Source organism: Chelonoidis abingdonii, chromosome 21, assembly GCF_003597395.2.
Source record: "Chelonoidis abingdonii isolate Lonesome George chromosome 21, CheloAbing_2.0, whole genome shotgun sequence".
NCBI lineage: Eukaryota > Metazoa > Chordata > Testudines > Testudinidae > Chelonoidis > Chelonoidis abingdonii.
The window spans coordinates 13,488,669-13,608,958 of NC_133789.1; the positions used below are offsets into that span (position 1 = coordinate 13,488,669).

Here is a 120,290-nt window from a genome sequence, read left to right on the forward strand (position 1 = left end):
CCGCCACCAGCCTCCACCACAGCCTCCATAACCGCCGCCAACCTCCATCATGGCCTCTGTAACTGCTACCTCCCTCCACCATGGCCTCTGTAACCACTGCCTGCCACCCCTACAGCCTCCATAACTGCCGCCTGCCACCCCTACAGCCTCCATAACTATCCACTGCCACTCCTACAGCCTCCATAACTAGCCACTGCCACTCCTACAGCCTCCATAACCGCCACCAGCCTCCACCACAGCCTCCATAACCGCCGCCAACCTCCATCATGGCCTCTGTAACTGCTACCTCCCTCCACCATGGCCTCTGTAACCACTGCCTGCCACCCCTACAGCCTCCATAACTGCCGCCTGCCACCCCTACAGCCTCCATAACTATCCACTGCCACCCCTACAGCCTCCATAACTATCCACTGCCAGCCCTACAGCCTCCATAACCGCCGCCAGCCTCCACCACGGCCTCCATAACCGCCACCTGCCATCCCCTTAGCCTCCTGCTACTGCTTCATCCTCTCACTGCACCCTCCCATTGCAGCTGCCTGCTATTACCATGGCTTCCCTGGGTGACTTACTGTTCCCTTCCCTCCCAGCTGTTCCAGCCCAGAGATCAGAGGGTGGAGCGGGGTTGGACACAGGACAGCTGGGGAGAGGTGCCATGCAAAGTAGGCAGCACCAGGGCCATTGTGCAGCGGGAGGGTGTGGCTGTCCCCTGAGGCACTCCCAGGCTTGTTGCAAGGTGCCCACTTCCCGGCCAGCTGCTCTGCTAGCCTGAGCGCTCCAGTGATGCCAGTTGAAGGGAGCAGGAACAAACCCAGCCAGGCTGCTCATGTGGTTCCCTCCATCACCAGCTGCATGGCACCCAGGCTGGTGCATTAGGTCCACCTGCATTCAACTGCAGCTGAGGAGCTGCTTGCTTGTCCCGGAGAGCCCCCGCTCTCAGGCTGGGGATGGGAGGGGCAGGTAGGGGTCTCACACTCCTCAGCTTCCCTGCCCCAAACCCTCTCACGGGCAGGCGCGCTGCCCCTGGCCCTGCCCCTTCCCAGCGACGCCAATGCCTGGGCCAATGCTGCATGCGGGAGTGGCTGTCTGTCTGGGTTAGGTGTCAGGGAGCCACTGGGCTGGAAGGAAGAGTCTGCCAGCCAGGCACTTTGTGCTCACATGTGGCAAGCAGCCCAGACAGCGGCAAGTGATGCTGCAGCTGAGGCTGCCCTCAGAAGTGGGGTGACGCAGGAGGAGAGGCAGAGGCGTCTGGCAGCAGCCCAGGCAAAATCAAGAGCTGTCTATTCGTCCATCAACTGCTCTTTCTTCTCTCCCTGTTGCGGAGAGCCAGGTGGTGACTGCACCAGCGTGGGCGAGGGGTTAACGCCTCCGGCTGCAGACCAGAGAGTGCAGCAGGCACAATGCTGCCATGTGCTTGTACAAGGCTAAAGCGCTGCCCAAGCTGGGTCCTGAGGGGGGTGGACGCCCTCAGCTCCCCTTGGCTTTGATGGACTGGGACCTTCCTACTGACTGGGACAGTTTGAGTCCCTGGGTTTTCAAGTGCAGCCACCTCTGGGGTGGTTTCACAGCTTACAACATGAGGGAAGGGAGGGAGAACCCCATGGTCCATGGGGCGGGGATGCAGGACAGATGGGTTCCTGCTGGAATTTGGCCAGGACTCTGAGATGCCACACTCTGCTCGCACAGCCAGCCTCCTTTCATGCCACTGAGATGGCAAATGGCCCAGGCTTGGTAAGGGCAGTGCCTGGGTCCCTGGGAAAAGGGCTCCAGGTCCATTTGGGAACGGCACCAATGGGACCTTCCCAACAAAGTGCTCTGGTTGCATGGACGGGTGAGAAGAACAAGGGAGGAGCTTCCCTGCTCCACGGGCAGAGGAAAACACCAACAACCTCAGGAAATAAACCCCTGAGCAGAGATGGACTGAGCTCTGGAGCCAGACTTTCCCCCAGATCCCAGGCCTGTTACCGAGATCAGCATGTGCTTGAACACGGGCCCTTGTCTGACATCTCTGCTCTTTGAAACAGGGCAAAGAGCCTGCCCTCTGCAGAGGGCTTTGGGAGCTGTGGGTTTAGGAATCAGTATTATCAGTGCATTTTGCCTTTCCATAGCACCTTCTAGCCCAGAGTCACCCCCCCGTTCCCCGGGAAACGGAGGCCCAGAGCTGGGAAGGGCCTCACCTGCAGCGAGCCCAGCACAGAGCCCAGGGCTCCAGCTCACAGTTCTGTGCATTGGCCGCGAGGGCCTGCTCGCCTGTCAGCACTGTCCCATCGTGTCCCATCAAGTTCAGCTGGAGTTGGGGGCACTCGAAGGCTCAGAACTGGGAGCTGTTCTTGGATCTGTCAGGATTTCCGACGAGGTGTCTCCAGGATCACAGGACTGGAGGAGGCAGCCTCAGCCCAAGGCAGCACCTCTCTGGTGCTCTTGCCGCAGAGTCTAGGCCAGGTGGGTTGGGGAGGGTGAAGCACTGCTGGCAAGTCTGTCCCCCAACAGCTTCACTCCACCACCCTGCTTGCACCTGACAGCTTCCCACCTCTCCAGTTCTGTTCAGGGGAAAGTTCTCAGTGTCCTAGCAACACCAGTGGCTACAGACTGCAGCGCTGGGAGCATGGACACTTGGCTACACTGGGTCATTTCCATGGGGATATGTAGCTAGTGTTGCAAACCAGCCAGTAAGGGGGCACCTGCGAGCCCTGGAGAAGGAACAGCTCCTGTGCCACTTCCTGCTCAGGGTGAGGCCTGGTGGCAGGGCTTTCCCTACCTGCCCTCTGCCAGGGAGGGTGTACACGCCCCCTAAATTTCCACAACACCCCCCAGCGGTCAACTAGTTCTGTGCAGTGCTGCCAATTTAGTCATTGGTTGGAAATCTGAAAAAGCACATAGAGTAGATGATAAAATACGTGTACCTGAAAAAGCAGAATAGGTTTGAAAAACATGAACAAAGACTAGCTTCCTCACACGGCTGCTGTTTTTTTTGATAATGTCAGTGCATTCATTTTGGCGAGCTGGGCCAATTTAATCATTTCAAAGTATGATTTGTAAGCAAGGTCTGAGTGAGCTGTCCCCTGACAGCTAGTGATGAGGCAGGGGGCAGGGGGAAGGGAAGGCTTCAGGTCCAGACTGTATTTACATGAACGCACCTATTCTGCCGAGGTATCCAGTAGACAGAGCTGGGATCAGTTTAGGATTGACTGTGGCATTAATGAAATGTTGTTGTCCTTATTTTGTATGAGTAAAGGCAGAAGGGCTGGACTTAGCCTGTCCTGCTTGAGGAAGTCACTCTCAATGCTTAATTTGTGCTAAGTCTGAGCCCTGGCACATCTAGGCTGGGTAATTCATAGCCCTGGGATCTCTGGGTTGGGTAATTTATAGCCCCGGGGCTGCTGGGCTTGCCACATCAGTTATGAACATTCAAAATTGCTTGAGCCCCAGTATCTTTTTCATTATAAATTAAGCACTGGGGACCCGCAACTGAACTGCACTCGCTAAGCAGGAGGTTTGGACGCTATATCCTAGTGAAGAGAGAGAGGGAGGGGGCAGATGTTTTGCTGGGTGGGGTGCACTCTGCTAAGAGTCTCAGGCACTATTTGACCTGCCCCTCTCTCCTGTTTAGAGATAGAGCTGATTAGGCTTCACGGAGAGTTTTTTGTTTTGTTGAGTGACCAGTGCCCACTAGAGCTGGAATCACTGACAATCAGGTCTAGTGCTTAGCCCTGCTGCAGGACAGCATTGATGGGCAGACCCCACCCAGCCTGCCCAAGCAGTGAGGTTCCCCCACTGAGAGCTGTAGTAGGAAGAGAGCCTGAAACAAAAGCCCCCTTTTCCCCGATCTCCATTAGCTCACATCTGCTTCTTTCCCCCACACCCTCAGCTCCAGGCCTCTCACCTTTTTGTTAGCATTTTCCACACACCGTCCCCTCCCGCAGCTGGGGCACGGCTCAGTGGGCCTGGCGTGCTCCCCACGGCTGGGGCACAGCTCGGAGGGCCTGGCGTGCTCCCCACAGCTGGGGCACGGCTTGGTGGGCCTGGCGCACTCCCCATGGTTGGGGCACAGCTCGGTGGGCCTGGCATGCTCCCTGCGGCTGGGGCATGGCTCGATGGGCCTGGTATGCTCCCCACGGCTGGGGCACGGCTCAGTGGGCCTGGCATGCTCCCCACGGCTGGGGCACGGCTCGGTGGGCCTGGCGTGCTCCCCACGGCTGGGGCACGGCTCGGTGGGCCTGGCGTGCTCTCCACGGCTGGAGCATGGCTCGGCGGGCCTGGCGTGCTCCCCGCGGCTGGGACATGGCTCGATGGGGCTGGTGTGCTCCCCATGGCTGGGGCACGGCTCGGTGGGCCTGGCGTGCTCCCCGCGGCTGGGGCATAGCTCGGTGGGCCTGGCGCGCTCCCCACGGCTGGGGGACGGCTCAGCAGGCTTGGTGCTCCCCGTGGCTGGGGCACAGCTCGGCGGGCCTGGTGCTCCTCATGGCTGGGGCACAGTTTGGTGGACTTGGCACGCTTCCCATGGCAGCCTGGTGCTCCCCACGGCTGGGGCACGGCTCGGTGGGCCTGGCGTGCTCCCTGCGGCTGGGGCACAGCTCGGTGGGCCTGGTGCTCCTCATGGCCGGGGCATGGCTCGGCAGGCTTGGCATGCTCCCCATGGCAGCCTGGTGCTCCCCATGGCTGGGGCACGGCTCAGCGGGCCTGGTGTGCTCCCTGCGGCTGGGGCATGGCTAGGCGGGCCTGGCACGTTTCCTGTCAGTACTTGCCCGGGCAGGGAAGTGAATGATCCAATCCCCTTCTCCCTTCCCCTCCCTCTGCTGCCTTTTCATGCCAGCTCACCCTAACAGTGATGGGATGGGGATTAGGGCATCCTTCTATTGCTCAGTGTGCTTGGGGAGAGGGCAGTCAGGGCCCACCCCATCTGCCCTTTCCTGTCATGTAAAGCATCCAGCAGCCTCGCCTGGGTGCCTGCCCCCCCCTTCGCCCCCCAGTGAACATGCCAGCTTAGTGTGGGTGGGTGGGTGGCAGTTCATTTTTTAGGTTGCTTGTTTGTTTCATTCAAGCCCATGGAGTGATGATGGAGGGATGGATGGACAAAAGGCTGGCTGCTGGCTTGGCGGGCTGGCTGGCTAGACAGCGGGATGGATGGATGGATGGATGGATAGACAGAAAGGTGGCTGGCTGGACAGATGGATGGACACTGGGATGGATGGATGGCCAGATGGTGGATGGATGGATGTACAGAGGGATGGATGGATGTACAGAGGGATGGATGGATGGATGGATGGACAGAGGGGTGGCTGGCTGAACAGAAGGATGGCTGGAGGGATGGAGGGATGGATGGAGGGCTGGCTGACTGGACAGACAGACGGACAGAGGGGTGGCTGGCTGGACAGATGGAAAGAGAGGGGGATGGACAGACAGAAGGATGAATGGATGGAGGGATGGATGGACAGAGAGGTGGCTGGCTGGACAGATGGAAGGAGAGGGGGATGGACGGATAGAAGGATGGATGGATGGAGGGATGGTTGGACAGAGGACTGGCTGGCTGGGTAGAAGCCTAGAGGGATGGAAGGCCAGAGGCTAAGTGGCTGGACAGATGGATGGACAGACAGATGGTTGCTGACCTGACCCTGGCTCCGGGCTGTGATGGAGTCTCAGAAAGGCCGTGTCTGGCAAACCCCCACCCCCGCCCGCTCCCACCCCTGTCCCTGAGACGGGACAGCCAAGCCGAGCCTGTGAAAAGCAGCGCGTGGAAGAAGAGACCAGACTCGGGAGAGGGGACAGCTCTTATTTACCATGGATTTGCTCTGATGTTGGTAAGAAAATCAATCCTTGCCCCTGCCTGACCTCCAGCCCCAGCCCCCAGCTCTGGTGTCAGGACAGGCGGCCTGGAGGGGACTGACATGGCCGGGTCCCTCGCTCCACCTGTGAGGGCTTGTGCGGAAGGGAGGCTGGTGCACCCATGGTGGTGTTGTCTTCCCCAACCCGTTCTTCAGGGGAGGGGACTGCAGCTCCAGCTGCCCCCCACTGCTCCCCAGGAGAGGACCCCATATAAATATACACACATCCTGTACATATGTACACGCTGGCTGGGGAGGACAGTCACACTGGGGAAGGCCTGGGAGGACCCAGCAGCCAAGCCAGCGGGAGGGGATGAGCGACTGATTGCCCAGAAACAGCTGCCCGCCCTCGCCGCTGGAGCCAGCGCTCACCCTGTGCCCTCCTGGGGCCCAGCTGGGATCTACCTGCTCCCAGGGTGAAGACAGAACCAGGGAGCAGCAGGGGTCTGGGAGCACCCGCAGCCCCCCAGTTCTCACCATTGCAGGAGAGACAACAGCCACGGAAACAGGAAGCGAAGTATGGGTGTCGAGTCGGGGGGAGGGCACTGGCACCGAGTGGGGAAGAGAGGGCATGAACAATGAGTGGGGAGGGGAGAGAAGAACATGGGCACTGAGTGGGGGAGGGGAGGGCATGGGCACCCAGTGGGGGAGCGAAGGCCAAGGGCGCCAACTGGGGGTGAAAGGCCACGGGCGCTGAGCAAGGGGGAGGGAGGGCATGGGTGACCAGTAGGGGAGGGGAGGGCATGGGCACCGAATGGGGAGGAGGAAACAGGCACCAAGTGATGGCGGAGAGGTGGGCATGGGCACTGAGTGGGTGGGGAGGGCACAGGCACTGAGGTGGGGGGAGAGACGGCGTGGGCGTTGAGTGACTGGGGAGGGGAGGGCACCGAATGGGGGGGAGAGGAAACGGTCACTGAGTGACGGGGGAGGGGAGGGCATGGGCACTGAGTGGGCGGGGAGGGCACAGGCACGGAGGTGGGGGGAGAGACGGCATGGGCATTGAGTGACTGGGGAGGGGAGGGCATGGGCACCGAATGGGGGGGGAAATGGGCACTGAGTGATGGGGAGGGGAGGGCATGGGCACTGAGTGACGGAGGGGAGGGCATGGGCACCGAATGGGGGGGGAAATGGGCACTGAATGACGGGGGGAGGGCCCGGGCGCCGAGTGGGCTTAATACTGAATTTGCAGTGAGGGCTGTAAGGGGTTGGGCTGGTGATAGGACATTCCCCCCACTCCCATCCCCTACTGGCCTTTCCCCAGCAATGAGAATAAGCCATGGGAGCTGTGGTGATGGGCTGTGAGCCACTGGGGCTCACGGAGGCTATGTGCCTCTTGAGGGGGCTCATGGGGGCCCTATGGCCGCCAGGGAGTGGAACAGGCCTTGCAGGGGGGCTCTAACTGCCATGGAGAGGGGTGGAATGGGGCATGTGGGGGGCCACAAGGCCATCGGCAGACTGGAAGGGGGCTCACGGGGGCACAGATTGCCATCAGGGGGTTGGAATGGGGCTTGTGGGGGCCATGTGTCATGTGGCCATTGGGGCAGTTGTGTGTGGGGGCTCACGTGGCTGTTGGGGGGTGGTAGGGGGCTCGTGGGGCCATCAGGAGGGTCATGAGGGGGCATGTGACCACCAAGGAGAACAGGGCTGGGGGGGGGGCGCATGGCCATCAGGGGAGGGGGGTTTGAACAAATGAGACTCGCAAGGGCTGCATGGCCATCAGGGGTTGGGAGTGGAACAGGACTTGCATGTGGCTGTCTGGGGGGGGGCGTGGAAAGGTGTTTGCAGGGGGCTGTGTGGCAATCAGGGGGTGGGACAGGGCTTGGTGGGGGCCATGTGGCCATGGTGGGGTGGACGAGTCTTGCAGGGGGCTGTGTGGCAATCAGGAGGCACGGGGCTCATTGGGGGTGGTGGGGCTATCGGGGGGTGGGATAGGGCTCTTGGGCCATGTGGCCCTTGGGGATGGTATGAAGCTCAAGGGGGCTGTGAGGCCATTGGGGGTGGGCCAGGGCTCACCAGGGGTTGCGTGGTAGTCAGGGGTGGAACGGAGCTTGTGGGGATTGCGTAGTTATTGGGGGGTGGGCAGGGCTCATGAGAGACTGTATGGCCATTGGGGAGTGAGACAGGGCTTGTAGGGGGCCACGTGGTCATCATGGGGTGGGCTGGGGATCATGGGGGGCTGCATGGTCATTGAGGGAATGGGGCTTAGCAGGGGCCACCTGGTAGTTGGGATGGAATGGAGCTTGTGGGGGGATTCATGTGGCCATTGGGGGGTGAGACAGGGCTCATGGGGGCCACGGGTCCAATGGGGGGGAAGAGAGTGTCAATGGGGGGCCACCTGGATGTCGGGGGGTGAGACAGGCTCATGGAGGTTCACGGGGCTGTCGGGGAGTGAGACGGGGCTCACAGGGGTCCGCAGGGCTGTGGGGGGGGGAGATGGGGATCACAGGGAGCCATGGGGCCATCGGGGGTGAGACGGGGCTCACGGGGGCCGGTCTGGCCGTGTGTGTGGGGGTGAGACGGGGCTCACGGGGCTGTTGAGGGGGAGACGGAGCTCACGGCGGCCACGGGGCCATCGGTGGGTGAGACAGGGCTCACAGGACCTGCGTAGCTGTCAGGGGTGAGATGAGGCTCACGGGGCCATAGGGTGGGGGGAGACGGGGATTCACGGGGGCTGCAGGGCCATCAGGGAGTGAGACGGGGCTCACGGGGGGCTGTGTGGCCGTGTGTGTGTGGGTGAGATGGGGCTCATGGGGCTGTTGGGTGGAGAGGCGGCTCACGGGGACTGCGGGGCCATCGGGGGTGAAGGGGGTTCACGACGCCGTCAGGGGAGAGATGGGGCTCACGGGGGCTGCAGAGCCATTGGGGGGGGAGATGGGGCTCACAGGGGCCGTGGGGCTGTCGGGGGGGAGATGGGGCTCACGGGGGCCGTGGGGCCCTTGGGGGCAGATGGGGCTCATGGGGGCCACTTAGCTGTTGGGGGGTGAGACGGGGTCGTTGGAGGGTGAGACGGGGCTCACGGGGTCGTCGGGGGTTGAGACGGGGCTCACAGGGGCCGTGGAGCCATCGGGGGGGCAGACGGGCATCATGGGGGCCGCGTAGCTGTTGGGGGGCTCACGGGGTCGTCGGGGGGTGAGACGGGGCTCACAGGGGCCGCGTAGCTGTTGGGGGGAGGAAAGCAGGGAAGCGAAAGGGGCAGATGTCACAGTCTCACTGTCGGCAGCCGGGTGCCCTCCCCAGGGCTCCATGTGGCAGGAAGCCCATGGCTAGAGGATGGGCCCCGCCCCGGGGAACCTGCCCAGTCTGCTGGCGAGGGCGGGTGGGCGGCAGCTCAGTCCGAGTAGATGATGAAGCCCGAGAACGTGCTGTATTTGTTGTTGTTGCCCCCGTGCGCCTTGCCGCCGTCCAGTTTGATGAAGACCTCGTCGCCGGCATCCAGGTGCAGGATGACGCTGTTGCTGGCGTAGTCGTAGTTCTGGTCAGCGTCCTGCGCGATGGCGCTGGCCCGCACCTGGGGGAGGAGAGAGAGGGCGGTCATCCCTCGCCCCACGGCCAGTCCCCACCCCGGGGGGGAGGAGCTGTGTCATACCAATCACCAGGGCTGTTCGGGGCCCAGACCCCAGGCCTTGCTGCCTCCCTTCCCACAAGCCAGCACAGCGTCCCCCAGCCCTGCCCTCTCACACTCCCCCTGCAAGGCTGGGTGGGGGCCACATCACAGGGAAGCTAACAGGAGCTGGAAACATGCGGCCGGAGCCGGGCTCAGGAAGGAATGGAGCCGGAGAACTGGCGACCATAGGAACCACTTCCTGGGGGTCAGCGCGAATTCTCCACTGCTGACAATGTTAAACTCAAGACTGGCTGTTTTTCTAAGAGATCTGCTCCAGGGGTTACTTTGGGGCGGCTCTACAGCCTGGGCCGTATGGGTCAGCCCAGCTGATCTGGCCTTGGAATCTATGACGCCAGCAAGGGAAGGGAAAGAAAGAAAGGAAGGAAGGAAGGAAGGAAGGAAGGAAGCAGCAGCTGGAGCAGAGCGAGCAAAGGCGAAGAGAGGAAAGGCAGGACGGGGAAAGGGAAGAGGTGAAGAAGAAAGGAAAAGATGCCTTAGAAGAGCAGGTGGAGGAGCCGTGATGGGCAAGGTGAGGCAGCAGGGGAAGGGGCAGGTTGTAATTTGGGAGGGAGGAGAAGATAACGGTGCTGAGGGAGGTGCGGGGAAGGCAGACGTTTCTGGAGGTGCCACGGCGCTGAGTGCAGTGTGACTCTGGCGCAGACAGGAGCGGCATCGTGAGGTCTGTGCTGAGAGTGCAGGGACCCCCCTGGCACCCGACAGAGATCCTGTTCTGAGTCCGTGGAGCAGAGCTGCCAGTGCAGGGGGGGTACAAGGGCATCGACTCCCCTGCCACGAGCCCAGCTCCCCGAGGGGGAGGGAGGTTAAGGGGAATCTTTCTATCTGAGGGTTTTATACAGCTGCCCATCACTGTAGTATCTAGGCACTTTGCCCATAAAATCAATGGCATAGCAAAGTCCCGAGTGGCATCTCAGGCAGCCCCTCTCTGTGGTAAGCTCTGCTTGTGGGAGGGGCTGGGGGCTTGTGGGTTGGATGCGATTAATTTCCCTTTTCACTTGTTGATTGTGTTTCTGTTTTGAGGGGGACTGGCTGGGGTGTTCTGGGGCATCGATGCCATGACTGTGAGTCAGGCGGAGGGAAGGCTTTTGGTGAGACAGGCCCGGCTGGACAGCTCACAGCTCGGTCGCTCGGGTGATTCTTCCAGGAACTCCTAGGGGACTCAGCCCAAAGCAAGGCCCGGCCCATAGACTTGTCTAGAACCAGTCCCTGCCCCACTCAGCCTGCAGGCTAACACTGGCTTGCCAGGCCCAGGATGGACCATCAGCCCACCGTGATGGATGGAGACTGAGCCACATTTTCATGCTGGCTACCAACTGTTTTGAAAGTCTGGCCCCTCAGGAGCTGCCCAAGCTCCCAGGGTGAGTCAGTAGCAGAGCAGAAAACTTCTGAGTCCCAGTCTGGGGCACAACAGTTTTGGTCTCAGAGAAGTTCCATGTAGAAATAACATTTATTCCCAGACTAAGTCCAGCAGAAAGGCTGGGAATATATCCCTGTAATACGAGGTTAATACCATGTGAGAAGCACAGGCAGCTACCTTGGCTCATTGATGAATAAAAACCTTTGTGCTACAGCTTGGCCCGAATAGCCTCAGGCCTTAGTTTTCATAGCTCCGTACAGCTTAACACTTTTTTTCGGGGGCGGGGGGAGGGGAGGGAAGAAGGGACGCCATTTCTAGGAGTGGACCAAAATAAAAGTGAGGATAATTTTCAGGAATTAAAAAACCCAGAAGCACTGGAGACCAGCAGTGGCCCGACTAACATGGCTGCCTGAAGTCTGAGTTCTGAGGGGATAGCAAAATAATCTGCCTCCAGCAACCCCATGGGTGGCAGATGAACCCCCCTTTGGAAGTCAGAAGAAGAGCAAGGACAGCTATTCAAAGCTGAGGAGCAGGGGGAACAATACAGAAAATGTGGAAATGGCAGAAGTTCTAAATGCCTTTTTTGTTTCAGTTTTCACCAAAAAGGCTAGAAGCGATCGGACGTCTAATATAATGAATGCGAGTGAAAAGGAGGTAGGATCAGAGGCTAAAATAGGGAAAGAACAAATTAAAAATTACTTAGATAAATTAGATGTCTTCAAGTCACCAGGGCCTGATGAAATACATTCTAGACGAATACTCAAGGGGCTGACTGAGGAGATATCTGAGCCACTAGTGTTTATTTCTGAAAAGTCCTGGAAGACGAGAGAGAATCCAGAAGACTGGAAAATGGTAAATCTAGTGTGCATCTATAAAAAGAGAAATAAGGACAACCCAGGGAATTATAGACCAGTCAGCTTAGCTTCTCTACCTGGAAAGATAATGGAGCAAATAATAAAGCAATCAATTTGCAAACACCTAGAAGATAATAAGGTGATAAATAAGAGTCAGCATGGATTTGTCAAGAACAAATTGTGTCAAACCAACCTAATATCTTTCTTTGACAAGGTAACAAACCTCCTGGATAGGGAGGAAGCAGCAGACGTGGTATATCGTGAGTTTAGTAACACTTCTGATACTGTTTCACTTGATCTCATAAACAAACTAAGGGAAAAAACCTCAGATGGAGCTACTATAAGGTGGGTGCATGACTGGTTGGAAAACTGTATCCAAAGAGTAGTTAACAGTGGTTCACAGTTAAGCTGGAAGGACATATTGAGTGGGGTCCTGCAGGGATCAGTTCTGAGTTCAGTTCTGTTTAATATCTTCAGCAATGACTTAGATAATGGCATAGAGAGCACACGCATAAAGTTTGCTGACAATATCAAGCTGGGAGGGGTTGCAAGTGCTTTGGACAACAGGATTAAAATTCAAAATGAGCTGGACAAATTAAAGAAATGGTCTGAAGAAAACAGGATGAAATTCAATAAGGACAAATGCAAAGTACTCCATGGAGGAAGAAACAACCAGCTGCACACATACAAAATGGGAAGTGACTGCCTAGGAAGGAATACTAGGGAAAGGGATCTGGGGGTCATAGTGGTTCACAAGCTAAATATGAGTCAACCGTGTAACGCTGTTCCAAAAAAAGCAGACATGATTCTGGGATGTTGTGACGAAGTGGGAATGTTCTGGCTGTGTTATGTGAATGCTGAGTGGGGAGTATTGACCTGGGAAAGTTGCAAGGGAGTTGGGCTGGGACTGCCTTGGGAAAGGGAGGATATCTGAGCATGCAACCTCAGAACACAGGAGGGGGGTTGAAGGCCAGGTGACACCTCTGCCCTGAAACTGGACAAAGGCTGGGGGAGGAGCCAGGGGGAGGCTGAGTGAGAGGCTGGAGGCAGTTTCAGGTTGGGAACTGGCTGGGAAATGGAGAGGGGCGCCCCGACAGGACTTGGGCTTCCCAATGGGGCTGTGGCCTCCCTAGGGGCCCCAGATGGACCTAACTAAAAGGGGTCCTGTTGTCTGTACCGGCAAGACCTGTTTTGGACTGTGTTCCTGTCATCTAAATAAACCTCTGTTTTACTGGCTGGCTAAGAGTCACATCTGACTGTGAAGTGGGGGTGCAGGACCCTCTGGCTTCCCCAGGACCCCGCCTGGGTGGACTTGCTGTGGGAAGTGCATGGAGGGGCATATGCTGAATGCTCCAAGGAGAGACCCAGGAGGTGAAGCCGTGTGAGCTTCTTGCCCTGCAGACAGTCTGCTCCAAGGGAGAGGAGGCTCCCCAAAGTCCTGACAGACTGTGAGGGAGCAGTTCCAGCAGCATCGCCCGGGGACTCTGTGACAGATGTACTTACAGGGCATATATAAGCAAGACATGAGAAGTAATCTCTCCGCTCTACTCTGCGCTGATAGGCCCTTCAACGTAAGTATTGTGCCACATTTCAGGAAGATGTGACAAATTGGAGAAAGTCCAGAGAAAAGCACCAAAAATGATAAAGGCTAGAAAACATGACCTGAGAAAAGATTGAAAAAATTGGTTTGTTTAGTCTGGAGAAGAGAAGACTGAGAAGGGACATGAGAACAGTTTTCAACTACATAAAAGGTTGTTACAAGGAAGAGGGAGAAAAATTGTTCTCGTTAACCTCTGGGGATAGGACAAGAAGCAATGGGCTTAAATTGCAGCAGGAGGTTTAGGTTGGATATTAGGAAAAACTTCCTAACTGGCAGGGTGATTAAGCATGGGAATAAATTGCCTAGGAGTCACATAGGCGATGTGTAGCGGGGGCATGTGGGGTCAAGGGCCCCAGATTTCTGCTTGGCCTGCTGGGATGGGGGAGGAAGAGGTGCTCTGTCCTTCTCCCACTGCGCCTGCACCCTGGTGGGGAGTAGAAGGGGAGGTACCACTCAGGGTCACTGCTCTGCAGCATGGCGGCTTCCTGAGAGAGCTTGGCTCGGGCAGTGGCCCTCCCCGTCCCCTCTGCTCCATGCCTGGTATCGGGAGGCATGAGTTGTCTATGCCTAGGAGGTTATGGAATCTCCGTCACTGTAGATTTTTAAGAGCAGGTTAGACAACTGTCAGGGATGGTCTAGATAATACTTTGTCCTGCCATGAGTGCAGGGGACTGGACTAGATGACCACTTGAGGTCCCTTCTAGTCCTCTGATTCTACGATTCTATATCTGGAAGTAGCAGGCTTGCCAAAGATAACCAAAATTAATAAAGAAACTTTAGATAAAGAAATAGCAGAAGAAGAAATCTCAAAGGCAATCGCAATTATAAAAAGTCATAAAACTCCAGGATATGACGGCATTCCAGCTGAGCATTACAAAGTATTTAAAGAGGTATTTGGGAGTTCCTTGAGATGTACCTTCAATGTCATTCTTTTAGGGGAGGAACTTCCATGACCTATGACAGAAACTACTGTCGTTGTTCTCCTTAATGTTGGAAACGACCCTGGATTCATAGATTACAAGGCCAGAGGGAGCGTTTGTTGATCATCTAGTCTGACCTCCTGTATAGCACAGTTTAGCTTATTTATCTCTGACAGGCCCATATCACTTCTGAATCTTAGCATAGAGATTTTAGCAAAAATACTAGCTAGCCGATTGCAGTTCCTGTTCTCAGTTTATATAAATTCAGATCAGACCAGATTCATTAAGGACAGACAAATGTCAGACAATATTCAGAGAGTACTTGGAATCATCCGTAATGCCAGCTCAAAAAAGCATGCATTTCTTTTGAAACCTTTCTGTTTCAAGTCCTGTCCTCTATGGCCATTGGCCCCAGCTCTATCAATGGATAACTGCTCCTTACACCAGGCCAAAAGCAGCTGTGTGAGGTGGACTCACACAGTGGGACGAGGCAGGATTGTGTATTGTCTCCTTTGCTTTTCGCACTGGCCATGCAGCATTTTCCACTGAGGATAAGGAGCAATGAATCCACCACAGGAATAAAACTTGCAGAGACACATCCGAAAATAGCTTAATATGCAGCAGACATAATCCTATTTGTATTTAAATCAAATATTTCCCTAAAATTAGTAGAGAAAGAAATCCAGGACTTTGGGAAAGCATCTGGTTTTAATGCAAATTATGCCTAATCTGAACAGCTAGCTATCAATTTGCCAGACCCTGCGATATCATACCTCCTGAAAACATTTGGGTACAAATAGGCAACAAATTCTAAAAGATACCTGGGAATTCAAATCTCCAAAAGAGGCCTATGATCTAAATGTCAAACTACTGCATCGGCAAATGAAAAGAGCTTGGGAGTGCTGGGGGCAGCATGCAGTTTCTTGGTTAGGATGCACAGCCATGATCAAAATGAACATTTTGTTCCATCTTCCTTGATTTAAAACCTTTTGTAGCCATCCCAGATCCAATCCTAGCAGGAATACACAGAATGTTGCTAGAATTCATGTGGAATAACAAAAGACTAACAGTGACTGTATATACTTTGTACCGACCTATCAAGTAGGGTGGACTAGCAGTTCCAAATATTTTGTGGTGCTATCAAGCCAGCCAGCTCAAAGCAGTAGCAGATTGGGGGTGCTCTAGTCCAATCAAAAGCTTGGTCTTTATTGAACGAGGGGATTGTGGCAGTGTAAACATTGCTAGGCTACCATGGATTAATTAAAAATCATGCCCTCCAGAAATGTCTACACCTCCTTTAGCAAAGGCTATTCTATGGGTTTAGGACAGAACTAGAGACAAAATATGTTCTTTTCTTTTGCCGATAACAACCATTGCAGACAAGCCAGATCTTAACCCAAATCACAAACCAGAGAGCTTTAAAGTCTAGGAAAGCTATGGAATACAAATGGTTGGCCAGTTATTCAGTAAATAAACTCTTCTAACTTATTTAGAGATCAACACTACCTTTAATTGGCTCACTCTCCCATGGCACCAGTACTTTAAAGTTTGGCATCATGTTTCTCAACTTTCTAGAAAAGCTGTTTTATACAGAAACAACTGGTCAATTAGAAAACAAATCAAATTATAACGAATTTATATCAATCCTTGCAGACAATTTTCCGAACAAAAAATGTCCAAATATGACACATGGGGAAAGGGAACTGGACAGACAAATTATCCCAAAAGAATGGGGCTTAATTTGGAAAAGAGGACTAGCAACCTCAGTCTGTAGCACAAAAAAAGAAAATTTCTTTAAGATAATGATTCAGTGGCACTTTACTCCTGGCAGGTGATAGATAGATAGATAGATAGATAGTATTGAAAGAGGAGATTTTATACATTTATTATCAGAGGAGTAGCCGTGTTAGTCTGGATCTGTAAAAGCGGCAAAGAGTCCAGTGGCACCTTATAGACTAACAGACGTATTGGAGGATGAGCTTTCATGGGTGAATACCCACTTCGTTGGATGCATGGATGTATTCACCCGCAAAAGCTCATGCTCCAATACATCCGTTAGTCTATAAGGTGCCACAGAACTCTTTGCTGCTTATACATTTATTGTGGCCAGTCATTAAAGAGCACCAGGATCCAATCTGTAATTGTTGGATATTGATTACCAAATGACCCTTTGGTAATGCTTCTGGGGCTTCCCAGTGGAAATGATCACACAAGAGGAAATGAAGAATTAATCTCTCATCTGCTAGTAGCTGCTCAGCTACTGAGAGCCTCTGTTGGAAAAAGAAAAATAGCTCAACCACAATGATTCAAATAACACGGGAGGTGTGTGTTATGGAAAAATTAATGCACCAATTATGTTCCCAGCAAAACAGACAGATACTTAGATAGAGATTTGATTGCATTCACACTTGCAAAGAACCCAGCCCACCTGTCCATATTTTTTAAATATTAACATTTGATAGACATGCCTGGTTTGCTAAAAGATGTGTAATCAGGGATATCAATCGATTTAATTAAACTACTAGAAACAACATGTAACGGGCAACATAAAGATGCTCACTCTCTAACATGGTAACACCCTGTTAACCACAGAGCTCCAGTGAGAATATTGCTGTGCATCGTTTCGCTGGACAAAAGCTCATTGTTGTAATCACTATGTTTTGTCTCTGATATTTCACGGCTGGATTTTTAAACCTGTTTAAACTTCCTGTATAAAGACATTGTTTAAAAAAACAACCCAGCACTGTTCCCCCAATTTAGTGCCTCAAGGAGAGCTTGTCCAATTACCCTCAGAACGATTCTCTGTTGGGTGTGAGAGATTGTTTGAGGACAGGAGACTGTATTTATGTATTTATGTATGTATGCAGGAACTTGGCAGAAGCTGGACAGATGGTTTTGTGCTTCAGGCCCTCCGGGGGGACTCTGCCACACATTCCCCCGATGACTTTGGCCAAGTCACTTAGGGCCAGATTTTTAAGGGTCTTCAGGCACCTACATGCAGACAGGCATCTAGTGGGGTTTACAAAAGCACGTAAGCAGGTTAGGCACCTAACTTCCATAGACGTCAATGGGACAGAGGCGCCTAACCAGCTTAGGTACTTTGGTCAGTCTCAGTAGGTAGAAATCTTTGTGAACCTGGTCATGAGGCCTGGATCCAATGCTCTTAAGCATGTGCTTAAAGAGTCCCACTGAATTCATGTGCTGAGCGGATTTGCTAGATCATTTCTCTGGGCCTTGGGTCACCATCTGTAAAATGGGGATAATGAGTCTTCCTTTCGTCCACCCTTTGTCTGTCACGTTTAGATTTGAAACTGTTTGGAGCAGGGACCAGTGCAGCCTCCAGCCTGAGGGGCCCGGGGCCTAGGCACCACTGTAATATAAATAATCGAATGTGTGTGTATGTGTGTGTGTGTGTGTAAGAAACTGTCTCATAAACCAGGGCCAGAGTTTCTGAGGAAACCTGCCCCTTAGCTTTTTTGAAGATTTGGCCCCAGATGCCTGACTCTGCTCTCATTTCATGGGTGCGAATGGGGAGTAACCTGCTGAGATCAGTGGGGCTACAGCAATGTAGAATCAATATGAGTGGAGAACCAGACATTTAATATGGCTCCGTATTCTCTCTGAATCCAGAGCGGGGAGGATTTATCATGCATATTTGTCAAGAAAAGGGCACAAACCAAACATCATTTTCAAAATATGGCACGGAGGGGGGTGGGCGAATTCTTCTGCTCTTTTGTGCATCTCCCTGGGTATGGGTGGAAGACATGGGCTGGTGGGGTTTGTTGGAAGGTGCTTGTGCATTTCACTAGCCGGATCTTCTGTGCTAGGGTGGGGTGGGGTCCTCAGTGCTGCAGGGGGCTGTATGTGTTGCAGACACAACTCTATAACAAATCATGGCTGCGTAGGTAGAGGCCAGCCAGCACCATACCTAGATGCTGCAAATTGCACTCGGCTCCCGGTGCCCCAGCAGAAGTGCCAGGGAAGGGGAAGGAGGTCAAGGGGCTTTCTGCCACCTTTGTGCCCCCATGATTCTGAGCTGCTCCAGGAGCTGTAACTCACAGTAACCCGTTCTGCCTGCCTATGGTCTGTGGCACAGCCCAGAATCCCTGCACAAGTGTGCTGTGGGCCCACTCCCTAGCCAGGCCCAGCCCCAGGGCTTGCAAAGGGGCAGCCTAGAGTGACCCACATGGATCTGTCACTGACTCCAGGCCAGGGGAACTCCACATCGGCCAGCCCCCAGGTAGCACATCGCTAGCCCTGTGCCACAGCAGAACTGTCTGGCCAGAGCTGCGACATTGCCCAACCACTCCACTCAGCAGCGCGGGCAGAGGCGCTGCTAATGGACATGGCCTGGTTGTTTTCTTTGCTCTTTTATCTTCAGTCACTTAGCAAACGCTGCTGTCACTTTGCCCTGGGATTCACATGATTTTATGAAGCAGGCGAGACAAGTGCAGAACTTGGCAGCGTGAGTGCAACTGATCTCATGGGGGGGGGAGAGCGCACAGCCCCCCAGTTCGCCAGGGACTCCAGCCCCCCAGACACAGAGCAACCACCAGTAAACAGGCACCTGCTCATCCAAACAGCACCCACAGCAGTGGATTAATAACCAGTGTCCCAGCTGGGCTTGGCACTTGCCCTGCACCCAGCAATCCAAGGTGGGCAGAGAGGGGAGAGTGGACAGTGCTCACCAGAGGGACACAGCAGGGCCGACTTCCACGAAACACTCCAATGGAAGCCCACTCTCGCCTTCTCTTATCAGTTAGGCAGGGAAAACAGGCCAGCTCCCACCCTGGGGTGACCCCATTGGCTGTCATGGATCCTGCCCTGGGGTAACCTCCCTTGGCCTCGAGAGACCTGCGGTCAGTTTGGCCCCCTACTAATAATCTCCCTGTTCCATGGAGCCAGGAACCAAGGGGCTGGGGAGCCAGAGCCAGCACCCAGCTTGCAGGCGGAGCCGCAGGGGCAGGCTGTTGAGCACAGTAGCCTCGTAAGCAGAGCAGCAGGGGGAGCTGGGAGATGAACCACTGAAGTCAGCAAGAGGCTCCCCCTTTCTCTGGCACACGTGGAGGGATGGAGGTTGTGACCTGGCTCACCGGGACAGTCCCAAGGGAGCCTGGGCCTGGGGAGTGGAGCTGGGCCACTTGGAGAGCACCGCCAAAATCCTCTCCCCGGAAAGTCATTGTCCAGAATCGGCTGTGAATTTTTACGCTGGTGAGCACTGAAGCTCTGTGCCCCTGTGGAGTGTGTGCGCCGCATGTGGAGTGTGTGTGCGCCGTGTGTGGAGTGTGTGTGCCCCTGTGGAGTGTGTGTGTCCCTGTGGAGTGTATGCACCCCATATGGTGGGTGTGTGCACTGCATGTGTAGTGTGTGTGCCCCTGTGGAGTGTGTGTGCACCACGTGTGGAGTGTGTGTTCGCCCCTGTGGAGTGTGTGTGTACTGTGTGTGGCGTGTGTGTGTGCCACATGTGGAGTATGTGCACCCCATGTGGTGTGTGTGTGCGCCCTGTGTGGAGTGTGTGCGTGCCACATGTGGAGAGTGTGCACCCCATGTGGAGTGTGTGTGCACCGCGTGTGGTGTGTGTGCGCCGTGTGTGGCATGTGTGTGCGTTGTATGTGGAGTGTGTGTGCTCCTGTGGAGTGTGTGTGCCTCGTGTGCGCCCCGTTTGGAGTGTGCGTGCGAGGAGGGGTGAATCACAGAGCCGGAGGTTTTACAGCCAGAAGGGACGGTAACGGTCCCCATGTCTGATCTCCTCAAGAGCACAGAGCGGAATGCCGGGGTTCCTGCAGCCAGCCCAGAGTGTCTGGTTCCAGGGACAGATAATCCCCCATGCCTCTGGTAGGTTGTTCCAAGGCCTGCTCACCTCCCTGTTAGCAATGTGCACCTCCTGCAGGAATCAAGGGTCTCCCGGGGCCAAGAACGCACCGATGGTGCAGTGGCCAGAGTGGCTGTCACAGAATTTGGTGCCCGTGTGCTATGAGCACAGAGGGCCCAGGTGGAGGTCACAGGCCTGCACTTGCTGAGGGAGGGGAATGCATTAGATCACCCACTAGATTCTTCCCACTCCTGCTGTCCAGAGATTGCTGGATCTAAACCAGGGGTAGGCAACCTATGGCACGCGTGCCGAAGGCGGCATGTGAGCTGGTTTTCAGTGGCACTCACACTGCCCAGGTCCTGGCCACCGGTCCGGGGGGCTCTGGAGTTTAATTTAATTTTAAATGAAGCTTCTTAAACGTTTTAAAAACCTTATTTACTTTACATACAACAATAGTTTAGTTACATATTATCGACTTATAGAAAGAGACCTTCTAAAAACGTTAAAAAGTATTACTGGCAAGCGAAACCTTAAATCAGAGTGAATAAATGAAGACTCGGCACAGCACTTCTGAAAGATTGCCGACCCCTGTGTTAGTGATAGCAGTGCCAGTTTAAAAAACATTAGGGAAACCCATAACTGTAGACATGGGGTGTCATAGTATTCTTTCCCAATCTGAACCTTAGCGTCCAGAAAATGAGATACTAGCCTAATCCTCTAAGCTTAATTACCAGCTTAGATCCTGTAGCGCTGCCACCAATCAGGACTTTGGGTGGCGCCCCTGATTAGCTCCGGTCTCCCAAACCTTCCGCGGGGACCCCAAGACTCAGATTCCTTGAGTCTTACAACAAAGGGACATAACCCACTTCCTCTCCTCCTTTACCTCCTCCAGATTCTTCCGCCCTGGTACACTAGAGAAGATAGACAGATTCAAGCTCCATGAATTTAACAAAGGGATTCTCTTTCACCCTCCCTTCTCCTGGGAGAGAGAGAAACACAGAGAAAAGGTTTTCCCTTCCCCCCTGTCTTCTTCCCCCAATTCCCTGGTGTTCTTATATAACCAAAAGATCAATTAGATTCTAAAAAAAAGAAACTTTAATAAAGAAGAAAACATAAAAATTGTCTCTGTATCAAGATGAAATATTACAGGGTCTATTAGCTTATAACAAATGGATAAACAGCCTTATCCAGGAAAAATACAATTTAAAATATTTCAGCAAACTACACATTTGCACATAAAGAAAACACAATAAAAGACTATAACCCCGCCTTTTACTTACTCACTATTCTGAACAGATAAGAGACTGTAGCAGGGAGATTGCAGACCTAGTTGCACCTCTAGTCCTGTCCAGGACCCGAGAGAACAAAGCCAAACCCAAAACCCACAACAAAGGCTTCCCTCCCTTGAGATTTGAAAGTATCTTGTTTCCTGATTGGTCCTCTGGTCAGGTGTTGTTGTTAACCTTTCCAGGTGAAAGAGACATTAACCTTAGCTATCTGTTTATGACACAGGACACAGGAAGATTACTTATTTTCATTGTATTTTAGTTATATCCGTAAAATAACTTAAAATTTGCATGAAAATAACTGCAGTTCCAACTCTGATCAATGGCATGATGGAGTCAATCGTTGTGAGTCACAATACATGATTGTGATCGGTAAACGTAAATGCCAAAATAATTAGAAAAATAAATCACCTTTCTTAATAAAAGAGAAAAAAGCCTTAATCACATATAGTAAATTACGAAACAATTGACTTCAATAGAGCAGATAAATAGAGTAGATAATGGCAGTGACACAGATTTTAAGGGGATTTTATTTATTGTTATGTACTTCTAATAAAATAAGTGTACGAAGTATCAAATCCGTGTTTCTGAGATCTGTCATAAAGCTCCGGAACTGATACCTCAAGGTTTGGATTGGGAATATTTTGCTGTGTATCTCCTGATTGTTCTAAATTTACATATAACTTTAAACGTGGCTTTAATTGGCATTTGTATATTTTTTTCTTTCTTTATATAACAATTAGTACAGTGCTGCTGTCAGCTAATCCCAAAGTTATTGTCTGCAAAACCTTAGAGTTTTCAGGTGCCTAAGTAGTCCTGAATCATGGTTAAAGTTTCCTTCCCCCCCACCCCCAATCTGAAATGGTCCTGGTGAGCAGGAGGCCGTGGTTCTAGCAAGATGCAGCCCACATGTGACAGCATGAGGCCGTGAGCCACATACCGAGCATCAGGCACCACAAGCCACAGCAGCAGCGCAGAAGGGTGGCAACACACCATGTGCCAGGCCACCCTGACTTCTGTGCTGCTATTGGTGGCAGTGTGGCCTTCAGAGCTGGGTGCCCGGCCAACACCCACCAGTATCAGGCTGCCTTGCCAGGGCTTAATTTGTGCCAGGGCTGAGCTTTAGCCTCTGGCATCTCTTGTAATACAAATTAAACACTGGGGGAATCAGCAGCGTCTAGAGGTGATGGGTGGGGGAGCATAGGGAGCCCATAGGGGCCAGAAGTGATGGAAGTCACCAAAATACAAATTCGCCCAGGGCGCCATTTTCCCTACGGCCGGCCCTGAGACCAACACATGTTCATTTTCATTATCTGAGTCAGGTGCCACCAGCAGAAGGTCGGTTTGGGTTCCGTAGTTTCTGCACTGGTGCGCTGCTCTTTTAAGACTTCGGAAAGCATGCTCCATGCTTCGTCCCTCTCAGATTTTGGAAGGCACTTCAGATGCTGAAACCTTGGGTCTAGTGCTGTAGCTATCTTTAGAAATTTCACACTGGTACCTTCTTTGCATTTTGTGAAATCTGCAGCGAAAGTGTTCTTAAAAGGAACAACATGTGCTGGGTCATCATCTGAGACTGCTCTAACCTGAAATATATGGCAGAATGCGGGTAAAATAGAGCTGGAGACATACAATTCTCCCCCAAAGAGTTCAGTCACTAATTTAATTAACACATTATTTTTTTTAATGAGCATCATCAGCATGGAAGCATGTCCTCTGGAATAGTGGCCGAAGCATGATGGAGCATACGAATGTTTAGCATATCTGGCACATAAATACCTAGCAATGCTGGCTACAAAAGTGTCATGCAAATGCCTGTTCTCACTTTCTGGTGATATTGTAAATAAGAAGCGGGTACCATTATCTCCTGTAAATATAAACTGACTTGTTTGTCTGAATGATTGGCTGAACAAGGAGTAGGACTGAGTGGACTTGTAGGCTCTGAACTTTTACATTGCTTTGTTTTTGAGTGAAGTTATGTAACCAAAAAAAAATCTACCTTTGTAAGTTGCACTTTCACAACAAATAGATTGCACTACAGTACTTGCATCAGGTGAATTGAAAAATACTATTTTTTTGGTTTACAGTGCAAATATTTGTAATAAAAATAATATACACTTTGATTTCAGTTACAACATAGAATACAATATATATGAAAATGTAGAAGAACATCCAAAATATATAATAAATTTCGATGGCTATTCTATTGTTTAACAGTGCGATTAAACCTGCTATTAATTTTTTTTAGTTAATCACGTGAGATAACTGCGATAATCAACAGCCATAGTTTGCACCCCTACAAGGGCCCTTTCCACCTTCATGCATAGTCCTGCCTGGGGTGACATTGGGGGGCAAAAAAGAGGGGCAGGGAACCTCTTCTCGCCACCCCTAGGAAGCACAGACCTCAGCGGGGAAGGATTCCAGCCAAGCACTGCCTTGAGGGCAGGTCTGGATTAGCACAGGGGCTTTAGGGGCTGCAGACTATATTTTGAGGCCTCTGCAAACTATATTTCATTTCCTGCATTGTTCTTCAGTTGACGGCTGTGGGCCAGGTCTGGCTGCAAGGGCCTCCCGTTTGGCCCCCGCTGCTGGGTGTCAGACATCCCCTCCTGCCTCCTGGGGAGCAGAGCTCCCCCTCCCCTTAGGAACCTTGCCTATTCTCACTGGGTGGGCAGGGGTGGGCAGGAGCCCTCCTCCCCCCACCTCCTGCGAGCAAGGCTGGCTACATATCCCACCCTCCCTGTAACACCCAGCTGGGGGGATGACCCCACAGCAGCTCCTTCCCCCCACCACCTGGGAGACTGGGGTGAAGACCCCCAGTAGGAGCAGATGTGAGGCTGTGTGGGCTACAGATGTTGGGGGCTGGGCAGATGGGGCTAGAGGCAGAACTGGGGGGAGGGCTAGATGGGGGGCCTAGAACTGGTGGGGTCTGGGAGGGCTGAATTGATTGGGGCTGATGTGATGCAGTAGGGACTGTCTGTGTGGGGGATGAGAGAGCCAGGGATGTCTTTAGATGAGGCACAGGACCTAAGCCTGTAACCTGAGCCAGGTAGGTGGGGAGGGGGTCAGCACCTTTGCCCAGGAAGCCGGACAAAAGGAAGGGGCCGGCTGGAGGGATTTAGTTCAGTTTCAGTTTTGGGCTGGGTGGTTGGAATTCAGGGAATCCCAAGCTGGGGACTAAGCTTCCTGAACCCCCAGAAGGACTTGATTGAGGGGTCCTGGTTGTGCCTACAATCTCAGCTGTATCCTGCGTTCCTGTTGTCCAATAAACCTTCTGTTTTACTGGCTGGCTGAGAGTCACTGTGAGTCCCAGGAAGAGGGGTGCAGGGCCGAACTCCCCCACACTCCATGACAGCTGGGCAGACACACTTCACTTTATTTTCCCTAATTACCATCATGCTGTGTATTTAATTTAGAAACTTTTCATCTACATTTAAACAGATCGGAGCTAGACTGTGTCACTAGATGCCAATTTACAGTGGTGCCCTTCTAATCAGGCACTTAATCAGATGGTTTGTGACATAAACTGATCTGTAATTGACACGCTTTCATTGGTTAACTCGATGGAGTCCTGCCTGGTACCTTTCTGGGGGGAAAAAGATGGTTGGTGTGAGTGTCAAAATCCCAGGCCATAAGGAAGGGAAATGAGATGTCCATTCATTTCTTGTGAGTTTAACTTCTCATTTGAATCTCACTGTTTTAAGAGAGTTAATATCAACAGCACGGTGTTCTAACAGCGTTACAGTGTGTTTGTATAATGATTGGCTTGCAAGATTCCATTGGAATATTGTCTCCACACACTTAACCTTTTATTCTGAGATTACTGGACCCAATCCAGCACATCACTCTGGAAAAGCGGTGACTCCTGGCCAGGGGCAGGCTCACTAGAGAACAAACACCTGAAGAACCCTTTGGCCCTAGAGAGCCTCCTTTAGCCCCCCAAGATTTGACACTGCCTTACCCGGGCCACTAGAAAATGTAACTTCCTAAGCAAATCCAGGAAACAAAACAACATCCTCAGAGGTGTCACCATCTATAACCATCTGACCACACCTACATCTCCAATTATGCTGAACAGCTCTGCAGATGGACTTCAGAAAAACAGGAGTCACTTACTACACCTCACAGCCTCCAGAAGGGACCCCCTCAAACAGGAAAGCATCACCTGCTTTCACACGCTGCAAGAAAGAAATCAGGAAAGTCACCTGGAAATCAAGCAAGAAATGCAGAACAGCAATCAGAAAAACCTGATGACAGCCACCCGACACAAAAACAAAAAGTGGAACCAACTACAACTACTCCACAACCCCCAGAACGCCATCTCCTGGAGAAACCATGGCACCAGTACCCCCCTCATGGACACTACATAACACACGGACATCATCAATTTATCCAGACTACTCCCAAGTGGAGCTGAATTATATGTACTCTAAGGGACTGAACTTCTGCGCCACCACAGAACCTGATACCTGACAAACATGTGGAGGACAAGAAGAATTCTTCTGCCAAAGAATTCTTTCACAACAGTGACATCACTCACAGTTACCACATCCCCACTGACCATCATAAGAAAAAAATAATCATCTGACTGGACACTGCAGTGTGGACATAACCACATGGATTGCTTCAGGAAAACAATTGACAGTGGAATCCTTAACAAACATCACATCCATCACAATCTCTCCACCACTGAGAGGATAGCTATAATGTCCCTGAAATCAAACCAGCAGGCAAAGGGGGCACCATCATAGGCCTCAACTGTAATGACTATGTTAACGAGGCCAATCGACAACTTTCTGACACCAGCAGCAATAAGGAACTCAAAGAAGACCTCACACCACAGTTTACCCAGGAATTTAAGGGTGCCATCAAATCCTTCACCCAACAACCCCTGGAGAAACTCTACAAACTCCTCCCCCATGAACCCACACCGCAGACCTTCTACATGCTCCCCAAGATACACAAACAAGGGTGCCCCGGAAGACCCATCCTATCTGGACACAGCACTCTGACTGAAGGAATATCAGGACTCATAGAAACCATTCTACACGAGAAGTCATTCTTCCGCTCTACTCTGCCCTGGTTAGGCCTCAACTGGAGTATTGTGTCCAGTTCTGGGCACCGCATTTCAAGAAAGATGCGGAGAAACTGGAGAGGGTCCAGAGAAGAGCAACAAGAATGATTAAAGGTCTTGAGAACATGACCTAGGAAGGAAGGCTGAAAGAATTGGGTTTCTTTAGTTTGGAAAAGAGAAGACTGAGAGGGGACATGATAGCAGTTTTCAGGTATCTAAAAGGGTGTCATCAGGAGGAGGGAGAAAACTTGTTCACCTTAGCCTCTAATGATAGAACAAGAAGCAATGGGCTTAAACTGCAGCAAGGGAGATTTAGGTTGGACATTAGGAAAAAGTTCCTAACTGTCAGGGTAGTTAAACACTGGAATAAATTGCCTAGGGAGGATGTGGAATCTCCATCTCTGGAGATATTTAAGAGTAGGTTAGATAAATGTCTATCAGGGATGGTCTAGACAGTTTTTGGTCCTGCCATGAGGGCAGGGGACTGGACTCGATGACCTCTCGAGGTCCCTTCCAGTCCTAGAGTGTATGAATCTATGAATCAAACCACTCACCAAGCAAAACCCCAGCTTCCTCCAGGACACAACTGACTTCCTCCACAAACTCTGCAACATTAACAACCTCCCTCAGAAAAACCTCCTCACTACCTTGTGTCACGGAGTCCCTGGGTGATGCTCTGGAACTGCTCCCCACCAAGCCAGTCAGGACTTTGGGGAGCCTCCTCTCCCTTGGAGCAGACTATCTTTAGGGAAGGAAGCTCACACGGCTTCACCTCCTGGGTCTCTCCTTGGAGCATTCAGCATATGCCCCTCCGTGTGCTTCCCACAGCGAGTCCACCCCGGCGGGATCCTGTCGGGACTCCCCTCCATTTTCCAGCCAGCTTCCAAAATTGCCAACCCCCCTCCAGCCCCTCCTCTCTGGGCTTTGTCTCTTTCCCAGGCCAGGAGGTCACCTGATCTCTTTGTTCTCCCACACCTTTAGCATCCCCTTGCAGGGGGGAAGGGCCAGGCCATTAGTTGCCAGGCGACAGAGGGTCGGCCAGAAACTGAGGCACCCACACAGTATTCAGAGGAAACATTAAAAACAGTCCCACTTTGTCACACCTTGGATGTTTCCTCCCTATTCATCCACATCCCTGACAATGGCGGCATCGCTTCCCGCCTCAAATATCTAGGAGACAATGGACAACACTCAGATGTCCACCTGTAGTGGTCCCTCACTCTCAAGTGGGGAGAGAGGCCACTCCGCCTCACTACAGGCAGACAGTAACCAATAGTCTATGGTGAAGCTCTGGGCAGGGCAACGCACAAAGTCTTTAGATCTCAGCCTTCTGGATGGAACAGACAGTAGTCTCACCATTGCTGGTGCAGGCCTCTTGGCTTGGAATGAGTCTGCAGCCACCGCAGGTGTGGGATGGCAGCAGGGGGTAGAGGGACCTGGGCCCACCCTACTCCACCGGCTCCCAGCCCAGGGCCCTATAAGTGGCGAGCAATCCTACCATTGGGATGGAGGCTAATTTAGCTACAACTAATCAGGAAAGAGATCTTGGAGTCATTGTGGATAGTTCTCTGAAGTGTGCAGCAGCAGCCAAAAAAGCAAATGGGATGTTAGGAATCATTAAAAAAGGGATAGAGAATAAGATGGAGAATATCTTATTGCCCATATATAAATCCATGGTACGCCCACATCTTGAATACTGCATACAGATGTGGTCTCCTCATCTCAAAAAAGATATACTGGCACTAGAAAAGGTTCAGAAAAGGGCAACTAAAATGATTAGGGGGTTGGAATGGGTCCCATATGAGGAGAGATTAAAGGGGCTATGACTTTTCAGCTTGGAAAGGAGGAAACTAAGGGGGGATATGACAGAGGTCTATAAAATCATAAGTGGTGTGGAGAAAGTGAATAAGGGAAAGTTATTTACTTGTTCTCATAATATAAGAACTAGGAGTCACCAAATGAAATTAATGGGCATCAGGTTTAAAACAAATAAAAGGAAATTCTTCTTCAAACGGTGCAGTCAACCTGTGTCCAGGGAGGTTGTAGTGTTCTCCTACAGGTTTTTGTATATTGCCATTCCAAATATCTGACTCGTGTCCATTTATCCTTTTATGTAGGGACAAGCCAAAGAAAGAAACCAACAGGACTCCACTGGCCATCACCTACAGTCCTCAGTTAAAACCCCTCCAACGCATGATCAGTGATCCACAACCCATCCTGGACAACGATCCCTTGCTTTCACGGGCCTTGGAAGGCAGGCCAGTCCTTGCCCACAGACAACCTGCCAATCTTAAGCATATTCCTCCAGCAATCACACATCGCACCATAGTAACTCTAACTCAGGAACCAATCCATGCAACAAACCTCAATGCCAACTCTGTCCACATTCTACACCAGCGACACCATCACAGGACCTAACCAGATTAGCCACAACATCACTGGTTCATTCACTTGCACGTCCACCATGTAATGTATGCCATCATGTGCCAGCAATGCCCTCTTGCTATGTACATTGGCCAACTAGTCAGTCCTATAGGGGAGGATAGCTCAGTGGTTGAGCATTGGCCTGCCTAAACCCAGGATTATCAGTTCAATCCTTGAGAGGGCCATTTAGGGAACTGGGATATAAAAACCTGTCTGGGGATTGGACTAGTTACCTCCTGAGTCCCTCCCAACCCTGAGATTATATATGAAAAGATGAGTGGACACAAGTCAGATATTAGGAATAGCAATATACAAAACCTGTAGAGAACACTTCAATCTCTCTGGACACACAATAGCAGATTTAAAGGTAGCCATCCTACAGCGAAAAAAACTTCAGGACTAGACTCCAAAGAGAAACTGCTGAACTTCAGTTCATTTGCAAATTTGACACCATCAGCTCAGGATTAAACAAAGACTGTGAACGGCTAGGCAACTACAAAAGTAGCTTCTCCTCCCTTGTGTTCATACCTCAGCTGCTAGAAGAGGGCCTCTCCTCCTGACTAAACTAACCTTGTTACTCTTGCCTGCATATTTATACCTGCCTCTGGAAATTTCCACTACATGCATTCGACGAGGTGGGTATTCACCCACGAAAGCTCATGCTCCAATACGTCTGTTAGTCTATAAGGTGCCACAGGCTCTTTGTCACTTTTACAGTCCAGATAACACAGCTACCCCTCTGATATTTCCATTTGTTCCCCAATCACTTAGTTTTGTGAGATCTTTTTGAAAGTTCTTCACAGTCTGCTTTAGACTTAACTATTCTGAGCAGTGTAGTATCATCTGACAAACTTTGCCACTTCACTGTTTACCCCTTTCTCCAGATCATTTATGAATAAGTTGAATAGGATTGGTCCTAGGACTGACCCTTGGGCAACACAACTAGTTACCCCTCTCCATTAGAAAATTTACCATTATTCCTACCCTGTCTTTAACCAGTCTGTTCCCTGTCTTTTAACCAGTTCTCAATCCATGAAAGATCTTCTGTCTTCCATTGACAACGTTAATTTACGTAAGAGCCTTTGGTGAGGGACCTTGTCAAAGGCTTTCTGGAAATCTAAGTACACTATGTCCACTGGATCCCCCTTGTCCACATGTTTGTTGACCCCTTCAAAGAACTCTAATAGACAGGGCTAGCTCTACAGTTTTTGTCGCCCTAAGCAGCGCACTGAATTGCCGCTGTGGACAGCGGGGGCAGTCTGTGTGCCCTCAGGGTGGCAGGCGCGTTTCCATTGTGGCGGCAATTCCGCGGCAGCTTCTATATTTAGCTGAAGCCACCGTAGACAGCTAAACATAGAAGCTGCCACTGAATTGCCACCACCGCCAAAACGCACCTGCCGCCCTAAGGGCACATGGACTGCCCACACTGTCCACAGCGGCAATTCGGTGCGCTGCTTGGGGGCAAAACAACAGGGACTGCCGCCCCTTGAAGATTGCCGGCCCAAGCACCAGCTTGGAATGCTGGTGCCTGGAGCCGGCCCTGCTAATAGATTAGTAAAACATGATTTCCCTTTACAAAAACCATGTTGACTTTTGCCCAACAATTTATGTTCTTCTATGTGTCTGACAGTTGTATTCTTTACTATTGTTTCAACTAATTTGCCCGGTACTGACATTAGACTTACCGGTCTGTAATTGCCTGGATCACCTCTAGAGCCCTTTTTAAATATTAGCATTACATTAGCTAACTTCCAGTCACTGGGTGCAGAAGCTGATTTAAAGGACAGGTTACAAACCATAGTTGATAGTTCCGCAATTTCACGTTTGAGGTCTTTGAGAACTCTTGGGTGAATGCCATCTGGTCGTGGTGGCTTGTTACTGTTAAGTTTATCCATTCATTCCAAAACCTCCTCTAATTACACTTCAGTCTGTGACAATTCCTCAGATTTGGGAATCTCCCTAACATCCTCAGCCATGAAGACCGAAGCAAAGAATTCATTTAGTTTCTCAGCAATGACTTTATCGTCTTTAAGGGCTCCTTTCGTATCTCGATCGTCCAGGAGCCCCACTGGCTGTTTAGAAGGCTTCCTGCTTCTGGTGTACTTAAAAAGCATTTTGTTATTACCTTTGGAGTTTTTGGCTAGCTGTTCTTCAGACTCCTTTTTGGCTTTTCTTCTCACATTTTTACACTTAATTTGGCAGTGTTTATGCTCCTTTCTATTTACTGCATAGATCCAGTAACCACCCTAAACACACCAAGAAATCAGCCATCTACAGCCAGGCACTCAGATACCACAGAATATGCTCGGAAGAGAAAGTCCGGGATACACACCTTAACACACGCAAAACTGCCTTCATCAAACAAGAGAGACAATATGGAGAAGGGAATATCTTTTATTGGATCAACTTCTGCTGGGGAGAGAGAGAGGCTTTTGAGCCACACTGAGATCTTCCTCGGGTCTGGGAAAGGTGCTCGGAGTGTCACAGTTAAACGCAATGTGGAATAGATTGTTTGGCATAAATAGCCTGTGTCATAAACAGATAGCTAAGGGTTAATGTCTCTTTCACCTGGAAAGGGTTTAACAAACAACACCTGACCAGAGGACCAATCAGGAAACAAGATACTTTCAAATCTCAAGGCATTAAGGGAGGAAGCCTTTGTTGTGGGTTTTGGGTTCGGCTTTGTTCTCATCGGGCCCTGGACAGGACTAGAGGTTGCACCAGGTTTCTGCAATCTCCCTGCTACAGTCTCTATTGTCAAGAGTAGTGAGTAAGTAAGAAGGCGGTTATAGTCTTTTATTTGTGTTTTTTTCTTATGTGCAATGTGTAGTTTTGCTGGAAGTATTTTAAATTGTATTTTCCTGGATAAGGCTATTTATCATTGGGTTATAAGCTAAAAACCCTGTAATATTTCATCTTGATAGCAGAGACACATTTTAGTGTTTTTTTCTTTCTTTTTATTAAAAGTTTGCTTTTTAAGACCTGTTTATTTTTTCCTAGTTAAGGCTCAAGGGATTGAGTCTGTACTCACAGGGAATTGTGTGGGGAGAAGGGTCCTTCCAGGGTAACCTAGGGAGGGAAATGGTATATTCCCTTTTTGTGAGGTACTCAAGGAAATCTGAGTCTGGGGTCCCCAAGAAGTTTTTGGGGGACAGAGTGTACCAGACACTTGGATCTTCTGGTTGGTTGCAGCACTACAGGATCTAAGCTGGTAATTAAGCTTAGAGGATTCATGCTAGTATCTCATTTTCTGGACGCTAAGGTTCAGATTTGGGAAAGAATACTATGACAGCCTGTCAGTCCTCATCCTCAAAGGAAACCTGCCCAACACTTTCAAAAGATTAGCCTGGGAGCATAAATTCATAACTTCGCTAGACACTTAACATCATGGACTGAACAGAGGCACCAGTTCACGGCTCATTACCACAATCTGAAACCCACTAACCCCTCTTTTTGTCATACGACTCCAGATGGCCACTTCACCAACGGTCCCTTACAATATCTGCTGATTACTTATGCGAAACAATCTGTTCCACCTTGTCTTTAGCTGTGACCCTCCAAGTACCTTTCCCAGACCTGAAGAAGAGCTCTGTGTGGCCAAGAGAAGTTGGTTCAATAAAAGATATTCCTTCCCCACCTTATCTTTCTAATATCCTGGGACTGACATGGCTACACAACACTGCATACCACAGCTACAGGTAATTAGGTTACCTCTGAGGGATTCTGCACCAAAAAATTAAAAACTCTGCACACAATATTTTACAATTCTGCGAAATTCTGCAAGTTTTATTTATCAATAAATAAATGCAGAGGCTACGGTATGGCAGTGCACAAAGGTGGGAGATCCCCCTGTAGCCTCCCCACCCACCATCCTGGGGACACAGACTCAGTGGTGAGACTGCACCCGACCCTGACACAGCACACGGCCTGGGCCTGCCCCAGAAACACCCTGGAGCCCTGCTCTGGGCCCAGCAAACCAGGTGTGGGGCAGGCAGGCTCAACCAGGCAGTATTCAAGTGTGGAGGGGCTCAGTGTGGAGGGATCCAGGTGTGGGGTGAGAGGATTCTGTGTGGGACAATCTGGGTGCAGGTCTTGGTGTGGGGGGATCTGGATGCACAGAGGCTCATTGGTGAGGGTGGGTTTCAGGTACAGGGGCAATGGAACTCTGCAAGGGCTTCCAAGTAAAGGTGGTTGGGGCTCAGTGGAGGGGTCTGGGTATGGAGCCCCCTGCACCCAGACCACCTCACACTGAGCTCCCTGCACTCAACCCCCCACTCTGATGATCCTCACACCACTGCATCACCCTGAGCCCCACATCCAGACCCCCATGCCACTGACCCCCAACTAGCTGCACCCAGACCCCCACTCCACCAAGCCCCACTCCCCCAGCACCCAGGCCCCCCCCTCCCACTGAGACCAGGGGCTGAGGTTCAATGGGGTGGGGTTCAGGTATGGAGGGCAGGGCCGCCCAGAGAATTTCGGGGGCTTGGAGTTGCTGCCGAATTGCCACTGAAGACCCAGCACTTCAGCGGCGAGTCCCAGGGAGGAAAGACCCCCCCGCAGGTCTTCGGGGCACTTTGGTGGCGGGTCCCAGAGCGGAAGGACCCCCTGCCGCAGAATTGCTGATGATGACCCGAGTGGAAGAAGCTCCGGGGGCCCGGGGCCCGCAAGATTTTTCCAGGGTCCCCAGAGCGAGTGAAGGACCCTGCTCCAGGGGCCCTAAAAAACACTCATGGGGGGCCAAAGGCAAATTGCCCCTCTTGCTCCCCCCTCTGGGCGGCCCTGGTGGAGGGCTGGGAGGTTCTAGGTGTACAGGGTGAGGCTTGGTGGGGGTGTCTGGGTATGGGAGGTCCAGATGCACTGAGGCTGGGCGGTTGGAGGAGCAGCTCCCCCAACAGCTGAGGAGCAATGGGGGCAGGAGGCAGGGGAGGATGCTGAGCTTCCTGCAGCTGGGGAAGGTTTCTGGGGGTGAGTCTGACACAGCCCCAGCCACTGCTTGCAGGGGAAGAGGAAGTCCCATCCTCTCCTGCCTCCAGCCCAGCTGGGACTAGCAGCTGATCCTGGCTCAGGGTAGGAGCTACTATCTGGGGCTACTATCTCCTCCAGGTACTCCAGGTCCCTGAAACAATGTACCTGAGCAGCTAGGGAGTGATGTGTGACTGCTCTTGCAGCTTCCCTGCTAGAAAGTCATTTTTTCTGCATGGAAGCCAAGAAATCTGTGGGAGACATGAATTCTGCACACGTGCAGTGGTGCAGAACTCCCCCAGGAGCACCTATTAGGTCATTAAAGCCACCCCATCACTGTGTATATTACTACCAGTTATGTGCCAAAATTAAACCGGTTTTCATTCCCCGTCACAGTTGGTCCAACACGTCTAAAAACTGGAACTGAAATAACCACGGTAGTTTAACAAGAGAATGGCTGGTGCGGGCCAGGGTGATGGCAAAATAGTAAAGGCCTGGTGCTGAATACACAAAGAGTGGGCCCAAAACTCTGCCAGGCCCCTGCTCCCATCAGACCGAACCCGGCCTTACTGGAGGGCACAGCAGGGACAATGCCAGTCCTCGGGCATCCCCAGTGCTAGACAGCTGGCAGTGCCCACACAGGTCATTGCACCTGGCAAGTGTAAGCACATAGAGAGGCTGGGGTATGTTAAAGTAGCTGTCAGTGTAGACTATCTCTGTCTCTGTCACACAGACACACTCTCTCTCTCTCTCTTTGTTGAGGTCTCATTAGCCCTAACACTTCAGTCTTGCAGGTGCACTACAAGCAAGGATGATCTACCAGCTAGGACAGGCCCCATCACTTTTAAAAGTGGGAGAGAGATGCCGTCCCTCGTTTTACCGGCCGCAAAGGCGAGCGATGAGTGGGAGGGGGGGAAGAGGAGCGAGCAGGGGGCTGGGGGTTTGAGGCAGAAGGGGCGGTGTGAGCTGGGGGGGGCACAGTTCGGATGCCAGTGGCCACCCCAGTTATAGGGAGCGTCCGTCGCTCCTGCCTTAGACTCGGTGTTGTAACACCCAACATGCAGGTGCCTTGCTGCCCAGCAGAATCCAGAGCCCGAGTTGGGTGCCAGGCTCCCTGGGTGGGCCTAGGGGAGTTAGACACCTGAGGATGGGCTCCAGAAGCAGAGTGGGAAGCTGCCTGCACTAGGAAATGCCAAGGAGAGGGGGGTGCCCTGAGCTGTGCCCTCAAAGGGCTCTAGGCACCTCTGCTCATGATTCTCAGCCGTGACCCCTCGTTGTGGTGGCAGCCTAAGTCCTTTTGTTCAAAAACCCAAGGAGATGATCCCCTCCCAGTGTAACCTTTAGCCCAGTGCTGGGACGCTCCCCCAGGCGTGGACGTGCAGGGCTCAGCTCCCCCCTCTGCCTGATGTGGAGGAACAGCCTGGAGTTGGGCCTCCCCGCCCTGCCCCTGGTGTCCCTGGGTGGGGCGCTCCGTAAATAACTCCAGGCGCATGTGAGGCTAACGCTCCGTCCTGGGGGCCGGGCTCTCCGCTGGGAGGGGCGAGCCCAGGTGCCGGTCCCCCGAGGCCAACGCACGTGCAGTAGAGCAGCTCCAACAGGAGAGCTTGTCTGGGTCCTGGAGAGGCTACACTCCAGGGAGCTGGGAAATCCACCCTCCAGCCCTGTCTGCACAGCAGAGCAGGTCTTCTGCACCCCAGGTGAGCGCCCCCCCCATTGGCATCACAGTTATCGGGGGAGGGAATGGTGGCACTTCCTCCTCTGGGCCGGCCCGGAACAAGATGGTTTCTGAGCAGGCCTAGGACATCAGGCTCTGCAGGGAGAGATGGCGGGTGCCTCATTCGAGGATCCCACTGGGACTTAGGTGTGCGCCAGCACCCAGGTGTCTGCACGACACGCTCCCTGGCAGATTGCGAGGCACCGAGGGGATGTTCCCAATGGAAAGTTAAGCATCCTGGGGACCATAGGTACCTACAGAGGTAGGTGGAAGCTAAGCAGGGGTGTTGAGGAGCTAAAGTTTGGACTTAGGCAGGGCAGTTAGCTGGCTAAATCCCCAGGAGCTAGGACGCCTGGGTTCCATTCTGAGCTCCATCCCTGCCATGCCGAGTAGCCTTGGGAAAGTTGCTTCCACTCGCGGCAGCTTTGCCGTCTCCGTAAAATGAAGAGGACTGAGCTTGCCCCTCTCAGTGAGTATCATGGGTTTGTTAATGCTCCCAAAACTTGTCGAGAAGGGCCCCAGGGAAGCCCCACTGGCGGTGCCGCACGTCCATATAGAGCCAGCCTAACCATGGCCTGCTGTGATGGAGGCAAAGCTGCTGACTGAGCTGCACCCCACCCGGCCGGTGCTGCATTCAGACCAGCGCCTCTGCAGAATCCTGCCTCCACCTCGCAGGAACCCTTCGGGGATGCAGGAGGACGTGCTGGCCAAGCCCCCTCCTGTCATGCCCACCGTCCCACAGCAAGGCAAAGGGCAGGGAGTGAAAACCTGGCTGTTTACACGGTGCCCTGGGGAAGGGAGACGTTGTGGAGCATCCTTGCTTCCAAAGCTCCTTCCCTGGCCTGGAAAGGTTGCTGGCAGAACCCGTCCAGTGGGCGCAGCACCAGATTTTCCACAGAGCTCAGTGTGGGGATGCCGAGCATGTCTGAGATCTGGCCACCTGCAACCAGCAGGAGCGAGAGTCAGACCTTTGGAAAATCTGACCTTGAGTCTGGTGCCAAAATGGGAGCTGATCCAAGCTGGGCCCCAGTCCTGGCTGCTGGGCACTGAAAACCTGGCCCCAGCCCCATGGAAGATTTGGGCCCATGTAACTACAGAGTCTTTGGAAGCTCAGTTCTAAAGCAGCACCTGCGCATCACCGTAGCTGTCACAAAAGAGCAGCTGGGTGAAGGGAGCAGGGCAATACGGATGATACATTACATACAAAACATGACGCTAAGAACGTTATTCCGATTGCGAAGTCCAGCCCTCCATAGCTAGGACATGTCCAAATGAAGGTTCCCATGCTAACTTAACATGACCCCCTAGTCCATATGCTAGTCTTTAGTTACAGGATACCTGCTGTTTTCTCCACAGGACCCCGCCTAACACACAGCGCAGGATGGACGTCTGTAAATTCCTGAGTTGGTATTTGCTTATTCGGTGGTGCTGGAAAAGTTTTTAGAGTGGGGGGGCTGAGATGCCCCCACCCTTGCCCCTGTCCAAGCCCCTCATCACCCCCTAGACCTGGGCCAGGGAGCGGGGCCGTGGGTCCGGGGGGATACGGACAGGGGTAAGGTGGCTGAGGCTGGTGCCGCAGCTAGAGGTGAGTGCAGAGCCCCAGGTGTGGGTCAGCGGAGCCCCTGAATGCAGAGCTGCCGGCCAGGAACCCGGGGCAGCAGCTGGGACCGGGGCCAGCAGCAGAGCCAGGACTCTGGCACAGGGCCGGCAGTGGGGACAGGACCCTGGGCAAGGGACCTGCGGCTGGGACCCTGCACAAAACCTGGGAGTGCTGAAGCACCCATCACACTCCTAGTTCCCGCGTCTATGTGCTTATTTGTTAAAAAGGAAACTGAAAAGATGAGAAATTCCATCATGGGGCATCATATTGACCCCATGTCTGCTAGTTAGCTTGTTGGGACCTGGAACCCCCCCTCAAGCTAGAGTTATTAGTGAAAGCAGCAGGCTGTTATCATCTATAGGGACCAGTCCCCGGAGGGGGCTGCCCACTTTCCCAGTGGGTTTCACAGCTATTTGCTGACAGCAGAGGACTGTTGGGATCCAGAAATCCTGGGTTCTGTTCCAGGTCCTGGCAGGAAATATGCTTTACTGGTCCCAGCCCCTTCTGCCCCCAGCACGTCCCTTCCAGCCCACTCAGCCTCTCCCCATCTCATGTGCTTCCCCTGCCTTCCACTTAGGCAGCGTCCTGCTCCTCGGGGCCTGGGAGCCATCAGGGGAGCTGGCAGAGCAGGGGCGAGACAGGCTCCCGGCTCTCAGTTCTAGAGCCCAGCACCGCAATGAAAGCTGGCAGCCAGGAGGCGCTGCTACAGGAAAAGATCTGCTCAGCGCCTGCAGCCTGGGCTGGAGCATGCTCAGTACAATGACATCTTCAGCTAATCTACCTGCCCAACTCTGAGAAACCTTTGCTGAGCATGTGTGAACGGTGATTTTCAGAGGGTTTCTAATTTGACCAGATTTGGGCAGATTTTCACAGGGGTGGCTGATGGCACCTCCCTGACCCCACAGCCATCCCCTGCCAAATTTCAAGTGCCAGCTCCAATGCCTGGAGGTACAAGAGTGTCTGTTAAATAGCTGTGAGAATATTTAATGGGGGCAAAACACTGCACTTCCTTCTCACTTTGATCTCAGGAACAGCAGAACCATTTGAGCTGTGACTTTCCAAAACAAAAATCAACCCAAGGCAAACACCCAGCACAGGAAATTTCAGCCCCAAGGGACAAAACTTGGCAACATTATCAGCCACTGAAAACAGGGTTTTAGAATGGAAAATGTTGGGCACCCTGAACTCCAGCTCCACTGACAATAATACTTTTACTGTTACAATAACCTATAATCGCTATTGAAAGTCTGGATAACAGAACGAAAGAGCTTTTTTCTCTGCAACTGGAGAGTGAAAGATGCGTCAGGTGAACTGAGAAGAGAGCTTGAAAGAGAACTGTTTGCAGCCACTAGGAATCTCAAGGGGCCTCTGTATTTGCATAAAGCAAACGTGATTTGGGCGAAGGAGGTTTTGGAAAGCTATAGGCACCGAGAGCGATAAAGAAAAAGGAAACTAAGGGGAAATCTCACAAGCTGGGGATTGTAACAAAATGTTTTGTGTCGTGTCCTGATTTGGCATCAGCTAATTCAAAACTGAAGCTTTCTCTAAAACGCCAAGGTCCCGAGTCGCCTCTCAGCTGTGTGAGGTAAATCCAGCGTGACTCCCCTGCACTCGGAGCTGGGAATGTGCGTGTGGCAGGCCGGAAGCCTGCTGAACCCCCCTCCTCCGACGGGAAAGATGACAATTATAGCTCCCTAAGGCTTGGGATATTTCAGGACTCTGCAAATATTTTAAGCAGGGGCTGCAAATGAGTCGTGTTTTACAAAGATTGAAGTTCACACTCTAAGCGCTGCACAGTGGAAGGAAACTGGCTTTTAATTAGCAAAGTCTAGGCCTGGCCTGCCTGCCCTGAACTCTTCACCGGAGCACTGGGAGGCTACAAGCTCTGCTCTCTCTGCCCAGGCGGGCTGGAGGTAAAGCAATCGCCCCGTTTTGCACATTCGTTGTGGCAGGAGGCTTCTTGGCTGCAGGGTTTGCTCCTGTTTTGCAGAAGGGCAGATCAATGCCAGGCAAGACTGAGAGGCTAAATAACCAAACTAGCCAGGGCCGGGGTGACGGCTCGCTCTGTCCTCCTGCAGCCTCTGGTCGGGTTGTCAGCACAGTGAGCAGAGCCAAGGCCTTTAGCTGTAGCAGCAGGTGCTAGAGATGGGGGGTCCGGGTTTGATCCCTGCCGCCGGTGCCCCACACCAGGGTGTCGTGTCACAAGCAGCAGCCTGGCCAGGGATTTGACCCGTGGAGCTCAGGGGGAGTCTGGCTGTACAATGCAGAGATCTGCCGCTATCTCCTTCGCTGGCAGCCCAGCCACGGGGAGCATGTGGCACTTTTAGGCTGTAAATACCCCCTTCCTCAGCCGCACGGCGCAGACCAGCAGCAGCCCCAGCTGGCAATAGCTGCGCGGCCTTGGGCTGAGCGCCAACCGGAACCAGGAACACCACAGAGCAGGCTTTGGAGAGACACCCAGGGCAACACAGCTAGCAGGTGCCCTGCTCCATCTCTGGGCTGGGAGGGGAGGTATTGGACAGTTCGAGAGGGGCGGTGTGACTGAGTGGACTAGCAACCAGGACTCCTGGGTTCTATTCCTGGTTCTGCTGGTGACCCTGGGCAGGCACCTGCCCCTCTGTTTCTTGGCCTGCTCTGTGGGTTTCATCTGCTTTAGGATGGATTTCCAGCAGTGCCTGAATGAGCTGGGAGCGCAAGTCCCTGTGACTGCTTGGCTTACTGTAATACTGGTAACAATAGGGACCCCTCCGCACACATGTGGCATCAGTTCCTTGGGGCGGCTTGCCGTTAACGAGCAGTGTACACTGTGTGCAAGAGTTAGGGGGTAACACCGTTGCCAGGGCCAAATTTCAGGTGGGGTAATTATCACTTGCCCATCCCCCTACCATCTCCTCAGGGCATCGGCTTTTTTGTTGTGTTGCTGTGTGAGGTTAAACAGCTGCTAGGTGCCACCCAAGAGCTGGGAGAGATGATCTGTCTTGGAATCTCATGTACGGTACAGAGCCCTTAGGGAGAAAGCTGTTTGCTAATGTAATGCTGCACAGATGGGTTCGTTGTTACGTAGTTGGTCGCAGCCTTTGGATGGATCGGAAGTGCTAAGCTGGGTAGAATTCATACCACATCCGCTAACAACAGACTGGACAGGCCAGATTGCTGAGCTCAGAGCCCAGCACGCACCTCTGTGAAAATCTGCCCCAGTCCTGGGTGCTGGGCTCTAAGTCTGGGGCTGTGTACGTGACTGAGCACAGGCGAGGCCAGTTCCCTGGAAAACATCCTTGGCACTAAGCGCCTCGGGCTTCATTTGCTTTAACTAGGAAGCGCCGAGCTGAGTTACAAGATGCAGCCCAGGCCAGCTCTTCAGCTGGGGTAAATCGGCATAGCCCCATCAAAGCCAGCGAACACTGAAACTACCCTGTGGCTGCTTTGCATTACCGGAGCGCACCTGTGAACCTGGACGACTGTGTCTGTGAAGAGACTGAGTCTCAGCTGGCATCACTCCATTGAAGTCAACGGGGCTATGCCAATTTGTGCCATGTGAGGCTCCGCCCCCTGGTCTCCTCTAGATAAAGGGCTGGGTCACTGCTGATTTCAAAGGGGGGCACAGGCAGTAACTGGAGAAACTCAGTGAGGACTCGGGTCCCACACCTGAGCCGGATCCACAGCTGGTGTAAATCAGTGTAATTTCACCGGAGTTTGTGCTGTGCCTTGGGAGGCATTTCAGCACCTTACCCTGCGCTTTATAAAGAACAATGAAAACGGAGAACGGTGGCAGTGAGGTGGTCAGTGGATGCAGCGGGTCCAGGAAGTTCAGAGTTAAGGCTGAATTGTGCTGACTCTGTGCAGAGGGTCTCTGCCCGGCTGGGGCCTTCCACACCAGATGTGCTGCTGCCATGTGACTGGCAGAGCCAGTCTGGCGTGGAAATTCCTCGTCTGTTTTGTTTCTCTGGTAAAGAGGGTTTGGATGGAGCCTTGTGATTCCTGACAGTGCTCCAAGCATGCCAGTCCTCTTGCTGCAGAACCGTGCTCCATGAGCTGAGCTTTTCTCACAGAGATACAGCCCCAGCCTCATGGTTGCAAAGGAGCGAGTGAGCTGAGTGTAACTGAGGCAGTGACACTGCCAGAGTCTGCAGACAGCCTGAAACAATAGCTCGGGGAGGTGTGAACAACCCAATTTATACCCATGGGATGTTAGCTCTGAAACCTAGAGATGGTTTAACTACTACAATGTTAACTCTCTCACTGCTGCTGAGCATTGGGACAGACTCAGGTAATGTGCTTACCCACAATCCCTAGCAGCTTCCCACACATCCACCTGCCGCCTACCCCTCTGCCAAAGCCCCCAGCTTCCCCCGAGAATGGGCGGGAGGCAGATGTCTGCATGGTAGTTGTAGCTGTGTGGGCCCCAGGACGGCAGAGAGACCAGGTGGGAAAGGTAATGTCTGTTACTGGACCAGCTGCTGTTGGTGAGTGTCACGGGGTCGGGGTGATCACCCGCTCCTGCCCTGAAGGGCTTAAAGCAGCCCTGGGGAGGGCTGTGGCAGGGAAAGCAGCTACTAGGCTGATTGGGGAAGCAGCCGCTGCTGGACCATGCCCCAGTCAGGCCACAGCTGACCCTATCAAAGGCCAGTGAGCCAGGTGCTGGCAGTTTCCCTGTAGCTGAGGAGGGAGATGGACCTAAAGGATACCGAAGTGCAGCTGGGCTGGGGCGAGTGAGGGGAGCTCCAGGCTGGCGACTCCCCAGGCCCACAGAGGTACTGGGAGGCAGAGGCAGGCAGCAGATCCGAGCTCCCTTGCCTATGATGAGTGGCTCTTAGCCCGCAGTCTGCCCCAGGGAGCGGGCGCTCGGTGGTGGCTGGCAGTAGCCCAGGCTGAGGCAAGGTGAGGATTAGAGTTGGGGGTGACCCAGTGGCAGAGTGTGGGGGTGTTGCCAGGGGGCAGTTCCCCAGATAAAAGGGCACTGGGGTCCAGAAGGGACACAGGGGCCAGCAGCAGCAGGACACCCAGCTGCTCCAGAGGCTGGAAGAGCTAATTCCCGAGACGACAAGCCGGAGGCACCGCTGGGGGAGTCTGTGCCTGGTTATAGTGAGAGAGAGAAGCTTTCGTGCTACAGAGCTCTCCGTTCTTCTTCTGTGGGGCTCCAAAGCGTGTCTGTCTCTCCAGCGGAGTTGGGCCAACAAAAGACAATTCCTCCCCTGCCCGGGCTGTCTCACAAGGCAGTTACATGCTGTCAATCCAAGCAGGGAATGAAACTGGGGGCTGGTGTAAAATCCACTGAACCGAACGCCTGAGCGAACAGCACAGAGGCTGCTGCCTTGCCTGGTTACTCATCTCAAGTGATCACAGGGGACCCAGCTGTTTGTCATGGGAATGAAGCTGCCATGGTATTTCTTGTCTGCCACACAGCAGAATCCAGGGGCCGGGCTGCCGGATTTCAGCCTGCCTGGCTGCATGGGAACAAACACGGACTGGACTGGACTGGCCCTTTGGTGGGGAGTGAGAGAGAAAGGGGGCTGCATGTGTCACAGCTCCAGGAGTAGCCACCACTTTGAAATCCACCCTTCAGCTGCTGCTCCCTGCCCTGTCCTAGGCCCCCACCTGGCACTGAGTGTCCCCCCGGCAGCCATATGGTGCCAAGCCCACCCGAAGCCCGCGGCGCTGTGTATGGCGCTCATGACAGGATTGGGACCCTACTGTTTCTAGCCCAGTTCCTGTTTTGGGGGATCACATTGGGAGCCAGCAGGTCAGATGCAGCACCCGAGCCTAGGAGACAAGCTGCACCGTCCTTGCTGTTCTGAGCCTCCAACCTCTGCAGCAGAACCTGGAAGGGAAGCCAGGGAGGGAGCCAGCAGGCCAGGTCAGCACCCTGTGCTTCGGAGCATCTGCCCTTCGAAGTGCAGTGTCACCAGGGCGGGACTCCTGAGGGCATCCTGCTCCAAACCCGTCAACATCCATCCTGCTCCAAACCCGTCAACATCCTGCTCCAAAACCCTAAACTTCTACACATCATATTTTAAAATTCTGCAAACTTTATCTGTCAAATAATGCAGAGGCTCCAGCATGGCAGTGGGGAGCACGGGCCACTGGCTGCACAGAGGTGGGAGATTACTCTGCAGCTCCTGCTGCTTAACCCCGACACCGCACAAGGACCTGGGCCTGCCCCAGAAACACCCCAGGGCCCTGCCCCTCCATGCCAGGTGCGGGCAGGCAGGCTCAGCAAGGCAGGATCCAATTGTGGAGGGGTTCAGTGTGGGGGAATCCATGTGTAGGGTGAGAGGGTTCTGTGTGGGACAATCTGGGTTAGGGTGGTTCAGTGGGGGATCTGGGTGCGGGGGTAGGGGGGATCTGGATGCACAGGGGCTTGATGGGGGAGGTTCTGGGTGCACTGGTAATGAGACTCTGCAGGGGGGTCCAGGTGAAGGTGGTTGAGGCTCAGCAGAGGGGCGGGGTCTGGATGTGTGTGGGGGGGCGGGATAGAGCTCAGCAGGGGGCCTGAGTGTGGGGGGCTCATTGGCGGGTTCCAGATGCTGGGAGAGTTGGGATCCATGGGGTGGGGATCCAACTGCAGCTGATTGGGGCTCGGTGGGGTGGGAGTACGCCTGGCTCAACGGGGTGGTCCAGGTGCAGAGAGAGGGAGGCTCATTGGGGGATTCTGAGTGCAGGGTGGTTGGTGAGGCTCGGCGAGAGGGTCTGGGTATGAGGGGATATGGATGCACGGGGGTCAGGCGGATGGAGGAGCAGCTCCCTGTACAGGGATCTCTCCCCCTGCAGCTGAGAAGGGTGGGGGGGGGGGGGGGGGGAGGAGGTTGTAGAGTTTCCTTCAGCCAGGAGAGAAATCTGGAGTGAGTCTGACAGGGCCCCAGATGCTGTGCAGGGGAAGAGGAAGTCCAGTCTTCCCCAGCCCAACCAGGATTAACAGCTGAGCCTGGCACAGGGTAGGAGCCACCAGTCAGGTCTGCTCTAGTCCCACCCCCTGCCCCACAGTGATTTACCTCTCTGCCAGCTGCACTGGGCACCTGAAACGTACTGCTGCAGAGGACTGCATGACCGCTTCTGTGGCTTACCTTTGCTTCCCCATCAGAAAATCATTTTTCTGCAGGGAAGCAAAGAAATCTGCAGGGGACATAAACTGTGCACATGCGCAGTGAGGCAGGATTCCCCCAGGAGAAGAGATGTGCAGCTGAGAGACAAGGGCCTGAACGACATCCCCCCACAACCCCAAAGGGAATCAGCAGAAATAGGCTTGGAAACAGTTCACATGTACTCGGCACATGCTGTGGAGGAGTGGGCAGCGACTGCGTGTGCAGCCAGCCAGGGAGGGAGGGTCAGGCCTAGGGCTTGGGGTCAAAGTGCAGGGCGCCTGGCTTCTGTCCCCAGTGCTGCCTGGATTCCCTGAGCCTGGCACCTGAGCCGGAAAAGCAATGATCCAGCGCCGTGGTGCCCAGCCTAGCGGTGACAATCGTGCGCTTGTGAGCAGGATGGATCATCTCCTGTCACACAGGGGGACTGTCAGCAGGGCTCAGCCTCTCCCTCGTCCCACCGAAGGGAACAAGGCTTTGCCCATCACTGCCATTGGGAGCAGAATTAGACCCGTACTGAGGGTCTGGAAAACCCAGCCCCGTGGGTGTGAATTACCTTCTCGGGACCCAGCACGTGTGTCGGTAACAGCGGCCCAGCACCGACAGCTTCAATCGGCTGCTGCCCGTGCCCCACGCACAGCTCGGACGCCGAGCACAGGGTCCCTGGGAACGCCGGGCAGTTCCCCAGCTCCCGCTCCCGCCGGTGTGGGGCCGCTGCCCCCAGAACAGGAGATGCTGGAAGCCCAGCACATTTCAGGGGTGGCCACAAAAGCACCTGGGACAGTGGCTGAATCCTGGTGCCTGTCCTGACAGCACTGGGACGTGCGGTCACTTTCCTCCTGCCACCTGCAGTCACATGGGTCACCTGGGACCCTTGGATGGGAGGGAGAACAAACGTCTCCCTACACCAGGGGTCCTCAGCCTGGGAGCTCTGCCCCCCGCCCCCACGGTCTTGACCCAGCTGACCCTCCTCTACTGCTGATGGCTGGAAAAAGCCCAACACTGAGTCACGTGCCAGGAGCACCTGAGCTGAGTGTGGGGACGCTTGGGCTGGATTCTTTGGGGCCTCGTCCGGTGGTTCCGAAGTGTGATCCCGATCCCAGAGAGGGATCCTCCCGGCCCATCCGGGATCAGCTGCAGCCGTGGGAATGCTAAAGCGACAGCAGAAAAGATCAGGGCACTTAGAGGGCTCTGCCTCCCTGGCCACCGCTAGCCCTTTGTTCTTGGCCTCTAAAGCCCCACCAGGCTGACACCTGCACCTCCCAGCTCGGAGCCTTCTGGTGCCCTTCAAATAGACTCGGCTCAGCTTTGGCTCCGGATTGGGCACCTCGCAGCTCCCGGATTACAGGGCTTTTGTGGTGGAGGGGGACTGCGTCTCCACGTTGAACTGGGTGACTCTCCCAAGCAGCTGGAATAATTGCTGAGGGTTTTCTTGGCCCAGCTCACAGCAACAAGAGGCCGATTGCACGTCCAGGTTGTTCGCTTCCTTCCCAAGGGGTTCCTGTTTGCTCAGCCTTAAGCAGTGGTGGAAGCAGTAGTTCCCACGCTGGCGTCCAGGGTACAGAGCCTACTGGTCACTCAGGGCCCCACTGTCCTGGGCTCAGCACCTACAGCTGTACCAGATCTTCCCAACGGTCCAGCTGCCGTTCACGAGCGGGTACCAGGGATGCAGAGTTCTTTTAAAATTCTGGCCCCTGACGCAGGGAAAGGAGGTGTCCAGAGACAATCTCTCCGCTAAGGTGTGTCTCATGCTACGAATAAGCTGGAGACCCTGGAGTAACCTAATGCAAGATGAGATGTCCCCTGGGGAAAGACGGGGAGATGCAGTTCCTCTGAGCTGGGGCATCTTAGGCCTTGTCAACACTACAAACCATGTGCGATGCAAGTTACGGCAGCATATAACCACCAAAGTGTGTATCTCGCTTGTGCGCGTGCATACGTGGCTACCTGGGTGGCTCTGTGCATACCCACCAGGAGCGCTGGTGTTGATGCAACGTGCAGTGCATCGTGGGTAGGTTTCTCAACATGCCCCGTGCCACCATCCAACACAATGTCTTTTGGGAAATGTTCACAATGTGTTGTGGGATAGAAATGACTCACCCAGGATCTCTGGGTGCTAGGGGTCAAGCTCCCAGCATGCAATGGTCTCCATCCCTTAATGACACCCATAGCCCATAATTTTGGTGCCTTTTTAAAAAATCCCACAAACCTGCACAGCCCTTTTCGGACTCTGCGGTCTCTGAGGGAAGCATGAAGCCGCAAAGCTCTGCATGGTCCTCATGAATGTTGCAAGTACAAGACACACAATTCTCCTGGATTTGCAGGCCGGCAGGAAGTGCTGCAGCAACAGGGAACAGGAGGATTTCATGGAGGACCGTTTGCAGAGGGACAATTCAAGGTTATTGCTGATGTTCACAGAGCAGCTGCAGACGGTGGAGCGCTGGTTCTGGGCCTGAGGAATGAGCACTGTCTGGTGGGACTGCAGCGTAATGCAGGTGTGGGATGCTGAGCAGTGGCTGCAGAGCTTTCTGATGTGAAAGGCCACGTTCCTGGATTCCTGATCACCTTCCTCTGCTCCAAGTGCTTCAAAATGGATTCCTTAAGGACTTGCTGCATGATTTTTCCAGGGACTGAAGTGAGACTGACTGCTCTGTAGTTCCCCAGATTCTCCTCCTTCCCTTTTTTAAAGATGGGCACTACATTACTCCCCCAAGCGCCACGAGTTTTCAAAGATAATGGCCAATGGCTCTGCAATCACATCAGCCAACCCCCTCAGCACCCTCAGATGCAGTGCAACCGGCCCCATGGGCTTGGGCATGTCCAGCTTTTCTAAATAGTCCTTAACCTGTTCTTTCACCGCTGAGGGCTGCTCACCTCCTCCCCATACTGTGCTGCCCAGTGCAGCAGTTTGGAAGCTGACCTTGTCTGTGAAAACCAAGACAAAAAAGCATTGAGTACTTCAGCTTTTCCACATCACCTGTCACTAGGTTGCCTCTCCCATTCAGTAAGGGGCCCACACTTTCCCTGACCACCTTCTTATTGCTAACATACCTGTAGAAACCCTTCTTGTTACTCTTCGCATCCCTTGCTAGCTGCAACTCCAGTTGTGCCTTGGCCTTCCCGATCACACCCCTGCATACTTGAGCAATATTTTTATACTCCTCCCTAGTCATCTGTCCGAGTGTCCATTCCTTGTAAGCTTCTTTTTTGAGTTTAAGCTCACTGGAGATTTCTTTGTTAAGCCAAGCTGGTCGCCTGCCATATTTGTTATTCTTTCTGCACATCGCAACAGTTTGTTCCTGTGCCCTCGATAAGGCTTCTTTAAAATACAGCCAGCTCTCCTGGACTCCTTTCCCCCTCAGATTAGCCTCCCAGGGGATCCTGCCCATTGGTTCCTTGAGGGAGTTAAAATCTGCTTTTCTGAAGTCCAGGGTCTGTATTCTGCTGCTCTCCCTTCTTCCTTGTGTCAGGATCCTGAGCTCGACCATCTCATCGTCACAGCTGCCCAGGTTGCCACCCACTTCTATTTCCCCTACCAATTCTTCCCTGTTTGTGAGCAGCAGGTCAAGAGGAGCATGGCATTGACAGTGGGGAAGTGAGAGGCGATCACATTCTGGACACTTGCAATGCTGGATTGCTACCAGTCAGTAGGAAATCATTTTGGAGCTAGAAAATCCACTGTGGGGCCATTGTCACGCAAGGGTGCAGGGCCGTTAACTGTCTCTTGCTACACAGCACTGTGACGCTGCACACTGTGTAGGACATAGTGGATGGATTTGCAGCAATGAGACTCCTGAACTCTGTGTGTGTGTGTGGGGGGGGAGCGATAGATGACACGCACAGCCTCTTTTGACACTAGCTCACCTTGCCACAAAGTACATCAACAGAAAGGGCAACTATTCTATGGTTATGCAAGCACTGGGGGGTCACCCAGGATGCTCCACTGACATCAATGTTGGCTGGTCAGGGAAGGTGCATGATGCTTGCATCTTTAAGGACAGAGGAGTGTTTAGGAAGCGGCAAGCAGGGACTTTCTTTGCTGACTGGTGGATTACCACTGGCGATATTCAAATGCCAAGAGTGATCCTAGGGAACCCAGCCCACCCTTTGCTCCCCTGGCTCATCAAGCCCTACACCGGCCACCTTGACAGCAGCAAGGAAAGACTCAACTACCAGCTCAGCAGGTGCAGAATGACAGCTGAATGTGCCTTTCGTAGACTGAAGGGACGCTGGCGGTGTTTACTCACTAGATTGGATTTCAGCAATGAAGAGATTCCAATGTTATAGCTGCCTCTTGAGTTCTGCATAATATCTGTGAGGCAAAGGGGGAAAAGCTGCTGCCAGAGCGGAGGGGGAGTGGCTGTCTGCTGCCTTTGACCAGCCAGATACCAGGGGCAGTACAAGAGCCCAGTATGGAGCTCTGTGGTTGAGCGAAGCTTTGAAAGAGCACTTTTAACGGTCAGCCCCAGCAATGTTCTGCACTGGAGCACTCACTGGCCTGCAGCTGCTAGGAACAATGTAGTGTGCGCTGTGCATTTATAACTACGATGTGTGTTTTCCTTAGACTCTGAATTCTGTGGTGCTGGTTGTACATTTATAAATATGGCTGAGTGTTCACCTGAAGCGATGAATTCTGTGGTGCTCGGTGTTCATTTGCAAGTACCATTTGCTTTGACTGCCGCTATCCATTCTGCAATATTTGTTGTGAACTAATAAAGATAATTTGATTCCCCAAAAAATAGAACTTTATTGCATGGGGAAAACCAGCACAGAAAATCAATGCGGAAAACCCCCCACCGGCAATGTCATGAGAAATATTAACATAATTCATGGGGTGATCATTTAAAATTAGAAAGAAAACAAAGAGCTATGCCCATTTCAGTGTCCAAATGTACATATGCACCAGCCATGGTTCCCAAAGGTCAGTCTCTGTGAAGCTGTGGTTTTCCTTGCTGTCCCTTGGCATGGGGTGGTAGGGGTACTAATGTCTCCCGTGATGCCCCATGGTATGTTTGGGGGTGTAGGGAGCAGTGACCAGTGAGTTCTACAAGGACAGCAAAGGGTGGAGAGTCCTGGTTTTTTGGACCTGTAGGCCAACCAGGATCTATAGCATTTGGGTTTGCTGCCTGAGAAGCCCTGTTATGTCCTTGTGCATCTCCCTCTCCTTGTCCTGCTGGGACTCCTGGGCCTTCTCATAGACTCATAGACTTTAGGGTCAGAAGGGACCAATATGATCATCTAGTCTGACCTCCTGCACAAAGCAGGCCACAGAATCCTACCCATCCACTTCTATAACAAACCCCTAACCTATGCTGAGTTATCAGGGCGGGGGGGGGCCTCAATATTGAGGGTTGAACACCTTCAAGCTGCAGAAATCCTCCAGCAAGTGACCCGTGCCCCATGCTGCAGAGGAAGGCGAAAAACTCCAGGGCCTCTGCCAATCTGCCTGCGAGGAAAATTCCTTGCCCAACCCAAAATGCCATCAGCTAAACCCTGAGCATGTGGGCAAGACTCACCACAGCCACCCAGAAAGAATTCTCTGCAGTAACTCAGATCCTTCCCCATTAACATCCCATCACAGACCACTGGGCATACTTACCTGCTGATAATCAAAGATCAATTGCCAAAATTAGGCTATCCCATCACACCATCCCCTCCATAAACTTATCAAGCTTAGTCTTAAAGCCAGATACGTCTTTTGCCCCCACTACTCCCCTTGGAAGGCTGTTCCAGAACTTCACTCCCCTAATGGTTAGAAACCTTCTCCTGTCATGTGGACGCTCCAGGCTCTTTGTTAACAGTCTGATGCAGCACTGGCTGCAGGATCTCCTCCTCTTCTGTGGGATTTACAGTCCCAGTGGAAAAGGGAAGAGAAGATTCCAAACGCCCTTCCCTTATTCCCATAAATGCTCTGAGGAAGAAATGCTTATTGGCACTGCCACAGTGGAGCGCCTCGGCCCAGCCCCGCTCTCCAGCCCCAGCCATGTGAGCACGGCCTGCAGGGGTGAAGGATTTTCTGTTGCAAGAAGTTGTGAAAGGTTGTTCTCTATCCATAGGTACAAGCACAGGGCACCTGCACCGACATCAGGCTCCATTTTCCAGGCAGTAGTGATTTGAACGGATACCTCACTCCAGAGGGCGCCGAAGGCACAGAGCACAGCTGCTGCTGGCGTCCCAAAGCCCCCCGGATAAAAGGGACGTCCCGAGGCACATCCACAAAGCGCTCCTCACGCCCTGCCAGACTAACCCTCCAGGGGAATGTAAAGCAGATGCCAGCTCTACCCAGATGCCAACTCTTTTGCTGTACTTCTAGCAGCTCTTCTTCTCCAAGTAAAACAAGGAAAAGTCAATGCCAGTGTCTTGCTCACGTGGGGATGGGCCAGGTGCCATTTTCATATTTAAACACTGTAAGGAAAATGCAGCACAGCCTTCCCCGAGTTCCATCTCCTTCATCAACCGGCTCCACGCTCAGCCGGCAGGACTGGCTGGCCTGTGGCGGAGTCTCAAACAGCCCTAGCATGGAGTCCTCTACCGCATCTCCCCGACTCCTTTTCTTCCTCCTCTGCCTCACTGTTTACAGCAGGGGTCTCAGTCTCAGGCTGCTGGGAGGTGGGGAGGTCTGCTGAGGATGGCAGGCCGCATGTTGTAAAAGTGGCACTGGATTGCCTGTTGGCCTCCCTGGCCTTCTGGTACATCTGCCGCAGCTCCTTGGCCTTCCCGCGGCCTTGCTGCTGCTCCCTGTTGTAGCCCTTCACCTGCATCCCCCCTGCACTCTGCTCGGAGATGGCCATGTTTCTGCGGCTGGTCAGTAGCTGGGCCTGCACAGGCCCCGGAGATCCAATACCTCCTGCGTACTCCAGGCCAGAGTACAGCGAGTGCATGGAGCCAGCGTGGTCGGCTGGGCAGTTGCACACAGCAAAGGAGAGCTGCTCGGTGTCCTCGCCAAGCTGGGCAGTCAAGAGAAGACATTTCAAAAACCCACAGGGGGCTGTAAGGAGGATGGCTTCCAGGGTCTGTGCCCCCGGGCAGTGGCGTTTACAGGTGTGAGCATAGTGGTCACTGCTGCAGAGAACGACGCATCGTGACGCCTGCCGGAGGACTGTTGGGGTTGACACAGGTCGCGCAGTGTTACACTCGCCCTGTGCAGACCTCAGTAGGTCGGTCGTGGCCCTGTGCCATTCAGGGAGGTGGTTTTACTGCGCTGCTGTAGCAGGGCAGCTGGAGACACACCAATCGATCACCACAAGGCGACGTCCCTTGACCTAACTTCGTAGTGTAGACCAGGCGTCAGGACCTGTCCCTCCTTCGCTGCCTCCCCCAGCTCCAGCGAGGTCTCCAGGGCAGTACAGGCGAATAACAGAGTCTGGTTTCTGTAGCATCATCGGCCATCCATTCTCCAGCCAGTCCAGAGTATCTGAGGGCCACAAGGCAGCACAGGTTGGGAGCCAGAGCCAGAGCGAACTGCAGGGCCACTCTGTGGCCAGCAGCGTCACTGGAGAGTCACAGCCCAGCCCTGGCCCCTTTCTGCTTCACAGGGACTTCAGAACGGGCTCCCATGAAAGGTGTCACGGCCCCATAACGTACCTGCTGCAGCGCCCTGGCCCTGGGGCCTGCCTGAGGATGGGTCTGTGGTACCTGCTGGTGTTCTGGCAGCCCCTGAGCAGGGCTTGCTAACGCTCCCTTCCCAGCATCACCTGGCAGCTCCCAAGCGGTTCTCCAATCACGGGCTGGGCCCTGGGGAGCCTCATTGTCCCGGCCCCAGGCCAGCTGTCCAGGGTGTCTCCGGCAGTGCCCTGGGAATCCCCCCAAGCCCAGATGGCCAGTGTCTCAGAGCACATGGAGCTGTCCTGACTCCCCCAGAAAGGCACCAATTGCTCTTCGCAGTGGGGTGGAGCTGCAGGGGGTGCCTCTGTTGCTTAGCTAGCGGGCCCCCCAGGCGCTGATTTTCTGAAACCCTGACCCTTAGTTAGGGACCTGGATGGGAGCTTGGCTCTGGAGAGGCTGCCCTTTAATCTCCCAGTGCCTCAATTCCCCAGTTCCTGCCTTTCCCCCTCCTCTGCTGTCTGAGCCTGGTGGGAAGCTCGCTCAGCCTGGCCCAGCCCAGCACACCACTGCTGCCTGTGCCTCCTTTCCCTTGTGCTCACGAGTGTGCATTGCACGCCCTCCCTCGGGCTCTGTTCCATTAGCCGTCACACTGGGCACAGCAAATCCTCTTGCTCAGGTACCGACGTCCCAGGGTGCGAGTGGGCTTCTGCTGACCCCACGCTGCGGCCCACGCAGCTGCATAACCAGGATGCTTTTGTTCTCCTTGCACTATCCCTTTAAATCGCAACAGCTGCAGCTGCCAGTGGCGAGGGGCAGCCATTTTTGTGGGAGCTCTGTGCAGTGTGTCCCAGAGCAGCCGGACACTGCACGCTCACTTCTGTGCCTACCGGCTGGCTAAGGCAAAGGGCGCCCGGATGGACAGATGAATGGACGACAGCTGTTTGCTTTGTGTGGGGGGGGACTCAGCAGATGAACTGCTGCCATGTTTGCCTGCACAGCAGTCACCTTCTCTTTGCTTGTGGAAATGAGCTATCCTGAGCAGGGGCCACTGTGTTCTTACCCACCCCTCTTCTAACTCCAGGCCAGAACGGCCCTAGCTACACAAACCCCTCCCTCCCACACTTCGACTGGGAGCGCTGTATTTGTACAGCTCCTAGCGCAACAGGGCCCTGCCCCTCGACGTGCCCTGGGCACTGCTGCAGCACAGTCAAATCCTAATAACCCCTCTGCGATGGGGCAAGTCACCAACTCACTCCCCACTCTGAGCCTTGGCGAGTGTCCCTACATAGGTCACACGGAGTGGATGAGGGGCTAAAGACAGGCTGGTTAACCAGGTAACAGGGTGATTCAGCTCATGAGCTGAGGCCAGTTGAAAGAGAGGCAGGAAAGGGAAGGGCCGGAGAAGGCCCTCAGGCCTAGTCTACACTACAGAGTTAGGTCAACGCAAGGCAACTTGTCACCCTAACTAGGTAAGGCCAGGGCTCTGCTACACACTTACGTCGGTATAACTGTGTTGCTCGAGGGGTGAAAAATCCCTCTCTCCCCAGCAAGGTGGTTACACTGACTTCACTCCCCGCGGAGACAGCGCTATGTCACCAGGAGAACTGCAGTTAGAGCATCTCCCACTGCCACCGCCTCTCGCGCAGGTGGCGTTACGAAGCTGCCAGGAGAGCCCTCTCCCTCTCCCTCTCCTGTTGGCGTGGAGCGTCTTCACCAGCTGCGCCAATGCACAGTTGCAGCGTAGACCTGTCCTCAGTGTCTGCAGGAACATTTCACTTGCCCCGAGCTCACTGCCCCACTACACCGACTCCATAACCCACCTCCCCAAGCGGTGAAGGGTCAAGGTCAGCAGAGTTAGGGAGATGCAATGTCAATGGATACACTGCCTTGCTCATGTCGACTGTTCCGGGCTTTCAGGAGCCATCCCACAATCCCCCACTGACAGCACAAGCGAGAGACGTGCCCCCTGGGGAGGAGGGGCACCGCCGACATGCCAAAGCCATGTACTATGGTGGGGGCTGTGTGCTGGCGTAAGTGAGGATGACGTAATTTTGCAGTGGAGAGTCCAGGCCTGGCCACAGGGGGTAGGCACTTTCCCACGCTTGCTCTGCATGTAGGTAAAAGCCCTTCGTTGTGGGGCAGCCAGGCCTGGTGTAGCGCGCTGCAGAGAAAGAGTTGGACTTGCCACTGGTGGGCCTGAGGCCTGACGGCAGAGACAATCCCGAGGAGGGAACCCTGCCCTGGGACACCCTCCTTTCCCCATTTCCACTCCCAAGCGCCGGGGTGGCTGACAGCGAGGCGGGAGGGCAGCACCTGCTACTTAGAGAGTGGGTTTATATCTCAGGACGCTATTAATGAGGCTTTCTTCTCGGCTGCAATCGGTGGCAGTGCACAGGTAATCAGTAGGCAGATATTTATATTTCCAGAGGGTAGGATGCTTGTCACAGGCTGGTGCTTAAAGCTCCTCCATGTACTAGAGATCACAGAAAGCGGGGAGGGAGCGGGGGAATATGAAGCATGAAGATATCGCCCTGCAGCAGCCACTGCACCGACCCTGCCACGTTCACCAGGCACCGTAGCCTTGTGGGCACTGCATGGATGGGGCTGAAAAGCTGCGCTCCCAAGTTCTGTTCCCAACTCTACTGCCAATTTGCCGTGTAACCTTTGTGCACGTCACTGACCTTCTCACTTGGTGGCCCCAAGGTCAGAACCCGGCCATGCCAGGAACTGCCCAGACACACGGCGCAAGACAGGTCCTGCCCAGGGAGCTCACAGGCTGGGCAGACAGGACAGACTCAGGGACCATTATGGCCCAGGTAAGTTAAGGCAGCCAGAGTCGGGCCAGGTCTCCAGAGAGCTCAGCTGAACTAAGGGCTGGATGAAAACACTGGTCCCTCCGACTGGCCCAGATCCCCAAGCAGTGCCCCCCTCCTCCACTTTGTACAGTGCTTTGAGATCCTGGGCTACGAGGGGGCGAGACAAGGGCAAAGCCTCTTCTCTCTGGGTGGCTGGGTGTGAACTGCCTCCACTCCTGCTGTGGCTCTCACATGGCTCCCTCCGGGGGGCTGAGCCAAGGGGCTGATGAGGTACAAGCGCCGAACGAGCCAGTTATTCCGCTGCTTTGAGCATCCTCTGCGCAGTGACTGGCAGCCCTTTCTTCCCCCTCCTTCCCTGTCGCCTGCTCAATAAACACTAACAGGGCGAGATCAGCTGCGGGCCTGCACTGTGGCCATTCATCTTCACTCGTTAAGGAGATGCCTTGTCACAGCAAACTCGCCAGCTCTGACATTATCCCCTAACTAGTGAAGATAAATGGCAGATCCAACGCCAGGCTCGAGAACGCCACTCTCTCCTGCGCTGCATGTCGCTGAGGGGGCAGCCGTAAAAGGCTTGGAGCAGAGATGAGCTCGGGCCAGGGGGAGGCTGCTTGGGCCTGGGGGCTCAGACAGAGTCTGGGTAATAAGTAGTGACACTCAGCCCCCTCCAGCCCCCCGAGATCTCCCAGGGAGTCAGTCCCATTAGCCCCATTCTGCAACCGAAGCAGAGAACGAGGAAGTGACACAGCAAGTCTTGCTTAAGGTCACGCAGCAAGGGAGTAGCAGCAGAGCCAGATGCAGAACCCAGGAGTCCTGGCATCCCAGTCCAGTTTCCCCACCCGCTCTGTCATACTGCATCTCCTCAGACAGGCGGATGCTAATCCAAGTCCCTTGGGCCGGCACAAGAGGGCTGGAAAGCTCCAGAGCACAGCTCTGTGGCAGGGCGAGAGAGGCAGTGTGCTCCAGTGGCTGGAACAGCTGGCTCTGCGGTCGACATGCTGGGTGATCCACTGCACCTCTGTTTCCCCTCCTGCCCTTTGTCTGCTTTATTTAGCCTGTAAAGGGCTGTCCCTCACTGGGCATATGTACAGCGCCTTGCACAACAGGCCCTTGGTCTCTGCTGGGGCCACTCGGTGCCACCGTATCTGCAGGAACAGTGGGAGTTACACGCGATACATACTAGTGAACACAAGAGGGCGCTGAGGCTAAGACACAGACAGCAAGAGGGTGGAGTGGCTAGTTTGATTAAGTTAAGGCTCTAGGCTGAGCCCCTTGATTGATTATTTGTACACAACCTCCTCCATCCAGGCCGGGCCCCAGCGCCCTGGAATAACCTCCTCCCTTGAGCTTGGTGCTTCGGGTCCGGGAGGAATGAGGGAGAGCAAACTCTGCTGTGAAAACGGGAACACGGAGGCACTAACCAGCCTTGCCCATGTCACCTCCACTCTCATTTGTGTTTAGAGCAAAGCTTCAGTTTGCCTCTTGCCTCCTTAGAGGAGCGTAACGAATTGGCACCAGCCCTCTGCTGATGGAGTCAGAACTAATCTGCTGTGTGTCATAAACCCCATATTGCTAGCAGCTAATGGAGATTCTCAGGCTGGTGGGGCACCTGGGCTCTAAGGTCAGGAGGTTCTGTCCCTGATGTAACTTCCAAGCAGTCGTGCCATGCTGCAGTGACAACTGTAAAGTTCCTAGGTGGCCACAGATTTGTTACTAGAGATGCCAAATTACTTCCAGGTGGACGAAACAAACACAAAATGATATTGACAGACAGGAACCAGAGGGCCTGAACGCTTGTTTTGCCAGCCTCTGTCCCTCCTGATGTACACACTCTGGATACTAATAATCCGAGGGCCTCGCTCGGTTACAGGCAGAAGCCGAGTGATTTACCATTGCAGGGCTGGCCCTACAGTGGGGGAGTTTGCCAGCTGAAATTCCTGGTAGAATGGCAGTGAGTTCATTCAGGTCTTACAGCCAGTGCTGATAACAGACCGGGGTCCAGGGTTAAAGTAGATTGAAACAAGTGGCGGGAGGGGCTCTCCCACAGCAGAACAGGGCAAGGAGGGGCAGCGCCCTCCACCCTGCTCACAGAACATAGCCAGGAACTGGAATGGACTGAGCCAGGAACTCCCAGCTCTTGCCCTGTTCTGCTGCCTCAGCTGAGCCCCTTACCCCTCTGTGCCTCAGTTTCCCCATCCCCATTTCACAGGGGTGTTGGGAGGCTTAATTAGCTCCTTGGGAAGTGCCTGGAATATGCGAAGTTGAATCACGTGAGCATGCACATAGCTAGCACCTTTCATCCACAGGCCATCCACAGGCCATCCCAGGAAAAGCTGTGCCACGGCTCACGGCCCAACAGCGGACGTTTCTCTCCTCCTCTTGCCTCTTATTATTCTGCGTATTATTGCCCGGGACTGCGCTGGTGCCACACAAACATGGCGCAAGAGCAGCTCTGCGCCTAAGACCTCACAGGGGTGGGAGGGGAAGCAGCTGCTCAACCCCAGCTCACCCAGCAGCAGGGCTGGGAATACAGCCCAGGGGTCCTAGCACCGAAGCTCATGCCCTATCACTGGTTTTCTCGCTGAGCCCCATCCAGATGTTTCACCCCATGTTAGTCAGTTTGCTGTCCAGTCAAATAGCCCAGCCAGCTAGCAAGCCATGTGCCGAGCCCGCCTGGCATCCGCTGGGCAGCATCCAGTGTGATGACAAGATAAAAATAGCCTTGTGCTGATCAAGTGAGTAGTTTGTCTGGGGGAACAAATGGTTCATCCAGAGCAGTTCAGCAAATGGAGCCAGAATTTAGCAGCAGCTGCGCAACGGGAACTTTACATGATCTTGTCAGTTACATAACCCCCCTGTCCCCTGAAGGGTGTTTAATAAAGATGATTAGTTTAAAACACAGAGACAAAGCCCCAGATCTAGGGGCTGTTTGCCTAGTGCCCTGCTGCCTTCAGTCAGAACTAATCTGCTCTGTGTCATAGACCCCATATTGCTAGCAGCTAACGGACATTTATTTCTGACGCTAACTGACTGAAGAGGCAGCATAAGTAATGGTTGAAGCACAGGACTGGGTTTCCTAAGTTCTGACCATGGCTCTGCTCCTAACTTTCTGTGTGACCATTGACACATCCCTTCCTCTCCCCGTACCTCAGCTACCCCATCCGTGAAACAGGGGTAACGTGGACCTATTGCAGTGTCACTAACCTTTGTCAAGTAGAGGGACTCGGAAAAGGACACTGGCTGGAGCACTGGGCGGGGACTCGCAACATCTGGGCTGTTCCCAGCTCTGTCACAGACCTGCTGGGGACCTTGGCCACATCTCTTCCGCTCCTAGGGCCTTACCTAGTCAGACTGAGAGTCCTCTGGGGCCGTGACCGTCTCTCACTCTGTGTTCTCGGCATGTTGGGGGCTCTGGCAGAACTGTAATAAATACCATAATTCCCATTTTACACACACTGGAAACTGAGTCCCAGGGAGAGTAAGCGCCTTGGGAGGGTGAACAGCAAATCAGCCACAAAACATATTGGGCTATGCCTGAGTCCCACCCTGGCAGCATGTATTAATCCTGCTGGGGGAAGGTTAAGTGGGTTCCACTGATTGCTGAGGCAAGTGGCTTATTTTCCCATGCAGCTGCAAGGGAATTGGGAGTGGTTCTCTGGGGACAGAGGATCTAGGGTGTGGGCTGAGCAGCCCAGAAGAATATCTCAGCCTGGGAAGATGATTTGAGCTGATCTTTACATTGTGCTTTTATGACTATGTTAAGGTCAAACCCCAGGCATGGGCTGAATTTGGACTCTCAACAGTGGGTGGAATTTGTTCAAGAACCAATTGGAACCAGCTCCCAGTTATATGCTTCTAATGCCTGGTAGCCTGCAAACCTGGTTGCTTCCAATGCCCAAAGATACAGCCCTTCTGCCGGGGGATTGTTGATGGGTCACTCCAGAGTGGCCCCAAAGACCAGCCAGGGAAAGGTGCACATGTTTCTCCCCAGCGACTGGAATAGCTTTGATCTCCCCTATCTGGCAATTACATGAGATGTCAGAGCTCCTGAGCTGCTACAGTGATGAATCACTATAATTATCTTGCACCTGTGAAACATCTTTCTGCCAATTTGACTCCAGGAGGCATTTCACTGACTGTACAAGCTACATAGGGGAAGACTGATGTTTCCGCCACCACTGCAGTGCAGCCACCTCTGGGGTGAGACCAGGCAGCTGCTTGTTGCGCTCAACAGTTTGAGACAGACAGGGAAGAGAAATCCTATGCACAACTGAGACTGCAGAACACCTTGGACAGAAGCAGGTCTATGGGGCCCTAAAATCTATGGAGATTCATAGATTTGATGAAGTTTTAATGGCCCCTTCTGGCCTTGATCATTTCTGGAGCAGAGGCCATTACACCTCCCCCAGTTATCTTGCACTGAGCCCAGGACCTTGAGTCGGCTAAAGCATCTTCTAGCAAGGCTCCCGTCTGGCTCTGAAGACACCCAGTGATGGAGAATCCCCCACTCCCCTGGGGAGTTAGTTCCGATCACCCCACCTGTTAAACAATATGCCTCATTGAACTGGTCTGACTTCAGCTTCCAGCCTTGGCCTGCTAGACTAATAAACCTCTAGCGCCTGGTATCTTCTCCCCACAAAGGGCCTTATCCACATCATAGACTCAAAGGGCAGAAGGGACCCATGATCACCTACTCTGCCCTCCTGCACGTCACAGGCCACAGAGCCCCGCCTGCCACTCCTGTAACAGACCTCGACAAGTCACCTCTCATAGGTACAGGGCAAATGCAACAGACCTCTAAAGTGTAAACAGCTGGCGAATCTCTTTCTCTTGGATTCACTCTCGCACGGGCACTCTTTTCTCAGTTAGAGGAGCTTGGGCACACACAGGGGCTATACAATCATCACTCATTGGTGCCACTGGCAATGACAGGACAGAAATCTTTTCTAGTCACATAAGGGACGTGCCTGTGGTTTCAGACGTGCCCATGGTTTCAGACGTGCCTATAGGTTGGCCTGTGACTGCTCACTTCTTCATCTGAAGGTTCCCATTCCCCTTGACATACAGGCTACATGCCCCAGCATGCAACGTCCCTGTTTGAGTCAGGGTGTGCTCCACGGAGACGACAGTTTCCAGCATGCAGTGCTTCAGCTTGATCCACAGGGCCAGGCTGTGTTGCAGGCTAGGGTCCATTAATTGGACCAAAACGGCAAGAACATTGCATGCTGGGACTTTTAGTCTCAGTGAGCCGCACCCCTCTATTAAGGATAAGGATAAATAGGCTTGAAAGGACTTGATTTGTATCACAAAATGTGGGTAACTGGATTTCACGGCACGCACACAAACCCAGGAAAAGCTATTTTCTTCGATAACAACAGAAATTGACCTTAGAGAGGCAAAGGGAGAGAAATGCTGCCTGAGAACTTCCGGCAGTTTGACTTACAGATATTTACTTTTGTCTATTTTGGCACTCTGTGTTTCAAGGGTTAAAAACCTTTAACTTTGGGCTTCTCCGAGGCTGCTGTCTTTAGATAATTAGCGTCCGACCCTCCCTGTGTCCTACAGCTGTGAAAATGTGAACTGATCAAAATAAAAAATGCTTAAAAATAAATGTTGATGTTACCCCTCAAAATGATAAACCAGACCCATCAAATTCTGCCCAGCCTGGAGATAAGGCCGGGCTGCAATCTGCCCCCCACCGAGCCCTTTGGATTCAGAACCCCTTGAGTTTTCACTGGCCCTTTGCCTCCTGATCATAGAAGTCATTTGGCTCCAAACTTCAGGTCAAAGTTTCTTTACAACCCCCTAGTGACACCCCCTTTTCCCCTCCCCTCCTACACACACATGCATTTAATTGTAGAATCATAGAGTATCAGGGTGGGAAGGGACCTCAGGAGGTTCTAGTCCAACCCCCTGCTCAAAGCAGGACCAACCCCAACTAAATCATCCCAGCCAGGGCTTTGTCAAGCCTGACCTTAAAAACCTCTAAAGAAGGAGATTCCACCAACTCCCTAGGTAACCCATTCCAGTGCTTCACCACACTCATAGTGAAAAAGTTTTTCCTAATATCCAGCCTAAACCTCCCCCACTGCAACTTGAGACCATTACTCCTTGTTCTGTCATCTGGTACCACTGAGAACAGTCTGGATCCATTCTCTTTGGAACCCCCTTTCAGGTAGTTGAAAGCAGCTATCAAATCCCCCCTCAATCTTCTCTTCTACAGATTAAACAATCCCAGTTCCCTCAGCCTCTCCTCATAAATCATGTGCTCCAGCCCCCTAATCACCTGCTTTCCTGGAGAAGTGGCATTTGCTGTTGGATCTAAAGGCCATTTCATCAGACGTTTATCTCACCCTTGCACCCAGCTGTGTGCACACAGCACCACTAACTGGATTGCTGCCCATCGGGGCGTGCAGGGCAGAGGTCAGGCAGCTGTGTGCTGATCCCATAGCCTGCCCTGCTGGCCAGCACTAGCTCATTGGGTCCCTATGCTCCCCTAACTGCACCCACTTGGTAGCTCTTGTCATGTACTCAGGCTGCCAACTCCCTGGGGCAGGGCCCGTCTCTCCACTCTGTATCTGTGCAGTGCCTAGAGCCCTGGCCCCTCATCAGTCACAATCTGAGTGACCATGGGAAGAGGGGAATCTTTGGCCATCAGAGTCCCATGGGATCTATAATGTCTGTGCAGCCTGGGCAGGGCCTTGGCCTGTATGAAAGGGTTTCTCTGAATGACCTGCCAGCCCCAGGAACCTGCCTGGCTCTCCCGGACACAGCCCTGGCCCCTTGGCCCCCATCCATGACTAGCACTGAGACCCTGCAAGAAAGACTCCTCCATCCTGCACTGCCAGGCCAGGTGCTCAGTTCAGGGCCAGCCTGTGCTAATGAGCTGCTGGAGTTCAGGCCACTCTTCCTATCGACTGGCACCCCCTGGAGGCCCCAGCTGAGATCAGGCCCCGGGTGCCGGAAGTAGCTATATATAGAGACAGAGAGAGATATACCTATCTCATAGAACTGGAAGGGACCCTGAAAGGTCATCGAGTCCAGCCCCCCACCTTTACTAGCAGGACCACGTACTGATTTTGCCCCAGATCCTCAAGTGGCCCCCTCAAGGGTTGAACTCACAACGCTGGGTTTAGCAGGCCAATGCTCAAACCAGACCAGACAGCAAACTAGGGTGACCAGATGTCCCGATAAAATTGGGACTGTCCCGATATTTAACCCTTTGTCCTGCATCCCGATCAACGTAAGATCGGGACGTCATTTGGCCTGATAGTCAGGTAAGGAGGCGAGTGAGATGGAGGTGCTGAGCCCCTGGATGCTCCAACCCCAGAGCACCTACGGGGAAAAATTGCTGCCACACTCCCCCCTCCTCACCACTTTCTCCCCCTGTCCCCGCAGTGCGCTGCGTCCCTGCTCCCCCCTGCCCCCAGCACTTCCCGCCACCTGACAGCTGTTTGGCAGCACTTAGCGCTTTCCAGGAGGGAGCGGGGAGGAGCGGGGACAGGGCACGCTCAGGGGAGGAGGCGGAGAAGAGGCAGGGCAGAGGTGGGAACTTGGGGGAAGGGAGGTGGTGCAGGGGCAGGAAGAGGCAGGGTGGGCAAACACCCACCCAGCAGAGGGGAAGTTGGCGCTGTAGGAGTGAGTGGTGGGCAGGGGGGTGTAGAGGGGAGTGGCGGGTGGGCAGGGAGGCAAGCAGTGAGTGGGGGACTGAGGAGGGACACAGCAAGCCAGTGGCAGGCCGGGGGACGAGGAAGGGCATGGGGGGGCGGGACCTGGGGCAGAGTGTGGGCGGAGCGTGGGAGGAGCAGGGATGGGCTGTGGGCGGGGCTGAAGGCACCCCAGTGTGTCCTGATATTTTAGTGTGGTGATCTGGTCACCCTACAGCAAATGTGAAAAATCGGGATGGGGGTAGGGGGTAATAGGAGCCTATATAAGAAAAAGACCCAAAATCGGGACCGTCCCTATAAAATTGGGACCTCTGGTCCCCCTAGAAGCAGGGGAGAGCCAGGCCCCGCTCCAAAGCACTGGGGAGAGGGGCAGTGCCCCACCCAAATCCCAGAGAAGGGCAAAGCCAGGCATCAAATCTCCTGCGACCCGTCCAGGTGGGTCTCATGCTGCCGGGCACGTGACTGCCCCCAGCTCCCATGACTCCAGTGGGATCCAGGGGCTCTCAGCACCTCGCAGAGTGCAGTCCTGTATTTCTAGTGCCCCTTCCCTCCCTGCCCAGGCTGGCTACACTCCCTCTCCCCCCACAGCTTCCGTTACGCATCCCTGCCCTGCCAGCACTTCGCAGGGTCCCCTCCCTGCCACACAACTGAACAAGGAGGCAGCTTTCTTCCAGAGAGGCTTCCACTGAAGTTGTTCATGAATATTTCATTCCAAGATAGCACCTGATGTGCTTTTATTTATAGGCCAAGCCATCTCTAATATTTCCCTTAGCTCCTCATTCCTAGACCTGCAAAACACAGCACTTCCCCGCCCCCCAACCTGCTTAGCAAGCGCACCTATCTCCTGCAGGAAAGAACAACCACGTGCAGACCTGGTGTCAGAGGACCCAGCTCCACGAAAGTCCAAGGTGCGACCCCTGCCTGCAGCAGATGTGGCTGTGACTGAAAGTGACTAAGTGCCCAGGGACTCCTGGGAGGAGCCTGCTCTGGGTGGGGATGGTGCTGCCTGCCATGGGTTTGTTCCTGAAGCCAATTATCTGAGACCAAGGAAGCAAAGGGAACAACACAAACAGCTGGCCCTTATCTAGCCCTCTTCATCCCTTGAGCTCATAGCAGGACAGCAGCATTATCCCCTCACTACATATGGGGAAACTGAGGCAAAAAGAAACTTCCAGGTGGCCTCTGCTGCGCTTCCAGAATCTGATCCCCTCTTCCATTTCTGTAAATAGAAACTCTGATCTTCTCCTGTCCTCCCCACCCAACCAGGGGCGGCTCTAGACATTTTGCCGCCCCAAGCACGGCGGCATGCTGCGGGGGGTGCTCTGCCGGTCGCCGGAAGGGCGGCAGGCGACTCCAGCGGACCTCCTGCAGGTGTGCCTGTGGAGGGGCCGCTGGTCCCGCGGCTTTGGTGGACCTCCCACAGGCGTGTTTGCGGGAGGTCCACTGGAGTTGCCTGCCACCCCGCGGCCTACCTCCCCAAGCACGCGCTTGGGGTGCTGGGGCCTGGAGCCGCCACTGCACCCAACAGCAGCAGGTCCTCACAGTCTTACCTGAGTCTCTGAGCCACTTCCCTTTACAAGGGACACCTCCCATTTGAGACCCAGACTTCCCTGCAGAGCACAGCGCTACCCCACCTCCTTGGCTGCAGTAACTAGGGTGTAGGAACTGCCAGAGTGGGTCAGACCAGGGGCATTTAGTCTGGGGGATCCTGTCTGCTCCTGGCCAGTGCTGGAGGGTTCAGAGCCCTAGAGAACAGTCACCTGCCCACCTCTTGGGAGCTGCGTCCTTCCACCCCAGCCCCTAAGCTGTGCCAGGCCTGTCACTCTCTTGTCAGATGGAGCTCGTCCACCCCATTGCCTGTCTCTGAACCCCTCCATCTCCGCTCAGCCCTTTCCGGGGGGGGGGGGGGGGGGGGTTGCCCCAGAACCAGGCTCAGGATGCCAGGTGCGGGCACCCCACTGAGCTCCACACTGACATTAGCATTGTTCCCAGGATCCTTCCTCTGGCTCATTCTTTGTACATCGTGTTTGCTGCGCTGGGTGGCTGGGTGGCGAGCCGAGGCCCTCACAGAGCTGCCCACACTGGTGCCCAGGGCCCTGAGCCGAGTGGTCCAAGCAGACTGTGTGAACAGTTCAAATGATCCCGCCCAAAGTGCATTCGCTTCCATCTGTCCACATTGAATTTCATCTGCCATCTGGCTAACTGGATCTGGCCCCCCTGAACTTCCTCCATCTGCTCTGTCTTCATCCTCCCCAAGAATTCTGCATTGTCTGCAAACACTGCCACCCAAATGCCACTGGACTGGCTCCTGCAGCTCTTTGCAATAACCCTACGGTTTCCTTGGGAGGGAGGCATTGGTATGGCTTGGCCTCCGGGGGCATTGGTATGGCTTGGACACGAGGGACGGCATCTACTCCAACACAGCCACCCCAGGGAGGTCAGTGGCTCACACGGCTGAGCTCAGCACCCACATCTGGAGGCAGATTCTCAGACGACCTCAGCACTCTGCATGACCAGGGGGTGCTGAGCTTGTGGGAAGGCTGGGAACCAGCTGTGGGTGCCACACACGTGAGAACCTGGCCCTAAGCTTGCTGGAAAATATGCCTCAAAGGCCCAATCTGCCCTGGCCCACACTTGGCTCAGCCCCACTGAAGTCAATGGAGGAAAACCACAATGCCTGCAAGCTCTATCCTGCACAAACCCTTGCTCTGGGTATATTGATCGTTAGGACAAAGAAGAGCCTGAAAAAGACACCATCAAAATCAAAACTCCCCTATTTAAAACAAAATCCCCTGACTGGTATGACTGGTAACCCCTTCAGGCCTGACCCTACAAACCCTCAGGCATGGGGAGAGTTTGACACCCTGGGGCAGTCTCAGTGACTTCAGTTAGATTGCTGTCACAAGTAACATTACTCACACACGTCCGTATTCGCAGGACTGGGCCGTAGAGGGCAAACTCTGAAAGCAAGTTAGAAGCTGATTGACTTCTCTGTGCTCGTGATCATTGTTCGTTTCAATCGTATGATGCCTGAAATGGGAAAACCTGGTCTTACCAATTCCCACCATTTTCATCACAAGTCTTGTGATATTTGGTGTTTGTTTCAAAGTTTCTAGCACTTCCTAGTGGCAGCGCAAAACTCAGAAATGTGACCCAAGTGCTCCCTAATAGCTCAGACACCAGCTGGCAATAAAACCTACAGCTTGGGATAGGTTTTTTTAATCTCCTGATTTGAAGTCAGTTTCATGGTTTTGGGGGTTCTGGCTCATGATGGCTGAACACTTGGGGTGGGCAATACTGGACACCAACTTAGGTAGTGTCACGGAGTCACCGGGCGATGCTCTGGAACTGCTCCCCACCAAGCCAGGCAGGACTTTGGGGAGCCTCCTCTCCCTTGGAGCGGACTTGTTCAGGGCAAGAAGCTCACACGGCTTCACCTCCTGGGTCTCTCCTTGGAGCATTCAGCATCCTCTGCCCCTCTGTGCGCTTCCCACAGCGAGCCTGCCCCAGCGGGGTCCTGGGGAAGCCACAGGGGCCTGCACCCCCACTTTGCAGGTGGACGTGACTCTCAGCCAGCCAGTAAAACAGAGGTTTATTCGATGGCAGGATCATGGTCTAAAACAGAGTTTGTAGGTACAGCGAACCGGACCCCTCGGCCGGGTCCATTCTAGGGGGCAGTGAGCCAGACACCCACGTCTGCACTTCACTCCTCGTCCCCAGCCAGCTCCACATTAACAACCCCCTCCAGCCCCTCCTCTCTGCTCAGTCCCTTTCCCAGGCCAGGAGGTCACCTATCTCTTTGTCTCCAACACCTTAAGCTGGCACCTTTGCAGGGGAGGGGCCCAGGCCATCAGTTGCTAGGAGACAGAGTGTCAGGCATTTATGTGCACTGGCCCTTTGCTCTGCAGCAATCACACACCCTTATTCCACCACCTAGATACTTAAGAACTGCCTAGGGGACACTGAGGCACCAACACAGTATTTAGAGAAAACATTAAGACATTCCCAGTTCGACACAGGTAGCTTCAATTATTTTTTCTCGTAAGTTTCACTTGTTGGTTCTGATGCACTGTCAGACTGAGGTTACCTTTGTCTCCAGGACGCTGCAGAAAAATCACATCCAAAAATATTTTGCATGTTTTGAAATTAAAAGGAATTCCCCAAACACTGTAAATGCTGTACCCCCACCCCTCCCCACTCAAGAAAACTGACATTTCAAGTCTCGCTCCCTGCTGCATTTCTCCAGTTTTACACCAGTGTAACTCCACTGATTTCCTAACACTGGAGTAAGGCAGTGGTGGGCCAGGTACGCTGCAGTGAAGTGAAATTGACCAAGCCCTGTTAAGAAAGGTCTCCACCACACCTAAGACCCATAATTATCAGTGAAAGACAAGAACCACCGATCAGACGCTGAAGAGTAGGGGATTCACAGCTGAGCACCCGAGTAGCTGATTCAGTCTGGGATGATTACAGATGCTCTAACATCCAGAATCCATCACTGGGCTCTAAGGCTCGGCTTCGTTCGCCAGCACTGCGAGATGAGACTCCTTCAGCCCTGCTGTCCAGTGAGCAGGGTGCTACTTCCTAGCTAATAAAAAGTGCAGCACAGACCATACGGGGTTGTGCTGACCACAGGTTATAGTGTTCAGTGTCCGCACTGCGAGATTCACCCAGAAATCTCAACATGCACCCTGATCTGTGCACAAGACCATACACACCCAGCCAGCTGCACACTTACTGTGCCTTCAGATTCCTGCCGTGAAACTGACACCCGCTTTCCCCAGGATCCTCCTACCATTGTGTGTGTGTCATGGTTGCCTGTGTAAAATGGTGATTGCATGCGTCAGTGCCATTTGCACGTGGGTTTGTTTTGCATGGAGAAAGTGGTGCATGTGCAGATGGCCACGTGCAATACAGGAGGCATCTGCAAGGTCTTGAGTTAAAAGACTGGCCCCAGTATAAGACATTGCTGCTTTTAGGGGCCAGCCTCAGTGGGACGAGCAGCTGTCACTCGCAGCTAAAAGTGCTGCTGCTTTAGCACCAGTGTTTCTGGAGCTAACAGTCCCAGGTTTGATCCCTGCCTAAGGGCATGTCTGCTCTGCAAGAAAACACCCGTGGCTGGCGCAGGTCAGCTGTCTCAGGCTCAGGGCTATAAAACCGCAGCGTAGATGTTCCGACTCGGGCTGGGCCCGGGCTCTGAGACCCCATGAGGGAGGAGGGTCCCAGAGCCCGGGCTCCAGCTCAAACCTAAACATCTACACTGCAATTGTATAGCCCTGCGAGCTGGAGTCAGCAGTGGGGGCGTTTCACTGCAGTGTAGACGTACCATACAGGGCTTGGCTGTGATTCATTACATAATGAGTGCTGCATACTATTGGGTTTAGAGCATCCAACTTGCTCCCAACCCTCTGAGCCCCTAATGCCCAGAATCCCCACTGTGCTTCTAGTGGTTAAACAACAGTCTCCAGACTGGAGTTCAGTAAATACACAGCAACGTGTGCTGTATCCATGTAGTGCCATTCACACGCCCAGCCTCTCCCAGCACTTGGCAATAAAGATGAGTCTGAAAACAAAACTCTGGAGTCCCTGGACACGGGATGTCTGGAATCCAGAGCCATCTCGGCACAGCAGTCTGGGATCTCTAGCATCTCGAGAGCGCTGGGGTCCCAAATCCCTGGACAGTGGGTGGATTGCATTTCCTGCTGCGCTGGTAGCTTTACTGTGCAGACCCTCGGGATTGTGCAGTCCCAGGGCCGTGCATTAAAATCCACTACACCACCATAAAAATCATCCTGATAACTAATAAACGGGAGCTGAATCTCTCTGCCCAGGTATTTCCATCGCCCTCCACCCTGCAGCATGAGAGTGCCTGGGAATACGCACCAACCAGCTGTCACAAGAGGATGGTGTTTTCCTGTTAAGAGGCAAATTCTCACTTGAGGGGCGGGGAGGAAGCCCCTGCGGTGGGAATGCAGTTGAAATAAGAGACAGATCAGCAACCCCTGAGCTGGGATTCGTCAGAGGAAATTAAACTTAAATAACAAAGAGCAGGTTTGGTTTGGTTTTTTGCATGTTACAAGCTGGAACAATTCACCTGCGGCCTCCTGGGGCAGGAACTTTGGGGACCGAGGTGTGGTGGAGACATGCCTAGAGAGCCAGAGGATTGGAGGGGTTTGCCCTGCGACCGGCCACCCTGTCACTCCCAGACACCATTCCAGGGTCCCAGGGCCTTGCCTTTCCAGCTCTTACTCCCAGCTACATCCCTTGCCTGTGCATGGGGTCACAGACTTCCATGGGGCAGCATGGGGGAGGGCTGTGAGCGAGGCTGTGGGAAGAGGCCTGTGAGGTCCGATCCTGCAAGGTGCTGGTATCTCCTGGACCCCCAGTGGAGTGTGCTGAGCCTGATCAGGTCTCTGGTGACTCTTTGGGGGCAGCTGTGGCTCTCCCCAAGGGGCTGAGCGCTAGACCTGAGCTGCCCACGCTCCATTTCCTCCCAATTAGCGGAGGGAGGAGGCTCCTCCAGGGTCAAAAGTCTCAGCCCCTCGGCCTTCTCCTTGCTAAAAGTCTGTAACAAGGCAGGAGAGGTGGGCGGTGAGGTGTCCCCAGGCCCTGCTTGACCTTCTCCTCAGCCCCATGTGTCTGGATCCATCAGAAACGTTCCAGCCCAGTCCCGGTGGCTCCGAGATCCCCACGCAGTGTTTTCAGTCAGACGGGGAGGAGCTGCTTGGCTGGGGTCTAGCTGCATTCGGATCTGCCCCCTCACCCCCGTGGCCACCAAAGATACCAGCGCCCTTTGCACAGGAGTCGGATCAAATGCCACTGGGGATCCTTACGCTGGTGTCCCTAGCTGCCCTCACAGCTGGGGACTGGGACAATGTGCACAGTGGGGGGCTGAGAGCCACTGAACCAAACCACTTCAACCCCCAGCACCCCCAGTTCCAGCACCTCTGCCCACAGAATGACACGGTCCTGAGGCTCTGCTCCTTCGTCGCCTGCCCGGGGGGCTTTTTAAAGGGGGTTCACCGATTGTCGCCCTCATCTGACACGGCTGCCATCTCCTGTGACAGCCACAAGGGCTGAAGCCACGAGCTGCCCAAAGAGAAGAGCCAGGAAGGGGGCAAGGGAATGTGGAGGTGCCTGGAATGGGGCTGTGGGGGCAGCATGGAGGGCAGAGTGTTAGGAAGCAGGAAACTCTAAGGGGTCAGAGGAACATGGGGGGCAGGAGGCAGGCTGAGGGGGCAGGGGAATGTGGGAGGCAGGAGGCAGGCTGAGGGGGCAGGGGAATGTGGGGGGCAGGAGGCAGGCTGAGGGGGCAGGGGAATGTGGGAGGCAGGAGGCAGGCTGAGGGGGCAGGGGAACATGGGACCAGGAGGCAGGCTGAGGGGGTGCAGGGGAACGTGTGTGGGAGGCAGGAGGCAGGCTGAGGGGGCAGGGGAACATGGGACCAGGAGGCAGGCTGAGGGGGTGCAGGGGAACGTGGGGAGGAGAGGAGGCAGGGAAAACCTGCAGGTGAGCACAGGTGGGGAGGCTGAGGGTGACAGTGGGAATATGAAGGGGAGGAGGCAGGTGAGGGGTGCAGGGAATGCAGGGGGCAGGAGGCAGGCTGAGTGGGACAGGGAACATTGGGCAGGAGGCATGGTGTACTGAGGTGGCGTGCAGCGGGACGTGCGGGAGGGGCAGGGAGGCAGGGCTGAAGGCGGCAGAGGGAACAGTGGGGGGCTGAGGGACAGGGAATGTGTGGGCAGAGGCGGCTAGGAGGGTGACAGGGAATCATGGGGGCGGAGGCGGCTGAGGGTGTGTTGCAGGGGATGAGGGGGCAGGAGGCCGGCTGAGGGGGCAGAACCATGGCGCAGGGCGTGGCTGAGGGGTGCAGGGGCATGTTGGGGGCAAGAGCAGGCTGAGGGGCCGAGGAACATGAAGGGTGAGGCGGGGGGGGATGTGGCGGGGGCAGGCAGGCAGGCTGAGGGGGGAGGGATGTAGTGAGGCAGGAGGCAGGCTGAGGAGTACAGAGGACGGAGGGGCAGGAGGCAGGCTGGGGGCAGGGGAATGTGGGGGGCAGTGAGACAGGCTGAGGGGGCAGGGACATTGGGGGTAGCAGGAGGCAGGCTGAGGGAGTTCTTGGGGGGCCAGGAGGTAGGCTGAGGGGGCGTGTTAATGGGGGCAGGTGGCCAGGCTGAAGGGGCAGGGAATGCGGGGTCAGAGGCAGGCTGGACGGGGCAGGGGAATGAGGGGCAGGAGGGTGCTGAGGGGGCAGAGGAACATGGGGCAGGGAGGAAGGCTGAGGGACCAGCAGCAGTGGGGCAGGAGGCCGGCTGCAGGGGGTGCAGGAGGCGGTCTGATGGGCAGCGGGGGAACGCGGGGGGGGCAGGAGGCGCTGAGGGAGGCAGGGAAAATGGGACCAGGAGGGCAGCTTGGCGGCAGGGAACATGGGGGGCAGGGGCAGGCTGAGGAAGCTGCAGTGGGATGCAGTGCGTGCAGGAGGCAGATCTTGAGGGGCAGGGATGTGGCCATAGCGAAAGGGGGACATGAGTCAGGGATGGAGGGCGAGGGGTTGTGACGATTCGCGTTCTGGTGGAACCCAAACTGAGGTTGCCAATTTCAGGACCAAATTGCTTAAAGCAGGCGCATCCTACAGCCCAAGGCTTGCGGTTTTTTCCACGCTCTAAGGCAAACCAAACCAGCCCAGACACAAGTAGGACTTTGGTTTTCACGCCCACTTGGCTAACCACCAGGTCACACAAGCGATTTCCTTTAGAACACTCCAGATCTTCCCAGTATTACCACCAGTGCCCCTCGTCCGAGGATGAACATGATTATGAAAATCACACACCCCGAGTAAAAGAAAAAGGTTTCTCTCGATCCCAAAGGACCGAGACCAGACCCAGGTCAATATTACACATCAGATCTTTACCCACAATACCACTGTTGCAATCTTAGATCTAAAATCTAAGTTATTCATAAAAGGAAAAAGGTAGAGGTGAGAGCTAGAATTGGTTAAATGGGAGATCAATTACATACAGTTAATGGCAATATCGAGGGGGTAGCTGTGTTAGTTCTGGATCTGGCAAAAGCAGCAAAGAGTCTGTGCCACCTTATAAATAACAGATGTATCGGAGCATGAGCTTTCATGGGGTGATACCCCACTTTCAATGTATTGGCAAGTTCTTAGTTCAGGTTGTGGGCAGTGATGGGTAAACTGCAGGTTAAAATCAAGTCTCTGGAGTACATCCCCACTTGAGATGGGTCATTCAGTCCTTTGTTTCAGGAGTTCAGTTTGAGCAAAGTCCCTTCCAGAGGTAAGGAAAGCAGGATTGAAGACAAGATGGAGATGATGGAGATGAGGCATCAGCCTTATATAGGCTCTTCCAGGTGTAAGAACACTTCTTTGTCCTTACTATGGAAAATTACAGCAAAATGGAGTCTGTAGTCACATGGGCAAGTTCCTGCACACCCTGCTGAGTTACAAGTCCTATCTGCCTTCTCTCAATGGGTCAATTGTGTAGCTGATGGTCCTTAATGGGCCATCAAGCCAGCTAGGCAGAGCTAACACCCACTTGTCTGAGATTTTTCCCAGAAATACAGCACAAATTTGAAATACAGACAGTATATGGCCAATACTCATAACTTCAACTACAAAAGAATACAGACATACAGACACCATAATCATAACCAGCAACCCATAACTGGGTCTTAGACACCGTATATGACCCCCTTTACATCAGATTTAGTGCCACTACAGGACCTTGGTTGCAAACCATGTTCTATATGGTCCCAGTTTATATCAATAATGTCACAGAGGGGCAGGTGGATTTGGGGGGCTGAGCTCTGGGGCTCAGATGGGGGGAGCTCTAGGGCTCTGGGTCTCAGATGCTGAGGCAAGCCCCCAGCTGTGGGGCTGGGCCAATCCCTGTGGGGAGAAGCAGGCTGCTCAGCAGGTGGCTCAGGGCCACAGGCAGAGTCTGGCTCAGACACGTGCCAGAACTTTCTTCAGCTGCCTTCCCCACTCTGCAAAGTGCAAGATGGGCAGAATCCGGCCTGCTAGAGCCACAGGAAATCAATGGCTCCGCGGGCCCTGGCCCCCTCCTTCCCCAGGATCAGGCGATTTACAACGAATTCCAATCATGTCATCAGTAATTAGCAGCACTTTGCTTCAAAGGAACTTTCTGTCTTTCTAACAGGGGCTGGTGTCCAACAGATGCTATCGCAGGGAACCCAGGGGAATGATCTGGGCAATTAGGAGTGTCACAGTGAGGTTCCCATTGCAACACAAGCTCTCCTGTGCAGAGAGAAGTTCTCGCCCATCCACCCTGGGTAAGAATTTCTGCCCTCCCACGGCTCCTGCAGCCAAGCACGTCACAGACAGTCCCAAGTCTGGCCACACAACACAGCGGGAGGCAGATCAGTTATAAACCCGATTTCACGGGCAGGTGCTGAGAGGTTAAAGAACTTGCCCAAGACCAGAAAACGAGTGGGAATAGGATCCAAGAGTCCTTATTCCCCACTACAACCATGGGTGGTGATCCCTGGCACCCTGGCCACTCCCTTGCCCTGCCCTCTGCTCGGACGCCTGGGGATTATAGCTCCAAAGGAATGCAGTCAAATAGACAGATCCTGGGCTCACCTAGGTATGTCCTGATTCTCTCTCCCCATCTCACTCATTCTCTTGCACACCATTATAAATGGGGCTGGAGTGGGAAGTGGGGTTCCCATGCTGGATACACAGGGCTGGGGGGGGGGAGGGTCCAACACTGAACCCCAACTTCTGTTCCCATTTGGGAGATTTTGCCTTTTTTTAAACAGGAAAACTAATTACTGTGAATTTTCCTTTTAAAGAGTCTTAGTCACATTTTCCATCCAAGCATTTGTCCCAGTGACGGTTTAACCAGCCCTGTCGCCTCCGAGCAGTTGCCGCCCGTGCAAGTTGTGCGGTAACAGCGAGATTTGGTTAGTAATTAGTAAGCAGGGCTGGAGACTGGCATGGCCCAACCCCCATTATTAACAGTTCGAAGAGGATCGCGCCGCATTGCAGAGGGCACACAACGGGCGGGTTTCATTTATTCTTGCTTCGCTCTTGGTTCAGCTGGAAGCGCCTGGTCTCGCAAGTACAACCACCAAGCGAGGCCCCATGTCAGGAACACACATGGACTTGCACCTTTCACTCTAAGCACGTGCTGAACCCATTGACTGCGCTGCTTTCCTGCCTCCGGCCAGAGCGCTCAGGTCGCCCCATGCCCAGCAGCCAGCCCCACGCGTGGCAGTTAGCGTCTGCAGGGCCGGGAATTTCTAGCTGCTAGAAGGGGCTTCCCTCAAGTAAACCAGTGTCGACAGGACCCAGCTCCCTGACATTTCCAGGCCTCTGCAGCTGGTTACGTGAGTGCAGGAACTAACAATCGTTCAGGAGCCTGAGCCAAAGCTCCCTGCAGTCAGTCAATAGCCTCCTGTGTGGTCAGCGGGCTGTGGGTGAGGCTCTAACCAAGCGGGAGAGAGAGGCCTGGGGCCAGGTTCAGGGCTGACTCTGGTCTTCATCCCGGGGCCCGTAGGGAGCAGAAGTTCGTCCTTAGGGAGAAAACATCTAACCACCGACAAGGGCTGGGATCTTCCAGCAGAGCTGAAGGGAGCTCCGTGCCTGAAGCCCCTGGAATGTTGACTCCTGTCTCTAGATGGCCTCTCTGAAACCCCCACCCTGTAGCTTTCGGGATGATCCTGCATCCTGACACAGCCGCTAACAGGAACACAGCCACGATGGGCACACCAGCGATGTGTACGCACAATAATACTCTGAATAGGAAAAAAGCCATTTCTATTACTCCCAACTTATTATTATCATTCTTACTATTCACAGAATGCAGCAACTCCACAAGCAGACGTTCTCGTGTAACTGTTTCCTTGTTCCCACTCTAAGTCAGACCCATGGATGCCCAATTGCAGTTCTGAAGTCGGTGCTGACTAATGGTGCTTTTAACAGGGGGAATTTTCAGGTAAGAACGTAGGTGAAAATTCAGGTAACGCTGGCCGGATCCTGCCCCCCAGTGCAGTCAGCGGCCAACCTCACCCGAGCTGATGGGGGCTGGAATACATCCTACCTGTCAGAGGGCCGTGAGCTGCTAAGCACACTGAGTGCACTGGCTCCAAACCACCCAAGCAGATGTTTAACTTTAATTACATGACTCAAGGCATTGGCTTCAATGGGACAACTCAGATGCTTCCAGTTAGGCACCTGCTAAGTGCCTTGGAGGGCTGGGGCCAGAATGCTCAGCACCTTGCATATCTGAGCCCAGACACGGGAATCCAAGTTAAGGCCAAGCGTTGCTGTGTTCTGCTAACAGAACAAAAGCATCTGGCTAGAGGGGCTTTCTGAAGGGAGCACAGGTTCAGAGAGGGACCACGGGCCAGTGAACAGGGCAGCAAGGAGCCGCAGTACTGGGGTCTCATCCTGGCTCCAAGTGCTGGGTGACCTTGTCAAGTGACTGCCCTTTCTCTGCCTCTGTTTCCCTTCTTGCCCTGTGTGTGGCTGGTCCATTCCGACTGCGAGTTCCTTGCAGCGGGGGGGTGCAGAGCACACAGGATCAGGCCCACAGTTAGCAACCACTAATGGGAACGACCGGGAAAAGACTAGGGGAGAAAGCCTGCTCCCTGGATGGATGCTGGTAGATATGTAAAGCCCCAGAGCACGTTGTGAAGGGGAGGGTGCGACTCTCAGATTTCCCTCTCCTACAAATGAATCACTGAGACTCATCCTTAATGATGGTGGCACGGCTGCTCCACTACAATAGCGGGTGACAGCGAAGAAAATTAAGCTCAGGTGACATTTAAGGTGTGACAGAAAAGTCACTATTAAAGCTGATGATCTGTGCATTAAATCACAGGCAGTTTTGCTTTGGGAGGGAGGGAGGGATTCTAGGGAGGGTGCAGAGGAAGGTAGATTTCAGTGCATAAAACAGCCCTTGACATTTCTATGAGGTCTGCGGGGCATTCTAAGTGGGATCTCAAGAACCCTTACAAATTGGGGACACCACCAGTGAGCCACTGCTGGGGTGGAGCGTGGCAGCTTGGTGGAACACAGAGAGTGGGTGAGGGCAGAGGACATTTTGCCAGGTGCTGGACTAAACCCCCATGAAGAATAGTTCAGTGTCAGGGTGGAGGAGAGAATGAAAAAGCCTTAACATTGTGAAGGGAATTTAGCTCTGGATTGGCTGCTCTGGAGACAGATGCCATCTGTGTATGTGCAGAGCTGGTGCCACATGGGCTGGCGCACACTGCCCCTGCTGATGGGATGCTGCCCAGGAGATAAGGAGGGACCATTTTGATCATCCAGGCTGATACCTGCGTAACACAAGCCGGAGCCCCTAACCCAGGGCTTCCTGCACCCAGCCCACAACCCCTGTCTGGATTTATGTTCCACTTTCCATGGCCCTGACAGTCCTTTGACAGCAAATCCTGGAGTCAATGCAACACTCTAATGTACAAGCAAGAAGAAGAAATAACCTTTCGTGTCACACTTCTCCTTGGCTGCCAAGCTCTTGGCACAGGAGGATTCTATTACCCCCACTGTACAGCGATTGCCCAGTGTCCCTGCTGGTTTACAGAAGGCAGTGGTCCCTAGTGGCTAGTGCACTGGACTCAGGTGAGGCTGGTTCTAGTCCCAGCTCTGGCACTGTGACCTTGGGCAAATCCTGGTGCCAGTTTCTCACCCAGTCCTTTGTCTCTGTAGTGTGGGGCAGGGTCTGTCTGCAGTGCCTGTGCCATGGTGTGATCTCAGCTGAGACCTATGGTGCAAGGGAGGCCAGAGCAGAGGATCCCAGCGTTCCCCTCTGGCCTGAGCAGCTGTGGTTTGGGTGAAGTAACTTCCTTCTCCCAGGAGCTCCCGGAGACCCACCAAACTCATCGCACCGCACAGCTTAGCTGCACATGCGCAATGACCAATGTCATAAGCAGTGGGGAACAAAAAGGCCCAGATCCCTCAGCCCATGTGTCCCGGGCTATGTCCCGGAGGTGGGAGGCGGGAGGGCCCCGGCACGAGGTGGAGCCCAGGGAACAGAGCCAGACCCGGGTCAGCCCGGGAGAGGCCCGCGGGAGGGACGTGGAGCACAAGTTTCTCTTCTGGTACCCGAGGCCTCAGCCACCCGCGGCTCGCCCGCTGCTCGGGCTGTCCCCCCGGCGCTATCAGGCAGAGGGAGCGGGATCCGCCCCGATGGGGGCAGACCGCGGGGCTGGACAGTCAGACACCGCGGCCCCGGCGCCAGGCGGGTCCCGCACGCACCCGAGCAGCGGGGCGCTTCCTCCGGCTCTGGCGCAGTTAGCAGGCGCGGAACCCCCAGCTGGTGGCTGGGAGGGAGCGGGGCAGGGAGCGGGCCCAGGGCGCCCTTCCACCAAGCGTCCCGCATGCACCCGCGCCCCGGGGCAGAGCCCAGCCGGCCGAAGGGACTCGCAGCTCTCTGAACCCCCCCAAACGTGTCGCAGCCTGAGTGTATCCCCACGGGGGGCGAGGGCGCTGCCGATCCCAGCCTGTCCTCCCCCCTCCTCCTCCCCCCTCGCTCTCCCCGCCGCCCAAATCCACACCCTCGAGACCCCAACTCCAGCGCGGGATCCCTCTCCCCGCCTCAAGCGCGGGATCCCCTTTCGCTCCGCCCGAGACCCCCACCCCTTCACCCGCTCGGAAGCGAGACTCCACTCTCCGAACACAAACTTTTTAACCCGAGAGGAAGGGGGGCCGGGAGATCGTCTAGAAATAAATTCTCCTTCGCAACTCCAGCTCCCGAGCTCGGCCCAGCCCCTGCCCCTCTCAGCTGGGAGCCCGGAGCCCGCGACTCCCAGGCAAGGAGCCGGACCGCGCCTCGGGGCCGGGCGGCCCGGGGGCCGCCGCCCCGCCCCACCTGCCGTTCCTTTGCACAGATCCGCCCACATGCGGTGCCGTCCCCGCGCGCATGCAGCACGTGGTAGGTGAAGAAGTAGGTGCCCGGGACGCTGCGTGAACTTGCCCGTGGCCGCCTCGTAGCTGTGCCCAGGTTGGTCACCAATGTCGTCGAACTTGGAGGATCTCGTAGGCCCTCGTGCGGGCTTATTGAGCCCGGCGGAGAAGGCACGCGGGGCGCGGTGCTGTACGTGGAGTGCTTGAAGGCGGCGTGCCAGCCGGGCCGGGGGGCCCGGCTTGCCGGGCCGCCCCTGCCGGACGGCCCATTGGCCCGGGGGCTCGCTCGCCCCCGCGGCCTCGGCTTGCCCGGCGGCCGCTGCCTGGGCCTTGCACAGCGTGGAGGCGCGGCGGGGCGCTGGCGCCGCCGGCCGCGGTAGGGCTCGCAGACCATGCGGCAGGTGCCAGCATCTCGTAGCGCCCGTCGCGCCCGCCGAGTACAGCGCCGGGATGAGGATGACAGCGCCACAGCATACCACGCCGAGCGCCGCCGCAGCAAAGTTTTCGCCCGCGCTGAGCCGCGGGAGGCCGGGGCCGCGCGCCCGGGGCCGGAATGGTGCGGGGGCCGGGCGGGGGCGCGGCGCGTTGCCCCCAGCCCGGACTGAAGGAGCAAAGGCGGAGGCGCCGCCTGCGGTCTCGCTCGCCGCCTGATGCGCGCTGGAGCGGCGGGAGCTGGTCCCTGCCCATGGACCCCCCCCGGAGCGCGGCGGGCGGCTGGGGGCGGCAGCGAGCGGCTAATCGATGGGCTGCGATCGGATCGCGCCGTGGCAGCGCGCGTGGGTTCTGCCAATAGCGACTCCTGCCGATACCGGGGGGGGGAGAGCGGGATGACTGGCCTGCCCCTCCTCCCCCCGCGGCTGGCAATTGGCCGAGGGAAGTCACTTCGCTGCTTTGTGAGCTGCTCGGGTCTGGTCGGGACCTCCGTGTGTCCTGGGACTGGGTCCGGATCTCCCGGGAACGCGCTGTCTGGCGGGGGAGGGTCCGGATCTCTGGGGGCCGCGTCTGGCGGGGGGGGAATGGATCTCCTGGGGCCGCTGTCTGGCGGGGGGAAATGGATCCCTGGGGGCCGCTGCTGGCGGAAGGAGGGGAGATGGATCTCCTGGGCCGCTGCCTGGGGGGGGAGGGTCCGGATCTCCTTCGGGCCGCTGTCTGGCGGGGGGGGTCCGGATCTCCTGGGGGCCGCTCTCTGGCGGGGGCGGGGGGCGCTGCTGCTGTTTACAAATAGCCATGAAGAACCCAGCGGGCGCGGGGCCGTTCCCGTGGGTGTTTCTGTCTTTTGTCTCTCATGGGAGCCCACTAGCGAAGGAACGAGCCGCAGGTTCAGCTCCCGGCGTCCCGGTCCCAGCGCTCAGCTGAGCTCGACGGGACAAGGCCGCCGACCCCGGGGAAAGTCACCGGGCAGCCCCGCTGGCAGGACACGGGCAGAGCAGCCCCGCTTCGGACCCAGAATCAGCCCCGCTAGCCCGGGGCTGCGCGTCCCGCCCAAGCGGTCACTCTTAGCGGGGGTCCTACCCATGGCCCCTCCCTGAGCCCAGCCCACAGCTCCTAGGGATGGAGAGGGGCTGGGATGTCTGACTTTTCGGGGGGACCCACCTAGTGCAAGACAAGATCCTGCAGGCCCGGCTCACCAGTGCCTCAGTTTCTCTCTGCCCAGACCTGGCTGTCAGCTCCAGCCCCTCTCCTGGCCGGTTTCATTGTGTTTGTAGCTCTGGCTGGAGCCTGTGGGCACTGGGGAGCAGGGGGCAGCCGGCTGGGGTCGCTGCTTGGCCCGGCCCACTGCTGTTTCCCTTTGCCCCTGGCTCCTGGCTGCTGCTGCTGCATTAAAGTGTTTCTGCTGTGTCAGGGAGTCCGGGGATGCTCTGGGACTGCTCCCCACCAAGACAGTCAGGACTCTAGGGAGCCTCCTCTCTCCAAGCAGACTCCAGGGCAAGAAGCTCACAGGGTTTCATCTCCTAGCAGAGCCGGCTTCAGCCACCAGGTTAGCAAGCAGGTGCTTGGGGCGGCCACTCTGGAGAGGGGCGGCACGTCCAGGTATTCGGTGGCAATTCGGGGGAGGGTCCCTTGCTCCTGCTCGGAGCGAAGGATCTCCTGCTGAATTGCCGCAGATCGTGAGCGCTTTTTTTTTTTTTTTTGGCTGCATGGAGTGACAAAACCCCTGGAGCCAGCCCTGCCTCCTGGGTCTGACCTTGGAGCATTCAGCATCCTCTGCCCCTCCGTGCGCTTCCCACAGCAAGGCCGCCCCACTGGGGAAGCCACAGGGTCCTGCACCCCCACTTCACAGTCAGATGGGACTCTCAGCCAGCCAGTAAAACAGGGGTTTATTTGGATGATAGGAACACAGTCCAAACCAGGTCTTGTCAGTACAGACAATGGGACCCGCTTTAGTTAGGTCCTTCTGAGGCCCCCGGGAGGCTACAGCCCCATTGGGAAGCCCAAGCCCCATCGGGGCGTCCATCTCCATTTCCCTGCCAGCTCCAAACTGACACTCCCTCCAGCCTCTCCATCAGCTTCCACATAACACAGCAAGAACATTCCCACTTCATCACAGGCTGCACAAAGCGAGTTGCATCTCCTGCCATGGGGACATTTGCCAGTTTTTGTCTCCCCCCGGTGCAGCCCGAGCCTTGCCCCAGGAGCTAGTTTCTCTCCAGCGCCGCGGCTCAGGGTCACCAGGGACAGGGAAGATCTGACTCCCCGGTAAACAATCGCGGGGAAGTGTGGCTCTGGGGCATGGAAAGGAGAAGAAGCTGCCTGGTTTCTCTGGGCCTTGGCCTCTTTCTCCAGCCCAGCTCCATGGGTCTGTGGCTACTTGGGCCCCAGCTAGGCCCTACGGGGCCTGGAGCTGGAGTGGGGTTCAGGTGAGGGGGCTGCTGCTTTCCTGGGCCTTTCTCCCAACCACCTCTTTGGGTGAGATCCCCTGGCATTGGGCCTGGGGCTGCACCCACCCTTCAGGCATCAGGGCACCCAGGGAGGGTCCTGGTAGGAGTCCCAAACTTCCCTACCATGAGCCTTATCACGGACTCACCGGTCGTGCCCACTCGTGGATCCATGTGGTCCATGGGAGGTGCCCTTTTCAGTGCAACAGCCCTTCTCAGGGGTCCACTCTCTCGCGGGGTCAGGTCCCTCCACCTCCTGGAGCCACACCTCTCTGAGCCTTAGCACATCTGTGTCTCCCCGTGGGCCCCCTCAGGGAGTCCACGCGCTCTGGATCCCCCAGGCCTCCTCACCCTGGAAGGGGTTGGTGCAACCCTGTTCTCTAGACCTGAGTGACTCTCAGCCAGCATAAAACAGGAGGGTTTATTGAGAGTTGAACACAGCACAGGAAACTCTCAGGACCTCAGGCCTGGCCTCCCTCAGCACAGCACATCCCAGTCCCCCTGCATCCAGGGGGGCTCTGCCTGCTCCCCCTCTCCAGCCCAGAGCCCCCCTGCTTCAAAGCTGGGCCTCTGATATCCCCGGCCTCAAGCCCCCTCTGTCCATTGTCTTCTCTCCAGGTAAACAGGGTCGTAAAACAGGATGTCCTGGGTGTCCTCTCCTCTCAGCCCTCCTCTGGCCCCTCTGGCTGGAACCGGCTGCTCAGGTCACTGGGGCCCTCTCTTCTCAGCCCATTGTCCTCCCACTGGCCAGAACTGGCTGTGACTCCTGAGCTGGGTCTCCGGGTCACCAGGTCACCAGTAACAGGGGTCTCCATCCTCCAGGCCATCATCTGGGATCCTGAGTCCCTCTCCGGTCCTCTGTACCAACAAACTCCCTCTCCCCTCGCCTGGTTAAACCAGTAACACCTGGGACACTGAGTCCCCCTCCATCTGCATGCAACCCACTGGAAAACACAGAAAACGCAAGAAAACCCCCCACTTCATCACAACCCTTCACTCGCCTCTCCCTGCAGCCCAGAGCCATCTGTGCCAGGGTGCCCCTATTAGCAGGGAGATCTACTCAAATGGCCCCGCCACCATGGCTGCTCCCATCACCACCCAAGTGCCATCGCTGTCAGCCCCAGATGGATTCTCCGCGCTTCGCTGGAGTGGGAAATAACAGCTTCAAACTTTGCCGAGAAGAAGGCGCCAGCACTTTAATTAACAGACATTTTGGCCCATGAGTTGCTGCTGCTGCTTCCAGTGAGTTTAACAGGAAGGGAAAGGCAGGGGGTGGAGTCCTCTCCCTCTCCAGTAATTACAAGGAAAAAGCACATTCGCTCTGTCTCTCAGCATGAATCACCCCAAGGGAGCTGAGCAGACTGCCACTGGCTGCAGCAGGGGTCTCTGGGCTTCCTCGGAGGATGCTCTGACTCCTGGGCCATTGTAGCAACTGCATATTCAGAAATGGTCTCTGAGTCTGACTGTCTCCATTTCTGATCCCAGCTTGCAGCTGGCTCGTGGCAGGGCTAAGCACGCAGGCTGCTGATGGAGCTAGCGGTAGTGGCTGTGAGGCAGCTCAGGCTGGGCTTCAAAACCAGGGTCCCCCCGAATCAACAACCACCTCTGAAGACCTGGCAGTAGCTGGTGGTGGTGTCTGCCCCCAGTCAGTGCCTGAAATGCCCCAGATTCTGCAAGAACTCCCGGACCAACCCACCCCCAGGCACACCTTCGATTCACAGATTTGAAGCCCAGAAGGGACTGCCTAGTCCGACCTGCTTAGCGCAGGCCAGAGAATTTCACCAAGTAAATCCTGCATCCAGCCCACCACTAGAGCCCTGAGTTCATGAGCCCTGCTTCAGCGCCTCGACCGAGGCCATGAGCCAGGAGGAACGGCCGAGCGCTTAGCATGTGGCTCTTGCAGCCATCCAGACGTGTGGGTGGTCCCCCAAGCTGCTTGGGCCACCAGGTTCACCTGAGGATCTGGAGAGAACAGGGTTTCCCGGAGAGTGCCAGCTTTTCAGCTTCCTGGCCCAGCTGGGGTGGCCTTTCCGGTGATACCTCGACCTGCCCACCTTGGCTCAGGTTGTTCAGCCATCGCAGTGGGGAAGGTTTGGACAGGGGCAGGCTCGGGATCTGATTCTTCATTTGCTTATGCTGCTTTCACACCAGTATCACCCCATTAACTCAGCGGAGTCCATCCTGGCCCACCCCAGTGTGAGAGGGGAAACAGGCCCTGGGATCCTGCCCCAGTCCCAGCAGCATGACTCACTGACCCTACTGCATGTGCCCCGGGGATGGGACCCACAGAGACACCCTTGGGTGTCTGCCCTTTCCCACTCCAGTAAACGGAGCAATGACCAAGGACCTGCCTGATTCCCCATCTGCTGGTCTGAGCCACAGTCCCAAGTGCCAGCAATTCCCTCTGAAGCCAAAAGGGTTTCCGGTGCTCAGCACCTCTCAGGAGCCCAATGCAAGGGCCAAATTCATCCCTGGTGTAACCTCACTGCAGTGTGGCCACGCCAGGCTCTTCGTCAGTGACTGTAATAAGCTCAGGTTGGTTCCCAGCCCAGACTTTCCCCGGGTCCTGAGGGACGTGCCCAGAGCCCAGGGGGCACCAGGAAAGGGGGAATCCCCAGCATTGCAGCTAGCAGCAGTAACTGAGGGACACTGGCTGGCTCCTGCGGGGCCGCACAGTATTCCCAGAGCAGGAGGGAGGCTGACTTGCTTCCTTTTGTGCCAGTGGGACTGGCTGCCTGGCCCTGCAGTGTCCCCATTCACCAGCTGAGACCCACGTGCGGCCGGGGCCAGCTTTAAGGGAGGCTGCTCAGACCCATGCAGACTTGTAACTAGATTGCCAGTCCCCAGGCTTGCTCCAGAGCCACTGGGCCAAAAGGGAAGTGAGTCCTACCCAGCCTCTCTCTGCCAGTGGAGGAACAAAGTTCTGGCTGATTCCCTGGCAATGTGAGACCTCCTGGGTTGCAAAGCGGGCTCAGTGCCAGGCATGTGACGTCACAGCGAAGGGCTCCGATACCTGCTCCTCCCATTAGCCTCAAGAGGGGAAGGAGTCCCTTGTTCCCAGCTGTGATCTAGCCCTGCTTCTGACCCTGTGGTTTTAAGCCTGACATTGACCAGGGCTTTGAATGGGAAGAGGAGCCGTCTTCTTTATCTCGGCAGCACTGGGCGCTTGGCAGGGATGAGGGGTGGTTACAGCACCGGGCTGGGACGCAGGAGATCTGGATTCATTTCCCAGCTCTGCCACAGACTCCCTGTATGGCCTTTGGCCAGTGGATGCCTCAGCTTCCTTTCTGTGCAACGGGGATGGCGCTGGCCCGAGGGAGGGTGTCCGGTAATGTCTGCGAGCTGCCGGCAGGCTGTGCTGATGGGGCCCCGTTGGGTTCGCTGCTATATTAATGCAGAACAAAGAGACCCCAAAGTGCTGCCAGGGTGAGGGGCCGCAGGGGGAGCTGGAAGATTTGCACAAAGAGGCTCTTTCCAGCACTGCAGGGGCCCAGGGTGCAGAGAGGACGGGTCTTTCTTGGCCAATAAGAGCCGAGTCCACGATTATGTTAGTCCCCAGAATGTTCCTTTCTATTTGCCTTTTCTCTGCTTCCTCCCACCTAATTGCCTGGGCAGCTCCACTCTGGTAAAGCCTTTGGAGCCAGGGACTGATGGGAACGGCTGGCTATGGGAACAGTCCTGAATACGGCCCTTTCTGCTGGATAATTTCATTCGACACCCTCTAATAATCAGCACCAGCCGAGGAAAAGAAACCCCCCCAATCCCCATCTTCTAATCCAATAATGTTCTATTAAGGCCAATTTGGAGAACAATGTTAGGGCTTTTTAATACCCTGTAAGTGAAAGACACTAAATTAGAAAATGTGATAATCAAAAGACCCACTCAGCCGCCCCTCCAAGCGCCTAGCGCTGCATATGCATAAATAATAAGACTTTGCTGCCATTCAAAGCATCAGCCAATATCGTGCTTAAAGCCACTGGGTCAGGCGCAGAGATAGACAGCAGCTCTGAGCGAGTGACAGGCAACCCAATTATACATTGAAATATAAGGGACAAACGTATGAAAAGGATATCCAGCCCTTAATGCAGCCAGCTGAATATAGATATAAACATATGACTGCAGACGCCTCCCTGGCAGGCAGCATGTTGGGGGCTTCCAGGCTGGTGGGTTTCTCAGAGCTGCAGCGTCACCCAACTGCTCAGAATGAAACCAGCAGAGAGCAAACATTTCCTGAGCAGGTGCTTGAATCAATGGGCACTGGTGGGGGGGCACCATATGGGAAATCAAAGCCCCACTGAGATAGGTGCCTGCAGGCTTGGGTGCAAAGGCAGATGAGGATCCTTAGCTCCTGACCCTGCACCATGCCCCCACCCTTCCACCACTGGGGGGCCATGGCATGAGGCCTTTTATACTCAGGAACAGGAGTGGCATTGGGGGTGCCCCTTGGTACTTCTCCCAGCAGCCAGGCCGTGTCTGCGTGGATAGGTGGAGTGGGCCTGCTTTACTCTTCTTTTCCTGGCACAGTCTTCTGCTGGGGTTGGCAGGATCCCCCCAGGTAACACCCCGCAGACATGCACAGGCCATCCCTCCTCAAAGCAACGGCCTGAGGCTCTTTGCAAACACAGGCAGACTGGGCTGCAGCAGTTACACTCAGGGCATGTTTTCAAACTTCCCTTCACGATCAGGAGGGCTGGACTGGACATTTTATATGAAAACGTCGACTCTGCTGTGATCTCATGATCTGAGGGGCAAGGGCCCTACCTTGCATAATCTAGCCCTGGTTTGGTGACTGACCTTAGGAACTCACTTTTGAGATTTGGCTTTAATGTGACATGGCCCCATGAGGCAGCAATGCCAGAGCATTACAAAGAAATGGGGAAACAGGTGACAAAATACCAGGAGGTTTTTAAATGCAAGAGTCCATTTCCGAGCAGTGGTGGTGGTAACATCACATGGGGGACTGTTCCATTGGGGAGGGGGTCAATGGATTAGCCTGACTTCTGTAATGGGATCAGACAGTCCCCCTGCTGCAGAAGGTAACACTGCCGCCGTGTATTTCTGTGCTGCCGCTGGTCCCAAAGAAACGCAGTGGTGCAGAATTGTACCAGCCACCACTGCAATACAGCTACCTCTGGAGTGGGACCCAGCAGTTGTTTAACAGTGCACAATAGCTTTCCACGAGTGGGGGGGAGGGGACTCGGGGAAGAATACTGCACTCAGGTGAAACTTCAGAGGTCTGCGGGAAGGCAGAGTGCAGTTACCACGGGTGAGCTGGGCACAGACAGTCGGGTTAACACAGACTGTTGTGACGCTTTCCTGCTCACAAGTAGTTCCAGTTTGGTTCCATGTCCCAGCTGATAGACAGTGCTCTATGCTTGCGCTGCCCTGGGACCCGGCCGGGGGTCAGCACTGACTGCCAGGGGAGGAGGGGGGCTCGGGCAAGTGACTTGGGGCTCAGGCCAGTCCCGTGCAGGGGAGATGGGGGGCTCAGGGAAGTGGCTTGGGGCTCAGGCCAGCCCTGTGCAGGGGAGGAGCGGGGCTCTGGGAATGGGCAGCAGGGATCAGGCCAGCCCAGTGCAGAGCAGGAGGAGGGCTTGGGCAAGTGGCTTGGGGCGACTTCTCACCGGGGCGGGGGGAGGGTGGCTTGGGCCAGCTTCATGAGAGGGTGGGAGGGGGCCGTGGGGCAGCGCCATGTGAGGTGGGGAGAGGAAATATGGTCACCCTGCCACAGCCCGTCTCCAGCTCCTGGCATGGCTGGGGGGCGGGGCCACAGGGAGAGGAGGCAAAGCAGGAGCGGGGCCAATTCTGGTGCTGGCTGCTCACCCCAGTTCTATACAGGTTCCAGGGCCCCTGGGCTTGGGCCCCATGGCCTGTCCGTTTATCCGCCATGCGCAGCTGTGAGACGCGCGTAACCTGTCTGAGGTGCTACCCTGCTGCAGGTCCTTAGTACCTTGTAAATAACCCTGTTAACTCTTTTCACTCCCTCAAGAGCCCTGCCCATGAGGGCTGCACTTCGGATTTTGTTACAGGAGTGACGCCAGAATCAGATCACCCACTTCAAATGCTCTGCCTCCACTCCACCCCTTCCCCTAAGCCCCTGCCAGGCCTCTTCCTCCCCTGTTCCACCTCCAGCACACCCCATCTTCACTCCACCCTCCCCTCCGGCACCCCCTGCATGCCGCTGAACAGCTGATTGTGGTGGGGGGAGGTGCTGTGTCTGGGTGATATAAGCTGATTTTCTTGGCCACACATCTTCCATCACTCACTCCAGAGCTGGGACGGGAAATTTGACCTGCGATCTGATAAAGTTTCCTTTGGAAAACCCAGCCCATTGAATATAGAAACGAGTGAGTTATCAACTCTTTCAGCTTCCCCATTAGACAGAGCTACTGCTTCTGGGTTCCTGCTGGCAAAATCCACCATGACAATTGCACAGATCTTTGCCCTCTGGGTTGGTGAGGTTTGGACTCTATGACATCCTTGGCCTCCCTGGAAAAAGCTGCTTTGGTCCCTGTAGTGGGTGCAAGGGAGCCTTGCCACATCTTCTCCTGCTTCTGCACAAGTCTGAGGTCCGGCAGGGCTCCCGTCCTGCTGGAACCTGAGGCCAAAAGACATTTTCCCTCCACCTCTCTCATGCCCGTACTGTTCCCGAGTGGGCAGCAAAGGGAAGGCCTGGGCTGGTAACGTGAACTTCACACGATGCTTTGGGCTGTTTGTCAGTTCTGTGCTGCACCTCCGTCCCTCTTCCATGAAGATCTGCTCTTGTTCGGGTATCGGGTATAGCCGTGGGGACCCCTCATGCTTTCGGGGTGGGGGGAAGAGCACTTTTCTCTGCAGCAAGCACCGTTGGCTTTTGCTTGCCCTGAGGCTGCCAAGGGGCTCACCTTTTCCTCAGCCCCCAGGACACAGTGCTGCTTTCAGCCAATAAGGGCACAGGCGCTTCTTTCCCTCCTGCCTCCCCCCTGACCGCGAGGTTCACCTCTGGGAACTCAGAGCCATAGTCCCCTGCGCCGCGGGCGGATCACAGCACTCGTGGCTTTGGGCAGTGATGTTACATCATTTTCAACCAGCCTCCCACACTGAAATCACCTCTTAACCCCCAGCAATTCAGCACAATGTAACTGCCCCAAGGCCAGGAGTTTTCCCTCCTCCCCTGGAGTTATCCCACCCACCCTAGTTTCGTCACGCCTGCCTCGGGACAGTGGTGCTCCAGTGTGGCACAAGTCTCACCTACCCAAGACTGTTCAATGAACTCTGTCCTGCTGGGGCTCCCGCTGCCCCCGCTGATGTCTCTGACTCAGCTGGGCAGACTGGGGAGTGTCTTTGGGTGCCCTGTGCTCCGGGCACTGCTTCTTCATGAGTGCCAGGGACCAATGCAAGTAACCTTTGGGCTGGGGTCCACTCATCAGGTTCCCAGGAGGTGGCCAGGACTGGAGTGGTGGGTGCGAGGCTCCGCTCCTCCCAAGAACAAACCTCTCTTTTACCTCAGGTTTTTGCCCTTCCCTTTGGGGCCTGTAACTCTATGAAGGGTCTTGCTGGTAACTGTGAGTCAGCAGCCTGCGATTTCTTCCCCCAACCATGCTCAGCTCAGCGGAGCAGCTCCTGAGCCATTCTATCCATCTCCTCCAGAAAGCCTCCGTTTTGCAAACCGAACCCCTGTCCTTAGTTTTGGCGAGTTTGGGGGCGTTTCTAGATGCCCAGTGATACGCTGCTGGTGCAATTTGAAATCTCATACTGCCTCGCCTCATTTATATCCATCTCGTTAAGCACCTGCAGGCTTTCCCTGCCAGTTTGCAGAGGCAGCCAGCTGTTCTCTGGCTGGCAGGGATTTTTCATCCACTGCCTCGCCTTCCCAAGGTGCTTAAATAGTCTTCAGTGCAAGCTGGGGTTGCCAATTTTCTGACCAAACAAAACCGAACACCTTTGCCCTGCCCCTTCTCCGAGGCCCCGCCTTGCTCCCTCCATCCCCCTTTCCTCCATTGCTCACTCTGCCCCACCTTTACTCGCTTGCTTATTTTCACCAGGCTGGGGAGGGCTGGGGAAAGTCCCTTTTTGACTGGGTGTTCGGTTAAAAACCAGACACCTGGCGATCCGCCCTGTAACTAGAGCCCAGTTTGTCCCAGCTGGTGATCCCTGGTGGGACTGACCCGTGGGTGGGGGGATCTGGTTTTATATATCCAGAATACTCAGCGTGTACTGTCCGTCCCTTGCTTTTCCTGGTCTTCTGCCTCCTGCTTTTGCTTTTCTGCTTCAAGCTCCTTCTCTTGGGCTTTGCACTTTGCCTCTAACTCCAGCTCTCTGGGTGGCCACTTCTAGCTCTTTTCTCTTCCTCCTCTTCCAGCTGTGGCCACATGCTTCCCACTCTCTAGTTCCAGCCATGGGCTCTGCACGCTTAGCCCGTCCTAGTTTTTGGCTGCCTCACTGAGAATTGTGTCAGGCTGGTTCTCTCAGCCTGCGTCTCCAACCCTGTGGACGGATCACTTACATCTCCTTGCTGCTTATCATGTTCCAGGAGCAGAGATTTCATCCCAGCCACATTTCCCGCTGCAGCTTTCAAGCCATGATCCGTACACAGTCTTTCCAATTCTGTCTGTTAAGTTTAGCAAATGTCTCTGGTTTACTCATCCTGGCCTCCTTTGGTTTTATTTCCCATACTGGAAATAAACGAACAGAAAGTAACAACTGTCCCCTTTTTATCATGTTTCCAACCTTCGTACTTGTGAGTCTCTCAGTATTTCTATTAGCTGGGACATAAGTGCCTGGAGCGTGACCCTGAGCGGACCAGTGAAGTGGGTGTAGATAGTACCCACTACACCCTTGTGTTGCTTCCCGGGAGTACCCAGAGCTGTCGGACATCTCGCTACCACCTGCCCTTAGCGGGAGGAGCCTTGGCTCTGCCTGCCGAGATCAGCACCCTAACACCACCAGCTGCTGGCAACACCAACCCTGCCTGCCGGGGCCATTGTGACCCATACAACTCTCCATTGACACGTAGACAGACAGACAAACACCTCTGGCCTGTTTCTCCCCTTTTCCAGTGACCGGCCCCAAGTCACAGACCTTAAGAACATTGTGTTCAGTGCCTGTACATAACTCCCCGTGTTAGCCGTACGCACGTCTCACCATGGTTATGAGGACGAGTGTGACACAGGCTTTCATTGGAGACCGTACAAGGCACTCTTTGGTGAACTAGTATGTAGATACCAGACCTTGGGGTTCCTCTAACCCTTATGCAACCTGTTGGCATCAAGTCATTCCTGAGTCACACCTCCCCTCTTATGTTGATACAGTCGGGTCAGCCACTAGCTGACGTGCAAGTGTCATTTCAGGGCCCTCTTGCCTGGGCGCAGCATCCTCCGCCCTTTCTTTACCTTTCAGGTGAACAAATTTCCACATCATATTCTCAAAGGGTGATTCTCCAATGTAGCAGTGTGGAGTTGGTATCTTTGGCTCTGTGTAGCAGACCAATGAAGAGTGGTGGGTTAGGACCCTGAACATCCTATTAAACAGGGAAGGTCTTCACAGCATGACCCCCCTGCACAACCACAGTCCCTTTCTATGACTGAGTGCTTTTGTTCAGCGGGGTTTAGTGTTTTATGGAGAAAAGCTTTTTATTCCCATCCCCTTGCACTGCTCCTAGACCTGTGTCAGCTGCATCAGTGCCCAGTTCAAACATCTTGTCATAATGTGGCCTGGCCTGCATGGGAAGCTGCCCTCCACGCCGCCCGGGCCGGCTGTGACTTTCTGCACAGCTCTGTGCTAGCAGGCGCAAAGTCACAGAACCCCCACAAATCTGTGGCAATCATTAGCCGCCCCTAGAAAAAACTGGACTTCCGTTTTGGTTCCGGATAAAGGCCAGTTAACAATGAATTCCACTTTCAAGGGATCCAGGCAAAGTTTCTCTCTCCTCTCCAGGGACCTAGGTAAGAGATTTTAGCTGCCCCATCTTGGACGCTTTCACTGTGAGCCGGACTCAGGAATTTTGCTCTGCCTGAAGTGTCTAGCAGCGTGTCATCAGTTCTGGGCATCGGGTGCACCTCAGGAACTGTGACAACATCAAGCTTTCTGCAAGCAACACAAAACCCCACGGCCCCATCGTTTTGGCGAAGCCCAGGGACCTTTTGACTCAGTAACTAGCCCAGCATGCTGGCTAGCGCCTTGCGAACTTGCTCCTGTTTTCCCAGTTGCTCAGTCTGTTCTGCTGGGGGCCGCTTGTGACCCCCCGGCGTTAACCTCGTGGACCATTTGCTGAGTCAGACCAGGCCAACTGGAAAACACCTGCTTCTGCCTTTGCAGCCCAGCCTCAACCTCTGTCTGGTGAGTTAGCCTTAACCCTTCGCATACCTCGATGCCCTCTAGCGAGCAACGGGCTGGCTTGGAGCCCTGCTCTGCGCAACGTGTCACGGCTGCGCTGTGCTCCTGTGCAGGGCAGGGGGAGAGGCAGAGACACTGGGAAGGAGACGGAAACCAGCCCTGGCTGCCTGAGCCAACGCCTGCCCCCTGCTCAGGTCAGGGTGACAGACAGTGCCTGGCTTGGGGGAGCGTGCACCTGTTTGTGTGGGGAGTGCCAGGGCTTGGGGTGCAGGATTAGACGAGGGGAACGGATGGGGACAGCAAGGCCTGTGAAGGGAGAACCATGGGGAGGGACAGTCAGGGATGGGCAATGGGGGACAATGAAGGAGGAGGAGGAGATGGCAGGAGAGAGACCAGGATGTGTGAGGGTGAAGGAGAAGACAAGGCAGGGAGAGACAGAGGGAGGCTCAGGCAGAGGAATGTCTCTCCAGCCCAGCTCCTCCGGCCCCCGGCCTAGCCCCCACCCAGCTGCTTGGGCCCCCAGCCCAGCTCCTCGGGGGAGAGATTGTAGGGCCAATACCCAGTGTCCTGGAGGCGAAGGGGCAGAGTGTAGAGCTGATACCCAGCATCCCTGGGAGGGGCGGGGGAGGGCCGATACCCAGTGTCCTGGGACAGGGAGGGGGTGTAAGGGGAGAACCAGGACTGGAACGGAGCCCAGATGTTCTTATCCCCGTCCCCTGCCTTCCCCGTGTAGCCCAGCCTTTCCCCTGCCTTCCTGCTGTGTTTCCCCCTCTCCTTGGAGCTCTCGGAGCTCTTCTCCCATTACTCCAGCCCCACAGCCTGCTGGAGTGGAGTGAAGTGAATATCCCCAGTGAGTCAGAGGCAGAGCTAGGAAAAGGAGCCCTGGAGCCTGCTGGAGTCAGGAGTCCCACACTCACTGGATCCTGCAGCAGGTGAGCAGCTGGCTGTTCATGTGTGTTAGGCCCACTTCCATGGGGATGTGACCCACTCTCAGGGCAGCCCAGGAAGCCCCTTTGCTCCAGGTACCTTGTGCACCAGGCAGTATGGAAACGGTGTGGCGCAGCCTGCTTTGCTTTGCAGAGCATACATGGAAGCAGCCCCTCTGCTGCGACTGGTGCCAGACCCCATTGTGCTGGGCGCTGCACTGACGCAGGGCCCGCTGGATGAGCAGTGGGAGAGGGGCAGCGACTGACCCAGGGGCTCACTCAGTGGCAGAGCCAGCAGTAGAAGCCAGATCGCTTTCCTGAGCCCTGGGCTGGAGCCTGTTTGCTGCCTCTCCTCCGGCGTCACCCAGGGTGCGGGGCAGCTGTTTTGTCTCATCCACTGGAAACAGAAGCATCAAATGCCCAGGTGGAACCCAGCAGCTCTTGCTCCCTCCTGGGGCCCAACCTGGAGGTGCCATGGGCAGAGGCTCCTTGCCCACAGTGCCCCATATCACTCAGTTTTACTGTGTCTCTGCAGAGGCTCTGGGGCCCTTGGGAAGCTTGTCCCAGCAAATGGCCTTGTGCTGAGTCCAGGGACGGGCACCAGTGCAGGGCAGTCTGACAAGCTCAGCGAGCTGGGAGGGCAGTGCTGCACCCAGGCTGGGAGGTGGGGCTGGAAGCGCTGGAAAGGGATGAGCCTGGTGGGTGGAGTGAGCTCTTCCTGCCTGCGTGCCAGGTATCTTCAGGCTCCCACCCTGTAGTCAAACACAGAAGCAGGATATTTACAGGGCCACCTAGTTTGTTGTGGAGCTGGCCCCATGCTTCGGTGCAATGGGTGCTCTGTGGGGCTCAGGAGATCTAGGTTCTGTTTCCAGCTCTGACACTGTCATGCAGGGTGACCTGTGCCTCAGTTTCCCCTCACTCCTTTTGTCTGTTCAGATTGTGAGATCCTTGTGGCAAGGCCTGTCTATGACCCAGAGGCTTCTTGGTGCCAACTGGCAGAGGATACAGGAATGTGTAAAGGCTACAGGCATCCCTTGGGTCTAGTTCACCAAAGAGTGCATTGTAAGGTCTCCAGTGAAAGCCTGTGTCATGGTGAGACGTGTGTACGGCTAACACAGGGCATTATGTACAGGCACTGAACACAGTGTTCTTAAGGTCTGTGACTTGGGGCCGGTCACTGGAAAAGGGGAGAAACAGGCCAGAGATGTTTGTCTGTCTATCTACATGTCAATGGAGCGTTGTATGGGTCACAATGGGCATCTATTTACAGCCTGAGCAAAATGCTAATCAAGTGATTGCAAAGTGCAGCCCTCAAGCCTCCTCCAGCACACACAGGTAGGGACACGCCCTGCTGCAGAAAGACACAGACACTGAACTCAGCTCTGCATGGAGTGACAAAGTTCCTCCTCCACCTTGGTGGGTCCTGCGCTTATTGGCGGATTTGTTCACCTCAGTGATCTTCCCCTCTTGTGGAACCCACAGTCTGGGTCAGCTCCTCCTGTGTCTGATCAGGAGTTGGGAGGTTTGGGGGGAACCCAGGCCCGCCCTCTACTCCGGATTCCAGCCCAGGGCCCTGTGGATCGCAGCTGTCTATAGTGCCTCCTGTAACAGCTGCATGACAGCTACAACTCCCTGGGCTACTTCCCCATGGCCTCCTCCAAACACCTTCTTTATCCTCACCACAGGACCTTCCTCCTGGTGTCTGATAACGCTTGTCCTCCTCAATCCTCCAGCAGTACACTCTCTCACTCTCAGCTCCTTGCCTTCTTGCTCCCAGCTCCTCACACACACTCCTTCTCCTCTGGCTCCTCCCTGCCTGACTGGAGTGAGCTCCTTTTTAAACCCAGGTGCCCTGATTAGCCTGCCTTGATTGGCTGCAGGTGTTCTAATTAAAGTAGCTATCTCTACTGCCTTCTAGAAAGATCTTAATTGGCTCCAGGTGCCTTGATTAACCTGGAGCAACTGCCATTTGGTTACCAGGGTACTAGGGATTTGTTTAGCCTGGGGCTAACATACCTGTTTCTCAGTACTTTACTGTAGCCATCTGGCCTTGCCCCATCACAATGGGAAGACTCAGCTAGGGAAATCCCAGCACCCAAGTGTACACTCCCAAATCGTATCGACTTGTGCTGCACAGAGAACTGTAAGGTAAGCTCAGGAAATCCGCCCCCTCCCGCACTGTGGACGAAGATCTGCACAGCTGCCCCCACCACCGCCCCCCAGTTATGAATTCCACACACTGGTTTTAGAAAAAACAAAAACCAGGTTATTAACTACAAAAGAGAGATTTTAAGTGACTATAAGTGATAGCAAACAGATCAAAGCAGATTACAGGGCATATAAAACAAACACACAAACTGAGCGTAACACACCAGATAGGTAAGACATAAATTAACAAATTCTTACCCTGAGTGATGCACAGGCTGGCAGACTCTTAAGGCACAAGCTGCCTTGGCTTGCCCAGGTTTTCATACACAGGCTAAAGACCCATCTAGCCTGGGACCATCACTTCCCCGAGGTCACTCCTTGCCCATCAGGTGTTCCCAGGCGTGGTGTTGTAGGGAGAGTGAGGTCCCCTCATGATGTCATTGTCCCCTTTTCGTATCTTTTTCCTACTCGCTGGAAAGCTCTTTTGCTGTGTCCTGGGTCAGACCGTTCCCATTGTGCAGTGCTCGCTCAGAGAGGTTTCTGTTGCACACAGTTCCTGGGGTAATCTTGGTGCTTGTGGGCATTTCCTCAATGAGCCATTAACATTGTTTGGCCTTTTTACTGTTGTACCTAAAAGGCTGCTTGTGGGTGTTTTCAACCTCACAACCTGTTTCAGTAACACACACATAGCCAAACTTCATAACTTCACATACGACAATAGCACATATGGTCCCTTCTGACCTTAAGTCTATGAGTCTATGAGATATTATGGTCTAGCAGATCAAGACTTTTAGAATGACACCTCACAGGACATACTTTTTACAGAACACATCCTCATTACATGACATTGGAGTGTCACAGGGGGCGGGGGGCAATTGGTGAGAAGGGAGTGATACAGCCGGATTTGTACATGTCAGGAGGTGGGATACAGCATCCTGCATGTGCTGAGTCCTGGAAAACTTCTGTCTGGGAGAGTCCTAGACATGAATGAATGACAAAACTGCTCTGCTGCATCCAGCCTGGAGAGCCAGAAACTCGCCTCAGACAGGCTTTCTTGGGGTTTCTGTCCCGGGGCCCAGCTGAGAGCAGGGCCCCCTCGTGCCAAGCACTGCGCCCGATGCAAAGTGAGACGTCTGAGTGGATGAGGCAGGTCTGAGGCTCAGAGTCTGTATCAGAGCTGGGAACAGAGCCCAAGAGAGGTGAGTCCAGTAGCAGGGCATTATCCACAAGCTCAGTGTCCTCAAGCCCTCCTCACAGAACATCCCACAGGGATCTCAGGTAAACAGGGGGACATCCCCATCCGAGGCAGTGCCTCGTGGGGCTGCTCACACCCTTGCCTGGCCTTCTGAAGCAGTGTCCCAGAAATGTCTGAGATGTTCTGAGTGCTGGAGGCCAGTGGTTGGTGTGTGCTCATGAAAAGCTCAATGTGCATCCTCCTGGATGCCTTTCCAACGTGCTCCTCAGAGCTCATCACTGTTCAGCGTCTGCCAGCAGCCTGAAGCGCTCTCTCTGGCTGAGTAATGGAGTCTGAAACATATGCCTCAGGGAGTGAACAGTAAGGATCAAGGTTGCTGCCTGGGCCCTGCCATCACCTGGTTTGGCATCTCCAGGGGGACCCACCCTCTGGGCAACGGGTCTGTATTGCAAAGCCTGGGCCTTTGTGAACGGATGTGGTGCAATGTAATCCTCATCCACAACAGCATGCTCCCTTGGAGCTCAGCGAGCCTCAGCGCAGGAGCTAAGGAAACCAGCTTTGTCCGGAGTTTCTCAGTGACAGTGCTTGCTTGGCGTGAATTAAAATCAAACCAAATTTGTGGCACAGAGGCTGGGCTTTTCCACAAGGCTAGTGGATCCCAGATCCCACGGGAATCCTCTGGGAGTTGAGCCCCTAGCTCCATAAGGCTCAGTTGAATATATCAGCCAAATACTTTTGCTCCTCATTGTGGTTTACTGAAAATAGTGTTCAAATAGTAAGCTGTCAGTTTAAGAGTAAGGGGCTACATGGTCCTGCTTGCAGGCCAAAGGGCTCTGTAGGGAAGCATGTAATCTGAGTCAATCTGAAAAAACCCAGCCTAGAATAAAGCAAGGTGAGATGCGCTTCTGTGTTTTATGGAGCAGCCTGCTTTGTCTCTCTCTGGCATTGGGTTCCCGTGTGTTATCATTCTGAATTCTAAGCAATTAAGTCATGTTACGTTACAATCTTCCAGCAGGAGGATTTCATGTTCTTATCCACTTTCTCTGCATTACCCATGAACATAAAAATCATGGAACATCCCAGGAGGGGTCTTTAAAATGTAGAACCACTTAGAAAGTCCTCGTTTCATTCTGAAATTAGAATAAAACCCATTGTGGCTGGGAGTGTCGCCCTGCTCTGTGGCTGGAGGAACAACACAGTGCCAAGGCGAGGTGGGCTGAAAGCAGTAAATGCTAAACCCCAAGGCCCTCTTCTTCCGCAATAAGCATGCGCACATGGGGAATGCTAGGGTGGAACCCTAGAGTTATAATTAAACTCATAGAGCTATGCTAGTAAATCTCCCTGTGTACAGAAGCCTTTTAGGGTCTGGAAGGAGGTTTACAACTCTTCAAAGCTCTGTTTTTCATTTTGCCTTGATTTAATTTCTTCCCACAGCTTCTTCCTCACTCAGCTAATTGCATCTTACAATTCCATGGATGTCTTGAATCCATCGCCCAGAAACCAGGCTGCTTCTGGCTGCCACCCAGTTTGTATCTTCCCACAAGCCTGCCAGTTCATCAGTAATTCATTCTTGCCATATTATTAATCAGTGCCACCAATTCATCTCCCTACTACCTTCTAGCCAAAAGGATTGGAATTCACTTTCCAAGCCTGGCCTCGTCACTGAAATGCAGCCACCTCTGTAGTGGAACAAGGCAGCTGTTTAACAGCACGCAGAAGAGCTGCACAACGGCAATTGTGGGGTAGGAAATGAAGAAGCCAGTGTCCAGTTGAAATTGCAGAAGCATTTTCAGAAGGCAGAATGGAATTGCCCCAGTGGGGATTTGGCCAGGACCTGCTGCTAATGTCTTCATTCTTGCAGAAAGTGCCACAGGATCTTTCATGAGCATCTTAGGGGGATTTAGGGTCTAGCTTCCCTTCCACACAGTCACAGTTCCTTGGCAGGCGGGCAAGGACTCTGGGCCTGGTGCAGTGTGAGCAGAGGAGGGGTGAATTCCAGCTCCAGTGGAGAGACGCAGACGGCACAGAGACCCCTGCCAGGAGGGGCGCAGCGTGGGAAATCAGCAGGAGGCTGTTACGTGGGATGCGGCACACAGCCGCACTGCGAGGCCACAGATTCCACTGCCTCTGAAATGCAGCCAGCTCAGACACAGCCCAGTTTCACAGCATAGATTTAAGGCCCAAGAGAAAGCCCACGGAGGCAGTTAGTGGCTAGGCCCAAGACAGGCTAGGGAAGGGAGACCTGCGGGCTGGCAAAGCTGCCTTGTTATCTCTGACACGCCCGCTAGGCTCAGCAGGGCCCATGGAAGGAGGCTCCTTGGTGGCTTTCTTGACCATTTTATTGCTGCCCTTCAGCGCCCAGGGGCCTGCCCCTGCCCCTCTGCACCTGCTGTTGCCATTTGCATCCGAGGCAGGAGGGCACAGGCTGGGGGGTGCCAGTGCATGGGCGAGGGCTGTGTCCTGGCAAGGGGTGAGTGCTGCTGCTAGGTGCATGGGAAATCCAGGGGAAGGGAGTGTTTGCACTAGACTCCTGAGTGTTTGCTGCTCCTCTCCTGGGGCTGCTTTGAGGCGGGGGAGGTGTAACACAGCTCAGGGGGGCTTGTGTCCTTCCATGGGGCTGCACAGCATGTGCCCCCCTGAGAAACCCATGGGCCAGGTCCCCCTGGGGCATCAGCCCACGAGCTTCAAGTCATGCTGGCTGAGTGCTTGGCCCATTCACAGTGACACGCCCGGAGGACCCAGCCCATCACTAGATTGTTTGGGCCCCATCCTGCGAGGGGCTGCGGCGCTTAGCACTGCTGCCTGGCATGTCTGTGATCAGCCCCTGGGCAGACCCACCCAAGCCAAGTGGGTTCCCTTGAGCCCCGCCAGCCCCTGGGAAGGCCCCAAGGCCCTGGCAGAGGGGGTGTGGGTCACGCTGCAGGGCAAAGCCGAGCATCCTGACCTTGTGCCGGTCTCTTTTCTGACCCCCAGCACTTCCCCACTGGCCCAGTTGGCTGCTGCTCTGCTGAGATCAGACGACGGCCTCAGCTCCCCCCACAGGGGGACAGGGCACGAGGTGCCAGAGCCCGCCTGGCAGGGCTCTTAGGGTGAGGACTGATCTGTACCCTGGCTCGGCGTTAACCTGCCTCCAGCACATGCAGCTCCAACCTGGGCTGCACAGCAGAGCCGAGCTTGCCCAGCCCTTCCCCTTCTGCAGGGCCGAGCCCGCCCAGCCCTTCCCCTTCTGCAGGGCCGAACCCAGCCAGCCCTTCCCCCTCAGCAGGGCTGAGCCCTCCCAGCCCTTGCCCAACCCAGGCCCACCCCTCTCCTCCATTTGCAGGACCAGGGGGACTGACATGGGGCGGGGAGAGAAGGGAAGCAGGAGGGTTGAAGCTGCTCAGCTGGATTCAGATAGGGGATGCGGTGGGGGGGCTATTACTGCCCCTTCCTATGACCCCAGCCGGGCGCTGGCTTCCCGGCCCCGCCCTGCCGTGTGAGGGTTTCTCATTTGCGAGCTTGGGCTGGCACCATTGCTTTCCTCCCGGCAAGGGTACACGTGCTAGCCCCAGGAAGGCTGCTAGAACTGTGCCAAGCTGCAGTATCTGTCCGGGGGCAGGGAGCAGCTGAAATCGAAGCCGACAGGGCAGCAGCTAAGACCCTGGCCAGTCAGCCAGACATTGTCAGGGGAGCTCAAGCCTCTCCCCCGCCACTGAGCAAACACACGCCCCAGCCAGCACAGCACCCTGCACCCTCAGAGGGGCTACCTGGGCCCATTCAATCCTGCCCCCACGCCTCGACTGCCGGCGAGTGTCCCCTTTTAGTTGGTTCCATGCTAGAAGCTGGGCTGGGGCCCCCCAAGTGCGTGGCACGTCAGTTCCTCCCCAGAACAAGCTGCCCACGGCTACTGCCTGCGATTGCAACTGCAGCAGCAGCTCTGAGGGGAGCAGCTCTGTCTCTCACTCCCTGGGTCCTCTGTGTCCCCAGCCAGACACCACGGTAAGCGGGCGTCCTCCGTCCCCTGGCCTGGGAGAGCAACGGCGATCGCTAGAACCGGGGGCCAATTCCCCTCATCGATGCACCTTCCCGCACTGGGGAATAACTCCGGGTCCTTGCTGGGGCGAAGGAAGCCAAACAATGCCCTGCACCTCCCAGCCCGATCCAAGCCTGGCCTGCACTGCGAGCTGCCAGCAACGGGCTCCGGCTGCCAAGGCTGAGGCGGACGCTCGGGTGCACAGCAGCCACCTCCCCTGTGCAATCACCTGGGGAGAAGTCAGTCAAAGTCCAGCTACACGCTACCTTGGGGCCTGGCCACCCTGACTCGAGACCAGGGGTGCCACAGGGAGGGAGCTTGTCCGTGCTTGTGCGCTACACCGGGCTGGAAGGAGAGCAGGGTGCGCCAGGAAGGCTCAGTAGGGGGCACTGTTCTCTCTGGGTCAGTGCCCCACTAGCTCCTGTGGCAGGAGGAGAAGTGATGTGCTGACCACTGTCCCGACACGCGCTGCACAAGGAGAGGGGAGATCTCCCCTGTCTCTCCAGTTCCTCTCGTCTGCCTTAAGATCCCCTGGCCATGCACTGCTGACGCGGCAGCTCTGTGCCATGGGGCTGGGTGCTCTTACAGCCCCACCCTGGAGCGGCGCCGGGGTGAGTCCTCGGCTGTAAGCAGCCCTCCTGACTGAACAGCCCCATCTTACACCAGGCATGAAACCCAGAGCAGAGAGGGCAAAGCGCCAAGGTGAAGACCCTCTCTCAGATGTATGGGACAGTGTTGGATAGTGGTTAGAGCTGGCACTGGCACATGTGCATTCCTCTTCTGGCTCTTTCACACCCTCCCTGGGGTTGGTTGGGGAGCACTGCTTCCTCTCTCTGTGCCTCAGTTTCCCTTCAGTAAAATGTGGGTAATGACACTGACCATCCTCCAGGGTCTGTGATGTGCTTTCAGAGCCTGGGGCAGAAGGCACTAGAGACAGGCAAGGTGTTAATTGCATTAACTCTTCCCAGTGGGCCTCCTCGCTGCAGCTGGCTCACAGGATGAGTTCAGCTCTGTGGGGAGCCAGTCAGGACCTAGGCACAAGCAAGGTTAACAACAGCTGGCCCAGTCCTCAGCTTCTGTAAATGGATGCCACGCCTGAGACTTCAGTGAACCTGCCCTGGCTTACCCCAGCTGGGTTCTGGCCAGAGGTGAAAGTAAGCCAGTACGGTCTGGTATGGTGTACCAGCAAGAGCCAGTACACCATGCCAGACCGCACCGGCTTCCGGGGCGGGGATTTAAAGGGCTCTGGGCTCCCTGCCACAGTGGGCAGCCCAGAACCCTTCGAATCCTGCCCGCGGCTCCAGCGGCCGGGCTGGGGCCAAGATTTAAAGGGCTCAGAGCTCCTGCGGCGGCCAGAGCCCTGGGCTCTTTAATTTGCCCCTGAGCCCTGAGGGCTCCCAGCCACCTCTGCAGCTGGGAGCCCCAGGCTGATTTAAAGGCCCTGGGGCTCCCAGCCACAGCCAATGCCCCAGGACCTTTAAATCTTGAGAGGCCCCACCTCTTCCAAATGAGGCCACACACCCCTCAGGACTCCGGCAGTACTGGTATGTCCTGTAAGTTACTTTCACCTCTGGCTCCTGCCTAGTGCGTCCCGGGGCTCTGTGGGATTGGTGCCAGCAGCACCACGAGGGGCAAGGGGGGATGTAATTTAATTAACTCCTTTGCCTTGTGTACAGCAGGGGTCATTTCAAACACGCATCCAGGCTCTGCCCAGCACTCCTGCACATTGACAGGAGGGGATCCGAGGAGCTGGGGAGAGGACACGCAGGAGGAGGCCGGGGCAGGAGTCTGTTCGGTGAGGGAGGAGGGCGAAGTGCTGGGCGCGTGTCTGCAGCAGGACAGTGCCCCCCACCCTCCCCAGGGTGTGGTGCACACACGCAGCGAGGGCAGGCTGGGCAGGGCAAGTTAGTCCCTGAAGCAGGGCAGGAATAAGTGGCCACACAGCCAGCGTCTTTTCCCCCCGGCCCGCCACCCACGGGCCCTAGCCCAGACCTGGAAGAACCACGTGTGACGCTGAGCTGGGGACTGTGACTCTCAGGGAACACAGCCTGCAAGGCACATAACTGTCAGCGGATCAGTCAAGCTCCCCAGCTAACTCCAAAGGGGGCTGTGAACCTGGCCAGGCGTTTGGGCTGGAGGGCAGGGGCTGAGTGGGCAGAGGGCTGCTGCTGAATACTAGCAGCGGGATGGGGGAGACGAAACACAGAGGAAGGGAGGACAGGCAAGATCAGAGAGACCAAGGCGAAAAGCAAGAAAGCCAGGCAGGAGCTTGTGTGTGACTTGAGGAGCAGCTGGAGAACCAGCTGGGGTGCCAGTGCCACCTTTCTAATTGCTGGTACCCGGCCCCCCAAGGTCCTGCCTCTTCCCCCAGGCCCTGCCCCTTCTCTGCCTCTTCCCCCAAGACCTCAACCTTGTCGCTGGCTCCTCTCCTGCCTCCCCAATCACTGTCTGGATCATCTCCACCTCCCTGCCCCCCCAGCTGTGTTCCCTGTGCTGTGGGGCTGGAGTGGGAGCTGCTGCAGCCTGACAGGAAGTCTGTCAGGCGGTAGGAGGCAGCCCCGGCTTAGCAGGGTGTGGTGCAGGTGAATGGCCCAGCGCCTCCTCCTGCCCCATGGTAGCCAGACTTCTGGGGTCTGTCACACACTGACAGGTCCCTTATTCATCTGGACTTTCTGGTGAAAAACTGGGCACCTGGCAATCCTATGGCACCCGCACACAGGCCAAAAACCAGCCTGCCCCAATAAAACCCAGATGGGTGACAACCCTAGAAACAGCACTGGGGTCTGTTGGCTAAAGAGGCTTGAGGCTGTCAGCTAAGAAACTGTTCCCTTTATTGTTGGGTTCTCCTGCGTTTGGAGAAGCAGGACTTTGTCCTGTCTTTGCAAGTAAATACAACTGCATCAGATCAATACCTAACTATCACTGATTTGTGCTCCCAGCTAAAAAGTCCAGAGCCCCAAACCTTGGTTAGCTCCTCAGAAAGGGCAACGTATGCTTGGGACCATAGGCACCGACTCCGTGGGTGCTCCGGGACTGGAGCACCCCCAGGGAAACATTAGTGGGTGCACTGCACCCACTGGCAGCCAAGCTCCCCTCACCCCCACCTCCTCCTCCTCCTCTGAGTGTGCCGCATCCCCGCTTCTCCACCTACCAACCAGTGTTTCCTGCCCGGCCGCCGCCAAACAACTGTTTGGCAGTGTTAACACTGTGGAGTGGGAATGTGGCATGCTCAGGGGAGGAGGCGGGGCCGGGATTTTGGGAAGGAGTTGTAATATTGGCAGGGAGGGGGCAGAGTTGGGGCGAGGACTTTGGGGAAGGGGTTGGAATGGGAGTGGGGAAGGGGTGTGGCCTCATGGAAGGGGTGGAGTGGGGGGTCGTCGAGCACCCACAGGAAAGAAGGAAAGTTGGCAGTTACGCTTGGGACCAAGTGAAGAGAGCTCCTTGTGGCCCTGTGCTGGGAATGGCACTGGGGAAGGGGGCGGCTTTGCTGGGACTGGGTACAGCTGGGTTGAGGAATGAGGATATGTCTGCAAGGGGGCAGCCTGGTGGGGGCTGTGGGGGGGGGTTCTAGTGCACAACTATGCACATGTGGCTACAGGTGCACATGCGCACATGCAACATACAGTGCTTCCTGTGTGACGCAGGCTCTGTGTGACGCATTTCCCACCTCGGCTATTGGAGGACCCTGTGGCCAGGTGCCCAGCTGCTCTGGCAAGCATAGAATCATAGACATAGACCCATGGGGTTAGACGGGACCACAAGGGTCACCTGGTCTAACCCCCTGCCAAGATGCAGGATTTGTTGGGTCTAATCCATCCAAGACAGACGGCTCCAGCCTCCTTTGGAAAATCTCCAGTGAAGGAGCTTCCACGACCTCCCAAGGTATCTGCTCCATTGACGACCTGTTCATACAGTGAGTAAATCTGCTCTGGTGCAGTGTGAACCCACTGCCTCTTGTCCTGCCCTCTGTGGCAAGAGAGAACAACTTTTCTCCATCTTTTTTGCGGCAGCCGTTCAAGTATCTGAAGACCCTTATCATGTCCCCCTGTTAATCTCCTCTTTGCCAAACTAAATGTACCCAGTTCCTTCAGCCTTTGCTTGTACGGCTGCATTCCACCCCTTTGATCATCTTTGTTGGTCGCCTCTGGATCCTTTCCAGTTTCTCTATACCAGGGGTGGGCAAACTTTCTGGCCTGAGGCCCACATTGTGGTTCCGAAACTGTATGGAGGGCCGGGTAGGGAAGGCTGTGCCTCCCCAAACAGCCTGGCCCCCGCCCCCCATCCCACTTCCCATCCCCGACTGCCCCCCTCAGAAACCGCAATCCATCCAACCCCCCGCTCGTTGTCCCCTGACTGCCCCCTCCTGGGAAACCCCACCCCCATCACCCCCTGCTCCCTGTCCCCTGACTGTCCCGAACCCTATCCACACCCCCCCCCGACAACCCCCCTGGGATTCCCACCCCCTATCAACCACCCTCTGCTCCTCATCCCCTGACCATGCCCTCCTGGGACCCCTCGCCCCTAACTGCCTCCTCAGGATCCCACCTCCTTACCCCTGTCCCCTGACTGCCCCAACCCCTATCCACACCCCCGCCCCGACTGGCCTCCCAAGACTCCAATTCTCAACCCTCCCTGTTCCCCATTCCCTGACCGCCCCCCCTCAGAGCCTCCACCCCATCCAACTGCCCCATCCTCCCTGACTGCCCCCCAGAATCCCCCGCTCCCTTACCCAACGCCCCCGCTTCCTGCCCCCTTACCAGCAGCAGAAGCTGGCAGCCGGACACCTGGCCAGAGCCAGCAGTGCTCCCCACACTGCCCAGCGGGAGCAGCAGGCCAGAGCAGGGACCGCAAGGGGACAGCAGGGGAGGGGCCGTGGACAAGGTTTCCCAGCTGGGAGCTCAGGGGCCGGGCAGGACGGTCCCATGGGCCGTAGTTTGCCCACATCTGCTCTATGCCCTTTCTATACATTGGTGACCAAAATTGGACAGAGTGCTCCAGCTGACGCCTAGCCAGTGCTGAGTAGGGTGGTGCTATCACCTCCTGTGAGCTGCACACTGTGCCTCTGTTCCTACCCCATGCCCCTCATTGCCCGGCCGGTTCAGATGGTCTCCCAGGCACAAACCCACCGGACTGTTTATCTTTCACCAAGGGGCACGTTTATTTCCCTCTTACTTAATAACACTTGTGCAATGCAGACCCTGCCCTCTCGGAGCTGCCTTCTGAGCCCCACTGGAGCTGCCTCTTGTTTCCTGGTTCCTCCCCTTCTATTCTCCCCAGTAACCTTGTTAAACCCAATGACTGTCATCCAGGGGCTCACAAGCCCCTACCAGAGAGAGTACAATTGCCCCCAGCTGGGCCTGCCTCTTTTCCCAGGCTGGAGCAACGCCAGTGATCAGGGTGCTGCTGATTGCGCCCTGTCACAGTAACCCAAAATTGTATTTGCTCTTTTTGCAACAGCTTGGCATTGCTGAGTCATGGCGTGGCTGTGAGCCACCACAACTCCCCGATCCTTCCCCGCAGTGCTGCCGCCGAGCCAGTTATCCCCCAGCCTGTACTTGTGAGTTTGGTTGTTCATCCCTGAGTGTAGCACTTTACATTTGTCTTTGCTGAATTTCATTTTTGTTATTTGTAGCCCAGTTCGCCAATTTATCAAGATCCCTCTGAATTTAACTCTCTTCTCCAAAGTATTAGCACCTCCCTCCCAGCTTTGGGTCATCTGCAGACTTGATCAGTGAGTTCTCTATTCCGACACCCACATCATTAATGAAGATGTTAAACAGCACCAGACCCAGAACAGATCCATGCAGAGCCCCACTTGAGACCTCGCTCAATCTGACATCTTTCCACTAAGAGTTACTCTGTCTGTGGTTGTTTAACCAATTAGGTAGCCACTTCATGCTCGTTCTGCCACGCCTGCATTTCTCCAGCTGACTTGTCAGAATGTAATGTGGGACTTTGTCAGAAGCCTTGCTGAAGTCCAGGTATATGATGTGCACTGCATTCCCCCTATCCACCAAACCCGTTACCCCGTCAGAGAAGGAAATCAAGCTGGTCTGGCAGGATTTGTTCTTGGTAAATCCTGCCTGGCTGCTAGTGATTACCCCTCCATCCTCTCTGTGATCGCAATTGGAATGCTTTATACATTGCTTTAGTAGCTTCCCTGGTATCGAGGTCAGGCTGACTGGTCTATATTCCCCAGCTCCTCCTTTCCCCCTTTGTTAAAGATGAGCACTAGATTAGCCCTTTCCCGGGCTTCCGGCACCTCTCCTCTGATCTGTGAGTTCACAGGCCCTGACTTTCTGATTTCCCTGGGGGTAGTCGACCTCTGCTCCGCTCCAGGCCCTGCCTCCACTCCACCCCTTCCCCCAAAGCCACACCTCACCCTGTCCCTTCCCTCCCCTCCCCCACCTCTTCCTGCCCCATTCCACCCCTCCCACGAGCGCACCCCACCCTCACGCCACCTCTTCCTGCCCCCGCTCTTCCCTCTCCCCTCCAGTGCCTCCTGCCCTCTGCTGAATAGCTGATCAGAGGCAGGTGCGAGGCGCTGCAGGGAGGGGTAGGAGCTGATTGGCAGGGCCCGCCAGTGGAGTGCTGAGCACCCCCTTTCTTTCCCTGTGGGTTCTCCAGCACTCACAGAGTCGGCGCTTATCCATGAGTTTGCAATTATTGCCAGTGGCTCCCAGGTTTCTTCAGCTAATTCCTCCAGCACCCTCAGGCGAATAGCATCAGGCCCTACTGATCTGAATTCATTCAAATTGGGGAGAAGTTCTCTGACGTGTTCTTCACTTTTCCCGACTGGCGTCCCCTCCCCATTATTGGCTACGGTAACTTCACTAGTCATCTAGTCACGTGCTATTTTTTGAGAGAAGACTGAAGCAAACTAGCCATTGAGCAGCTCTGCCTCCCTATCATTGTCCGATACCAGTTCAGCTTCACTGAGCAGCGGATCCCCATGTCCTGGAGCTTTCTTGTTTGTCTGAGGGATTTGTAGAATCTCTAACGTTCCTTGCCAGCTGTAACTCATTCTTTGCCTTGGCTTTCCTGATTTTGTCCCTACACACTTGCACTATTCCTTGGGAACGTGCCCCTCCGTCCATTTCCTGTATGGATCCCTTCGGGGCGGGGTTCAGCGGAAAAGCTCCTTGTGCAGCACATTGGCCTGCATCATTTCAGTGGAGCTGCACCATTGACACATGCTGAGTGTCTGGCTCTGTCCCTTGAATGCCTCCATTCCCAGCCCAGTCTGGGAGCTGATCAGTGATCTGTATGTTGTCTATATTATTAGCCTTGCCAGACTGTCCTGAAATCCACCCCCCACCCCCAGACACACAGGCTGTTCCCTCAGAACTTCCCATGACACTGATGATAAACACTTGACATATTTCACTCTCTCCCCCTGCCTGGGTGGGCCACATTTTGCAAGGAGTCTGGGTTCTGTTGCCAGCTCTGCCACTGACCTGATGTGTGACATTGGGCATGTCAGGCCACAACTCTGTGCCTCAGTTCCCCCATCTGTGCATTTAAAGGGGAGATTGTGATGCTTAATACGTGAGTCTTTGCCAAGTGCTTTGAGATACTTCCCTGGCAGGAGCTGAGGAAGAGCAAACTATTTGTGTTGGCAGAGGAGCCTTAATGGCATCCTTTGGCTCCAGTGGGTTTTCCCAGGTGAGCATAACTCAGTCTAATTCCCAAGTCCACTGGGGGGAGGGTGGGGGAGAGAGCTGTGCTGGGAATGGGAAGCGTGTGAATTAGCCCATGCACTGCAGCCTGCTCGCACAGACGCAGGCTCGGCGGGCTGCTCTCACAGATGCAGGCTCGGTGGGCTGCAGAGGTTCCCAGTTCCCCCATGCATGGCTACTTTAATTTTTAGTTTCTAATCTAATCCCTGCCCACACAATCTCTGCCGTCTCCTCAAGGTCACGTCCTCTCCAGCTCCAAACCCTTTTTGTTTCGAACAAACAAACAAAATGTCCACGGGGAAAGTGCTTTCACCACCGCGAGGGAGAACTCCCTTCTCCACCCAGTTCTCCAGGGTCACGGGGTGAGTCATGTTCTCTATGCTTGACTGGGCAACAAAGTGACATAACATCCCCTGCAGGACACGGCTGCTGAGAGGGGCTCGCTCACATGCTGGCGTCAAGTGCACGTTTTAACCCCAATGCAGCGTCAGCAAACAGCATGGGCCAGATCCTCAGCTAGTGCAAATCCTGACTCCAGTGGAGCAACCAGTCTGGCCCACTGACTCCATTGGAGCAACACTCATTTACACCAGCTGGGGAGGAAGTTTGGCACCCTTACCGCTGTGGTGGCATCAGCTGCGTAAGCTGAGGGGGCGATAGGCACTGCCCTGGGGAAGGGCCTGTCTGCGCATGGCTCCTTAGGCCCTGTTTGGTTGTGCTGAGCTCCAGTGAAAGGTCTCAGCAGGATCTGGAGCTGAGAAGAAACCCCTGCCCCCAGATGTTTCCAGAGCCCCAGCGCGCAGGCCCATAGCAATCGGGGAGCAGCCACAGTGTGGGGAGCTAGCGCTGAGCGCACTCTGCACCTGCCATCCCCGCAGAGCCCTGAGCGGGCTCCCTCCAGCCCAGGCTACAGAGCCACACGGGACTCTCCCTCTCACGGCTGCTGTGAGCTGTCTCAGGCGGGTGGGGCTGGGCACTGGATTCGAGAGCTTAGGGCATGAGAGACGGGCTCTGAGTGAGGCTCCTGCTGGCACCCAGCTGCTTCGGGGGAGGATCCGAATGTGGAGGGACAAAAGCCAGAATGGGGGCTCGGGGAGGGGAAAGAGTAAATTGGGACGAGTCTGGAGAGAAAGTGAGACTGGGACAAGAAGCTGGCGAAGTGCAGACTGACGTGGGGGGTCAAGGAGAACGGGACCGAGCCAAGGAGCAGGGGAGGGAAGAGTCAGGGAGAGGTTGGAGGGGATGATGTAAAAAGGGTCAAGTATGGGGAAATGGGACAGAAGCCTCTGTGCACCCTACAGCACACCCCCTCCAGAGCCTGGAATAGAACCCAGGACTCCTGAGTCTCACCATCCTGCTGTCAGCAAATACCCATGAAACCCACTGTCAGCAAATACCCATGAAACTCTAGGACTGGTGCACATAGAGGATGACAACCTACTACTGTTACCAGTTACTCCATTAGCTCAAGCAGCAGTGGCCTCCACAATGGAGCTAAAGGTTTCAGCCCTGCTGAGGACATGATGGAATTGCTCTTTTCTCAGTTTGCTTTTGTGAAAAACACACAAATTACACACACACACACACACACGCACACTCTCTCTCTCTTAAAAGAGCGTTATTAAGGCTGCATGCCTTGTAGTTGTAGCAGTGTCAGTCCCAGGTGTTGTGCTAAGCAATCTGTCCCACTTGCCTTTTGCTGTGGTTTCTTGCCCAGCCCTAAGAGCTCTGGGGGCTCGAAAGCTTGTCTCTCTCACCAGTAAGAGATGTTACCCCCCGCGCACCCGTTGTCTCTTGGATATTAAGGGTGCAGAGTCTAGCCCTCGGAAATGGCAGCATGATACAGGCGTTAGCGACACAATCACTGGCTGTTTTTAATGATGTCCCTGTGACAGTCTCTGTGTGTCGTTATTGACATGGCTGACCACAGCACCCAGCAGCCTCAAATGAGAGCAGGGCAGGGCCCCATGATGCTCTGGCCCAATCCACGAGCCCTTGCTGCCTGCTGTGAGATGGGTCCAAAGGAGACTCTCCCCGCTCCCCCACTGAGGGGGGCCTTTGGGAAAGTGCTCCCCTCCCCCGGCACTGCCTTGGCCCAGGGAGGCTGCTCACTCTCCCTCCCCTCTGCTGCAGCCTCGGGGTCCAGGCCAGGGTGTCTGAAGGTGCCATGCTCCAAGGGCGCCCCAGCCTGGGCAGGACAGCCACGGGTTAAGCATTCCCCTGCGTCCTTATTATCGCTACTATCTCCTCTGCCAACAGACAGTGCCCTGCAGATGCTGAGCTGTCAGAACAGGGCTCGGAGCCACCCCCCCACCGCAAATCACATGCTTGCTCCCTATCAGCCTCAGACATGCTCCTCGCCCCCCTTCCACTCTGGATCTTGTCACTCTGGGTTTATAGTCTCCAACTGGGGGAGCCCAGGAGTGGTGACAGCACAGGAGCAAAGCAGCTGAAGGCGGGAGAAACAATGCCATGCCGCCCAGCTCCGCAGCCCGTCCATCACTCCCAATCACATCAGCCCAGACCCCGCAAGCAGGGATCGGCATGGGACCAACGATGCCTTGTGCTGACCCCTGCTCTCCCTGCCCCAGCCAGCTGGGCAGAACCCGCACTCCCTCCCCAGACTGCTTTGGCTTCCAGTGGGGGGACCAGGGAATGTGACTGCCCCCAGTGGGGGACAGACTGGCTAGGCGAAGACCACCCTAAAATCATCCCTCCTCCCCCCCCTGCCACAGAGCCTTTGTCCCCCTGTAATTCTTTAGCTGTCATCAAGCAGCGTCTCAGCCTGGCCATGCCTTTGACACAGGCTTCACGGAGCCGGGGAGTGGGAAGATCTGCTCACAGCACCAGAGCTGAGCTGGCCTAGGACACCCAGCCAGGAGCAGCTGCTGGTGGGGCTCCAGGGGTTGGCACAGCAGGAGACTTGGGAGTCACTTGTAGCAGGGAAAGGGTGGGCAGTGCCCAGGGCCATGGGTCCCAACCTCAGGGGTTGGGTTTGAGCGCCGGTGCTTCAAACATGAGCCTGTGGCTTGGCTGGCTCCCTCCGCTGGCTGGCTGCTCCATGCTCCCGCACAGCCACTTGGGGTCGCTGGGCTGCGGCACAGGGCGTCTCTTGCTGCTGCCTCCTGTGCTGCTGTCCATGCCCTCAGTCACCCACAGAGCCCCCCAAGATAGGGTGCCTGCCAGCAGCGCCCTCTGCCAGAGGCTGGGGCAGGGAAGGGGGTGAGACGCTGCTGGCTGGCAAGGGCAGTGAGCTAACACCCAGAGCCTGGTGCCAGCCACCCAGGGTTCTTTCATTTGGGGACAGCATCTCCACTCCTCTTACTCACATTGCTGTCACCCCAGCAGGTTGCCCCAATTTCACTGCACAAGGCACTGGTGCAGCCTCCGTTCCCGAACACCAGGCAAAGGGAATCATAGAAACATCAGGCTGGAAGGGACCTCAGAAAGTCATCAAGTCCAGCACCCTGCGCTGTGGCAGGACCACCCTGGACGGCTTTGCACAACTTGTTTTTAAATTCTTCCAAGGACGAGGACTCCACGAGAACTTAACTTTTGAATTCTAATCCTGTCCTACAAAGTGCCAGCAACCCCTCCCGTCTTGGCGTCATCTGCAGATTTTATAAGTAAACTCTCCACTCCATCACCCAAGTCATGAATGAAACTATTGGATGGTACTGGACCCAGACCTGACCCCTGCGGGACCCCAGTAGAGCCATGGTCCTAATTTTCATCAAACTATTGGTAACTACTCTTTTGAGTGTGGTCTTTCAACCAGTTGCGCACCCACCGTATAGTAATTTCATCTAGACCAGAGGTCCCTAGTTTGCTTATGAGAATGTCACGTGGAACTGTGTCCACAGCCTTACGTGAGAGTGGGCTGTGGCAGGCAATCAAAGAGGGGCTTATTAGGAGCCAATCAGAGCCCAGTCTGGGGACAGCCAATCAGGGCCAGGCTCAGACATATATAAAGGCTGCTCAGCAGCAGCGCAGTCAGGCTGTCCCAGGCTTCTGAGAGGGGAAGATCAGTTGCTAAGGGTGGAGACTAGCACTGCAGACAGAGCAGTGCTGGCCAGGCTCGAGGAGGCTAGGGAGCTTGAACCCGTAGCCCCCAGGCTGCAGGCCCTGAAGGGAAGGGCCTAGTGGGTGCAAGGGGCTGTAGGGGAAGCGGCCCAGGGAAACAGACAGAGGAGGGGAGAGGAGGAGGACAGCGAGGTTGATGCCAGAGGGTCCCTGGGCTGGGACCCAGAGTAGAGGGTGGACCTGGGTCCCCCCTTCCCCCCTTGCAGTACACCCAGCCATTGGCCTTAAGGAGCGGCCACTGTACTATGCCAGATCCCTGACAAGAGGGATTGCACTCAGAGGGCAGTTGGACCTGGTGGCTGGGGTGTAGGACTGCTGATCACCAACCCCCGGAAGGGGGTGCAGATGGACTAAGGGGGCATTGCCGGAGGGCTGTGGCCTTGAAGAGGACACTGCTGAGCAGGGAACAACGTGGGTCCAGAGACGCCAACGGAGGACAGAAAGACAGATGGGACACCACCAGGAGGGGGTGCTCTGCTGGACAGAGCTAATTCCTGGAGTCACCAGCAGGAGGTGCCAGGGGGTGAGTCCCACTCTGTTACACATGACTACTGCTTCCCCCATCCACTAGGTCAGCAATCCTGTCAAAGAAGGAAATTAAGTTGGTTTGGCCTGACTTGTTCATGACAAATCCATTCTGACTATTCCTTATACCTGTATTATCCTCCAGGTGCTTACAAACTGTTTAATAATTTGTTCCAGAATCTTTCCCACCTTGTCTCTCCTGAACTCCTTTTCCCCTTAGATTTTCTTCCCGTGGGACCATACCTATCACTTTCTCTGGGTTTGTTAAAGATGGCTTGTTCGAAGTCCAGTGTCCTTATTCTGCTCCTCTCACTGAATCTGGAATCTCTCATTGTATGATCACTGTCCCCCAAATCACCTTGTACCTTCAGATTTGCTACCAGTTCCTCCTGGTTGGTCAGAATCAAATCTAACGTGGCTGTTCTCTTGGTTACTTTCTGGAACAAAAAGTTGTCCCTGGTCCGTTCCCAGAACTTACTGGAGATTTTGTGTTTTGCCCTATGACTTTCCCGCCAGATGTTGGGGTCCCCCACTCCCAGCAGGTCCTGGGTTCTGGATATTTCTGTTTGTTTTAGAAATGCCTCATCCACCTCCCTTCCTGATTTGGTTGTCTGTAATAGACCCACACCAAGACATCGCCCCTATTTTTAATCCTTTTATCTTTACCCAGAGACTCTCAACTGGTCTGCTTCCCCTCTCCTTCTGGACCCCAGAACAGGTGTACGTATCCTTTCTGTACAATGCAGCCCTATGCCCCTTTCCCCTGCCTGTCCTTCCTGAACGAACTGGGCCCTTTATACCAATATTCCAGCCATGAGACTTATCCCACCAAGTCTGTGATGCCGATTAAAACATAACTTAGCTCATGTACAATACTTCCAGTTCTCCCTGTTTATCCCGCATTCTCTTGGCAGGCTGCAATCCCCACCTGAGGGCCCCACTCCCCCCTGGGCTGGGCCGGAATGAGGTCTCCTCCCTGAGAGCCCAGGCTGCAGGACTGGATCTCTGGAGAGGCCCTGCTGGGACCATCTATCTGTCTAATGCATTTCTGACGGGTCTGTCTGGGCACCGCCCACTAACATCGCTGTCTGCCAGTGGGCACCAGACTTGCACCCTGCCAAGTGTTTCCTAGGTGGAATCACTCCTGGCGGTTGCCTTCCCAGAGCCCCTGACGAGAAACCCCCTCCACCCTGGCAGTTGGGAATTTCTGTTCTGGGGGATCCTCCCTGGCAGCCCCACCCCTCGCAGCGGTGAGGAGAGCAGAGATGGTCCCCAGGACTGCCTTGCTCCGACCCACTGACAGTGTTCACGGGCCGACTCTGGCGGGCATCCGCTGCCAGATGGGGAGCCATGGGCACCCCATGTGCTGTCTGTGCTCTGCCTGTCCTGCCCAGACCGCATGTTGAACCCCAGCAGCGGGCAGCCCGGGAGCCGCCTTGCCATGGCCCAGCCTATAGGATGCCAAAGTCTGGCTCAGCCTGAGTGCAGTGTGTGGCCTGTGCCTAGCTACAGTGCCGGCTCCTGTGTCTGCAGGGACGCCCAATGTCACAGCGCCCGGACACGCCAGGTTCAATGGGGTGCACTGAGGGGAGTTTACAAGGGCTTGTCATAAACAGATAGCTAAGGGTTAATGTTTCCTTTACCTGTAAAGGGTTAACAAAGGGAACCACACACCTGACCAGAGGACCAGTCAGGAAACCGGATTTTTCAAAGCTCAGGGAGGGAAGTTTTTGGGTGTGTCTTTTGTCTGTGCTCTCTCGGCTATGAGAGGGTTTTTCTATCTCCAGGCTTCTCTAATCTTCTGTTTCCAAGTGTAAGTACAAAGGCAGAAAAACAAGAGGCTTATTTGGTTTTTTGTATTTACATGTGTGTAGTTTGCTGGAATGTTTAAATTGTATTTCTTTTTGAATAAGGTTGTTTATTCATATTTTTCTTTTAAGCAATTGACCCTGTATATTGTCAACCTTGATACAGAGAACATTTTTATGTCTTTCTTTCTTTTTATATAAAGCCTTCGTTTTTAAACCTGTTTGAGTTTCTCTGGGTAGGCTAAGGACGAAGGGAGGAAATTCTCTTTGTGTTAGATCTACGGAGGTGGATCTGAACAGCCTCAGGGAAGAAAGAAGGGGTAGGGAGAGATACTTAACTCTGGGTTGTTTTTCAAGGACTGAAGCTGTAATCTTCCAGGGGAGCCTGGGAGGAAGTAAAGAGAAGGACAAGGGGACACAGGCGTTTTTCCTTTGTGGTTAAGACTCAGGCTTCTGAGTCTTGGGGTTTTGGAGCACCAGAGAGGAGCAAGCTCTGGAATCAACTGCTGGTGGCAGCGATATCAGATCTAAGCTGGTAATAGCTTGAGGGTTCAGACTTGCTCAAGTTTAATCCGCTAAGGTCAAATCTGAAGTAGGAAGCGATGACAGGGCTGTCTAACAAACATGATAGCAATGCACAAGCGCATCCCCACAGCCACCCAGGCACATGGAGACCAGGGACACAAGGCTGCCGTGCCAGGCATGAGCTCCCTGCACTGAACAGCGGCACCTCACAACCCTTGTCACTTCAATTCCACCTGCTTCCACTTGCTCAATTCCACCACCCACATCTGCATCACTCGGGTCTGGTTGCCACGCCCACGTGGGCTAAGCCAGCTGACATGCAAATTTTCCATTCTCCCAGCGAATAATATGGAGAGGGCTGCTGCGCTCTGCACACCACAGCTGGGAGAGTCACCAGCCATGCGTTGAGGTCGAGTGAGGTGAAGCTGGGGCGCTGACTCTTGCCATCAGTCACAGCCGGCTCATTAGGCCTGGTCTGTATCTGTGGTAAGCTGCCCCTGCAGGGAAGGGCTGAGACACACATCCCCCATACTTGCGCGGGCAAGGGATCTCAGGTCGGCATCCACTGTTGGTAGATGTTTGGCTGTGGTGTGCATGATTTCTCTGAAGTGCTGCCAGCCTGCACAGACAGCCTGCGAACGTGCACCAACCTCAATGAGGGAATCTCTAACAAACAATGACGACAAGCATCAGTTTGTATAGAGGCGAAGAACACTCGGCCAGGTTTTGTTGAGTTGACAAAGCACAGTACTATATCATCGCTGGCTCTACTAGGACCATTAATATAGTGTATTATGCCGTAACAATAGGATCATCGCAGTGAATGAGAAAATGTATAACTTCATCCGCATCGTCTCACCTCCCATTTGTTTGTGTGCCTGTGGAATTTGATTTCTTTAACTTTTTTGCATTCATCCCACGTCAGACAGTCACGACATCTAGACCCTGAACCTCACTGAATGCATAGATACATCATATATACAACAAGTATGTGAGTAAGATGATGGCGAATCCTTAACATATGTAACACTGCCATTACCTTATCCTCATTAGCAAAGAACTAGTCCCTCGGTGTAAGAACATATGTAGCTGATAGTTTGGTATATTGATCAAAACTCTAGCATCCCGCACCGACCTTCTCTTAGGAGGGCCACTGTGTACTTCAGTGTGAGCGTTGGGGTGGCAGAAGGGCTGTTGCAATGCTGGGTATCCTTAATAGGTTGGTACCGATACTTCAGCTCTCACTATAGACACCTGCAATGATGCTTGGGTGAGGTGCCACGTGTCGCAGTTAAACTGTTATCTAAGAAATTGGAGTGTTTCTTTTGAGCAATACCAAACCCAATTAGCTTGCCACCAAGCATTCGCTGAATCTTTCTTATATCAGCAACACCTGACCACTACTTTAGATCTATGGCCTCTGACCCATGGCTTATAGTGAAGCCCATCCCTCTTTGGTGTGGCAAGCAGAGCGGGGGAGGAAAAACGGGGCCAAGCTTGGCTCTCCATGACGACACAAGACGTCTCCTGCCTCGACTTGAAGACCTGCGCCTATAGCCTCCTTGTGGCATAAGTCCAGGAGGCGTTATTGCGATAACAGCCGATTATTGCGAACCAGCCGGAGCCCCAGGAGATCACGGAACCCAATAGGGGCACATACGAACTAGGAGTGGGTGACAATACCACGGATGGAGCTGATAAATACTCCTTTGACTGAGTGCTGGGGTGCATCCTCTATCTAGCTAACAGGTCTGATAGCACATCTCCTATCCACTTGGTTTGCTGCGCACCCTACTAGCCTCGGCTCGTCTAGGGTCTTCGGAGCTCACTAATTCGAAAACGATGTGCCCTCTCGCCCAGGTCACAAATTGAAGTCTCACACTGAGAAAGTAGTCACTTATGTATTATAGCGGGGGTGGTGGGGAGGGAATCACACTGGTCTGAAAATTATTGGTCCTTTAGAAGTGTTGTGTGAGCTGCTGGAGTCACAGACACCCACACACTCACCATTCGACATGTCCGCTTTTCAATTATCTTCTCGAGATTCCCTCGGCCACAGTACTCCAGAGGCCGGGTGAGCCAACTGATTCTACAGGTTGGCACAAAGGGAGCCACCGGTATGGCCACCGTACTCCGATTCATGCCCAAGGACCCTGTGCCCAGCAACCTCTGCTCCTAAGTTAATTCAGAGCCCTGTTGCTTGACGCATTCGGGTCCCTTCCTACCTAAGTATCCATAACCAAAGAGGGTTTATACAATCGGCGAGCTTTCTCGCTACCAGACTCTTGCGGCTATTTCACAAACCTCCTGATGCCAATTGCTCAATCTTACACAGCCCCTGCAACAGGCATAGCGCCCATGTTCAGTAGCACTATACCCCTCCCAATGTTACATCTAGCTCAGCTGACCGTCATCAAACATTCCTGCCATCTTTATGAGAGCAATCGCGTAAGTCTCACAACACTCAATCTAAGGCCCTATCACCTGGCCTCCTCACAGGTTGCAGGAGCCTGTGGTGATTTTGGATCCCTCTGACCCCATTTCACAGAGTTTGTCCTGACGACCATGCAATCCAGCCAACCTATGCCCCAAAAGTCTCTACAAACGATCACACGAGCGAGCGACATAACGACAGACGAGGGAAAGAGCACAACGAGTCAATAGATGAGACCGATATACTGCTCAGTTGAGGCTATCTCAAGTCCGCATCTCATGCAGAGCAGGTACCCCAAACCTAACTGCTCCCCAGCAACCTCTGCCCACAAAGCGCAACAGCTCTCATAGGCAACATCACATCACAGCTTGGTGGTGGCGCACGTATGGTCCCGAGGATAAAGCGGCTCCGTTAGGCGCAATGCTACCAACAACGGTGTCGAGGAAACTGGGACTCTCAACAAACCAGGTCCCATGCTGGACCTTTCCCCCACTCCCGCATGAAACTGCCCTCTCAGAAACTCCTCCGGCAAGGTGACCCCTAGCTCCGACGCCCAACGGCGCAAACCCGCACGAGGGGATGCCCAAAGCGCATGTCAGGTTAAGGATAAAGGGTCGGAACCAGGGAGGAGACAAGACCTGACTCACCAGTGTCGTTCGTAGTTCTTTTAATCTTATTTAATAATCAGGTTCTACCCTTCTGCTCCGAGCTTCGTGACATGGAGATCGAGGCCATGGCTTACCGGTGCAGTGGGTCTTCACTAGAGCAACAGCAGCAGAATTAACTTAAGTGAGAGATGGGGCCCCATAACCCTCTGCAGCTGTTTCCGTCTGCTGACACTAGAGTAGCGCTCCTTCCGTGCCACATGCGAGTAGCAATCAGGCTGAGAGAGACGGGAAGTTGAGTGACAGCAGCCCGAGGGCTGGAGTGCGAAGAATTAAGATAAAAACATAGACTAGCATCTGACTCTGCAGAGAATGAGAATCAGAGATTACCGGGAAATCTACACCCTATCAGATGCGTTCCATGGCTCTGGGAGGCGCAGCTGCAGCAGCAGTCGTGGGCTAAGGGAAATAGTAGGATAATGCTAGCACCCGCAGGCATGGAGCGCAGAGCAGCAACCTGCAGGAGGCAAGCTCATGGATGCACTACAGCACACCGTTGCTGGTATAGTCTACACCAGTGTTCCTCTGAAAACCAGAGTCGCAGCAGTGTTACCTATCGCGCTATGAGAGGGCGAGGAGTAGGGGCACTCTAAGCACACGTAGGTGCTGCGCGACCCGTATCCAGGGCCGGCACCCTATGAGCTCCGCAAAAGCATGAATGAGAGTCCTTATACGGAGGCCTTCATCTCAGTTACCCACTGATTACGTCCCCAGGGACAGAACCTCGCAATACCCCAGGCAAGACTTGGCCGTAGAGTGATCAGCGAGAAGCATGGTAAGCTTGCGAGCACCATTACTTTGAGAGAGAGCCAGAGAGCAGAGGAAACTCCTCTAAGCTGCGGATTGTCAGCAGGACAGGCGATGCACAGGGAAACACGGCAAGCTGGAGGAGCGTTACACTCGCAGTCAGTCCGAGACTGCGGCTGCTCCGCGCGAAGCCTCGGTCGCGGTGCCTCCAGGATTCGTGCTGATGCAAGATCAAAGCTCGGCTAGGGAGGTAATCTCCCTCCAGCCCCTGCTGAACTGGGCATGGAGCTGAAGGGAAGCGAAGGTGCCTTTTCTGTGCTCTGCGCTTCACATTGCTAAAAAACCAGCCCATTCTCAGATGCAGAATGCCTGCTTGTGAAGGCAGAGCCAGGCACGTGTTGACACAGGAGATCCACACGCACAAATTGGTTACAGACACATCACAATATCAACACTCAACCGAGATCACATTACATGTATCACACAGCGAGCACTCAATTGATCACGACAACACCACTAAACCCGTGATACATAACACAGCATAATGCACACACACAACGAATCACAAACGTCACCACTGATACGCACAATGTGACACACAGAAAGATTGATTCACACACAGGATATCTTGATAATGCAGTACCAGAGGCTCCAGGCAGCCACCTACAGCCAGAGGCGAGCAGTCACTTGGTGAACGCAAGCCACGGGGCGCTCGCCCTGAGGTTCCGCGTGCTATGAGGGAGGCAGGCAGGTTCCCTTCTGGGTCTGACGAAGACCTGATGAGTGTTCCGCTGGTCCCCGCAGTTTGGCGGACACTCCCACAAGCTGCTCGCCAATGAGGTATCGCACGCGGAGGACCCATGGGGAACCCTTCTCTCCAGCGTGGGGCAGTCGACTGCCTTGCCGCTTGGGAGCGGCCAACAATATCTCATAAGAAGGCGCGCCCCTGAACATCAAACACTCCATTCACACCTGACGCAACTTTAAAAGGAATTATAGACACAACAATGTGCTAACTCACAAGTGGTATCTAATTTCTCCTTCGTCTAGAAGAAAACACACTTCCATATCAGAGAGCGAGTGATAATACATTTCACCAAAAGCTACACACCAAATATACAAACACAGACACATAACCCAAGTGAATACAGATATCCAACTGAGATTGTGCTCAGCGTATATTGACCACAATTCTCCAAGCTGAAATTTTGAATGTGATGCCCATATTTAAAGGCACAGAATACTTGCATAATTGAGTACAGTTGGACATGCACACTGATACATCACAGGCTGGTTACACAGCTAGCATTAGAATAAATATTACTAAATCCAACACAAATATTGCAAAACACACTACAGGTCCACAGATACAATCATGAATTAGAAGATAAATAAAGAAACTCACAAATCTGAGACGATACCAATGTGTTAGCACCACCGTATGCACACCATAAAGAAAAGGAACTAGCATGCAGAGTGCTGCTGTACTAGATTAGATTACACCTGCCAGTACTTGAAGCTTTTATCCACTGCTGTTAAAATTAATGCCTGGTTTCAGCAGATAAGAAACGCAACAATCAACTAAGTCAGAGCAAAGGTTCATGGGAATTAAAGCTGCATGAACGCAAGACAAGAAATCTCTGAATTAAGTCAGGGCAGAGCCGACAATCAAGGACTTGCGAGCAAGAGTGACACTGATTCACAAGCCAGTGTTCTAGTCCAGGTGTAACATTCAACGACCCAAAAAGTCGGGGCCAGGACTCAACGAACCAAAAATCAGGGTCAGAAAATCCAGAATGCTGATTGGTGGCTCGATAAATAGACAGGGGAAGGGGAGGAGACGTTCTATTTATCGCACCATCACCCTTTTTTGAGGGGTCTAAATCTAGTAAGAGAGCCTGAACTAAAAAACTCGATTGAACAGGACGTGAGATTCAGCCTGATTAGGCGCTGCTCACAAGACACGTGCAATCGACCATATCTGCGCTGAAGCGCTGCAACCTTTTTCGTCCCTAATTAGCGCTATAGTCATGGACTGCAAGGAAGATGAACTTATAAGAGAAAGAGCCCAGACTGTAAAATCAACTCATAAACCTGCAAAATCACTACACTGCATAAATATCACAGAACCATCTCCTGGATAATGATGAGGCATGGAGATATTTCGTCCCCTCCACTAAGCGAATCTTACTCTGTGTCTAACAGATTCTTCCACGCAAACCAACAGACTTATTATTAGGAAACAACGGTAAATGCGAGAGCGAGTCCTAGGACAGAGCTTACGTACACTGAGTACATAGTCACGGCAATTGGTGCCCACTATTAACCGAGGTAGCAGCCGGACGCGCCTCGAACCCACTAGAGATTCCGTCCTTGGTGCGGATCATGCGCTGACCCCTGGGCTGGGCCATAAGGTGAAGCGTCTCCAAGCGAAGTCACACCTAAGCTCAGACGCTGGCGGATAACTCATCAGAGTCGAGTATTGCCCAATCTTCCTCCCCCTTGCTGTGGTTTTCTGCTACAACAGAGATCACCTAGCAAGTCACAGTCAGGCATCCATATCTCAACAGATGCATCCTTCTGGCCCCTAAAATGAGGAACAGAGTCTCTCTCCACGTCTGAGAAAGTATGCCGATGAGCCCTCGTCATAAGGGGCTTTCCCTGATCACCTGACTCTCTTTCCTGCACAATCATGAGAGTATGAGAAGCAAAAGCCTCTCAGCTTCACACACCTTTACACCCTCGAGGGCGACTTTTAACAACGTTCCTGTGTCTCTCGTAATCACGTGAAGAGAGGAAAGTCCCCACTCGCATTGGTTGGTATTTCAAGTTTTTAGTTCATCGCGGTGCCTCGAGTTGTTGGAGACTCTGCTCTCTAGATACTACGCGGACCTAGGGCCAGGTTTATCTATGCAGAGACCTCTTTGACTTTTGGGCGCAGAGCGCAGTCCATTCATGGAAATTAATCAGCGCTCCACCCGACTCAGGACTAGAGTACCTCATCCAACCAAGAAACCGCCCACAACAAGTCCTAGCCTTCTGTTTCCACAAGCAAGAATAGACTGTCGAGTCAGTGAGCAACAGCTCAGACAGACTCGTCAAACCGCCAAAAATCCTTATGTCTATCCAAGCGAGCTACAGGGCATATTGCGAGCGCGCAATGGCCCTCCAGGGTAGATGGGGGTTAGGATCACATTAACAAGTCAATATTTCCTGCTCCCCTCTTTTTCCCACCTTCAGCACCAATCTTAAAGCTCTCAGCTACCCCGAGCTGCATATACCCGGAAAGCTTGGGCT

At 54.6% G+C, this 120,290-nt stretch overlaps 1 protein-coding gene across 1 annotated transcript; it reads right to left on the reverse strand.

Moving 5' to 3' along the window:
* Window positions 1-8,939: 8,939 nt before the first annotated feature.
* Window positions 8,940-115,164, reverse strand: C1QL1 (complement C1q like 1). The gene is given in 9 exon segments (XM_075059819.1): window positions 8,940-9,327; window positions 66,150-66,171; window positions 67,675-67,681; window positions 77,051-77,115; window positions 77,117-77,187; window positions 77,190-77,464; window positions 77,467-77,490; window positions 77,493-77,657; window positions 115,155-115,164. Coding segments are annotated over 9 exon segments (819 nt in total). The 3' UTR covers window positions 8,940-9,147.
* Between the last annotated feature and the right edge of the window lie 5,126 nt (window positions 115,165-120,290).